Raw genomic sequence first — 144,179 nt, 5'->3', positions numbered from 1 at the left:
CAATTAGCAGATGCCCCCATCATTGATGATGTTCCTCTAAATTCAGAATTTTCAGATGAATCCATTTTAACAATATCACATGCAAAGCCATGGCAACTGTACTTTGACAGCTCATACACACAGCATGGGGCAGGAGCTGGTATCCTCTTTGTAACTCCTCAAGGGGATTCTATACCAAAATCATACCACTTATCATTTCCTTGCACTAACAATATAGTGGAATATGAGGCATTAACAACTGGATTACGGATTGCAGTTCAGTGGAAGATCCAAGCACTTCGTGTTTTTGGGGATTCTCAACTTGTCATCCGTCAAGCAACTGATGATTACCAAACAAAAGATGAAAAATTAATGCCTTACAAACAAATGGTGGATGATCTGAAACAACACTTCACAAAGATAGATTTTGAGCAGATACCAAGAGAGCAGAACCGCGCCACAGATGCCATGGCTACAATTGCTTCATTGATCGATCTACCTCCAAATGAGACCTGCTATGAATTCTTGGTGGATAACCTTTTGGTTCCTTCATATGAGATCATTCCTACTGAAACGATATGTGTTGTTGGTCCCGAGTCCCAGTTATATGGTTCCATCTTCACATACCTTCGCGATAATATCCTTCCTCCTAATTTATCAAATAACCAACGTCACACTTTCATTCGCCAATCCTCTCGATATGTCATTTTAGCTGATATCCTATACCAGCAAGGTCTAGATGGCACTCTTCTTAGATTTTTAGAAAGCGATGAAGCTCAGATTGTGTTACGTGAAGTGCATGAAGGGATATGTGGTCCACATGCTAGTGGTCCTACCTTGGCCAAGAAACTCATTAGGACTGGATATTACTGGCCCAATATGGAAAAAGACTCATATCAGTTTATCAAGAAATGTAAGCAATGTCAAATTCATGGAGACCTCATACATGCGCCAGCACAAGAACTACAACCACTTGCATCTCCTTGGCCCTTTTGTCAGTGGGGACTCGATCTCATAGGCAAGATTCACCCTCCTTCTTCCAATGGTCATAAATTCATTATCACTGCCACAGAGTATTTCACCAAGTGGATTGAAGCCATGCCTCTCACACAAGTCACTGGAAAACAGATTGCTACATTCATCCTTAACTATATCATTTGTCGATAAGGTATTCCTGTTTCCATTATTACTGATAACGGGCGTCCCTTCAAAAATCAGGATGTTCGTGAACTATGTGACCGTTTCCATATTTCCCATCGTTTCTCCACACCATATTACCCCCAAGGTAATGGCCAAGCTGAGGCGTCTAATAAAACAATCCTTAAAATCCTCAAGAAGACAGTCCACGACGCTGGCCGTAATTGGCATATCCAACTTAATCCTGCACTTTGGGCCTATCGCACAAGTGTTCACACACCTACAAGAGCTACACCTTATTCACTTGTCTACGGCAATGAAGCCATCTTGCCTATTGAGGTCAAGTTACCCTCTTTACGGGTCTCATTGCAAAATATCATCGGTGATGAAGATTATAGGGTCTCTCGCTTACAAGAACTTGAACTATTGGATGAACGGAGACAAACTGCTTTTAATCATCTCAAGGCTTACCAACAACGAATGAGTCACAGCTACAATCACAAGGTCAGGCCTCGCACATTTGAGGTAGGTGATTTGGTCCTCAGAGAAAACCCCAAGAATCAGCAAGACAGAGAGAAAAAGGGCAAGTTCGAACCAAATTGGCTTGGTCCTTACATCATTACAGCAGTATATGGATCCGGGGCATATCAGCTCTCAACTACAGAAGGTGAACCTTTGGAGGATCCTATCAATAGCATGCACCTTCGCAGGTTCTACACATAGCTCTTCGAAATATCCTAATTCAAAAATACAAAAAAAATCAAAAAATTCAAAAATACAAAAAAAAATTATAAAAACAAAAAAAATCATTACTTGGTGAAAACTTGGAAAACAGGCGCCTTGTGACACAAAAAAAAAATCAAAAAATCAAAAAAAGTAAAGAGAAATAATTTCTTCCAATGGTGAAAACCACTTCGATGGCGCCCTGGGCAAGTACCATGGTGAAAACTGGGTCACCAGTGCCATGCGTAGAGACATTGCTCCTCCCTCCTTCAAAATCCACTTTCATCCTTTCACTTTGCACACACTCACAACCTATTCGTTCATAATAAACTTACCCATTCCCATCATGGCTTGTTAGCACAATTTACATTTGCATTATCATATTCATTTGCATTACATACATTCACATTTGCATCATGCATACACATATAAAACATAAAAGAACAAAAAAAAATATTGCATTGCATCATATACATATTTGCATCCATATTATAAGCATCATATAGAAACATACATCACATAGGTACACATGCATATAGCTGCCGTAAAGATGAATCATCTCATATATACATATATATATATATATATATATATATATATATATATATATATATATATAATCATAAGTGTCATGATACAATGATGTCAAAATCATATGGCTACAAAATCACCCGCAGGTGTCTACATCATCATACAAAAAAGGTACAAAACTGATACAAAGGGAGCCCTCTACGGCTATGATGAACTCTCTCCCTCAGAGCCGCCTGGCCTCGGTAGAATCTAAACCCCTGAGGGACCCATCCCAAGATCATCCTGCCTGTCCCCTCTATCTGGTGGTGGTGGAAGGCCCATAACCCCACCACTCGATGCCTGTCTCCTCTAACTCCCTCCCGTAGCTGTCACTATACGCGAAAATCTATGGAAGCTCCTTGCCTGCTGATCTGCTGGTACTACACCATAGTAGAGGTCCCTCCAGTAGGCTATCTCCTCTCCTGCCCGCAAGACATAAGCGTATCCTGCCCCTGCATCCTCAGCTGCCTGTCTCCCTGCCCTCAGTGCTGTCTCAGCCTCTGTATAGCGCTGGATAGCCTGATCCCGCTCCCGCTCAGTATCTCTGAGCCTCGTCCTGAGCCGATCCCTCTCCCTCTCCAGCTCCTGGATCTCATCTGCCTGGCCCTGACAGATCTCCCTCAGATCTAGTAGCTCATCCTCCACTAGGTCAGCCCCCTCTGCCTCTGCCTGTGGCTCTGCCTCTGCGGGTGCCTGCCCCTGTGCCTGTACCTGTACTTGTACTGGTGCCTGTATGGGTACCTATCTCTGTCCCTGCTCCTGTGCCTGTACTGGCACCTATCCTTGTACCTATCCCTGTATATGTACCTGTGTGGGACCCTGTGCTGCTGGCACTTGTAAAGGCTATCCACCGCGACCCCTCACCACCCGAGCCTACCTCTCCTCTCCTTTCTCCCTCCGAGGTGCAACCCGCCTCTCTCCAACTACTCCCCTCCTCCTCTGTCGCCCTCTGCCCCCATCACCTCCACCCTCCTCATCATCTCTTCCCCCATCTCCCTCCAATGCCTCTCCTGGATCTGTCAACCGTGGGAATAAATGCTCTACCCAATAAGTTGTATACTCAGCATCCATGCTGGAATCGTCGACCTCTGGCCACATGTCCCAGGGTAGGGGCACCATCTCTGCTAGCTGTGTGAGTGCCTGATCATACAACAGCAACGGCCCAAACTGTGCCTGATCTCTAACTATGTGGGCATACATGCCTGAGCCCCGGGGCATCCTCTGAATCCGGCCAAACTGCCTACACACCCTGTCTACCACCTGTCTCTCTAACACATAGGGCGTCCACCCAATCAGGTACCTGCTATGAAAGGTGTACGGAAGCTCCACTGCATCATCCTCCCACTCCTCGCAGCCCAGATATGGTCTCCATATAACCACATCGATATCGTCCAATACTCGCTGCCAATGCTCTAACCTGCCAATCTGCGGTTGTGATGTGATCATATCATACAAATGTACAAAGCTGCATCCATGACCTATGCCCCTAAAGTGTATTGGTCAAGTAACCGGCAGATACTCTTAGGCCCATACCTGCAGCAGTGTCACTCCACAGCCCAATCTCACTGATCCATGATAAACAAACTGATGAAGCTCATAATACAAATGGGCCAGCACACACGGTCCCCAGGCGTATCTGGTGTGCTGCGTCACCAGTGTCTCCAGTGCTCCTCCCCAGCCCACAGCCAAACCCCGTGTTGCCCTATCCGGACATAGGAACCCACTGATAGCTCCTCCTATCACTGCCGGCAGCGCTAGTCCTATGGCTATCATGGTGTCCCATGCCACATGTCCTACCCTCATCTCCAGTCTAGGGTCCTGAAACACCCGTCTCAAGGCCTCTCTATCACCGTCTCGATCGTATGGGATCAAATCTCCATCGATCGGTACCCGCAATATCCTGTAGACATCCTCCAGGGTGACTGTCATCTCACCCATCGGCAGATGAAACGTGCACGTCTCAGAGTGCCATCTCTCAGCCAGCGCAGTCAGCAAACCCATGTTCGCCCGAAACTCAGGCACATACAGTACATGTCTCAAACCCATCTCCTCAATGGCAGCTCTATCCTCAAATGACAACTCAGGTCGCAATCTCTGCGTTGATGGGAATCTCTCCCGTGACTCCAGCATAGGCAAATACTCCTGCAGTCAAGCAAATCAATCATGTCAGTCATAGTGGCATTCACTGTTCATCACAGCATGCTATTTTTTATCTAAATGCACATTGCTATCTATCCTAGTGACACTCACTGTTCATCACAAAGTGTTACTTTTATCCTAGTGGTACTCCCTGTTCATCACAAAGTACTACGTGTTTGGCACTCCCTGTTCATCACAAAGTGCTGCTCACATTTGCACTCCCTATTTATCACAAAGTGCTGCTCATACTTTGGGTACTCCCTGTTCATCACAAAGTACTCTATCTTGGTACTCCCTATTCATCACAAAGTGCCTTGATCTATCCTAGTCTTCCCTAGAGGACCTGCTTGAGTGTATCCTCTCAGCAGCTTATCCAATCGACAGCGTATGTTCATCACAGAACTGTCGATTTGACCTAGAAGACAATACTTGCATTTTTTTGACACAAACACGCTTACAGACTGCACAGACGCGCCTGTACAACATAGACGGGCCTGTATGACACAAATGTGCCTATGTTGTACATATACGCACCTAGGTGACACAGATGCCCCTGCATGACACACACACGCCCGCATTTGATGCAGACGCGGTTCCAGACACAGACGCGCCTGGCACCTACACAGGCGCGCCTGGCGGACACAGACGCGCCTAGATGAGTTTTGACATTTTTGAGACCCTATTCTAAGCACATTTATTGCTCTAACTAGCATGCATTAATGACAAAATTAAATGCATCAAAGTACGAGGAGGTTTGGTGGTACTTACCGGCTCTCCTGCCTCTGCTAGCCTCTGAAATCGACGAACGTGGTCGAATCTATGAACGAAAGTCATCGCTGCTGACTGCTACTGCTCTTTTCTCGCTCTGCACTCTGCTCTCGTGGATGTGTGGATGACAATGAGGATGTCTTTTGCCCGTGGTCTATCTTATAGCCTACCCTAGCCCTCGCCCTCGTTTCTCGAGTCAGTCTTCTTTATCCCGTGACTCTATCACTTTATCCGATCAGTCCATTCTATCCCATCTTTCTTATCGAGAGATTGTCTGCGATCTTTTCAGACATTTTCATCCAATCTCTTGAGGGGGCATATCATTCCCATCCTAGGGCAACTCTGTATCAGTTCATCTTATCTTCTTTGAAACAATGCGACAAGCCGCATTGTCTCAAAGAGGGGCAAAATGTAGACACCCAAAATTGTCATGTCTAATTAAATAAATATTTTATTTATTTAATTACCTAAGCCTAATTCTTCTATTAATTAAATAAATCTTTATTTATTTAATTAATTCATTTATCCTCTTCTAGCCTTATTTCTCATTTAAATAAATACATTTATTTATTTAAATTATCCTTTTCCTAAATTAAATAAATATTTTATTTATTTAATTATCTCATTTCTTCTATTAATTAAATAAATCTTTATTTATTTAATTAATTCATTATCCTTTTCCAACTATGACACATGTCATTCATCTCTTAATTCCTACACTACCTACCCCTTTCATTATTTTATTATTTCTTTTACCTACCCTCTAATCATAGCCGACCTCCTTTTTACACCTCTAAATCTTATCCCTCCATTTCATATTGTGTCTTCTATTTAAAGAGATGCTTTGTTCATTATCAGACCCCTAATCATCTTTCATGCAATTGACTACACTATGATCCTACTTGCAACCACATTTCATTCTTTGTTGAGCTCTTGTGCACATAAAATCTGAGAGCAAATATATCAAGCAAGATCAATGGAGATAGGAAGAATGGAGATCAAAACCCTATTGGACATGTGATGGTATAATCTTTGTGATTTCATTTGATTTGCATTGTCTTAGGTAATCTTCATATGTTATGGTGGATCTTTGTTGTTGCTAGGCTAGGGTTTGGTGGTTGAATTCATTTAGCCTTTCAATCTTGTTATTATTGTTATCCATTTTCACCATATACAGAGGCATTTCCACATTCTTAGGAGCAACCGCACGGACAATCTCATTGGATATTGTGCTTGTTACATCACAAGTGGGAAAACTAAACTTGGAGTGGGTTAACAAAGCCAATTGTTGTTGTAAGGATGAAATACTTAGAGCTAGATTATTTATAGTGGCTTCGCTAGATAGATTTGAGTTGGACATATTCGATTTGGATGGGGGAGTAATGTTTTTATAGGTAGATGGAGGTTGAGAATAACGAGGGAGAACATTTTGATATGTTGGTATAGGATATGATTGGAAAAGAAATGGAAGACTTACGGGAGGAGGTATATAAGAGTATGAATTAATAGGATTTCCCCCATGAATAACATGTGTAGGATTAATATTTTTTGTAGACGTGGTCTTGATGTAAGATGTATATGTAGGCACACTAAGAAAGGATGTAGTCATAGGAATGGAATGCTCAACTTGATTAGTAAGATGAGAAACCAAGAGCTTCGAAACAACTTTTGATAGGCATAATATTGGTATCAACAATATGAGAAATGCCACATAACACTTCCACACCTAACTTATCACTTTGAACCATTATATTCAACTCTAACATCAAGGAGATTGCCTCACTATTCGGGTGTTCTTGGCACATCCATTGTTCAAGCTTCCCCAATTGAGCACTAGTAACCCTACTTAGTAATTCATCATCTTCATCATTAGAAGTGTGAGGTGAATGCGTCTGCATGATGTTAGATATGTCATGTGTTGGATTAGAGGAAGTAACAATATTCACATGGAATAGGATATTTAACTCGGGCTCCATATCCTTGGTCTTTAAACTTTGGAAAGTCCTAAGTCTATAACTTCTTCCAATTGGAATATTGGATGTAGGAATAAGGGTAACAAAACTCATGCACAAAGAAGGAAATATTTGAAATCAATTTTCTTTTGATAATGCAAGCTATATGTATGATTAAACAATGCAATGTTTTTGTAAAATAATTAACTAACCAATGAATTAAGAAATTTGAATTATGAATTTGAACGCAAGACGCTTCTAAATATAAAAATGATATGTAATAAAAACTAGATCTAAGCATGTAATTTGAAAATTATGTAACCCATGAATTAATTTTAACACAATATCTAGGTTTTCGTCAATTTAACCTTTAAATTGATGTGATTTAAGTGCAATGAATAAAAGGTAAATTGTTTCAATACCTAAAAATTAAATTTGAACATAAACAATCAGAAATGAGAATAAGCCATGATGGGTTCACCAAAATGTAATGTGTTAAAAATTACGACTTCAACACATTAATTGATAAAGCCACAAATTTTGCTTAGGACCACCTTACATTAAGGGAAGAGAAATGAATTTAATTGATCCAACCCTAAAAGGGATGAATACAAATCAAAGTAATCCTCCTTGTTTGAGTTGAAAACTAAATTTAAATTAGGGTTGAATTTCAATGCTAGATCTAGGACAAATAATGAGAAATTGACATAAAATAACAGTAATAAAATGTTTCAGATATCATGCAAAGCTACAGATCTAGATTTTAGAATGAAAAGTAGATTAGAACCGGTCATAGAAAGTTCGGGCAAAATTATCGACACTGGGGGAGTAGGTCACCCTGGTCCTCTAAATATCAGGGAAGACAAACTTGATGTTTTTTAGATCAAGATGATGCAAAAAGTTCACTATCAAAAGGTCATCAGAAATTCTCAAGACTAAGGGGATACAGTTGTCCTAGTCCTCTGCTTTTCACACCTTCAAAAGCCAAGTCTAATTGTCATTGTCTACTTTGTTGGATTCATCGCTTGTAGCTCTTAAGATAATTCCTTGCACACAAAAAGAACGAAATAGATTTGGTTGATGGGGGTTTGCCTTAGGTCAAACCCTATTTTAGGAATTAACCTTGAAATTCAAATTATTATTGAAGTGGAATTGAATTGAAGTATAATGAATTCCTTTTGAGGGAAGGGCTAGATTTGATCTAAAAATACTTGAACTTGATACCTTGATGAAGTTTTTCTTGAATCCTCATGCAAATGTTTAAGATGTCGTGTTCAATATCTTCATAGAAGGTTGATCATGGATGCTTGAACATGAATGCTTGAGCTTGACTTGACCTTCTCCTTCAATGCTTGATGAATACTTGAATGCTTGCTCATATAGACTTGAATTGATTTTGCTAGAATGCAATTCAAAGCCCAGTTATGATTTCCTAGTTACCAAATGAGGGATGTAGGCTTCCTTTTATGCCTAACCATGCATTAAATGTTTGAATTTTTGGAATAGGTTGACACGGAGCCAAATTTCTCACCCACATCAATTGACCATTATGAGGTTCCATTTTGGGTCCTGATTGAGAGGACTAAGGCACCCAGGATGTTCTGGTCTTGTCAATCAAGACTCAAAATTGGATAGAGGCTAGATCATGAATTGAAAATGCAGATTTCAAGAGGGTATGAGCAACATTAAAGTAGGCATTGAGCATCAGAGGCTAAAATGCCAAGGTGAGTGTTAGGCGAGGACAATATTGTATAGGGATATAATTTATGATGCTACAAGACCCTTGATATATCAATTAGCCTAAGCCAAGGAAAGGAGCTAAGTAGAAGCCATAATGATAAATCAATTAATCAAGCACAAGCAAAACAAGTGTGAGTGGATAGAGATTAAAGAAGTAGAAAATAATGAAAGGACAAACCCTAATCAATGTAAATCGAAAAGAAAAAGTTATTGTGGATCCAAACTCTTATCAAATCTAAAATAAAAGAAGTAAAAAATATTAAATATTAAATCAAAGAATAAAATAGTAAGAAAATCCTACTTGTGTAAGATCTAACAAGTACACCAAATTTAAATGAACTAAATCATTCTTTTCAAATTATCTTGGCTAACTAAATACAAGTAAAATAATAATTAAATCAACATGTAGATAATTGAGTTGAGACAACACTACACAAACATGATTTTTCAAATTGACAAAGAAGGTGCAAATGCCTATCTTTGCTTGTGATGTGGAAATATTATATTGTACATTGATTTTAATGATCCAATCATGTGCTTTACTATCATATCTAAAATTGTAATGGTCTAAAATACTATTACCTAATCTACACTCAATTTTGCTTCAAAAATATAGTTGCAAAATTAATCCCTACACTTGTAACCTTGAATCTATTGATTTGATATTCTAGTATAGCTTTAACTTGTATAGTTTTGATCTATGAAAAAATTCATCTTTATTATCTATAATTACAATTGACAACTTGGTGGTATTTAGAGATACCAGTAAAATATGTTGTTTAAGGATTTTCACCCTCGTTAAACCCACATGATTGACTTAACAATTTCAAGAAGTTTGAAGACAAGTGAAGTAGCCAAGCAAATTCCTATGTTGTCTTGTGTGGTCTTTAATATTGATGCAACCTGCTCAATGTGATAATGATTAATTAAACAAGAGATAATATATGAATGGATTGGATTTTTAAAATAAACTAACAAATTTATCATTTTATACAACATTTTAACACTAAAATTTAAATACTTTATACTCAATTCAACGTGAAACTTTTAATTGAAATCAAATTGACCTGAGCCCATGTTTAAATTTAGTTTTATAAATTTGAGTGTCAAAGCGACACCAAGATTTTCAACACTACGAATTAAAATAGATTTGGTAGCATGTAAATATCTTTTAACAACCTAATTAAATATCACATCCCAAGAACTCTATATATACAAGAAAGTAACAAAAATGTTGTATGAAAAATTTATTAAATTTTCTAATCAATGCATTCAAGTAAATTTTTTTTAAATGGACATCCAAAAATTATTTTAACTTCTTAAGCACACAAATACTCTCCAATCCAAATAATCCAAATAACTTGTTTTCATATGACTCATCATAAAATACTTATTTATATAGCTTCAAATATTAAACACAGTTCCAATATTACTTCCAATAATTACCTTAAAATTATTGGCATTCACACTATAATCCTAACTCTTTATTTTCTTCTTTCATAGTAGAGAGGTTATTTCACATCCTTTATTGGTCTTGCCTCTGTAACTAGAGCTTGCTATATATTATCTACCACTTTAGCACCATCATTACAACTGCCTTTGATTTGTTAAAGCTCATATGATAATATCTTACATGAATTTATCTTACCTCAAAACTATACACTTGTTTACACAGTCTTGGGAACATTTATATTCTTAATTCCTCATTTTTTTATGCCATGCCTATCATGGTCGTGATTTAATTCACTAGGAAAAACATTCATTGAATGCCTTCAAGATATTTTTTAATATTTTAAGGATTCACCTTTTAGGTAAGGAACACTAAGTAAATAGATAAGTAAAGACAGGGAAATATTTATTTTAATATTTATTAAAAACAGGTTGAAATGTTTTAAATGTGTTTTAAATTTTTGGGGGTCTATTTTATTATTGTTTATTTTTTTGTTCTCAGACTTTTGTGGTAGGTTGGATCTTAGATTTGTTATTTTGTTTTTGTAGAGTTGTTTGTTTATAGCCAAACTAATTTGATGTTATTCTCTTTCATTTCTTTCTTCAAGAATTGAGGTCCTTTTTAAAATCTCATTTTTACTTTATATCAAAAATAACATTCTTTCAAAAATTAAAACTAAAACACGTCAATTAAATAAAATATTTTGTCAATAAATAGAATGTCTCTTAAGTAAATAAAAATAATATTCCAAAGAAAAATAAAGTAAACAATATAAATAACATAATTGATTCTTAAAAAATAAAATTTATGTTTATATGGAAACACCATTGAAGAATGTTGGACTCCATGAATCATGCATCTAGGAGTGCTCTTGTGTCTAGCCATGGAGGTTTATGATGCCTTAGTGTTTTTTGCATGACTTTTATGGGGCATCATCCTTTTGATGGGCATTGTCTTTGTTGCGGAGGTTGTGAATTGAAATTGGTTTTTACTATGTGTATGCTCAGATTGTGGTACCTGCAAAAGAGACACAAACAACACAAACACACCAATGGGACATTGCATTAGAGATCAAAATCAACAAAGCATGTTAGTTGATCAAAAACTCTCAAAATCGTCTCATTGTCCTCTATCTCCAAGCATCTTCAAGATTCAAGGTGGCCCTCACTTGGAAGAGCACTTGATCTTTAAGATGACAACCTAAAGAATGAGATTTGAATGATGGACTAAAATCCAAATGGATGCAACTAAGATCCTAGTTGATTAAATGATCAAAACTATTGATATGAAGATGATATGCAAAATGGAGGTGTATTTCCAAATTGAAAGATTAAATGATCTAATTAAGCTTAGATGAAGATGAGAATGCTATGGAAATGATATGCAATTAGGATGGCCTAAATGCTTGAGAGAGGCAAAATGAGAGCTCCTTGATAACCTACAAAAACAACTATAATAAGGATGCATAAAGTGGATATTGGGATCCTTTGATATGATACAAGAGCTCATCTTATAGAGTTGAAGGCTTACGAATGGATGGCCAAGATTGATTACTAATCAAGGGTCAAGATTGAAGGAGGAATGTGGTCCCAAGTTGGAAAGCTTAGCCTTGTGACAAAGGGGAGAGGGTGAGGATCAATGTGTTCCCAAATTTGCAAGCTTAGCCTTGTGACAAGTGTCACAAGGGGGAGAGAGGTGAAAATTCAATGTGGTCCCACATGTGTGGTCCCACCTTGGGAGGAACAAAGGTCCTAGGGGGAAGGGGGTTATGTGCTCACACATGTGTGAGCAACCTTGGAACAAACAAAGTGGATTAATGAGGATAATGAGGAGATTAGATAGGTTCTCGAAGGATATTAGGATGCTAACGAGTAATGTAGGAGAATGCAAGTGTGGGGGATAATAGGTATTTTTAGATAAAATAAAAGGTTTATTTTAGCCAAAAAGATGCAACTTGCATTTGTAGGATTTTGCAAGTTAGGGGTTATGTACAAATAAATATTGATTTATTTAAATGCAAAGGGGATTTTTAATCAAATGTGAATTTAATTAAAAGAGAAGAGGTTATTAATTAAATAAAGAAGATTTATTCAATTAAGTGGCTAAAGGGTACCTAATCAAACCTTAGTTTAATTAGTGGGTTAGATTAGAGAAAGGGAAATTAATCAAATCTGTAATTTGTTTAATAAGCCAATTAGAAGAGTAGGGATATTAATTAAACCTTAATCTAATTAATAAGTGATTAAATGATGATCAAATGAATAAAATTCATTTAATTAGTTATGCCACTTTTAGGTGTCTACATTTTGCCCCTCTTTGAAGTGACGTGTGACCACATGATGATTCAAAGAAAACGCTCGATATGTCACCAAAATTCTCGATATGATGTTGTCGTCAAAATTATCGATATGAAACCTTGGATATGAAAAATTGATTCAATATGAAAAGTCGATACGAGACTGATGTGAAATAGATGTCGATATGCCCCCTCGAGAGATAAATTGAGAAAAATTACGATTTCTCGGGCAGTGTCACGACGTAGACAATTTTCGAATTTTTGGAAGATTTTTATATTTTTTTATTTTTTTATTTTTTTGAATTTTTAAATTTTTTTATTTTTATTTGTCAAGAAATTTTAATAAAACAGATAGTAAAAAATGGTATTAGAACTAATGTGGTGGGCATAGCATGTACATGCCCCACACGTCCACCAAGACAACACAACCACCTGTGTCAACATGGGCTATATAAACCCTCTAGGGCCCATTTCTACCTCATTTGTGCACTTGTCATTTGGAGATTGGATCTTGGAGAGGAGAGAAGAAATAGAGCCCCCCTACCACAAACATCGATTCGAGCGTGTTCGGCGATTTCATCGACCTCCGGAGTACGGCCCACCAGTAAGTTCGATTTTCCAACCTTCCTTGTGAATTTTTTAGCTAGATTTTCCTGCTTTTTAGGCTAGATTTTTCAATTTTTGCATGTATGGTAGGTCTTTTTCCAATTTTTTATTTTTTTATTCGTTTAGCGCATACATCCTGTTTCGAAACACATACGTCGTACGACGTAGCGCATATGATTTTTCGTAGCGCATTCGTTAATTTTCTTAAAGAATTTGTTGTATGCCCTAGTGCATACATGAAATCATACAGTGCATTTGGAGTAGCGCATACATTGACTGTTTTAGCGCATACGTGACAATTTTGAGTTTTTTAAAAATTTTGACATGTGCAAATTTGATTTTTAGGTTTGTTATGATGTTTGGCACCACGTCAATGTATTAGCATGCGTCAGTTTCATCCACTGAGCTGCGTGATGTTGAAAAATCGAGCTAGGGTCGAGATGAGTCATCGTTTGGTATGAGTCTGGTCAATATGAATCAAATTTTGATATAGGTCGCGTTGGTATGAGTTATGATTGTTGATATGGGTCAATTGTCAATATGTTTCAAACTGATTGTTGATATGAGTCATGGTGTCGATATGGGTCCTGATTGTCGATATGAGTCCTAATTTGATATGGGTTCAACTTGTCGTCGATAGGATGCGTGATACGCGTCCTTGATTGACTGATTGTGATATGATACTGAATATTGATATGTTGCTTTATTTCGATATGATTCTCTGATTGGTTTGTTTTTTATATGAAACTTTGATTGCGATATGAGATTTTGATTTCCATATGATTCTCTGATTGATTGATTTTTTATATGAAACTTTGATTGCGATCTGAGACTTTGATTGATTGGTTTTGATATGAAACTTGGATTGCGATATGAGACTTTGATTTCGATGTGATGCTTTGATTGATTGATTTTCAATGTGGAACTTTGATTGCGATATGAGACTTTGATTGATTGATTTTCGATATGAAACATGGATTGCAATATGAGACTTTGATTTTGATATGATGCTTTGATTGATTGATTTTCAATATGAAACTTTGATTAATTGATTTTCGATATGGATTTGTGATCAATTGATTTTCGATATGAAACTTGGATTGCGATATGAGACTTTGATTTCAATATGATGCTTTGATTGATTGATTTTCGATATGAAACTTTGATTAATTGATTTGCTGATTTCAATAGATAGGTTAAGTTGAACCCACCTAGTTGTCAAGAGTGTCTGATTTGGAACTCTTTGTGTGATGTCGTGGTTGTTGTCACTATCATAGGTGCCCCTTTTTATTGATATTTGATGTTTGATTGCTTAGGATAGGTGAAATTGATATGGTGTTTGTGTGTTGATATATGAAGACTTAGGTGTCATACAACTTCAAGAGAGATACCCAAAGACGCTCTCCTTACACAGTCGATTGACAAACGATGATCGAGCAGCTCGAGGCTTGTGGTATGATTCACCTATTGCGCATGCCTTCCTATCGAAAGAACGGAGCACTTTTGATAGCTTTAGCGGAGCAGTGGCACAATGAGCACAACACCTTTCACTTACCGACAGGAGAGATCACTATTACTCTTGAGGATGTCTATCGGATTCTACGGATTTCGATCATAGGCAAGCTGGTCATCTATGATGTAGAGGAAACTAGAGGGATAGATGTGCTTCGAGATATTTTTGGTGATCCTCAGATTGCTGGATATTTAGTGGGTTGGTAGGATATGGTAGATAGATACGCCCCACTTCCATCAGTGCTACCGAGATTAGTTGGTGGTTTCCTCCTTCCTGACAGGAGGTCACATGGATTATCTGTTGGATGGGGTCGTGTGCTATGACGTATGATACAAGAGAGGACCCGCTATGCGTGGGGTATATGTATTCTAGCCCACCTCTATCACGAGCTTCATCAGATAGTATATGACAGGGATCGAGGATCTATTCTGGTCGTTGGGTGTACATTACTGCACATTTGGGCTTGGGAGCATATAGTAATTACGCGTCCCATTGTTCAGAGAGCTCGACCAGTTGGATATCCTAATGTATATATGTATAGATAGGTGGCTTCCCAGCCTATGATAGGGAAGCTAGAGTACTGGAGGTGCAATTTAGATGATATGGATGCAGTGGTGTGGTGCCCATATTTAGATTGCGAGCCTTGACCTGAGGATACGACAGAGGTACCAGTTTTTCTATAGAGTCGATACTTGATTGGGCAGACACCCTATGTTGTGGAGAGATTCCTCTTGTCACGGGTATATCGACGGTTTGGTCGGCCACAACTGATACCACAAGGGAATGCCTTGTATGCCAGAGTGTACAAGGAGAGAGCAGAGTGGGGACCACCCTTGGATTATGCCACTTCTCGTGTAGAGTTCCACGCTCTTCCTTTTGTTGTGTGGAATATGAGGCCTATAGTGATAGATGCAAGCATGCATCGGGATTATGCCCTTTATTTTGCTAGCCATCTGTTTCCATGATTGACAGGCCTAGGAGAGTCGATACCACCACTAGAGGTAGATGATGATGATGATGATGATGATGATGATGATGATGATGATGATGATGATGATGATGGTGGTGGTGGTGGTGGTGGTGGTGGTGGTGGTGGTGGTGGTGACGACGAAGGGTGACGAGGAGGCCGGTGAGGCCGAGGTGTGGAGAGGGGGATGAGGGGTCAGGGAGGAGATCATGGAGTGGGATGAGGCCGAGGATAATTGGGCCAAGGTAGGGATGTTGGTGGGGATTCTAGTGGAGAGAGGAGAGGAGGTGGAGTAGGTCCTAGTGGGGTGAGGCGTAGAGGTGGTGGATGGAGACAAATGTTAGGTTGGGAGATCCTTTGTAGGCAGAGGATATAGCAGTCATGGGAGGTGGAGGATAGGATGATAGCTCTGATGAGGAGACAAAGTCAGAGGATCTAGGTGGTGAGAGGGTTGGATTGGGTGGCATGGGATTTGATGATGAGGAGGAAGAGGATGTGCAGCCCTTGGTACGCCAGAGGAGATTGGACATGCCCTCGCCAACCACAAGACAGACGAGTATACCATAGATCCTGGCATTATAGGTTTCTCAGGAATCACAGCTCAGACATGTTACTATCACAGTGCCATCACACCAACAGCAGGCCTAGACAGTGACATTATAGTCCTTAGTACAGAGACTTTAGACGTAGTTATCACAGGCACATGGACAGATTACATAGTTGCAGGAACAGATAGCACAGTTAACTATAGAGAGGGATATAGAGATAGAGTTGCGAGGCCGCGAAGAGGAGGCATTGAGTTCATTACAATAGGCCATCAATCAGGGTGTGATAGAAGACACTATCAAAGGTCTTATTGAGCAGACTGCAGGGACAAGTATTACAAGACTTTGTATTTGCAAGTTGTGTCACCAGATCGTCGTGCTCCTAGCTATGCTACCATCTCTCAGCACAGGGGTTCGTAGAGACGAGGAGTCAGTGAGGGCGTGATGGGTCCTAGGAGAGATTCTCATAGTGGCGAGGCAGGTGCAGGTGGCTCCGAGGCTAGACCGACAAATTCAGGAGGCAGCCACTCTTAGTCTCCTATGTGATGATGATGTACCCTTTTGTTGTTATACACAGATCATTATACCTTTGATGATTCACTCGAGATGGATATTGTTGTATTTTTATTGATCTCTTTGATATGATACATAATGATTCACTGATAGATGTTGATGTTGCTTGATTCATGAACTCTGTTATTGATATGATATCCAAGGACTTTGGACTTCTATTGTGTCACTGATGATTTGTTCTTACTTATATCTATGAGTTTCTTTTGGATTAGCATGGGTCACACATGTGCAGGATGATATGTTATTAGATATGTGTCTACATGTTTATGGATGCCTTTATGTGCTATATGATATGCATAATTGTTGTTGTGATGATGTAGATAATTGCCTACGTGATGTGTGTGATAATGTGATGTGAAATGATAATGATATGATTTATATGCTAATGATCGTGTTTTGTAGGTGATATGCTTGAGATGGTTTTGATAATCATGCCTAACTATATGTTGTGTAGGTGATATGTGATGAATGCATGTCTTTCATTGTAATGCATGTATGCACATGGATGCAAATATTTTTAACATGTTTTGTACTTTTTGTATGCTTTTGATGAGTTCATTTATCATGCAAAATGTTTGTTTGAAATAATATGGAAATGTTCATGTATATAAATGCACTTTTATATGAGATGATAATGATAATGCATCTAACATAATTTTATTTGGATAGGATATGATGTGATGCGAAATGATTATGATACGAGACTATATGAGATGTTTCTTGAAAATGAGATGGAGATGTAAAGATAATGATATGAGATGTGAAAATGCAACTAATGCACTCTTGTAAAATGATATGAAAATGATAATGTGAGTAAATGTGATGGAAAAAATGATATGAAATGATAATGGTAGTGTAACTAAATCATGATATGATAATGACATCTAATGCAATGGTAACATGATGTGATAATGCACCTAATGCATATTAACATGATAATGATAAATGATAATGCAATCTAAATGCAGATTAAAATGATAATGATAATGATAATGATAATGCAATCTAAATGCAGATTAACATGATAATGATAATGATAATGCAATCTAAATGTAGATTAACATGATAATGAGAATGATAATGCAATGTAAATGCAGATTAACATGATAATGATAATGTAGCTAATGTAAAGCTTAACATGATATGATAATGCAACTAATGCAAAGCTTAATATGCATTCTCGTTCTCAATGTTGCCATCTGTTTTGATCAAATTGTCAGTGCTTCCCTATTTTTTCATCATCGAGCCTTAATTTGTTGAAAGTTGATACAAGTGTCATGGTATAATTGAAACATAACGACCTGAGTATAACTTACATGGATTTTGATATTACAAGACGACACAAGTGTCGAGGTATAATTGAACCAAGACGACCTGAGTGTTGCTTGCGTAAAACAGACAAGAGTTAACTTTAGTCCTATACAAATCCTAAATGTCCTCAGTGATAGGCCACCAGATCACATCACATAACAAATTTGCATAGTAGGAGGCTTCACTCCCAAATAGTAGACAAAGAAAACATCACATTTCTTCCTTGCTTCTCTAGTCTTTAAGACATCCTTGAGTCGCTCATGAGATATGATAAACAACCATAAGTAAGCATGCATGTTCTCATAAATGTATTCTTGTCAAGTAAAACATCTTGCAAATAGATTTTTTGTTCAATGGGAATCAGTTCAAGCCCTTAATGTGTAGCCTCTTTGCATTGTTGTTGTCATTGTGGGTCATTCTGATCCTTGTTGTTTTGCTACATGTTTGGTCTAATGTCTAAAATCCTCAAGGAAAAATGCCCCCAGCGAGGTCAGGATTTTGCCCCTTGTTGTCAATACTACTTCGATATGGATATGTACACTGATCACCAAGCCATGGCGGGATATGAGTCAGATAACTGATTCAGATAATCAAGGACAATGACTACGCTAAGTATGTCCGGGATAATGTTGTATGCGTAAGTGTTCTGTGATGGCTATTGGTTTAGATTAGATGGAGCCAAAGATGTGATATGAGTACCGATAGATAGAGGAGTTGCTCTATCACAAATGGCGCCTATTGCCAGGTTTTCACCACTTGTTTTTATTGCACTTTTTTATTTTTATTTCATTTTTTTGTATTTTCCTCGATTTTTTTTTTTTTTTTGTGTCACAGGGCACTTGTTTGCCAAGTTTTCACCCTAGTGATGATTTTTTGATACTTTTTTTTTTTTGCTTTTTTACTTGATCCATGCATTGGACGACTCAAGTGTAGAATTTTTTCAGATGGATGATGTTGGTTGGCTCGTCAAGCAGGTCCCCTTCAAAATTTGATAACTAATATGCTCCTGATTTGTAAGTTGATATGATGACAAACGGTCCCAACCAGTTGGGTTCAAATTTCCCTTTCTTTTCTCGATCTTGGTTATTCTGGGGGTTTTCCTTTAGTACCAGATTACCAATTTTGAAGACCCTTGGGATGACCTTGTGATTGTAGCTTCTGCACATTCTTTGTTGATATGCCCTTAGATGATCAAAGGCACGTTGTTGACATTCATCTAGCAGCTCTAGCTCTTGCAGCCTGTTGACTTGATATTCCTCATCTAGAATGAGGCCTTTTAATGATACCCGGAGTGATGTAATCTCCACCTCAATAGGTAGCATATCTTTTGATCCATACACCAATGAGTATGGTGTAGCTCTTGTAGGTGTGTGGATACTCGTTCTATAGGCCCAAAGTGCAGGATTAAGTTGGACATGCCAGTCTTTACCAACATCATTCACTGTCTTTTTGAGGATTTTCAAGATCATCTTGTTTGAGGCCTCTGCTTGGTCAGTCCCTTGCGGATAATAAGGTGTCGAAATCACAAAGCTCTTGGACATCTTGATATTTTTAAAGGTCTTCCATTATCTTTGATAATGGAACTAGGGATGTCATACCGATAGATGAGATAATTTAGAATGAAGGAAGCTATATGTTTGTCGGTCACTGTAGTCAATGGAACTGCCTCAATCCACTTGGTGAAGAACTCGGTGGCCGTGATGATGAATTTGTGTCCATTTGATGAAGAAGGATGAATCTTTCCCACTAGGTCGAGTCCCCATTGATAGAAAGACCAGGATGTAGTGAATGGTTGCAATTCTTGCGCTGGTGCATGTATGAGGTTACCATGATTTTGACACTTTGGGCATTTCTGAGAAAACTGATAGGAATCTTTTTCCATTGTCGGCCAATAATATCCCATCCTTAGTAGTTTCTTGGCAAGAGTAGGACCACTTGGATGTGTACCACAAATACCTTCATGAAGCTTTTGTAAGGCAGAGTCATATTCGTTACGATCGAGGCATCAAAGAAGAGTACCATCAAGACCTCGACGATAAAGAGTATCAGCATTTAAGGTATAGTGGGTTGCTTCTCAGATAAAGCTTTATTTTTTGTTACGAGATAGTTCTGGTGGGAGGGTATTGTCTTTCAAGTAGGCATAATTCTTCCCGTATAGGGGGGAATCAGAACCGCCTAAGGCACAGATGAATTGGGATTCTGAATTGTCATTGGCCAAGGAAAACAATTGCTCCACCAAGAATTCATAGTGATTCTATTTATCTGGAATTTGTAGAAGCGAGGCGATGGTGGCCATTGCATCAACAACTCTGTTGTTTAGGCTTGGAATCTTCTCAAATGTGATGTGTACAAAGTATTTCTTAAAATCATCCACCATGCATTTGTACGGGATCAACTTATCATCTTTCATCTGATAGTTATCATTGATCTGATTGATAACTAATTGAGAGTCCCCATAGACTTTCAATTCTGTGATTTTCCATCCCACGACTACTTTGATACCTGTCACTAGAGCTTCATACTTGACGATATTATTGGTGCATGGGAACATCAATCTGCAAGATCTCATAATTGTGTGTCCTTCTGGAGTGACGAACAAGATGTCAACACTTAATCCATGTTGTGTATATGATCCATCAAAGTATAGGGTCCATTGCTTTGGTGTAATAGTGAGCACATCTGTATCTGGGATTTCCACCTGTAGTGGGTGTTTGTTTGGTAGAGGTGCTTCTGCTAGTTGATATGTTATTGCTTGACCTTTGATAGCCCTCTGTTCTATGTACTAAATGTCAAACTCGCTTAGGATCATGACCCATTTTGATAACCTCCCTGTGAGAGCGGCTTTGTTGAGTAAGTATTTTAGTGAGTTGATCTTTGCTACTAGCTTGATAGTATGAGCTAACATATAGTATCGCAACTTTTGGGAAGCGAACACTACAGCTAAGCAATCCTTTTCGATGAAAGTGTGACGAAGGTCGTAGCCATTCAGTGTCCGACTAATGTAATAGATGGCTATTTCCTTTCCTGTTGAGTCTTCCTATGCTAGTAATGCCCCCAGTGACACTTATGTTGCTGATATGTAGAGAATGAGTGGCTTACCCACTATTGGTGGCACCAAAATAGGCGGATTCATGAGATATTACTTCAGCTAATGGAATGATTCTACACACTTGTCCTCCCATCTGAAAGGTACATTTTTATGAAGTAGATGGTTGAATGGGAGACATTTGTCTGCTAGTTGAGCAATGAATCGTCTGATAGATTGTAGCCTACCTTGAAGAGATCGCAGTTGACTAATGTTCTTTAAGAGGGCATTTTCATGATAGACTGAACCTTTGCAGGATCCACCTTGATGCCTTTTTTTGATACAATGTAGCCCAAGAGTTTTCTAGATGTGACTCCGAAAACACACTTTTTAGGGTTCAATCTAACATTGAATTGCTCTAATCTCTGAAAGATTTTATCAATAATGTCTAGGTGTTCTGCTCTTGTGAATGATTCGGCTAGCAAGTCATCTACATAATCCTCCATAAAATTATGCATCAAGTCATGGACGATTGTTGTCATTTCTCTTTGATAAGTTGCACTCGCATTTTTAAAACCAAAAGGCATGACATTCCAACAGCATGTACCCCATGGACATGTGAATGTCATTTTATCCTGATCCTCTGGAGCTATCTTTATTTAGTTGTAGCCTGAAAAATTGTCCATGAGTGATAGCATCATGTGCCTTGTCATGAGATCCACAATTGTATCGATGCTTGGTAGAGGGAAATCATCTTTCAAACATGCCTTGTTGAGGTCTCTGAAGTCTCTACAAATCCTGATGCTTTTATCTGGTTTAGATACCGGCACAATGTTAGAGATCCATTTGACATAGTCTATAGGTCGGATGAAACCGACATCTAGTAACTTCTTCAACTCTGCTTTGACCAATATGGTGATATGTGGGTTCATCTTTCTCAATTTCTATTTGACAAGTGATGCATGATGAGATCTGGATCTACACCTGGCATATCTGCATACGACCAAGCAAAGTTGATTTTCTTCTCCTTGAAGAATTTGACAAAGTCAAGTTTTTCTTTTTTTGTTAGTTATTCCGCCAAATGTATGGTTCTTGATGTTGCTTCAGTGTCGATATTTATTGATTGAGTTGGCTCAATCAAGATTGGTGATCTCTCCTAGTAATGTTCAGGAAGAGTGTCAAGTCTCTCATCTTCAAGTGCCTCAAAGAGGTTTTCACCATTAGATACGCCCTTTGTTTTTAATTTTTTGTGATTTAATACTACCATTAGATGATTTTCACCATCAGATCGATTTTTTATTTTGTTAATTTTGTGACTAAGAGACTTGGCACTCTCCTGATTGCCGATATCATTATAGGGTTCGCTAGTGGGGCATGTTTCAGGGTTGACTGAGAAAGGTATTGAACAATGGCCTCATTGTTTTGGAATATTGGTATATCATTGTGCTTAGGTTCTTCCCAATCTATAAGGTCAGGATATATGAGAGGTAGGGAGTCATTTGGTGGATCAAGGTCTACTGTTGTAAGAGTCATGATATAGATATTATCATAGTTGTCTGTAGCATGGGTGAGGTCTATAACAGTCTCAAGGTTTTTGATGGTACTCTCATTGGTATTGCCTCTTTCGTATTGAATCTGTTTGTTCTCACTAGCCTCATAGATATGTTGTGATCCAAATTCAAATGATCTAGATTTGAGCCTTGTCCCTCATAAGGAATGGGTGTGTATGCATGGATTGTATCCACTCCAATATCCTTAGTGACATCAGAGCAAGTGTCTCACTCATACTCATTGGAGTCTGTTTCAAAATCTATCTTAACCCACTGAATTTGACAGGGATGTTGTATGGCGAGAAAAGATCATTGGTAATCGATACAAGTTTTGTAGCTTGTTCTGATTCAAGTTTGGTGTTTTCTTGTACTCTTTGGATTTGCTCATACACATTTTCCCTTCTTTGAGTAGTGATCTCCTCATGTTGTGGCTCGAATTCGGTTTGATCAGGTGCTTGTACATGATGTACTTGTTTATAAGAGGCCTCCTCTCTTTGGATAGTGATCTCTTCTTGTCGCCTCTCATTTTCTTCATACTCTTGTTTTGTTCTTGTCTTTTCAGCTACTTGGTGTAGCACCTCTTTCCATGAGTCTTCGTTATGTGTTACTTTTTCTCTCCATCAAGGTTTTTGATGGTGATCTCTCTTTTGCACAAGTTGAATATGCTAACCATACCCAAGTCCTAATTTGTCTTTTTCAAGTTGTGAATGAGGTTGTATGGGTTCTATGATTCCCTCTTGATGCTTTCCAATAGGGCCTTTTACTTTGTATCCCATTCGTTGCATGATTTTGAACCCATTTCCATATTGTTCTATGGGAACGACCACTTCTAGGGCAATGACTCTTATTTCTTCCTCATCCTTGTATAGCCAGTTGAGAATATCCTTGTCGTCTGATTCTTCTGCAAGTGTGCCAATTTGGATAAATTTGCCATCAAACTTCTTGATGGGTTGTGCTACTTGGTGTCTTGATGTGGAAGGTTGTCCGTGAAATTTTGGCGAAGTTGGCAATTTTGATAGACATAGGGGTTCAAAAGAGTACTCCCCCATGCCTTGGTCCTTTATCTTCATCTTCTTCTCAAAGTCTATGGACAACAACTTGAGTTTTTCTTGATTGTTGCATGATGAGGAATCTTGGGCTTTCCTGTTGTGTGGTACAAGAACATTTTGAGTTTCCCCCATATCATTGCAGTACTGAAAGGGGTCAGTGTCTGTTGATATCGAAATCTCTTGTCTGTTGTAGGGGAACTTGAGACATTGATGGTACGTGGAGGGTACTACTTGTGTTTCATGGATCCAAGGACGACCCAAGAGTATGTTATATGTCAAGTCTATGTCTAAGACTTGGCACATTGTGTCTTTTTGCACAGGTCCTACCTGAATGGGTAGTATCATTGTTCCTTTAGATGACCTTTCTTCATCATCATAAGATTTGATAGTGATCTTCTTTTTAGGATCAATAGCTTGCTCGGAGAAGCCCAATGCACAGATAAGATTTAAGGTACATATATTGAGACCAGCTCCTCCATCTATTACCACTCTTTTTACCTGATGTTTGAAGACTAGGACTTCGATATGGAGTGGGGTGTTATGCGGATGACTCAAGGAGACATCATCGTGTTCTGAAAAAGATATGTTATGAGGCATCCTCATATGTGCCACCATGGCTTGGAACAAATTGATATCTAGATTGTTCGGAACTGTTGTTTCTACAAGAGCTTTCTCCAAGATATCCTTATGCTTTCGTGAAAGTTTGAGCAATTCTAGTATTGATATCTGAGCAGGTGTCCTTTGCAGTTGTTCGACCAAGTTATATTGAATCTTAGGGAGGGTTGTTACTTTAGACATACTCTCCTTCAACACATATTTTCGGGCCCTTGTTGCCACATTTACCGGCACATGTTCTTGTTTATCTTTGATCTTTATGACATTTACTTGATTGTCACATGTCGATATGTGATTTATGACGTTTTTCGTATATGTGATTGATGCGGGCTCCTTTGTTGTTGTTTGATGTTGATGCTCCTCCCTTGTCGTAATTAGGAAGATGATTTTTGAAAGCCTCATGATCACCATTAGTTTTATGACCATCGACTATTATGTCTCCTCTATCCAGCATATCTTGAACTAGGATTTTCAACCTCATGCAATCATTTGTTCTATGCCCCTTGTTTCGATGATAATCACAATAGTGTGAGTCATTCCACCATGGTGGTTTGACTTGGGGTTCAAATTTGCTTATGACTAGAAATGTGATGATCTTGTTTGCCAATAGTTCTCAAAATGCAGATTCCAGGGTTTGTCCCAATGGTGTATAAGTTCTTCAATATGGGGGATGTGGAGTGTTAGTGTTTCCCCCTTGATTATTGTTGTTCCCCTGATTGTTGTTGTTGTTCCCTCGGTAGTTGTTGTTTCCTTGGTTATTGTTGGTGTTCCCTTAGTTTGTATTACGTTGATAATTGTTAGTGCCTTGATTGACACTTCTTTGATTATTGTTGGCTAATGTGTTACCTGATAAAGTCAGCACTGATTGTTTAGACTTTACATTGTTGGCATCAACTACACCATCATTAACAACGTTTTTGTTTCTAGTCCAAAACTTGGACTTGTCAGAGTAGTTGTTGTTATATTGATTGCTATAGGTGTGGTTGTTGTTTGAACTAACACCTTCCTTAGAGAGTTTTAAGGTCACCTTTTTGATTGACCCTTCCTCTACCTGGATACCATTCTCTATCAATTTGGCAAAAGTAGGTAGACATTGTAGTTTGAGTTGATAACTCATTTCATCATTTAAATTGTCTATGAAGATTTCTATGTTTTCTTTTTCAGGTACATCGTGTGTGTACCTTGAGACCATGTGCCTCCATCATTTTAAGAACACCATGAATGTTTCATTGTTCTTTTTCTTTGTATTGCATACATCAAGCATGGTGACCTCATGTTGGATATTATAGGAGTATTGTGTAATGAATTTATTCACCAACTCATCAAATGATATGATGGGATGTGTCAGTTTTGACAACCACTCCATTGTTTCCCCAACACCCCCCCCCCAAAAAAAAAAAACTTCTTGGTAATAGCCTCATCATGTATGTATCGTTATGGGAAAACTCCAAGCTCATAATGCAGAATTCCCTGACATGATCACGGGGATCATTCTTACCATTGTATTTGTCATACTCTGGTATATCTAAATTTGGTGGGAAAGGTATCATGTTTAGCATCCTATCAAAAGGATAAGGACAAACGTCCTCCAAGGAGTATCTTATCGTGGACCCTTGTTGCATGTCCTGAATTTGTCGTTGAAGTGCTTGGAGTTGTGTAATATTAGCTAGGGGAACATTGTCTTTGTTGGATCTTTGAGGAGGGACATCCCCTTGTTCACTAATGTCATCATGATCATAGGTATTGTCTTGGTTGCGGACGTTGTCTTGAGTGTTGTCTCCTCTTAAGTGTTCTTTATTTTGAGTGTTGAATGTGTAGGCCCTTGGCCTTGTTCTTGAATTTTACATGTCAAAATCCTCATGCATCCTGACTCCTTTGCTATTTAGCATGAGGAGGTACTTTTGTTTATCGGAATCTATTAGCCTTTCCATGAGTTTTTGGAAAGCAACGCTTTGTTGGCATTGTTGGACGAGTTCCTCGATGATCTCCTCTTCCTCCATATTTTTGTATTCGTCAAAAGGGTTGGATTCCCTACAACTCATGCTAGATTTTGGTTGTGGATCCAATTCTTTTCCTTCTCAAAATCGAGTGCCAACGGGCATCAATATATTTCTATAATACTGAATCCTCTTCTTCTAATGGAGCTCTTGGTGGGGTTGGTGGCTCAGGCCGAGCCTTGTTGTAAGTGATGCAAATTCTTGGAAAGAATACGGGATTGATCTTTCCCCCTTTGTTAAGGCGTTGATTGAATGCTTCTTTCTGAGTGTAAGCCCTACTTCTCAAAGGTTCTTTGTCAAACTCCTTAGTTTTTTTCTTGGAGATACAATCGCATATGGCGCAAGAAAACACGATGTGATGCAAAGAGTTGACTGTTGATGTAGAGAAACTTTCTCCTCTTGATAAGTGCCCTAGGACTGGGTTGTCTCTTTTTCAACTTAGTCTTTTGACGAAGACTTCTTCTCAAAATATGGGGAGTGGTCATACAAATGATCAAAGAGTGTCGATGTTGATGGTTGATATGGATACTTCGTTTTCAATACTCAAGCTTACTAAGTCTAATAGAGGGTTGTTCGATAGGCCCCTATGACAAAGTGCATCAAATGATATGGATAAAGTCTCCCGATATGGAAACTTGATTTGACTAACTTGAATACCTAGCTAGGTATTGTTTTTGAGATAGCTGGATGATAAAATCTTGATCCCTTGGTTTGATACTCCTCTAAATTGGTTGGATGAAAATCTTGCCTAAAGATAGTTGAAATGTTGATAACCACCTCCAAAGGTACTTAGTTGGATTTGAAAATTTCTCTCACCTATGACCTATCCTTGTTTGAACTTAATTTTTGAGTTTGATTTTTGGATATTTTTGCAAGATATTTTAGCATTTATGACAAGAATACATGGCCATCCTAATGCTAAACATTGAGTGTATGTTCTTTTGAGGATGTACTCAAATATTTGATGTTTTCACTGGTTTGGATATAAATCAGACACACCAAGTAGACTTTGTATTCAAGGGTCATTGACAATATCATATCCCACACTCGATACTCTTTCAACTCAAACAACCGTGTCACCCCCTAAAGGGCACCCATTTTTTTGCATTTGTCGATAAATTAACCCAAAGAGGATTGCTCCTCAGTTGAGTAGTCATCTTGGGAGATGTATGGTGAGTAATCTTGGGGGCAGATTCTTCCCCACTCTTGCACTATGATATTGCCAATGTATGGCAACTGACTTGGCTCAAAGTTTCTACTTCTATGGTTTGTAATAAGGATTTCGTTTGGTACGAAAAATGATTAAACTCAATTAAGAGACTTCTCGACCTTTAGAACAAAGGTTTTTCGCATCACAAGGACACTAGGGGAAGGTTATCAAATGCACACTGCCATTGGAGGGATTTTCATCAGCCTCCACATTTGATTATAGTGGGTCGGTAAACTTGGCGATAAAGTTGTTGCCCACTTGGGTTGTACTCCTCAAGGATTCAGGAAGGCAGGCCCTCTAAATGTTGTAAATGCTTGAAATTAAATAAAGCATGAAAAAGAATGGGTTTGGCTTTTTGGTCACCGAATTAAGGGGAGAGCATATACCTACCACTCAAGACAAAGCATACAATGTTCTTTTTACCCTTTCAAAGCAATTTTTATCTAAGTCCTAATTGGAGATGTTGCTCCAATCAAATATGGTGTTCTTTTTAATCCCACAGAGAAATTGTTTTTTAACTACGAAAGTGAAATCCTAGTCAACAAAATGAAAAAACGTTGCTATAAAATAAATTGAGGTGTTTTTGCTCCTAACTTGCAAGTGAAATGAAGGTTTTGATTTTGTGGTTCTTTTTAACCTTTACAAATGATGTTCTTTTTAAGCCCAAAAACAAGTTTGATTTGTTTTAAAAACACCAAAACCAAATGTCAAATTCTTTTTACCCAAAAGGAAATTGTGAGTTCTTTTTATCCAACTTTGAAAAAGCTAGAAAAGAAAAAAAACAAAAAAATTCTATTTTTAAATTCCTCCAACCTGCAAGAAATTGTTAGAACCTACAACAAACGAGTTAGTGAAAATGTTATTTACTAGGTGGGCTAGACAAGCCTATTTTTCCAAGTGAATTACATTTTTTCCTGCCTCTGTGACAAATGCACTACGTCGTATAGCGAACATGCTAAAACGTAATGTAAATGTGCTAATATATATATGTGTGTGTGTGTGTAATGTGTCAATGCGCTACTTTGACAGAGACCTAAAAACTAACAAATAGACAAACGTACTAAAACAAAAGGTGTATGCACTAGTTCCTAGTACAAACATGCTAAAAGAATAGACAAACGCGCTAGAATAGTGGATAGACGCGCTAGAACAAACAACAAACGCGCTATAGCGTACAACGTATGCGCTAAAAGAATCTTCAAACTTTTCTTGTCTGGACCTGTGCAAAAGCATTAAAATTTTGATAATATCAAGGGTCTAGCCCCATGGTGGGTGCCAAAAATATATGCTCAAATTGTGGTACCTGCAAAAGAGACACAAAAACACCAATGGGACATTGCATTAGAGATCAAAATCAACAAAGCATGTTAGTTGATCAAAAACTCTCAAATTCGTCTCATTGTCCTCTAGCTCCAAGGATCTTCAAGATTCAAGGTGGCCCCCACTTGGAAAAGCACTTCATCTTTAAGATGACAACCTAAAGAACGAGATTTGAATGATGAAATAGAATCCAAATGATGCAACTAAGATATTAGATGATCAAAACTATTGATATGAAGATGATATGCAAAATGGAGGTGTATTTCCAAATTGAAAGATTAAATGATCTAATTAAGCTAAGATGAAGATGAGAATGCTATGGAAATTATATGCAATTAAGCTAAATGGTTAATCTAACACATGATATAATCTAAACATGATGCAATTAGGATGGCCTAAATGCTTGAGAGAGGCACAGTGAGAGCTCCTTGATAACCCACAAAAACAACTATAATATGGATGCATAAAGTGGATATAGGGATCCTTTGATATGAGACAAGAGCTCATCTTATAGAGTTGAAGGGTTAGGAATGGATGGCCAAGATTTATTACTAATCAAGGGTCGAGATTGAAGGAGGAATGTGGTCCCAAGCTGGAAAGCTTAGCCTTGTGACAAATGTCACAAAGGGGAGAGGGTGAGGATCAATGTGGTCCCAGATTTGCAAGCTTAGCCTTGTGACAAGTGTCACAAGGGGGAGAGGCGTGAAAATTCAATGTGCTCCCACATGTGTGGTCCCACCTTGGGAGGAACAAAGGTCCTAGGGGGAAGGGGGGTATGTGCTCACACATGTGTGAGCAACCTTGGAAGAAACAAAGTGGATTAATTAGGATAATGACGAGATTAGATAGGTTCTAGAAGGATATTAGGATGCTAATGAGAGATGTAGGAGAATGCAAGTTGGGGGGATAATAGGTATTTTTAGATAAGATAAAAGTTTTATTTCAGCCAAAAAGATGCAACTTGCATTTGTAAGATTTTGCAAGTGGGGGGGTTATTTACAAATAAATATTGATTTATTTAGATGCAAAGAGGATTTTTAATCAAATATGAATTTAATTAAAAGAGAAAAGGCAATTAATTAAATAAATAAGATTTATTCAATTAAGTGGCTAAAGGGTACCTAATCAAACCTTAGTTTAATTAGTGGGTTAGATTAGAAAAAATGGGAATTAATCAAATCTGTAATGTGATTAATAAGTCAATTAGAAGAATAGGGATATTAATTAAACCTTAGTCTAATTAATAGGCGATTAAATGAATAAAAATCATTTAATTAGTTGTGCTAGTTTTAGGTGTCTACACTATGTTCTTTCCCTACTATGTGTGGTTATTAAGTATTGCTTCCTAGGATTTGTGACATCCATAGATGCCACTAGTGGGGACCTAAAGGTCCCCTTTCTTTTCTTTTGAAGAAGTTGTTCAAGCTTCAAAGCCCACAATCTCTAATCATGCATATGTCATCATTTTTTCACATAGGTCACAATAATTCAAATCAAACCAAATGAATGAAAAATATCCTCAATCTAATTATTTGTTTCAAAGAGTGAAGATTGGCTTATTCCATTCATTAATCTAGTTTTAATTGCAAACAGTGTGTTATAGGTATCTTTAAGCATGAATTAATTAGTAAACCTATGGATATCGAAGTCTCTTTGTCCTTCCTAAACAACTAGGCCCATTGTACTTCGCAACAAGCATGAAATATGGAGGTTCTTTTGGTTGCAAATGGTTACTTTATGGTTTTCTTCAAAATGGTAGGTCAAATCATGGTCTTTGAAGGTGGTCCCTATATTTTCTATCATGTGGGATTTGATCTTGTGAAAGAACTCCCTTTCCTATTCTAATCTAGATATAGTTTTTAAAATTATCCATGAAATTCTCAAAGATCAAATATATTTCAATCTACATTTGACTACTTCAGCTCAATATTCCTCTATCTTTGGCATGCCCGTGGATGAGCCCTAAGAAATCCTCCCCTCCCTCCCCCCACCTCTCCTATAACTAAGAATTTGGAAGATAATACTTTGTGGACAATTGTACAAAGGTGGAAGAAAGATCTTCCCAAATCTCTCTCTCAATCTCATACTAGAGTGAAGGGTTTGAGATCGAATACGGTTGGGTCTGGCATTTTCTAGGCTAGATTTCTAGGTACTTTATTTATTGATTTTTGGTTGTAGTTGTGGTGGTTTGTGCTTGGAGACTGGGTTGCAATTATGTCATACTCCCATTTGGGAGGTTGTATTTTTTATGCCTGCAAGTATGCCTCATGATATAGTAAGTACCTCATCTTCCCACATTATCTAATAAAAAACATGCAATGCATCCAAAAAATAGACTATGAAGCTCTTCCTTTCAACCTTAAGTTTTTCATGTGTATAGGTATCTACAATGAGTTACAACCCCTTAATTTTTCCTCTCAAAAATATCTGATAAAAGGTAAAATTTTTGCTCATGTAAAAGGACTAGATCTAAATGGTTTTATTTTATTGAATACCCATAATTGAGGAAAGGTTTTGAATCACCTAAGAGGGAATGCTACAAGAGTAAAGGCCAATAATAATTTTGGGGTTCTAGATTTTTGTAGAAACCAAATCCTATCATGTTAGAGTACCTCCAACAATCCAAGGAATTGACTTGAGTGATCACATGTTATCTCTTTCCACATGATGGAAATTAATGATAATTCTATTTTGCAAGGATCCTTGAATAAAAGTATCATTGCCTTTTCTAACAATTTCGAGGAATACTTTGTGATCCATGACATTAAGAAAAAGGAAACACATATGATTGTTACATCTCTTTTGACCATAGTTGATCATCTCAAGGACACTTCTAGTTTTCGTTTTCTAGAAGGACCTTTGGCCCATGGCTCAACAAAATATTCCAAGAAGACAGTATTCTCACATTAGGATTTTAGCAAAATATTCTCAAAAATTTCCTCAGATTAAATATTCTCAAGTGGGAAGAAAGAAAGATTAACAAAAGGTCAAGATGATTGGGGAATTGTGTATGGAATCAAGTGTCATTCCCACAATTGAAGAACTCTTTTATAATTCCAACAAATGATTCTTTGATTTGAGTTTCTGGATTTGACTATGTATATCATTTTACTCATCAACGTTTCAAATCATACACAGTCAAATCCAAGAACTGAAATCATATTATCATGGACTATGGAAACCTAATGGCTACAAATGATTGTCATCTCATGGAATGCAATGGATCTAGATATCTCTCTTTCAAAAGTTGTCCAAGATCTCATTTATGAGAATAATCCAACATTATATTTATTCAAGTAATAAAACTCTCTATAGAATATATGACAACCCTATCTTCTAAACCTTGGAAATGTTGTCAATGCCAATGTGTAGGAGGAGCCCAATGATCCATTAGGGGATTTCCTTTCTTATGGGACCATGTTAGCTTATTCCGTTCCTTTGGCTTGCAAGAAGACACTCTATTTCGTTGCTTTATTTTGAATCTTGTAGAACCATCCTCTTAACCAATGTCTATGCACCTACAAATATTCAAGGTAATATTCTCCTTTAGTCACATATGAGATTTTTTTATTCTCCTTTGATCATGTTTGGAGATTTCAGTGTGATTTTTGACCTAAGTTAGGTGATTTTTATTGATTAAGTACTTCATCTTTTTTACACGTGAGAATTTGTCTTTTCACAACTTTTTTATGTTAAACCTAGAATTGGGCTCTTTAATTGGAATAATAGAAGATGTGGGCATGATTCTACATTAGCGCATCTTGTCAAATTCATGATTTCTAAATTTTGGATTTGTTATTATTTAGTGACCTTTTTAGATATTCTTCATTGGAAAGGCTCAGATCATTGGCCTATTGAGCTCTCTTCCTCCCTTTTCCTTCCTTTTCTCCCATGTAAAAAACAAACCCTTCAAGTTCCCAATGATACAACTCTCAAAGATTAGACAATTTATGAATACATTGTGGCTTGGTCATTGGAAGGGAAACCTTCTTTTGATATGGATATGTATTCATTCAATTAAGAAATGGAATAAATTTTGTTTTGCTAACAATTTTAAGAAAAAATAAATAAGTGCAAGAAGAGTTGGATAGCATTACCTTGCAAATTAAGGACGATAGTATGACTAGGGACTACCTTTAAGCATTCCTCCCTCCCTATCAGTTCAATGAATTTATTTTACAAGAGATCTTATCGAAAGAGAAATTGAAGATTTATCAATCGTAGAAGGGGGTAGGAATACTCATTTTTTCATAACTCTGACAAAGACCAAAAAAATGGGAACTTCCTTTCTTCTCTCTTCTTTCCATTATATGTGTGGAAGCAAACCAACACTTCCTTCCCTCTTCAATGAGAGTGACTCTTCAACTACGAAAGAAAAGTAGGGTATTTTAGTGTACTCCCCTTCCCTTGTCTCCACAAAGATGAAAAAATGCTTGTAAGATACATGTTTCTCTTCATGAACTTGAACATGTGGTGTTTCACATGAAGAAAGGGAAAACTCCTAGCCTAGATGGCTTTGCCATCAAATATTTTCAGTACTTTTGAGATATTTTGTAGGTTGATCTATTAGAGGTTGTTTTGGAATCTCATACTAATAAAAGGATGTTTAAAGATCTCAATGCTACCTTCATACATGTGGTGTTTCACATGAAGAAAGGGAAAACTCCTAGCCTAGATGGCTTTGCCATCAAAGTTTTTCAAGATTGTTGAGATATTTTGTAAGTTGATCTATTAGAGGTTGTTTTGGAACCTCATACTAATAAAAGGATGTTTAAAGATCTCAATGCTACCTTCATGGACTTGATTCCTAAAAGGGAGGGTGCCAACTCTTTTGATCATTTATTCCCTATTGTTTTCTACAACATCATTATAAGATTATTTCTAGGCTCATTGTTAATTGCCTAAATAGGTTATGGATTCCTTACTTCTTCTAAGCAAGATGGGTTTGTGAAAGGGTGTCAAATATTGAATAGTATCATTATAGCCATTTAGGCTATCCACTCTATGTCCAATTCCAAGGAAGAGGTTATATTTATGAAGCTAGATATGTCTAAGGCTTATGATAGGGTCATATGGTCATTCCTCCATAATATTCTTACGGTCTTTGGTTTTTTTCATGAGTGGATGGATTAGATGATGAGTAGTTTGGGTTCTACCTCCTCTATCCTGACTAATTGTATTCCTCTTCCCCATTTCTTTGCTTCTAGAGAGCTCCAACAGGGCAATTCCATGTCTCCTTACCTCTTCATCCTTATGGCTAAAGTTCTTGATAGACATATAGAAACTAAAAAGTATTGAGTACATCCATCGTTGGTCTATTGCTCATGGTCAAAATTCTCAAATCGATCTTCAGTCTATTGAAGACATGGCTTTGATAGGCCATGCAAAGATTTAAAAAGAGATTAATTTTAGGAAATCTCTAGACACCTAACAACTAACATAATGAGGATCTTCAAAATCCCTATACATGATACAATCTATTTTTGTATCTCGATCATGTCAACCTTTAAATAATAATTATGACCTCACAGATCCTAAAGGGATTTATTCTATGAATCTTAGTTACAAATCCATTATCAAGTATAATGGCAAAAACTATGATTTTTCTTGGTGGAACAAAATCTAGAATAAGCTTTTTTGGCCCAAGTTTTACTTCATCTAACTTCTCAATCAAAATAAATGTTTCACCTAGGATAACATTAAAAAGAGAAGCTTTCAAGGCCCCTCAAAATTCTTTCAATGTGGTTATGTGGAAGAATCAATTACTCGCCTATTTTTTGAATGGCCCTTTGCCTTAGGCATTTGGGAACAATGGTGGCGTTTTTGGAACCATCATATCATTCATGCCACCTCACTACTAGAGTTTTGGGCAAGCATTGATTGACCTCCTTCTATAACTATCTCCCTCGATGTTGCTTGGTATATTGGCCCTATCTTCATCCTTTAGCAGGTATAGCTAGAACAAATTTGTTAAATTTTCTAGGGTCTCTAGAATTCACTCTCATATTTGACAGAAAGTTTTCAACTCTACGAAAGAGAGTATATTTGTTAAGTTTCCGATGGATGAGGACCTTTTTCCACCTAAACAAGGGCCTCAAACTTTAATCTATTATTGCCCCCCCTTGGTGTTCTCAACCTCCCCCTAAAGCATTTAGCAAGGTAAGCATATGTGATAAATGGTTCCCTCCACTCTAATATTTTTCCAAAATAAATATTGATGGTTACTCCTATTGTAACTCATTTCACTGGGATTAGAAAAATTAGTTGTGTTGAAGATGGGTCAATATTCTTTTTTTAATATTGTTGGGGTTCAACATTAATAATCAAATGGAAGGTTACACTATCCTTTTAGCTCTTGAAAAATCTTGTGACTTAGGTTGGAATATACTTATCAATGAAATGAATCTCCTCATCATAGTTTCTCTCTAGAATGAAGAGAGGACTCGGGTGTTAGAATTTTTGTTGAGCAGATCCTTTATCTCACTCATTAGTGTGAAACTTTATTGTGTGCCAAGTGGACTATTGAGGAATATCAAATGTGGAATGTTTTAGAGTGGGGGTGTATGTCCACTAAAAAAGTCTCTCAACTTCTCCATCTTGTCCATAATGATGAATCCAAATAATTACTTGAGTATTTTGTTAGTCTCTTTGTTTTCTTCAACTTCTTGCATTGGGATACATATGTTTTTCTCTTTCTACATTTTAAGATAGATGTATTTAATATATCTATGCTGGTCTGTAATCATTTATATTTATTGACAAGATTATCTAATAGAATTATCTTCTTCGGCCCAAGCTTATGATTGCTACGCCACTCAAAAGTACAACAAACCAAACCACATGCACCACTACACCATCTACCACAAAAAAGTGGATCCAGTATGATATCCTTGAGAACAATCCCATAGTGATGGTATCAAACTTAGGGGCTTAGTTGAAGGGAGAAATGTGGGTTTTCCAAGGGAATGGCTATATGAGGACTTTGGTGCATCCCATACCACATCAAAGGTCCATCCTCAATCCCAAAATGGTCATTTAGACTAAAAAAGATTTTTACAAGTGGTAAACCTTCCTAGATTGATCTATTCCAACTACAATCACCCCTAGGGCAACAACAAGTTTGTCCATCCAAGAAGAGTAATACTAAACATATATTGCCACATAGCTTTGGGGATATTTTCGACTAACCCCTTCACAATATGGATGGGACTTGGCATTAGTCACCTCTATGCTATAAGTGACAATTTGTAACCCTCTTAATATAAAGATCGACTCTAATTTATTGTTATCTACACAATATAGTTAAAAAGAAAAGCTTCTCCCAGGTGGTGGCACAGGTTGCTCAGGTCGATGGTATTGCGCCTCTGATTGCTGCCTCCGTTTCTGGTGTTGCCTTGCCTCAGGAATGTGTGGATGCTTGCGGTGGCATCCCAATTGATCGTTTGAAAAATGTTGGATCTTCTTCTTCGATGGATGACCCTCCCGCATCCCAAATTGCTATTGGATCTTCTGTTGTCCTTGCCTCTCTGGATGTTGGCTCTGTTCCTCCTGATGATGGGAGGTCCTCTATTCTGGACCCATCCTCTTGGCAAAAGGCTGTTGCTAGGGTTGAGGAGGGATGGACTACTGTTAAAAGTAAACAATCTAAATTGTCCCAGTCCTGGATTACTATTAAAAGTAAACAATCTAAATTGTCCCAGTCCTCTTTTGATATGACCCTTCGATCCCACAAGGGTAGGACAAATTCTTGATCCTTCCTGGCTGGGTTAAGGCTGTTGGTTTTTTGCAACCTGTTGGTTTTTGGTGGGGGTATTGTTGTTCCCATTCTTTTGATTGGTTGTGCCGAGTCTCTTTTGTGTTCTGTTTCTTTGAATGGACTTTCAAGTTTATCTTTCGGTTTGGGTTGCAGGTCCTTCTAAAACCTGTCTTGTATAGGGTTTCTGGTCCCTTAAAAACTTGTTTGTCCTTAATCAAAAACAACCAACTCAACCACTCTAGTATCACATCTAGGATAGCCCTTGGCACTCTTTCACTCCCATGATATAGATTAATGTTGACTAACACATAAGAATATGATAGTAGCTCTAAGCATTAACCATTGTCATCAGCCACTCCAAAGACTCTTGATGGACCGGATAATTATGAAAAGTACTAATGTGAGTACTTCGAGTTATTTTAATAATGAGAAAATCACTCATTATAACATCAATGCCATAAACTCTCACGCTTTCTGGGTAATTGTTATAGCTTCGAAAAGCTCTCAGTTTAATCAGCTCTGTAAGTTTCAAAATTTGGCCGTGAGTAGCAACAACATGGGCGGAAATAGGAGGCGATATGAACCAAGTAGTTGTAAAGAATGGAAACAGAAGGAAGAGGTTTGGGGTATTCTGTAGCAAGGGGGTCTCTCAAACTTCATGGAGAGACTCCAAGATCGAGATGGTATGGTAACCAATCTTTTTTGCAAGAACTGGAAGAAGGGCATGTTAAAAATGGGCGATCAAATGGTTGAAATCGACTAAGATTTAATAGCCCAAGCTACAGGCCTCACCAAGGAAGGTTGCAACTTCTACAGAAATAGGAAGGTCAGTAGGGAAGCTATTGAAAGGTACTCGATAACTGAGAAAGAGAAAAAACGACTGGTAAAGTTGAGCAAAACCTACTACCCACCTAGGGCTTTTGCCAAACCCTGGCGGGAGATTATTTTTGTTTAATTGTGATATATCACTCTAGATGGCAGGTTTACGAAAGTTTATGGGTATCACTTTGTTCTGTTAAATCACTTTAGGCACAATGATAAGGTTAATTTCCCTTATTTCCTGCTTTGTTCGATGAATGCATCCCTTAAGGCTTACAAAGAAAATCCTCTGGGTGATACTGCTATGCACCAAGGTCTAATGGTCCTAATTTATGACCATTTAAAGGCCACTCAAATTGCTCGTATGCGGCCCCCTATGGATTCTGAGGAAGAGATGTTTGATTCTGCCTTTTCTAAGGAGGAGGAATCCGATAGTGACTCTTCATCTGATACAGAGGACAGTTTTGATGACTCGGAGTATGAAAGTGGGAAGAAGAGGAAATACAGAAAAACAAAACCCTCTTCATCCAAGGGCAAAAAGCCTCAAAGGAAACCCCTGATTAGCATCTCTTTGGAAGGGGAGGATTCAGATGATTCTGAGAAGGAGAGCCCTAAAGGGCTGCTGAAGAAGAAAACAAAAATCCATACCCAGACCCGAAAAAAGCACAAGAAAAAAGAGGAGACTGGCAAGGAATCGGAAGCTAACAAGAAAGCAAGGACCCTGGAAGCTGAGCACAGTCTGGAAAAGGAGACTATGGAAGAGACTCTCAAGGTTGCCGACACAATTTCCGCCCTCCACATCCCCAAAGAAGAACAGGTTACTCCTGGAAAAGTTGCTCCCTCACCTAGCCCTCCTCCCGAGGGTTTGCATGGTTTCATGGAAACTATGGAGTGGCTCATTAATGGTTACAAGAAAGTTGTGGATGAATACAAGAAGCTCTGTAACAGAGTCTTGATTCTAGAAACCATTAATATTGGGGAGGGAAATACTATGGCTGACTATATTGAGGACTTGAAAAACACCATTGCCAAAGCTAAAGACATCAGAGATGCTTTCAACCCTAGGTTTGAGAAGATTGAAAAGGAGATGCTGGACAGAAAAAGCCTTGCGGACACAAGCGAAAAAACCCTCTCGGACACTGTCACCAAAGTTGATAAAATTGAGGAGTGCCTGAAGAACATCGCTAAACAAAGCCTAAGTATTTTGAAGATCTCGGCCAACAACACCCACACCCTCATCAGCAAGATGGATAACGAAAAGGAAATCCAAGACTTAGAATTGGAAGCTGAAGGAACAGGGGAAGCTCAAGGTCCTAGAACCTGCACCAGAGGCAAGAGGAAGGAAAAGAAACCGAACAAGGATCTAGAAGACCTGAAAGCTGTCGGGGCCACCTATGACGAGCTGGTTACAAAGGCGGAGGATCTGCTAAAGAAAATCGTTGTGTAGCGCATTCCTTGTTTCTTTTCTATTTTTTTGTTAAGTTGTTCTTTCTGTTCGCTAGTCTTTTGGCCAGTCTTTTTGTCTGCGGACTCTTTTGTTATGTTCTTCTCAGTGCTTTTTCTCTACCTATGATGTAAAGGTTTCGGGTCCTCAAAACCTGTTTTTTTAATTAATCAGAACCATTGTCATCGGCCCAATGATAGAATGCTAACTACATTGGTATCCTCGAGGTTCAAATTTAAATTTGTTTGCAACCTAGAATTTATTGGAATTCTAGCCACAATTGACATAGCATGCAAGGCATTCTAAGGTGAAGGATGAGTTAATTATGTTGCTAGAGATAAGAGTTTCAATGAGCCATCAAATACTTGAAAAAAATTAGGAAATGACTCACCCTTATAAAGTTTAGGTTGACCTCGTCATTCACCACAATTTATTCATTACATTCATACACCTAATTAGTAAGGGGGTGAAGAGAGTAACATTATCCAAGAATAGGGATTTAATACCCTCACCACATGCAAAAGAATATAAGTAGGCTCGTACGAAGTAAGTCCTAACCAATTGAAAAAATATTGGTTAAATGTAACTCCAACATGTTGTATTATACCAACCACCCTACAATATCTCATTTTTATAATATTTAAGTTGTGGATTATATTTCTAGATTTTGACCTTTCTCTTAAGTTTAATAGTTCATGCAACATAGGAAAAGATAAGGTAACACCATCCATACTCACTTGATAAAGACAACTGAATTTTTGGCAAGACTTATTTCCTCAAACCTTAGAACAAGAGCAGTTTCAAGGGTCCTTAGCTAACCTCCTATTTGCATGAGTTTCATATCAAAATAGGGTTTAATTCCTCTATGTGGTTTGTCTTTGTTTGGCACAAATGTTTTTTTATCATTTTATGTGTCATCTATCAAAGGGCTAATACCATAATATTGCTAGTTTGTTTGTTCAAACTTAAACTATCAAGGATACATGGTCATCTAAAAACTAAGGATACCTAGTTGATCATCAGTGTTGGTTGTAATTAGGGTTGGCGGATTCCAATTGCCTTGGGCAACATTGGTATCCGCCCCCTTAATATAGAGCTAGACCTATTACCTCACGGCACTAAGGATTGCACGCCACACTCAAACTAAACTCGCCTCCTTGATAGGGCCGACCCTATCAAAGTAAATTAAAAGGGAAATCAATAAGTAATATGGATTAAAATATAAAGGAGGCCGACATGTTTGGGAAACATATGTCTCCTATAAATGCAACATTTTCCTCTCATTAGCACAATCAAGTTCTTCAAGTTGATGAAATAATCTTCGGTGAAAAGCGAATCTCATACTTATGCATTTAGCAATATCAAATCTTCTATTTGGTGGCAGCGAACTTCATAAGGATTGCAGTAGATCCCAAACAGCAAACAGCGAACCTCATATGTTGTAGCAAATCCAAAATAGGAGAGTGCGAACTTGACAGTAGATCCCAAACAGCGAACAGCGAACCTCATATGTAGCAGCAGATCCAAAATAGGAGAGTGCGAACTTGATCAATTGGCAGCAAACTTCAAATTGAGGGCGGCGAACTCCTTTAGAGACTGCAGATCATCATCAAAATATCGAAGACTCCATTAAAGGATTGTGATCAGATAAGGAGAACTGTAAACTAACTATTCCTTCCTCATAGTGGTTGCAACTCCAGATAAGTGTGTAGTGCTCAATTGAATTCTAAATCATAAATCAGATCTGAGGATCCTTTGGCTGGGGTTTTCCTCCTAGGAGGTTTTCCCAGGGTAACTGTGCATAGTCTTTAGCATTTCATTTCCTTCATTATGCTTAAAGTCTGGAAAACTATAAATTAATTAACCTAATTCTAATTTTTTGAGTTTTATTCAATCTGAAAGTACTAAAAATAACATGGTATCAGAGCCAATTGGTTAGATCAATCTTCAGATTTAAAATTCAATACACTTTCATTTTCAGATTGATGTAGCTTTTGCAAATCAGGTCAATGGGGCTGAAAGTTGAAGATAGGCTTGATGGGAATCTAAATTTTACTACATGGAAAGTTCGAATCAAGTTAGCTCTTGAGGAAGAAGATCTCCTCCAATTCATAGAAGTGAAAGAGCTAATTGAACCTTCGGATGCAGCTGAGTTGAAACAATTAAAAAAGGATGCTATCAAGGCCAGGAAGATTCTCATTGATTCAGTCAAAGACCACCTCGTCACCTCTATTGCCTCATTCACCACTGCGAGGGAAATGTTCAGCCATCTACAAGGTACATATGAAGTTAATAATCTTAGTAGGGCAATTACGTTAAGACAACAACTACTCAATATAAAAATGGCTAAAGAAGATTCTATTATTTCCTACTTCATGAAAATTTTAGAACTAAATAATCAACTAGGTTTAATTGGCCATAACATGGAAGACAAAGATCTCATCATGATTTCCCTTAATGGTCTACCTCACTCATGGGAGTCATTTATCCAAACCATAAGTGGTCGGTCAGAGTTACCATCAGTTGATCGCCTTAAGAATGATTGCATCCAAGAAGAGTCTCCCCTTATCGCAACGAGTCAATCCAAGAGCCCCCATGTAGATGACCATCACATGCTTGCAGCTCAATGCAAGAAAAGGGGAAATTTGAAGCAACCCTATCCTAAAAGAAATAGGGAATCCAGATCTTTTTCCCAACACCCTTGGAAGAAACCAAGAGATACTTCGCGTGTGCGATGCTTTAGATATGACAAATTTGGTCACTATGCTAAGGAATGTCATTTTAACCCTAACCAAAGTGAAGCAAACCTAAATGAAGTCTTAGAACAAAATGATGACTTCTCATTTATCTCCGCTCTATCTAGCAGTGTTCCCTCAGATAGCAATACATGGTTGATTGACAGTGGTGCCTCCAGACACATCACAGGTTGCTATGATCATCTTTCAGGCCTAGTAGAAAAAGATTCCAACCTTCACGTGGTAATTGGTGATGACGCTCGTTATTCAGTAAGAGGTTCTGGCTCTACTTCTCTAAAATTAGATTCTGGTATTTCCTTACATCTCAGTGATATATTGTTTGTTCCTGGAATTAAAAGAAACCTAATTTCCATTTCTGCTCTAGAAGATAAAGGTTATCAAATTGCATTTTCTGAAGGAAAAGTCTTTGCTTGGCCTAAGAAAGATAGTTTTAAATCTACTCATATAATTGGACATAGATATGATAGTCTTTACAAGCTCTCCACTAACCCTATTCAAGCCCTCATTAATGAGGCTCCGGAATCCTGTGAGTTATGGCATAGAAGACTTGGTCATCTACATTATCAAGCCCTTACATCTCTTGAAAGGTTAGTTAAAGGTATGCCTAAACTCAGTCAAATTCATGATAACTCTTGTAAAGGTTGTGCTGTTGGTAAAAATGTTAAAAGTCCATTTCACAAAAGTGAAAATAGAGCTAAAGACAAACTAGAACTTGTTCACTCTGATTTATGTGGTCCTATGTCTATAGCATCTCTTAGTGAATTCCTTTATTATGTAATCTTCATAGATGATTTCTCTAGGAAAACTTGGATCTACTTCTTGAAATCTAAAGAATCTGATGAAGTCTTAAGTAAATTTAAGGAGTTTAAAGCATTAACTGAAAATTTCTCTGGTAAAAGAATCAAATGTTTAAGATCTGACAATGGAGGTGAATACACCTCCGATAGCTTTCATGATTTTTGTGTTGAGTCAGGAATTAAGAGGGAGTTTTGTGTTCCATACAATCCTCAACAAAATGGTGTTGCTAAAAGAAAGAATAGGACCATTGTGGAGGCTGCAAAGGCTATGATCCATGATCAGGACTTGCAAACCTTCTTATGGGCTGAGGCTTCTAGAACAGCAGTATACATCCAGAACAGATGTCCTCACTGTGCTCTAAAGAACATGACCCCGGAAGAAGCCTTCACAGGATCCAAACCAGACATTAGCCACCTCAGAATCTTTGGAAGTCTCGTCTATGTTCATGTGCCCAAGGAAAAACGATCAAAGTTGGAACCCTCCGGAAAGAAAGGCATGCTAGTCGGATACAGTGAATCCTCCAAGGCATTCTGGATTTACATCCCAGGTCAAAGGTACGTTGAGGTAAGTAGGGATGTTAAATTTGAAGAAGACGTTGCTTTTAAGAAATCGAAAGGTTCTTGTGTTATTGATGAATCTAATGATAATCAAAATATAGACGTTGATACTAACCTTGAGATTTAGAGGGAGCAAGTTGAACCTCCACCTCAAGATGATCATGATGATCCTCCAGAACCCATGAATCCCACTGATATTCCTAGTGACATTGTTGTTACCAAAAAGAGGCCACTCTGGGTAACAAACACCATTCAAGAAGCTGAGAGATTTGTTGCTCCAAGTGGCACCTTCCGTGAAACTAAGAGACCTCAGGTATTTTCCAACTACGTTTCTTTAATGTGTAATCTCATTGAAACTGAACCTTGCAATGTTGAAGAAGCCTTAAATCATCATGCCTGGAAGCTTGCTATGGATGAAGAATATCAGTCAATCATCAAGAATCATGTGTGGGACCTTGTGCCCAAACCCAAAGGTAAATCTGTTGTTTCATCTAAATGGTTATTTAAAATTAAACATAATGCTAATGGTAGTATTGAAAAATATAAGGCTAGATTTGTAGCGCGTGGCTTTTCCCAAAAGGAAGGCATAGACTATGAAGAAACTTTTTCTCCTATTGCTAGATATACTTCCATTAGAACAATAATTGCTATTGCTGCCTCTAAGGGTTGGAAACTACATCAGATGGATGTTAAGACTGCTTTTCTCAATGGTGTCATTGAGGAAGAAGTCTATATTGAGCAACCTGAGGGATATGAGATTCAGGATAGATTAACCCATGTGTGCAGGTTAAAGAAAGCTCTGTATGGTCTTAAACAAGCTCCTCGTGCTTGGTATGAAAGAATTGATAAATATTTGCTAAGTCTAGGTTTTTGTAAAAATGATGTTGACCCTAATATTTACTTTAAAGTAGCCAATGATGAAATGCTAATTCTAGTTCTTTATGTGGATGACTTATTTCTTACTGGTAAAGATGAACTTATTATTAGATGCAAGAAAGAACTAGCTTCAGAATTTGAAATGAAAGATTTGGGTCTAATGCATTATTTCCTAGGTCTAGAAGTATGGCAAAGATCTAACGAAATCTTTCTAAGTCAAGGAAAGTATACTATTGACATTTTGAAAAGATTTAGAATGATGGATTGTAAACCAATGTCTACTCCTATGGAATCTAACTTAAAGAAGTTAAGTGTTTCTGCAGCTAACTCTGAATTTGCAGATCCATCCGAGTACCGACAGTTGATTGGATCATTGATGTATCTAGTTAACACTAGACCAGACATATGTTTTGTTGTAAATGCTCTCAACCAGTTCATGAGCTTGCCCAAGCATGTTCACCTTGTTGCAGCCAAGCATATCCTAAGATACTTGCAGGGCACAGTTGGTTTTGGGCTGAAGTATCCACTTAACACTCCAATAACCTTGGAAGGTTATTCTGATGCAGACTGGGCTGGAAGCATCAAAGACAGGAAAAGCACCTCTGGTATTTGTTTTAGCTTGGGTTTTGCAGTGATCTCTTGGGCTTGCAGAAAACAATCCTCAGTGGCATTGAGTACTGCTGAAGCTAAGTATATTGCAGCAAGTGTTGCATCCAGAGAAGCAGTGTGGCTTCGTAAGCTTCTTGCTGGGCTGTTTGGTCAGCCATGGGATCCTACAGTTATTCACTGTGATAATCAGAGTTGTATTAAAATATCTATCAATCCAGTGTTTCATGACAGGTCAAAACATGTGGAAACTCATTATCATTTTATTCGGGACATGGTGCAAAGAGGTGCTATTCAGCTGAAGTATGTCAGCACTGATGAGCAGGTTGTAGATATCCTCACCAAGCCTCTATCCAAAGTGAAGTTTGTGTACTTTAGGGATAGGCTTGGTATTGTGGAAAATGAAACTCCAATTGAGAGGGAGTCTCAATTTTAGTGATACTTTGTATTGTATAAAACCACCCTCTACGAGCAATGTAAGGTGGTATTGTAAAACTTCTCAATGAGAGGTATAATTCTTAACCATCCTCTACGGGCAATGTAAGATGGTATTGTAAATGTTAACCACCCTCTGTGGGCAATGTAAGGTGGTATTGTAAAAGTATAATTCTTAACCATCCTCTGCGGGCAATGTAAGATGGTATTGTTAACCACCCTCTGCGGGAAATGTAAGGTGGTATTGTAAACTTCTCAGAGAGAAGTGTAATTGTTAAACCATCCTTTGCGGGCAATGTAAGATGGTATTGTAACCTTTTGACCATCCTTTGCGGGCAATGTAAGATGGTAGTAAAGGATCCTCTCCACCCTCTGTGAGCAATACAAGGTGGATCTAGTCTATGCTTGTGTGCAAGCTGGAAGATTATGATTAAGATTCTATTCCCTAATTAAGAGGGAGTGTTGGTTGTAATTAGGGCTGGCGGATTCCAATTGCCTTGGGCAACATTGGAATCCGCCCCCTTAATATAGAGCTAGACCTATTACATCATGGCACTAAGGATTGCACGCCACACTCAAACTAAACTCGCCTCCTTGATAGGGCCGACCCTATCAAAGTAAATTAAAGGGGAAATCAATAAGTAATATGGATTAAAATATAAAGGAGGCCGACATGTTTGGGAAACATATGTCTCCTATAAATGCAACATTTTCCTCTCATTAGCACAATCAAGTTCTTCAAGTTGATGAAATAATCTTCGGTGAAAAGTGAATCTCATACTTATGCATTTAGCAATATCAAATCTTCTATTTGGTGACAGCGAACTTCATAAGGATTGCAGTAGATCCCAAACAGCAAACAGCGAGCCTCATATGTTGTAGCAAATCCAAAATAGGAGAGTGCGAACTTGACAGTAGATCCCAAACAGCGAACAGTGAACCTCATATGTAGCAGCAGATCCAAAATAGGAGAGTGCGAACTTGATCAATTGGCAGCAAACTTCAAATTGAGGGTAGCGAACTCCTTTAGAGACTGCGGATCATCATCAAAATATCGAAGACTCCATTAAAGTATTGTGATCAGATAAGGAGAACTGTAAACTAACTATTCCTTCCTCATAGTGGTTGCAACTCCAGATAAGTGTGTAATGCTCAATTGAATTCTAAATCATAAATCAGATCTGAGGATCCTTTGGCTAGGGTTTTCCTCCTAGGAGGTTTTCCCAAGGTAACTGTGCATTGTCTTTAGCATTTCATTTCCTTCATTATGCTTAAAGTCTAGAAAACTATAAATTAATTAACCTAATTCTAATTTTCCGAGTTTTATTCAATCTGAAAGTACTAAAAATAACAATCAGATTAGTAGAACTTAGCTGCTATTAGAATGTCTCTAATCAAATTATGTGAGATTTTCCTCAAGTTATAATAATCCTACCATCAAAGTTAGATAGTGACAAAATTAGCAAGTCTCTTACATCTAATTAAATATATCACTAGTTTTTGCAAGAGTTATGATCTCTCCTACCTAGAAATTTAAAGAACGTCCTATGGTATTTGTTTCATACTATCTACGTGGGGAAATAAGGGCAAGTATATCCAAAAACTTTAAACAAATGACCTTAACACTCTTTTTTGGGGGCATTTACATTCTCATTTCTAATCACAATATGATAGGGATGTTTTATCACTTACTACTTTTCATCAACTTTCAAGTTTGTTATAAGAGTCTTATCACTTTGAAAGGTAAATGGATGAGGAATGAAGACTCCCTACTAGTTTCTTTGGTTTCATGATTATCTTTTACAAACCAATGAGATTAGTAATACAATGTGTAACAATGGCAATAGATAAATATTGTGAACTTGTATGGGAGTTATTTACATAATACCACTCTAGTTACTTGATCTCTCATCAATTTCCACACTAGAGTGAATAATAGTAGTTTTAAAGCCAAGATTGAGTGTATCTTCCTTTGTCATCTCTTATTCAAGCTCATTAACAAGTGTCTACAGTAATAAGCACAGTGAGTGAGTATTATTGCTACACAAGCATATCTTGAACAAGGACAAATTTAACCTAAACAATCATTGCAAATGCAGAAAATATGTTGTTGGTTGAACTAGAATCCTTTATTTTGCATCTTTTTTGTTCTCTATTTATTTTTTTGTCAAAAAGCACAAATTTAGTGAGGTTGTGGAGGTTTGGAGATTTCCCTGACACCAATTTCTTTCACAACCTCTAGATTTTTTATAAATGGGGGATCACCATACCTTTTAATGGCATGGATGCCCCCTATTGCATACCCATGGTGTGCCCATTTAACTCAAATTAATGGCACCCTCATGCTTGCAAGATCATTCATTGATGGAAATGCCACAACCTTAGTAAAGTTTTAATTTTTCGTTTCTATCTTCTTCTTTTTTCTATTTTTTTTAATTATTTTCTCTATTTTTCTTTTAGTTTATTTTTTAGATTATTTTTAAATATTGATGTTTAGGAGTATGTAAAAGTTTCAACAATCTCCTCATTGCAAACATAATTTTAATACCCCACAACTTAATAGTCGATTAAGATGGTGTCCATTTCCAAAATATACTTATAAACACTCAATCAACAGAGTTGGAGAATTCCTCTCCTTGGGGATGTGGTTCTTATGGTTGGGGATAGGTCATGGACTCAATCGTTGGATTATGAGGGGGGGGCCTTTCGTTGTCGTAGACGCTTCTCAAGTGATCACTTAGCTATGGATTTTTCTCTCTCGCGTCGTTAAGGTACTACCACTTGGTAGAAAGATGCGAATGTTGATCATTTGACTGTTGATGCTTCCAATTTTGATGACTCTTCACATGTTGATAATGACTCCTCACAAGATGAGGTTGTGCCTCATACTACTATTATGGCCTTTGTTGCCCCCTCAATCCTACTCCTCCTAATGTGGCATCCTCTAGCCCTGAAGCTTTTACTCTTGTTGCTCATGTTCTGCAGCAACAGTTTGCTCCTGTTCTACGACAACAATCTCCTCCAGGTGTTGACAGACACTCTAAGGGGATTTCCCCACTTGATCCCACTTGTAATGATGTTCCTAAGAGTAGTATTGTCTGGATTGTTGTTTGTCATAGGCAAAAAGGTAATTCTCCACAAACCCTCCCCGCCCTCCCCCCTCTCCCCACCTAGTCGATTTGTGGGTGATTCTTCCCACTCTTGAATTGGAGATCCTAGCTTTCTTTGGTGTGTTGTTAATGATCTGTTTGATCTTTTTTTGTTAACAATGGTTTTCTGACGTACTATTAATGGTCTGTTTGACCTGAGTTTGTAAATGGTTAGCATCCCTGATTTGCTATCTTTCTTTTATGTTGCCTACATGTTTTTTGTATATAGGGTCAGCACCCTTGTTTTGTTGCTTTTAATATCAAAAACAAAGTTAGAGAATTCATTGGTCTGCTATTGTTAACTCTTAAAGAACATTGATAAGGGATGTGAGCGATTGACTCAACCATCATTCTAGAACCAAGTGACCAGCTAAGGGTCAAGGACGCAACTAGCATTCAATGGGGAAATTCATAGTTGAGTAATCAATCTAGGGTGATTCAGTCTCCTAGTTACAAAGACAAGGTTAAAAGGCTTAAGGACTATTCTCAAATATATGTTGCTAGGTTTCCTTTTGTGCACCCTTGCACTTGCAAAACCACTCTAATTTATCATGTATAGGTCAACACAAGATTATTCGTACCCGATTAGTCCTAAAATATAACATGTGTAGATACAACCATGTTGTAAATTAAAACTAATTCATAACTTTTAATTACTCAACAATTGTAGCAATTGATGATTAAAGGTATTAAGTCTAGAGCCTTAATCATTAGGTCCATAAAAAAATTTAAAAATATCAAACATGATTAAAATTTCAACGTTAGAGCTTGTCTTAGTCCTAATTACATCAAGACATTGGACAGTTAACACTAAAAGAAAGCATACAGTTCGCAGGGATGTGACACTTTTGGCCTACACTCTCTACCCCTCTGCAACTCCATTGGCATAGCACTATCACTAGAATTGCCCTTTATTTATTAAACCTCATGATATATTTGACATGGATTTTCCTCTCTCTTACCTATACCTATAACACTTCATCCTAACAAGTTTTATTCTCTTTATTCTTTAGCTATTATATAATTTTCAAAAAATAGAAAAAGTTTTTGGTGAGCCAAAAAGTCACCACTTCATGGTGACCTATGTCCTCACAAGTTCAAATGGTAGTCCAATGGGGGCTCTTATTACAAAACTGAAATATTTGTTTGATTTTTTTATTTTATTACCACCATTTGTTGATATCATAACCTCTATCTAAAACTGTCACAAAGATGACCTAAAATGTTCTCTAGATAAATTTAGCAGCATCATTTCAAAGGATTTGATTCAGGCACGTTAAAAGGGAGTGTAACAAAGCGGCAGATTTCATAGCTAATTTGTATGGAGAACCATTATAAGTTTACATTAGAATAGATGATTTCCCCCAGGCAATAGCATGATCAACTCAAAAATATTTTTCTTTATCTAGGGGATTGGAAAAATCCTAGGGGATCAATTTGACTTATTAAAAGCTTATTAGTTTGATGTTGATTATCATTCGGACTATAATCCTGGTTCCTTAATTTCTTCTTTCATAGTCGAGGTTACTTCCTATCTTGATCTTCCCTCTATACCTATAGCCTGCTCTCTGCTATCTACTTTATAACTCCATTGACTATAAAAGACCCTTTCCTTTCCTTTTTTGACATAGCAATATCATTATAAGTACAACTGCCAAATATCTGTTAAAGCTCATATGACAGCATTTGACATGAATTTTCTCTCCTCAGACCTCTACCTGTAACACTTCACCTCTGACAACATTTATTTTCTTAATTCGTTATATCTTTCTTGCCATGCATATCATCATCTAATAATTTTGGGAAAATGCAAGCATTGAATTCCCATCTCAAACCATAGGAGCAGTATATTCCAATCCATTTTTGAATAATTTGGCAGGTAACCAGGCTCAGAGCAATGGCTAGCATGATATAATTAGTGAGGCAATTTCAGTATGGCTATTATTAATTATATATTGATACCAAATGGCATAATGGATGAATGATGACAGCTGCCTAGAGGTCATACTATGCCCACCTAAAAAAATCCAATACTACATGCCATTTCTCCAAAGAGCAGGAATTCTTTTGACTTATTGACAGAAATTTCAATAGAGTTAAATTAAGCTGAAAAGAAATCTCTCCCAAATGATGTATTAAGGCGGAGGGGATTTTTGGTATATCCATTTCAGATTATCTGAAATTTTATATCCCTGACATACAACATCCATACGAGACTTAAACTAAGCTTGATTCTCTTTCTGAAAACACAAATCCAGTTAGAGTCAATCAGCTTGAAAATTAATCGATCATGTTTGATCTGTGTAATTTAAATCAAATCAAATATTTAATGCGAGTCATTGCAGATGCAGCTCAAGAAATGTGGTATCACTGAGGAGGATGACCAAGTTGCCATTGCATTGTTATCTAGATTTCAATGTACCTGATATATTTTCATTTAAAGATTATTTAGTGCTAGTGAAGCTTTACAAGCACCATTTCAAATGTCTGTCTTAGATGAATTTTAGGAGAAATTAGCTTCCGAGTAATTGTTGCATATTACACAAGCTCTTATCCTCTTCAAGAAGGAGTGCTTGTTTGGTGTAACACAATAAGAGTCCCTCAAAGTTTCCAAAAAAGTAACCTCCACCAACAGCAAATGGTATGCTCAAATGTCCTGAGGCAACATGTTCTCCTCCTACTCTACCAGTGTCTCTAAGTACAAACAATGCCTCATAACTGCATGTCAAGGTGTTGCATGGGAATAAACCTGCTTCTTAACTAAAATAACATGAGTGTATGTCGATATACACATACAAAGTCCATCTTCATACCTAATCAAAAGCTGTGATAAACATTTCTATGTGAAGCCACCTAAGAACTCGTGATATTGTTGTTCAAAATACTGTGTATAAAAGAAACCGATATTAGTTCCCCTTGTATACACATTGGCTTACTGCACTGCCATTTTCATATAAACAGCTTCAGATCAGAAAAACAAATACCTGGATAAGTTTTGATATCTGCACATCCTGTAGATGTTTATGCAGAGTGATATGTTGTGCAACATTCCATGAAAAGAGCAAAAGCAACAGCTTGATGGAACTATTATGGCCCAATGCTACTTTAAAATTACACTTGCGTAGTTGCATCCAGAACTGAAGATTCAACAATCTTGATTTAGTATAAAATAGATATTCCCCAATAGAAAAATTTCTCGGACTTTATTAAGTTATAGGGTACAACTTTTATCAGAAGGAGCCAGATTATATTACATACAGGTGATAGAACTATCAACGCCACATCAAAGACTTCCCACAAAGTAGGAAATGGTTATAATAAGTTAGACCCATAAGTGAACAGTCTTTGTACTTGAATGCTTGTGTAGAAACTAATATTCCCCTTTTACCTTTGGGCGGGTTTTGGATATGCAATTTGTATAGAAACAGATTTTTATAAAAGATTTCAAATCAGCCCTAACAAAACCTACTTAATCATCCCAAGGAAGTTTTTCAGAATAAATAGTTCTGCCACAATAATCAAATAAGCCACCCAACTCTGGGCAACCATTAGGATATGGAATTGATCGGTGAAAAGGATCACGACCTAGTCGTTTCATACGTAAAGATCCGGAACATCCATATGGATCTTTCTGAAATTGCTCTCTTACCAACGCCTCACCCTTCGATGCTGCAACTGCAGATGATGGTGATGCAGGAGTTCCAACATAGAAAAATCTAAAAGAAGGAAATCTTAGTGCCGACCGATGAAGGTATGCAAAACGCTTCTGCTTGAAATCATAACTCACAACCTGAATAAACATGATATCAGAACTCTCTAGGAAATATAAAAAATTAAAAAAACTTAAGTTAATCTTCAATGAATAACATAAAATATTGTTGATATTTGAAACAACATGGTTTGAATATAAAGAAGACCATTTCAATATTTTGACTAAACTAAATAATAACCTCTGCTTTTAAAATTTCATTTAATTTGAGGCTTTCCTATTGCTAGACAGTGAAATATGAATAGGTCTAGAAATGTTGATGGCGTCTCAGAAAAATATACATCAGTTGATAATCAGAAGAAACCATACATCTAAATGTAAGAGGATTTGACAGCGCATATGCATATTTATGCCCATGCACCATCCCTACATAACAGGACAGACAGAAATATGATTCTGCATAGTTTTCTTCTATTGCTTGATTTTAAACATGTAAAGCCAATAATGTAAGACCTCTGACAAAAGAATCTTTCACATATCAATTTGAAATAATTACGTAAGCATTGGAAGCTTATGAGGGACATCTGAGAATTGTATCCCAGATACAGGAAAGGTTAAGCCTGCCGGTGTTCTCTGATTTAATTTCTAGGTTTCTCTTGTACATGTTGCATGCTAACTGTTTCTTAAATGTACATTTTGGCAAATCTTTATCCTTCTTAAGTTGAGGAGCTTTCTTTGACATCCATATTTTTGGTTCTCATAAATTATGTAAGCCACCAAAACATCCTGAAACGCAGGGCCTGTGTTTCAAATTTTGTGGTCATTTTCATAACAAACAGGTATAAGCTAATTGAAGCTTCATAAAAAAATGTTTGGGCCAAATGAAGTTTTTAAGGTCAATAATTACAATTTCCAACCCTCGAGCACTCCAAATGATCCAATCCATGAAGAGATATCAGCATGATTCACATATTTTCATTCAATTTGCTTCTTTTAAGTATTCACTCTCATAGAAACAATAGCCATGAAAAAATGTGTTCCTGCGGAGACTAAGAACTGAACTCACCGTTATATTGTGAGGATACACTCCTGTAAGTTCCCGAAAACGACAAATACTAAATAAAAGATTCTCAAAACTGTCTCGAGCATGCTCCTCTGTCAGAGATCTGTGTCTAACAGTCATCTGTTTTCCTACAAAAATTAGAAAACGTGTAAGTTCATTGAAAATGCATTAGAGAAAAGGAATAAGAGACAAATAAAGAATCAGAAGGAATTGGAAAACTTTGAATTGTGCACACATATTGAAATAGTGATGAAAAAAACCAGCTATTACACTGCTTAACACTTCTAATTATTTAGGCAACCAAAATAAAAATTAAAAACCCAAACGATGTGATGGTGTGAGATATATTAAAAAAATATTTGGGAAATGCCAAAATGTTCAAACTAAAAACAAATTCAGAATAGAAAATGATGATTATGTTCAATTTAGACAATACCAGTTTATTCACAAGTATGTTCACTTGCTCTGCTTCTCTAGATGCATGGTCAAAAGGTGGGACAACTTGAAACCTCCTTCATGCCACCCATTTACAGACCAGGAAATTGTGCCTGCAGAATAATCCTGGATTGAGTATGCATTGTTTCTTAATTACCGTGCAGATACATGATTAAGGATTTTAAACAAAAGCTTATGTTTTCTGTGCACTGGACTTGTTTCTTTCATATAATTAAAAAGGTACTGCAATGCCCCTCAGTTTGCAGATCTTGCCTTAGCTGTAAAGAGCGCTCTCGGTTAGATAATATCGGGTTATTATTGAGTGCATTCACTTTCTCTAGTTCTCTAGATACTTGATAAAAACGCAAGATCACTCATAACTTCCTTAACCCCATGCACAGACCAAGATTTTGTGTAGTAATCTTGGATGGAGTATACATTGTGATTCAATTGTCCATGCATATCGAGAAGGATTCTCAACACAATTAGAAATTTTCTATGCACTGGACTTGTTTATTTCATAAAATTGCAGAGCCATTGCAGTGCCCATGAATTTGCAGATATCGCTCTAGCTATAGCTTATACTAAGTGCAAAGCCATGGTTTCATTACTTGTTTCATGCCAACATTTTAGGTTGTTTATAGTTATACTAGCCTCAAATCAGATGTTCTCTCCATTCATCTCCTTAGCATTCCATTGATTAACAAAATCTGCCATCTCAGAATTATCCTCATCTCAATTAACAACAAGAACCCCTTCTATTACTAAAGATATAAATCTCAAAAATCGCCTACCATTCAATGACTACATGCAATGATTTTGTCTATCAAAAAACACCTACTACTCAATGACAACATGCAGTACATTAATCTAACACCAGAATAGTTTTCTAAACAGCACCATTAGAACAGCATGAATTTCATCTACATCCTGTGTCCAGCCTTTTGGTCACACATGGAATGATCAATCCCTATCTCCATGTTATCCACCGATAAATTTGGATGCACCACCAATTGTAAGCTGTGCTCTGCAGCTTGATAGTTAGTCTTCCCAATTTACCTTCTGCAATTCAAACTTCAGAGCTACATGTTATTGGACACAAACAGTGCATCTAAGGTTTTGTCAACAGTTTTTCATATTTAAGATTCCACAACTTAAAATAAGTATGTCACATAACAGAACTCAATGGAAAGAATTATTTCCACAACAAGTTTCTGGAACTTTAACGAAACTCAACCACCTAGGACTGTGGTTGATTATGACAATAGGAGACTTAATATGATACATCAAATGGATGCCCAAAACACTAAAAAGAACTGCCCCCGTCCCTCCACTAATAAATTTCAAATTTGTGATCTAATATGGGAAAAAGCAATGTTTTAAACATCAAAAGGAAATAAAACCCTCGTCTGGGCCCACTAATAAATTTGCAATCTAATATTGAGAAAAGCAATGTTTTAAACATCAAAGCAAATAAAACCAGGGTACGGCAATCATTAAATTCCTTTACATCATCATCTCCTCATACTATGCATCAAATTGATGCCGAAAACAGCAAAAAGAACAGCCCCTGTCCCTAGTCTGGGACCACTAACAAATTTGGGATATAATAATGGGAAAAGCAATGCTTTAAACATCAAAAAGAAATTGCACCAAAGCATGGCAATCATAAATCTCTTCTTTCTTTCTTTTTCTATTATCCATCTATTTGTTTTGTTGTCTCTCTATCTATTTGTACATCCATCCATCTGTTCATTCCTCTCTCTCTCTCTCTCTCTCTCTCTCTCTCTCTCTCTCTATATATATATATATATATATCGTCATAAATCTCCTCTTTCTTTGTTTGTCTATTATCCGTCTACTTGTCTGGTTGTCCCTCTATATATATATGTGTGTGTGTGTGTACATGTCTGTCCGTCCATTCATCCATTTGTCCATCTGGCTAGTTGTCTCTCTATCTATCTATATGTTTATCTGACTGTCCATTTATCAGGCTCTATCTATCTATCTCCATATCTATATATCTGTCTATCTATCTACCTACCTACTTAGCTACCTGTCTGTCTATCTATCTATAGATATATAACACATTTTTCCAACAAATATATATGTTTGTGATGGTGAAATTTGCATACCCATGCCATTCACCATTTAGTTTTGTGGCCATTTGAGTGAATGTCTTGATATATGAACATATCAACAAATGGCACAATCTTGTGCAAAGTTGAGCTAACTCCCCTGCCTTTACCTAACCCTATACACTCACATCCCACACATTTAGCCCCCACGTTATCCTATCATACCCGTAGCATGATACATTCACCTAAGCCTTGCATTTATCACATTTATCTATACAACTACCCCAATATAGTCATCATCCACCCACATTTGGCTGTTTGCCCACCTAGGGTCATTTATGCATTGTTGGATCAATCCCACAATCATGGACCTGATTTTCTACCTTCTCATAATTCTAATTCTAGAACACATTTTTTGAAATTTTGATGCTATGTGCTAGTATTTAAAGGCATTCATCAGCATTCATTTATCATCAAAAAATACACACTTCCTCACTTAACCTAGAGCATCAAGGCATCAATCTAACCTAGAGCATCAAGTCATCAATCAACAGAAAAACCTGATGCATCATTATAGGAGCCTTGTTTGTTGTCTTCAGTTTTGTGCCTGTGTTTTTCCATGGGTTGACCTAGGATAACATGTTTCCTTGCAATGCAATGGCAATCCCTTAAAGATGTTTCTAAATACGGCCTGTCTCAGCTATTAAAAAGAGCAGACTAGACACAAATCAATTAGATGAGCAGCAAAGTAAAGGTGTGCACTGAGCAAGGTCAAATCTCGTGAATATAGAGGACAAAGTTGCGGTCACAAACCCAACCCAAACCAATAGACTCAACCTCAAGAAGTAGGAACAAATAATGAAGCAAAAGTCAGGCCTTTGTCCTTGGCTTGCAAATATGTAACTTGTATGGTGTCAAAAGTGTAGAGATTGAAGGCAATTCTATGGTGTTCATTAATGCCATAAGATAGCAGAAATTGACTAACTGGAAAATTAACAACATCCGTCATAGAAAATGGCCTTTATTGGACTCTTTGGACAACTTCACTATCACACATATATAGAGAAATAAATGTGGAAGCCAATATCTCCTACATCTTCACATCCTCAACCCATGTTTCCAGACCTACTCATTCACCTCCACCTAGGGCAAAGGGCTCAGGAGAAGACAACTTAGCTATTGATACAGATTCAGAGTGTATCATCACAAGGTTGACTCTTGGGAACCCCTTATATCTAAAGCTAGATTTATGACTTTGAGTCCAATTCCCAACCTTGATTTGAATCATGACCATTTGGAGCCCGACGATATACTTTTCTGTGGCTTTTAAACAAATAATCCTCCCCACTTTCTTTAGACTTGGATGTAATGATGTTTGGGACCACTCTATATCTCACATCCCTCTAGTGAATACCTAGAATAATCTTACATGCAAACTAGGCTTTCAATTGACAAAGGACATGCAGAGCCTCAATTAAAAGGAAACTTGCAATTGTGATCAACAAGTAAAAATTATTTGCAGGTATGTTGGGGTTGAAATTTTCCAGATTTACATGTGTTGTTTATTTAGGTGTTACCCCTAGCTATCCTCGCTCTACAACGAAATTAGATACATGTGTTAGATTGTTGAGAAGGCAAAGGCCATTGGCCTTCATTGAGAGCATTACAGAGCTGTGATTAAAGCATGAATTCAAAATGAGGTCTGGTATGCTGTTGTTTTCTGCTCAATGGGTCCTCGGACAAATTCATAGTCTCTGTCTATCATTAGAGTTAACAAAGATATTGCTTCCATATTTGTGGCTGTCCTTGATTTGGGTGAGGAAAAAGAGTTATCCACAAGTTGGTGACAAATTTGGTGAAGAAGCATCTGCTTGATGGATCGGAGAAAGTTCTTCAGGCTGCTGTACTTTGTTCTGGGATACCTCCAATTGTAGAAAATTTGATTATTTGTAATGGCACTGTGTCTAGCACATGGAGACCCATCATACTCATGGCTTTTCCACAAAATGAAGGGCATAGAAGGAAGATGTCAAGGGGTGCTGAGTCCCTGAATTAGGCTTTTTGGGATAGTGCAAACTAATGGTATCGCATGGCTAAACTCTTTGGTAACTGGCAGCTCCGGTGATAATGAAGATTAGTAACTATTTTTGGCTATCTTTCTGCTAGTTGTCGTTAATGTATTATAGAAATTGGACATTTTATATTGCTAAGGCCTTATAGGTAGGAGGAAAGTTGTTCTCTATTATCAATATTTATGGGTATTTTCAATTTTGAATCTGTCAACCCTCAGCATATGGCAATCTTGTAACTTCTGGTGTCCCCCTGTGGACCTTAAACTATTTATTTTCTTATTTTATGCTTAAAAGAATGGGTGTGAACCCCATGATTTCAATTCACCAAGCATACATGCATATTTATTATTGTGTTATTGAATATTTAAATTATAATTTCACATAAGATATCAACATGCTTATTACTGCTCTGCAAACTGGCAAAGAATACTCTGCAAACTAGCAAAGAATACAGGCATGATTAATATAAAAATATATATATCCACTGCCCCAGGCGAGTCTGATGAACAGCAGCCACTAGAGCAGACGAGTAGAATGAAGTTAATAATTAGAGACATAAGATTTCCACAGTCAGTAATTAGTCCATCTGATTTCTGGATTCAACTGCGTAAGATTTGTTTATTGCATCAATGTTTTGGATTGCACTCCATGATCCATCATCAAGATAAAGAGCTGGAGGAGAAAAATGGTTGATTGCAGACCAAGAGAAGTTAAAAAGAGAGTGAGAGGGGGACTTTCAGATGGCAAGATCCCATGGGACCGGCATTTTTGTGTGAGTTGTCTGTGCATTGTTTTCTTTTCATAACACATACTATTGGCATAACAAACACTACAAAAAAAGCTCAATAAACTCCATACTTGATTCAATGGTGGTCTGTAAGCTGTGCCTACCTCTGGTGAGATGCAAAAAATGGTTATGTATCTTTACATCTATATGTGCATTTATAGTTAAAGCAAAAATTATCAAAACTCAAAATGGAATGTTGCTGGATCGAACGCTAGCTTTAAAGAATAAAGAAAACATCAAAAAAAATTTATTTACTATTTTGAATTGTCTTTCTATACATGGGTTCTTCACACTTATATACAGCTGTAGAATGCCTCTCAGCAAAAGTAACAAAATATTGAACTTGTAAAATTTAAATATTAATAAACATAATAAATTAGATTAAAAATGAAATTAGTAATACATAATATTAAGTTAAAGGTCCATCAAGATATAGTCTACTGGTAAAGGCATGCTTCTGAGGACTCCCCATTAATGGGGCACAATGTTAATACAACTATTAAACATGGCACACTAAAATGTTTAAATGCCCATCCTTACACAAGTGTAACATCCAAGTTAGGGCTCAATGTTAATTACCCTTGCAAAAATACTAGTCATTAAATTTATTAATAACAACAAATAAATTAATAATAAATAATAAATGTGTAAGATATAAAAATTAATAATGAATAATATTAACTCTCGTTAATGGGATTGAGAAAGTTAATCCACAGAAGGATGTGTGAAATGAGGTAAAATGGGTACCTCCAGAGGAAGGATGGGTGAAAGTGAATTTTGATGGGGCTTCACGAGGGAACCCAGGGCCATCGGGGGTAGGGTGTGCGGTTAGAGATTGGGAGGGGAGCTTGATTGGATTTCAATCAAAAAAACTGTTGGATGGAACCAACAATAAAGCAGAGATTCAGATGGCATGGCTCACCTTGAGAGCAAGGAGAAGACTTGGTTTAAAAGAATATACTTAGACAGTGGCTCTCAAATAATTTTGGACACCATTCAACAGAGAAGAACCCCTAATTGGAAATGAAATAAATATTTAGAGCCAATATGGTAGTTGTTGGATGAATGTGAAGATTTTTTAATATCCCATATTTATCAGAAAGGCAATTCTATGGCGGACCAATTGGCAAGTTGGGCGGTTGATAGGTTGGAGGAGGATGGTGGAATGATTTTGCAGGACGTATGGCACAAGTTCATGTGAAGGACAGACATAGGGATGGCAAATGGAGTTAATTGCCAATAATGCTGCAAAAAGACGACTGTATTGAAAGGACAAGAGACAATTATGATAGGGCAATTAACACTTCAATTATGATTTCTCCTTTATACTTTATTGGTGAAAGGGTCACCACCTTTCATAGGAATTGAGTCGCCACTCTCCATTGCTGCCTTTTGAGAATAATAAATTATTTTCCAAAAGGATCTCCCTTGAATGTCTTCCTCAAATGAAACCTCCTCCCCTTTTATATCTTCCAATGTGAGGGAGAGTTAAACCTATTCATTATGTCTGCCCTCTGCAAGGGTCACAACCTTTCACAATTACCACCCTTTGAACGAGTACAACCCTTCATAATTTCTACCCTTTGAAAGAATCACAACCTTTCACAATTAACCACCCTTTAAAGAGTACAACTCTTCATCATTTCTGCCCTTTGAATCAGTCACAACCCTTCACAATTACCACCCTTCGAAAGAGTTACAACCCTTCATCATTTCTGCCCTTTGAAAGAGTCACTTCCTTATTTTCTTCCCATTCCTTTCTTCTTCCATTAATCTTCCTTGATTCTGATGCTCCTTCCTTTCTCTGTCATGCCCCTAAATCAAAGAGCTACCCCTATTAATAGGAAATAAAGCAATAACAACGTATAGGGCCGATGGGGATAAATGTTCAAAAATTACTGAGTAGCAAATTCTCAAATCAGGCCGACTAGGTTGAAAATAAAATATTTATATGGTGGCAATCACAAGAGAGGCTGACTCCAATAAGGATAATAGGACATATTACAAAGCAGTGCTACCTTTGGAGATGGGATCAAAACAAATCTATATTCCACAAAGTTTTGGGGACAGGGACAGCAAGACGTGTTTTCGGTACAGGGGTACTTTTGGGCCATTTTCGAGGGGATGGCAGGGGACGGCTATTAAAAAATAGGGAGATTTTTAAAAATATAGAGAATTTCAAATATGCGTATCATAACAATGATTGGGTAAAAACTATTATTCTAGTAGCAAGAATTAAGCATCATTCTTATTCTCTTCTGGAAAAAATACTTTACCTGCTGAATTGTCTCATGCAGTATAAGCTTATAAGCTATATGCATTGATTCCTTGAATTATCTTTCACAAAGTATACTCTTAAAAATGACAATAAACTGAGTGAGTTCATTCATGTAATAGATTGTCCCTAAAATTTGAAGTGTTGCATCATGCATGAAACGTTACAATTTCTTTTGTAAAATAAATACCGGCCACTTTCCAAAACCAGTGGAAACAAGGTCAACGCAATGCTTTAGGAGCCATGCATGAATAAAAATGATAAAATGGTGGATATCCAAACTACATGGTTGTCCAATGAAGGTGTGCTGACTGGTTTGTCAAGGTTGTATGAGTGTTCCAGAGAAGTGGTCCCATGCATTTCTTGAGTTACTGCTCTTCCACAGAATAAAATAGCAAGTTTATACAAAAAAAATCAGTTTTGGCTTAGCATTTTTTTTTTCAAATCTTCCAGTCCCACTTCCTCTGCATCTACTTGAAGTCTGCAACCAAAACATTTGCTCCAGTTTTTCTACTCAACGTGCTATTTCTACTTGTAACTCAACTAGACAGTTTTTATGGACTGCCAGAAGAGTAAAAATTGGGGCAGTATGCCCAGAAATGTCCCCTCATTGCTCAGGAAACGTCCACTATTTCTAAAACAGGTAGGAAACGTTGAAAAAACGTCCCCGTACCATCCCTAGTATGGGCAGGGAGGTACCAAGGTCAGGAACACATCCCCATGGAACATAGAAACAAATAAATAATTATTATATTAATGCTGGCCGACCTAATCAAAGGGATGTGACCGTTGGATAAAGAGGCATTTTGAGGGATATATAAACAAGTCTTTTGGTGGACATTAAAACAACAATTCATAGAATATCATTCTTATTTAGAGTAGATATAAAGGAGAGTAGATCGATCAAGCAGCAGCACCTATTAGAGCATATTGACCCCCCCACCATATATATAAGCAATCAGATCAGTAAATCATTGTTTATTGCAGGCTGTAGCATTATTGTTCAATTGGGGTATGCATAAATACGTATGTTATGTATGTTTGATATATATGGGCTATAATGTGTAATAATGTATTTGATGAATAATCTTTAATAAATTGATATAGGCAATTATTTGGAATGACTAGATTTCCAATGTCTGCCAATTTGCTGCAACCAACCATGAGGTTAGGAAAGGATACAAGGAGGGAGAAACTGCTATGAGGTCCTGTTCCAAGCATGCCACCTCATGGTGGTGATGGACAGTCCCATGAGGCCAAGGGGGTGCAAGGAGTGCCCCGCTCTTGGGCTTAGAAGGGAAGGACGCTCTGGACACCCTATTGCAACTTCCACCAACCTCAACAATGGTTGATTATTGGAATGGATTCAAAGGGATCTCAATCATAGACGGTGAAGAAAGTGGCATGAGTAGGAGAGCAGATACAAGTGTCCTCACTAGGTACACCACCTCATGAAGGATGGATGGCGGAAGGCCACAAGGCCAAGAGGGATGGTATATCCACTCTGGGGCCTCGAGCAAAGAGTCGCTCTGGGCACCCTATCGTGTTCCCTTATCCGAGCCGTTATGGTTGAACCTAAATAAATTATAGATATTACATGATTAATATTGGAATTGTTTGTCCTTATGCCAAAAGCTCGAACTATCAATGCTCGATACAAACACCAAATTTAACCCGATCCATGGGACGTGTTTAAACCATGTCACGAGTCCCCAAGGAGGTGCTGAACACCAAGTCAACAATCTCCCCCTTAGCACTGATTGAGCCTTCAACACCCACTAAAGGGAGATTCAAACCCGTGACCCAAGGCTCTAATACCAATTGTTGGAGTCGTTTGCGGTTATGCCAAAAGCTCGAACTATCAACACCCAATACAAAACACCAGATTTACCCCGATCCATGGGAGGCAGTTTAGCCATGTCACGAGTCCCCATGGAGGTGTTGACCACCAAGTCAACAATTAAGATATATGTTCTCTAACCCTAGTTGTAATAATTGATATTATGTATTGTATTTTTCAATGAATGCCTAACATGATTGCAGAATTTCAACTAGGATCTATCTTGTTCAACAATTTAAATTGATAAATGATATCTCTAATCCCATTTCCTTCCTTGTGCTTGGAATTGTGATTTTGAGGAAAAAACTTGGGCATTTACAAAAGGGGGCATTACAAGTGTCAAGTAGTATCAGAGCATCGTTCCTTCTAGCCTGAGGGACAAACAATAGTCAATGCAACTTAGTCAAAGGGCTTTAAGGGCTCTAGAAAGGGAAAGAAGAAAATTCCAAACCACGACAACACTAGGGGGGGGCAAATGGAACATGAATTGAGGGATTTTATAAAGAAAAATGAACAAACAACTAAAAAACTTCTTCAAACCCTACAAAATATAAACATCTCCATGAATACTTTTAGACCTAACCAAAGAAATGAGAGAGATGTCACTCCTAGCCAATCTGAAAGTGACAATAGAACTACATTAAGATCAATCCGAGAAACAACTCGGCCTCCCTTCTTAACGAGGGAAAGGCCATCAAGGGAAGATGAGGAGATAAACACACCCAAATCCTAATTTGAATGAACTGGCTGAAGCATATGCAAGGCTTGACCCAAAAGTCAAGAGGAGAATCCCCTTCATGATATATTATAAGGCTGTAAAAAAGGATATTCATAGAAGGGGGAAGAATCAAACTAATCAAGATTTACAACACAAAGTAGGAAAATTGACCATCCCTATCTTTGATGGTTCAGGAAAAATCACGGCCCATGCATGGATCCAAAAACTAGAGACCTACTTAACTCTTAGCCCCATGTTAGAGGAAGATGTCATTACATTTGCCATATTCATCTAGAAGGGGTCCCTCATGATAGGCGGCACCATGGCTTAATCACCCAAGACCACCGAAGCATAAAGACCTATGATACCTTCAAGAAAAAACTCATTGAGGGATTTGACCAAAAGCATCCCCAAAGATACTTTAAAGAGTTATCAAGAATAAGGCAATAAGGAACCCTTGAAGATTATGTGACAAAGTTCCAAAGACTAGCAATCAAGGTACACGTAATATCCAAGGAAAGACTCGCCTACCTATTTCTAGAGGGATTGTTGGATACCACCTGTGGCCTAGTAAGTGCCTTGAACCCCACCATACTCCAAGAAGCAATCCTAATAGCTACTTGGCTTGATACCGCCCAAACAAAGGAAAAGGATCACTCTGGAAAGGAGACATCAAAGCATAAGCATTTCTATGGAAAGGATGGACCTGAAAGAATATTTCTTTCTCAAAGCACTCAACGAGAACTTCAAAAGAAAATCTATGCTTCGATTGCAAAGGGTGATGGAAATGTGAACATGTTTGCAAAAAAGAACACCATGAGAAGAAGTTGTGCTTCAAGTGCAAAGATCAGTTGAAGCTTGGGTATATTTGCAACCGAAGGAAGCTTAAATGAAAGAACTAGTGTTACAAATGCGAAGAAAATTGGGAGCCAGGACACATATGTGGAAAGAAAAGCCAAACGCATAATATGGAGGCAATACCTGATGAAGAAGCAAAAGGATATCCGAGCAAGAAAACAAAGCATGATGAGGGAGACCGTAAGAGCATCCAATCAAAAGATGAAGGGGCAATGAACAAGTGGAAATTTGAGGAGGAACATATCTAGTAGTTACAATGCCCTTACATCCTCAAGGTCTAGAAACAGATTTTTCCAACCAATCTTCACAATGAAAATTGTAATATGTCAGCTTGAAAACCCTTCATAGAACATTATTTAGATGTATGCCACGCTTCTAATCCTCATCTTAACATATGGCAAGTTCTTGTGTTAACACAAATAAGTATCCAATATACGTTGGGTCAATCCAAATTAATCCTTTACATTTTCAAGTGATGGGGAAAGAAAGATGAGAGAAAACTTCTCTCATAATTTCAACACCTTGGTTGAGTTGTTCAAATTAGCAACTTATGATAATCAGAGTAGCGCAGCAAAAGGCGGATTATGAACGGGACTCTATGATCATGCCACTATTGCTTGAGGACAAGCAATTTTGGAAAGGGTGGACAGTCATGGCCCTAAACTAGATCGCTACCCCTATTAATAGCAAACTAAGGCAATAACAACATAGAAGGCCGACTAAGATAAATGTTCAATAATTACTGAGTAGCAAATTCTCAAATAGAGCTGACTAGGTTAAAAATTAAATGTTTACATGGTGGCAATTACAAGAGAGGCTGACTCCAATAGGGATAGGACATATTACAAACCAGCACTCCCTTTTGAGATGGGATCAAAACAAATAAACAATTATTATATTAATGCTGGCTGACCTAACCAAAGGGAGGTGACCGTTGGATAAAGAGGCATGTTGAGGGATATATAAACAAGTCTTTTGGTGGACATTAGAACAACAATTCATGGAATATCATTCCTATTTAGAGCCGATATAAAGGAGAGTAGATTGATCAAGCAGCAGCACCTATAAGAGCAGATCGACCTCTAGCATATATATAAGCAATCAGATCAGTAAATCATTGTTTATTACAGGTTGTAGCATTACTGTTCAATTGTGGTATACATAAATATGTGTGTTATATGTATGTTTGATATATATGTGTAATAATGTATTTGATGAATAATCTTTAATAAATTGATATAGGCAATTATGTGGAATGACTAGCCAATCTGTCTGTCATTTTGCTGCAACCAACCATGAGGTTAGGAAAGGAGTACAAAGAGGGAGAAACTGTTATGAGGTCCTCTTCTAAGCATGCCACCTCATGGTGGTGACGGATAGTCCCATGAGACCAAGGGGGTGCAAGGAGTGCCCAGCCCTTGGGCTTAGAAGGGAAGGATGCTCTAGACACCTTATTGTGACTTCCACACCAACTTCAACAATAGTTGATTATAGGAATGGATTCAAAGGGATCGCGATCATAGATGGTGAATAAGGTGGCACAAGTAAGGAGAGTAGATACAAGTGTCCTCACTAGGTACACCACCTCATAAAGGATGGATGGCAGAAGTCCACATGAGGCCAACAAGGATGGTATATCTGCTCTTGGGCCTAGGGTAGAGAGTCACTTCAGACACCCTATCATGGGTCGTTAAGGTTGAACCTAAATAATAAATAATAGATATTAGGTGATTAAGATATATGTTCTCTAACCCTAGTAGTAATAATTGATATTATGTATTGTATTTTTCAATGAATGCCTAACATGATTGCAGAATTTCAACCAGGACCTATCTTGTTCAACAATTTAAATTGATAAAAGATATCTCTAATCCTATTTCCTTCCTTGCTTTGCTTGGAATTGTGATTTGAGGGCAAAAACTAGAGCATTTACAAAAGGGGACATTACATTCTTCCTTCTTCCATATCCCCTTTCAAATGAACTATTCTTCCTTTTATATCTCATGTTTGAGAGAATCACAACTCTTCATTTCATGCCTTATGACCCTTCATTAAACTTAATTAATTTTTTATTATATTATATTATATTATTATTTTTTCAATTTTCATTTTATTATTAAATCCTATTTCAAAAATGGGACATTACAAAATTGTTTTAAGTGTCACTTGTGGCAAGATAGAAGATTTGCTGGATGGTAGGGTTTTTTCAAAAAAATCGTTTTCAATGTCACTATATAACACTACTGTATGCTAAGTCACCAGGTTAGAATTCGAATTCGAAGTTCGACAGCTTTGAAATTCGAATGAAGTTCAATGAGGAAAAAATTCGAAATGTATAAAATTCGAATTAAATTCACTATATGTAATTTTTTAAAATTTTTAATAGATATATGTAATATATCTATAAAATTGCCTAAATAGTTTAACATTGATAAATAGACTTGAAATCATTACAAAAAGATGACACATTTATAAAATATAAACCATAGGAAACATATGCTTTCACGATTGCAAAGATGTTCTTTTGTCAAAAAGGCACAATAACAATCAAAGACTTCAGAACTTTAAAATAACTCTAAGTCATCAAGAGCACTTGGCTAGGATGCCAAATCATCATTATCTGTATCACTACTCAGTTCATCATCTGCAAAGTCAGGCTCATCTGCATCTAGCATTGTGTTGTGATGTATTCACACATCGCCCCATTGCAAATGGTGACCCCTACATTTTTTTGTTTTCTAGGTTTTTAGGGTTTGTCTGTTAGCCTTTGCATTTTGAGTGTCACCAGGGGGATCACTAGGATGGCAGGCTCTGCTTGAGCCAAGGTGAGTCAGTGGATGCTCCGAGTTAGGGTCATCTTTGAAAGTCTTCCTTAGGACAAAGTTTGCTCTTGTTGCTAATTGTGTCTTGTTTGAGTTTCAGGAGGTCAATGAAGCTTGGTGAGCGAATATCATCTTTGAAGGTCTGAGTTAGGTCAAATTGGTGAGTGATGAAGTCTGGAATGTCATCCTGATCTTCAAATGTCCTGAAATTTGGCTGTCTGGAATGTCATCCTGATCCTGAAATTTGACTAAGTCTGGAAAATTGAAGAATCCTCCAAAAACTAGATTTTGCATTATAACTCCTGGAGGTCCAAAACCACTCTCAAATATCCTGACAGTATATATGGAATATAACTTAAAGTATAAGAAATTCTTATACTTAAATGTTATATTCCATACATGAATCTTGACGGAGAGACCAAAATGTCAAATTTCGCTCCTGACCCTTCCAAAGGGTCCAAAGCGAATTTCAATTTCGCTCCTAACCCTTCCAAAGGGTCCAGAGCAAAATTCTTCATAAGACATTCTACTTTGACCCAAACTTAGAACTAACTCATTCCCAGGCATTATTGAGGGCAAAACACTTGTTTGGATGAAGAAATGTGAGAAATGAAGTCAAGATTTGAGCCTAAATGTGAATTTCGCTCTTGACCCTTCCAAAGGGTCCAGAGCAAAATTCTCCCTAGACACTATTTTCTCCCTTGTTTGGGCTAACATCCTTGTTCCTTGGACATGTTGGAGGGTAAATTGGTCATGTTCTTGCCTAAGGAAGTGATTGAAAGTATTGAAAAGTGAGGGTTTTGTCCAAGAATGGAAATTTCGCTCCTGACCCTTCCAAAGGGTCCAGAGCGAAATTCCCCATAAACCTCATTTTCTTCCTTGTTTAGACCAACATTCTAGTTCCTTGGACATATTTGGAAGTGGATTAACATGTCTTTGCCTTTTGAAGTGATGGGATGTAAAAATGTTAAGGATTTTGTCCTAAAACTAGAATTTCGCTCCTGACCCTTCCAAAGGGTCCAGAGCGAAATTCTTGGAAACTCATATTTTCTTCTTGGAGATGGTCAAATTCTTGAGTTTTGTGGCATGGTTGGAAAGACTTTGATGTGTTCTTGCCTTTGAAAATTGGGTTGAGGCGACGGAGTAGTCAGAATCCACCCAAAGTAGGAATTTCGCTCCTGACCCTTCCAAAGGGTCTAGAGCGAAAATCCTTATAACTCTCATTTGCTTCCTTGTTTTGGCTAGGCGTTGGAGTCCAAGGCATGTTGGAGGGTAGATTGGTATGTTCTTGCCTTGGGAGGTAGTTGGAGGCATTGAAAGATGAAGATTTTGCCTCGAACAAAAATTTCGCTCCTGACCCTTCCAAAGGGTCCAGAGCGAAATTCTTGATAAACCTCTTTTACTTCCATGTTTAGGTCCCAAACCTTGTTCCTTGGGCGAAGAGTGGTGTATTTTTACCTTGCAAAGAAGATTGGAGTTGAAAAGATGAGGAATCAAGCCTAGAGTTGAAATTTCGCTCCTGACCCTTCCAAACGGTCCAAAGCGAAATTTCACAAAACCACTCTTTTCTCTCAATTTTGTGCCAAGTCAAGTGTGGACTAAGATGAATTAGGATTGGAGATGTCTTTGAGCATGGCTTTAAGTTGCTAGTGATCACCAAATGTGAAGGAATTAAGCAAAAACAAGGATTTCGCTCCTGACCCTTCCAAAGGGTCCACAGCGAAAATCCTAAAACCTATTCTATCCTCCAAAATTTGTGTCAAGTCAAGCCTAGGCCAAGGTGAGAGAAGTTGGAGATGCCCCTAGGATTGTCCTGGAATGGGTTTTGGCCATCAAAGATGAAGATTCTAAGCTTGGACAAGGAAATCGCTCCTGACCCTTCCAGAGGGTCCAGGGCAAAATCCCTTATAGGTCCTGTCCTTGGCCAGGGTCCAGGGCGAAATTTTATGGGGCCTGTCCCTGGGAAGGATTTCAAGAGAACTTCATTTTGATAACTCTTATTGATGATTTAAGGTAGGAAATGCTATGTTAGAATGAATTCATTATGTGACCTTAATCACCTTTTGGTTGGTTTTGCAGATGGAAGAAGACCAGGTCAGGGCAAGGACGACCTCTTCCAGTCCATCATCATCAAGGACATTCCGCATGCAAAAGGGAGGACTCAAGGCGCTTTGAAGCGTTGGAAGACTAGGGGTGCTCAAGGAGTTCAAGTTAGCCTCAAGACCTCATTCTACCACAAGATGACAAACAAAGGCTTTGCCAGCACTTCCAGGCGGAGGTGTGCTACCGGAGAAGAAAGACTTGACAATAAGGAAGCCTGGTCAAACAAAGGAAGTACATCATTCATTGTGTCAAAAGACTGAAGAGGATCAACCAAGTCACAAGCATTAGACAAGGTGGCATCCCAATCATCATTCTTCCGGTCGGATTGGTCCACCTCAGCAGGACCAGATTCAATGTATCTAATCTATCGAAGGCGGCACAAACTTCGATTTACCTACCCATGCTTCCTATTGGTCCTCACTCTTGGAATGTAATTTTCTCATTGGCTAGAGGAAGTTTGTTGTAACAAACCCTAATTAGGGTTTCTATCTTGTAATCCTAGTCATTGATTCTAAGACAACCAGAGTCGTCTATTTGTAAAGGGTTCTCTATATAAAGCCCTGGTTCCTCATTTGTAAAGGTTAATAGTGGGTTAGTAGCTAATAGCTAGCTAATAGTTAGTAGTCAGAGAGTAGGAAATAGTTAGAGTAGAGTAGAAAGAGAAGGCAAAGATTGTTGCCAAGATATTGTTGCAAAAGACTTGTAAACTTCATTGAAGAAATGGTGAATTCTATGGGTCGATTCTATAATTTGCATGGTCTTTATACTTCTCAAATTTAATTTCATGTTATTAGATGAATGGAAGAAATTTGTATGATTGATGGTGAAATTTGTATATCCATACTACTAGCAGTTTGTTGATTGCAACTTGCCTTGTGTAGTCAACTGGAATCATTCAGCTTAAGCTTAACTTCAATTATCGCTTCTTCATTGATATACATCAACCTGACGATGTCCATGCTTGTAGCGGTGATCTAAACATCATAAAGCTTTACTCAGAAGATCGCACTAATCTTGTGGAGATGATCCTAGGATGTCAAAGCAAGACTTAGTTAGAATTTCATCAAAGGTCATTCATTGCTCTTACATTCTTAGCGTTAGAAATAGATCCCGTTACAACCCTTATCCTTTTTTCCTTTTTTTTCAAAATCAAGGCCCGGTGAAATTCCACGTTCCAATGATATCCAAAGCAAATCAGACATTCGGGTCATCGAATGTAAGTCCCCTTGTGATTCCAGCAAAATCACATCGTACCACAAAGAGCTTATCCACACTTAGAGAACCTACATATCAGAACCTTGGAGTTACTTCGACTGATCCTTCGGCAAGATCTTCAGCAGTCAGGAAACTTTGTTCAAAAGAGGATAAGGTACCTTTAGGTATTTTATTCTGTGTTTGGTCGTGTACAAAAGACACATCAACACATTGTTATGCCTTCAAGAGTTTGTTCTAAGGAAGTGGTCTTTGCTGATTTGTTCATCAGCAATTTCAAATTGCTGCGAACATAGACAAGATCTCCCAACTTTCTAGTCAACAATTTGTTCCTCTTTTTGGAATGGATGTGGTCAAAGCAACTCCAGTTCCTCTCACAAGTTGATGAACTTGCTCCTTGACTCAAAATTCGAATAGCAAACTCTTGCAGTTCAGGCGCTGATGATCCATAAGCGATCCACCATCTATATCCAGGCATACGTGGCGAGTCATATTTGGCTTCTGCCCCTCCAAACATCCCTTCTCCTCTCTTGCATTGCCAACTTTGATCTCTGATTAGTGCTGCAATTTCTGGATCTGGTGCATACCTACTAATGGCTTGGTAAAGCCCTGCCATAATTTCATTATCACCCCTTCTATCAATAGAAAACAACTTAGGCTCCAAAAAGCAAGCTGCCGCATGTAAAGGTGTGTGCATCATTTTCCATCTGCAATCAATTGTCTCCCATATCTGCATATATTCTGCTTCTTCATTATTTAGTGCTTTTTTAATAGATTCCTTACACCGGTCCATGCTTTCATAAAGCATGCCAAGGCAAGGAGTGTCACCATCAACCATACGAAGCACATCAACAATTGGTTCACATACAAGCAAAACTTTTGCTGCACTTTCCCAGAAATTGCTGTTTAGGATGATTTGCAATATATAATAAAAATATATAATAATAATATATAATATTAAACAATATATAATATTAATATTAAACAATATAATAAAAAACTATTAATATAAAATTATAAATTATATAATAATAATATTAAACAACATTATAAAACATAAACATTATAAATAAATATTATAAATAAACAAATGTGTATTATGTGTATTTTGTAATATTATATTGTATAATATAATAATAATATTAATATATTATTAAACCTAAAAAACTTTTAAAAATATTAAAAATATATATAAAAATATATAATATAAAATTAAAAACTATTAATATAAAATTATAAATTATATAATAATAATATTCAACAACATTATAAACATTATAAATAAATAAATGTGTATTATGTGTATTTTGTAATTTTATATAATATAATAATAATAAACCTAAAATAATTTAATTATAACGTTGTTTAATATTATTTAATTATTAAACCTAAAAAAAAAATTTAAAAATAACAAGAGAAGCCGAAGCCTACCTGTGCAGGTCGGTACTCGGGAGAGGCTATGCAGGTCGAGACTCGAGAGAGGCAAGCGACGTCCGTCTACAATGGTGGCGATCTGGTGGGCGACGTCGGGTAGCAACAACCAAGCTTTGGCAATCGGCAACGTCGGTCTGCAGTCAAAGGGGTGACTAGAACTAGTGCGTGACGCGTCCGTGATTGCAACTCAACATAAACTTTGCTTGTTTGCCGCTGTCCGTGGCCCATATTTATTAACAAAACTCGATGAAACCCTAAAATGCACAAGGGAAAAAACACTTTCGGCAAATACGTCGTCCCTAATTTTTATTCAAATTTAATCGAATTTTTTAGGGTTTTTATAAAATGTTTTAAGTTCAATGAATTTCGAACTTCAAGGTTGAAATTCGGCCGAACTTGGTGACTTAGACTGTATATAATCTAGTGAAGAATGCTTGGGGGATAAATTTACTTGGATAAATTTATGAATGTTGGGAGGGTTTCTTGGTATATGCAACAGTGGAGGAATGAAACAAAAAAATGTAATATCTTTTGGCATATTAATATAAAGGGTACAAACCCCTAGTCTATTATTCACTTATCAAAAAATAATAATGAATATATTAAAAAATAAAAATACTTATCATAAATATAATTAAAATAAATAATAGTCATTTAATAGATAATAAGTATTATATAATATATACCTAATAAATAATCTTAATAAATAAATTGCACTCAATATCAAATAAGAATCATAAAATTAATAATAAAAGATTCTAAACTCAATAATAAATTAAAAATTAAAAGTAAAAAATAATAAATAAATAAAATTTTATAAAATCAAAAAAGTCGAAACATTAAAAAGACGAAAAAAATAACATATTAAAAATTTAAAACCAAAAGTTACACAATGGTTCGCAGTGGTTGCCAGTTTGACCCGTAGCTGGATGCATTCGCAAAGATGAGCAGATATGCATACAGTATGGTTAGATGAATACAAAAGCACAAATGAGGATGGGGACATCTATGGCATAGTCAAAAGTATAAGATCCATAATGTCTATAGACTATGGTAATGCATCCGTCATTGGATTTGGACAAGAAGAGAGATTATTTGATATTTCTTTAGGGGTTTTACCAATCGGATAGTTTTGTGCATCCTATATATTAAATGTGCCCCAAGCCAACCACAAATCACACAACATGTCCCTTCTCTATGTAGACAACCATTAAGGATCATATACAATGAAGAAAACCAAGATAGGAAATAAGGATAGGTACTAACATGGAATAAAATCTCACCATGGAAATATTTAGGCCTCAAGATTAAAAATTAGAATGAAGGTTAATGCCAATCAAGCATAATCTAGGGGCAAAACTATGGTAAGAATAAAGTGAGTAATTTTCATCTTCTTACAAGACTGGACGACTCTTGACATTAGCCATAAGGTATAGCAAATTCCCAAGTGATATGTTCATGTAATATACAAGCAAGAGAAACAAGCTTACAGTCACCTTAACTAGGCCTCAAACATGTAAGTGGAAGCCATGGCAAACCATAATAGATTGTCTTAGTTGCCTCCTAGGTGTTTACATACAGAGATAACATGGAACAAAACCCCACCATGGGAATATTTAGGCCTCAAACTTAACATTGAAATGAAGGCTAATACCAATCAAGCATAACGTAAGGGCAAAAAATTGATGTCCAAGTGATATAGAATTCACACCATAAACTGTGGTGAGAATGAAGTGAATAATTTTCATCTAATTAGAGGATTGGGCAACTCTAGACATCAGCCATAAGGAATAGTAAATTCGCAAGTGATATATTACTATAACATACAAGCAAGACAAATGGACTTTAAAAACCCTAACCAGGCCTCAAACACATAAGTGGAAATCATGGCAAACCTTGATAAATCTTCTCAATTGTCACCTAAGTGTTTACATTCAGAGATACAATGAACTTAATGCCCTCACCAAATCAGGACTTAAATTACATTTTCTTCTTAGATTAGACTAATGGAAGCAAGGTTAAACAACTACAATATTAACTTATACAAAGTGATGCAGACTTGGAATTCTGCTTATCAAAAATTACCCACTTAGATGATTATGTGATCAACGCATTCACAATAATAGAATGAAAACTGCAATACCACAAGTGACAACAGATGTACGTGGAAAAAGCCTTGCAAGAAAAAACTCCACACTCAAAGAGATCCAATGCTTGTGTTAATCATTCAAACAAGAGTATACATCAACACAACATCACTCTCTCTAACAATATTATTCCAGCAACACTTCGCTACTTCATCAACCTACAAAACAACTTATGAAACTACTAACACAAGAGCCCAATTTATAGAAGAGCTAGGATGAGAAAACCACTGTGATATCTCAAAACAATGGCCAAATCCCCTTGCAAAAACCATATGCCCCACCTCTTGGGAATCTTGTAAACATAGTAAAAATTATTAAATGATCACATGGCTCTTACATGGTTGTCTAACCCATAGCCAATCAAATTTGGTCAATCCTAAGTGCTCCATTACTACCCAATGGCTTTAACAACTAACATGCACAACATGCAAACCTAAGCTTCCAGCTCTAAAAGAAATGCAAATGGCATATGTCAACATGCATAGACATGCAAATCTAACTGTACCCCACTCAAAAAATGTATGACCAAATGGAATATTCTAGCAATATGCTTTGTAACCGCCACGGATGAATGGATCCATCTATATAAATTCAATTACAATTTGTCATAGGTAAAATAAATATTAGGCATTTTTGTCACACATGACCCTAGGCATTGAACTTTGAAGTATCCATTCCGTTAGAGACACATGAAAATGACTTAGGATTGCAAGGTTAATGTCACCTATCCTAACATAGACCAAAATTACAAAAGAACTATCATTTAAGTGTGCAATATTGTTGAAGATTCTTCACTTCCACAATCTTTTCAAAATTAAAGTTGAATTTAATAAAGAGTTAGCATGTAGAGTTTAGCCAACTTGTGGTTCTGACAAATTATCCATCTTGTATGTTTTTCTAGTTTACATCACCAAAACAAGCTATTTAACCATTAGGTTTCAACAATGGATAACAGTTCGCCTTCCCGCCAATGTGATGATTCATATCCCAAAAAGATGTGTGGAAAAGGTTGCTGACATAGAGCAAACCATGAAAGTAAGTCAGACTTATGCAACATGGCGCAAAAGTCCAGCATGGGGTGCAAGTTACACGGAAGTTGTTGATGTCATGTGCCAACTCTAGATGATCCAAAATGTATAATGCAGAGCATACAGATCTGTGCTAGATGTCATCGATCTGTTGAGAAGGTAATGTTTAGGATAGGCACCAATGAGGATGGTGCCACACCTGTTGGTGCTGCCATAGTGCAACATGCTTGGCAATACCAAGGTGAGAGTGCAAACTGCAAACTAGCACAACTTGGCATGGGTCATTCACCCTTTCATCAGAACCAATGGTCCCCATCGTGTCTTCAGTCAACAGTAGAAACTGAGCATTGAATTGTTTTGTGCCATTTATCCTGGTCAGCATACTCAGTTGCCTTGACCACTCAAAACAACTAATGTGAGCTACAGTGTGTGCATGGTGTGGTAGTTCATGATACTTTGGTCCTTTGGCACTAGATGTAGATGTTCAAGATCCAACTTTGAAGGATGTTGAGTGACTATTTGCTAAAGGAAAGGTGAAAATAGGGCTTAAGGAGTTCCATATTGAATATTGTAGGTAGACCCAAGTATGGTGCCAAGTCAAGAACAAAAGCTTTTTCTCCAACTATGTGTGATATGTTGTAAAGACCATAATCTTCAAGTGTGGATACTTGAAGCACTCTTTTTGAAATTGTGATCAAATTTTCTCAACAGTTTTGAACTCATAAGTTGTGTGGTCAGCATCATGGCACTCTTTATAGTTTTGTTGTTGGCTCAAGAGCATCTACTGAACCTGCTTTTGAACATGTTCAATGTATTGTAGACATCATGCCACTTGCGTGTGATAGATGTCTATGGGTGTGATTGAATAGAATGCAAGCCATGTTTAGAAGTTACTTGGTCCCATACAATAGCGTAAAACTCTATTTTATGCATGCTGCATGACAGAAGATTGGCACATGTTGTGACCTTTTCACACATCGCCCCATTGCTAACGGGGACCCCCCTCTTTGTCGGCTTTCTGTGTTGTTAGGTTAGGGTTTTGGCTGCTTAGTGGGCAATTTTGCGTTTCCCGTGCCCAAGTCTCGAAGTTTTGATCATGCCTAGTACCGTCTAGGGTTTTTGAAGTTATAGGATCAAGTTGCTAACGTTGATATTTTAATGATCCTAAGTTTTGTCTAAGTGTTTGACCATTTGAGCGTTAACGTGTTTTTAAACACGCGCATCAGTGATTTTAAAGTGTCAAGGTATTGCCAAACCTTTTGGAGTTGTTTTCTCACTCCAAAGGTATTATTCAAGTTGGTTTTGCACTTTATTCCAATATTTTCCTAGCGTTTTGCTCATATTTTTGAAAAATTTGCCTAAGTCTAGTCTAAATTTAATGTTTCTAAGTGATTTTGAGTGGTTAAAATGATAAAATCCTAAGGGGAATCCATATTCCAAGGGTTGAAGGGTCAAATTCCATGCTAGAGGTGTTTTTCCCCTCACATTCTAGACTACCCAACCCATTCCCCCCTGAAATCCATACTGGCTACTATTTTCCCCCACTGTTTATCCATACCCAAATCGATTTTCCCCTGGGAGTGCTAAAATTTGGCTAAGTGTCAGGATTTATCCAGACTGCCATCGATTTTCCACCAGGAGTGCGGACTAAAGTGCAGACAACGTTGAGGATGATTCCATGCCTGGGTCGATTTTCCACCAGGATATTTGTGACAAGTGACTGCGGATTTTTGTCTGGATTTTCATCCAAACAGAGGTCGATTTTCCCCTAAGAGCATTTTGTAAGGATTTTTGTCCGGATTTTCATCTAGACTGAAATCCACACTACACATGGGTTTCCCCTGAAATCCATACTGGCTACTATTTTCCCCCACTGTTTATCCATACCCAAATCGATTTTCCCCTGGGAGTGCTAAAATTTGGCTATGTGTCAGGATTTATCCAGACTGCCATCGATTTTCCACTAGGAGTGCGAACTAAAATGCAGACAACGTTGAGAATGATTCCATGCCTGGGTCGATTTTCCACCAGGATATTTGTGACAAGTGACTGCAGATTTTTGTCCGAATTTTTATCCAGACAGAGGTCGATTTTCCCCTGAGAGCATTTTGTAAGGATTTTTGTCCGGATTTTCATCCAGACAGAGATCGATTTTCCACTGGGAGTATTTTGAAGAGTTTTGAGTCCGGATTTTCATCCAGACTAAAGTCGAAATTCCACCAGGGAGTATTTTTCCAAGTTAAGTGAGTTTGGAGTGTGGATTTTTCAATCCAAACTACCATCAATTTTCCCCTGGGGAGTTTTGTGTGCATTTTTTATGAAGTTATGCATGGATTTTTATCCAAGCTAGGGTCGATTTTCCCTTATGGGGCAAATTTTGACATTTTGATGATTTTTGAAGGGATTTTTCAATCCCAACCCAAGTCGATTTTCCCCTGGAGGCTTAATTTTGATTTAAATTGCAATATTTTAATAAATAAGCCCCATTTTAATTGCTTTTAAATAATAATTAACAATTATTTAAAATTTTAAAAGCAAAATTTAATAACTTGCAATAATCATTTAATATTTGAACTTCTAGAAGCAAGTTAGGTTTTCACCAAGCAAGTATATATACAAGTGTTTTATCCCACATTGCTTGTGTGGTGAAAGTGAGAGGTGAAAGCAAGTATAAAAGACGAGCCTTAGCATTATTTTATTATTATTTGTGCCAGGTGTCTCCATGAAAGGCAATTTTTTCTCCAAGTTGGGTGAATTTTAGCAAGTGATTGAAATGAAGTGTTGGGTTGAGGATTTCTTCCTCCTCTATTTTTTCCAGCTTGCTGATCTATTCCCCTTTGCTGCCATTAAAGACCAGTTCCAAAATTTTGATTTTTCCAAGTATGGCGATTTTTCCAAATTTGGCATTTTTTGGTGAAAGTTGGCGATTTTATGTTTGGAGACTTGGGCAATATTTTCCTCCATTTTTTGCTTGTTGTTTCAGACCTCCATTGTTGCAGATCAAGGCTGCCATTGATGACATTTTCAGAATCTAACTTTGGCGCCATAGTTGGGAAAATTTTGATTTTGCTTGGAGAGTGGTTTGGTGCCACATTTTGGTGATTTTTATTCATGCTTGGTGGCTGCCATCATCTCCAGCCTGCTGATTCACTTCAGATCTGAGGTTTGCTTCAGATTTTAACCTCCATTAATGGCTACCATTAATTTTCAGACTTAAGTTTTTATTGCCCAGCGAATTCCAACTTAGGCGATTTGCATTTGGAGGTATTTTGTGGAGTTTTCTGTGCATTTTCAGAACCATCTTATCGCTGTTGCAGGTCTGAAAACTCCATTGTTAGGCGGTTGTCTTCAAAAATATTCATTTCCAGCCACCTAACCATTTTGGCAATTTTGCTTGGAGCTGATTCCTTAGCCATTTTTCATCATTTTTAGGGATTTTTCATCATTTTCAAGGATTTTTAACTACTTTGCAAGGTGCTGGTAAGTCTGAAGTAATCAATTTTCAGACTTGTCCTCAGAAATTAAATTTTTACCAGCCACACTTACATTCTTGAATAAAATTATTTTTATCATTAGAACTGATTTTTATCGAGTTGTAACGTCGTAAATTGTACGCAGTTGCTAGGGTGGTACAATTTCACACCTAGTTTAGCACCCGCCTTGGCGCATTTTGCATTTTGCATTGCATTTCCCCTTTAGCACTTAATTAATTAAATTAATTAGGTCTAAGGTTCTATTTCATCATCTTCCACATCATAAAGTTGGGCCCTTTCATTAAAGTGTGCCCTTTTCACTTTATTCCTCCAATACATCATTTAATCAAAAACCCTAATTAGGTCCTATTTTGAACTTGGGGGCTTGATTTCAGGGGCCAAAACATCTCGAAATCACCTGTAACTTCGGGATTCTCTCTAAAATCATCATATCCAACGGCCCTGAAAATTTGGTGAAAAGTTGTCGGGACCATGGCGCCCGGAGAGGACCATGGCGCCCGGAGTGCACATGGTCCCGGACATTTTTCCCAAAATTTTAGGAGCGCGATCCAATCATAAAAAAAAGCTTAACCCCAAGAAATTGACGGGAGATTCAATCTCTAGGTCGGCCAAAAGTTGAAATTAAGACCTAGGGTTTCATATATAAGAGCTCTCTTTCTTCATTTGAAAGGATCCGAATTTTTAGTTTCAGGGACCTTCTATGCAGCGAAAGAGCAGATCTTTGAAGACTTCAATAACATTCAACATCCATCCATCAAGCATTCATCAATTTCATTCATCCATTTAGGGCTTTGAAGGCATGGAAAAGCAATAAGGGATCACCAACTGAAGATTGGCTTGTACCCCTCCCTTGGGGTTGGGTATGATTTCATGTTATTTTCGTGTCTTTGCATAAGCCTCATTATATCATTTGTATTCATGCTTTAGATCACTTTGCATCTTGATTTGGAGCATTTACATTATCATTTACCAGCAATTAGGGTTTACTTTCTAGGTTGCTCTAGTTTGCTTACTTGCATTTTAGGATCTTGCACACACACAAGGTCTGCACACACACTACTTTTACAATACAACTTGGCTATTCGTGGAGGTGGAAATCACCAAAGCAGGGGTTTGACTAAGGCAAAACCCTATATAGCCGCCCACCATACCTTTTCAGATATAAGTGCAGATTTCTGAATTCGAAGGACGCCGCAAGTTGCAGATCCGACGGAAGCGGACCGAGACAAAACTTCACACCAAATTCCAACCCAGAAAGCTAGGACAGCGGCGTGGGGCGCCTTGGTCCTGCCAGGACAGGGGCGTTGGGCGCCCTGGTCCCTGGGACAGGGGCGCTGGGCGCCATGGTCCTTGTCCATTTCAGTGAATTTTGGCAGTTTCAGAGGTAGCAGCTTCAATATTTCAGGCTTCTGGCTTCAGCAGCAGATCTTGCAGAATCAAATCCATTCAAGGTACACATTTACATTTCTCCTCTTATCCTTACAATTGTTCATCATTAAATCTCAATTCTAAAATCTTGTGCTCAAAGTTACTAGTTCATACTTACACTTTAGGGTTAATAGTTGAACTTGCATCATTCTATCTATCATTTGCAACAAAGGAATAGAAATCCTAATAGGTAGCCCGTGGCTCTCTCTTCCATAAAAAGGAGTAGCCAATTGTGTGATACCTCTAGGCTCTTTCGTATTCCACAAGTGTGTGATTGAAAGTGAAATTAGGGCATGTTTGCTTAGTGTCACTTTTTCCCCCACGCACGAGTTTATGCACATTTTTTAAGATTACATGATGTTTTAAAAGCCTGATTTTCAGGTTGTCTTCAAAATTGTTGACCTCCATTGTTGATTGCGGAAGGTGTCTTCAGACATACATCGTGTGAAAACACAATCTTTCACACATTTCCTTAGTCATCATTAATCTGGTATACTCCTTTGCATTTTAGCTTGCATATTTTCTAAACATAAGGAGGTATCAATGAATTTTATGGAAGGCTTCCATGTCTTATTGTTGTCACACTTTGAACTTAATTGTTAAAATTTACCAAGTGTATGAATTATTTTCCTGACTCCATGCTCTAAATTAGCTAAAATCTTTAGAAAGTCAGGAATTTTATTAAAAAGAACATTATTTATTTTCCTAAGTCTAACTTCGAGCTTCGTACAGGTGCGATGTCAAAGTCTGGATATAAGGAAAGGAAAGAATTATTGAAGATGCTGGAGACTGGATTCTATCCAGAGCTCAGAATTTCATCCAGATGGAAGGAGATCACTAATACAAACATGCATTTCCTAGACTTCGACCAGATGTAGCGTCGGATGTTCGAAGTCGGAGATCAGGTTCCTTCCCCAGCATATGCGAACATTATGAAGAGTGGCATTTTCCATGCCGCTGGATTTCTACAGTCCATACAGTGCAGTGAGCTTATCCTGGAGTGTGCACGATGTTACGATCCACTCATAAGAATGATTAATACTCCTAAAGGCGTTGTCATCGCCTACCTTGCTGAGGATGCTATTGCAGAGGTGTTCAGAATTCCACACGGAACAGACATGAAAGATGTGATCAAGGAGGATTATGCAGAAAGATACACGAAGAAGATGGGTGTATGAAAGAATTTGATTAACAAAGAGTGGATGATTGAGCCTAGGTCTCATCATTCCAAGGCTCCCAAGACACTCATGTGCATAGATTTTAAGGAGGAATATAGTGATTTGATATCCCTACTCAACAGAGTGATGGGGATGCCGCAGGGAGCAATATTTGATGGATGGATGTTCTACTTCATCCAGGATTGTCTTAGAGGAACACTAATAAATTGGTCCAAGATTATGAGTGACAACCTGGATTTTCAGCTGAGGAATGTAGAGCGGTCCAAGTCATTCGCCATGACTTCCTACCTGGTATACTTGCATGGTTTGTTTCATACAGAGGATTAATATGCAAAGGTGAAGTCGGGAATGGGCAAGAATAGTTCAAAAGTCATGAGTGCTACCCCCAGCTAAGCATATATAGAATTGAAGACTATATGAGAGTAAATGATGCATTCACTATGTACATCGCACAGATGCTACAAGGCAAAATCCACAGAAGATTGTCCAAGGAGGCAACAGAGTTAATAGAAAAATATGGATCATGGTATATACAGTTTCCCACTTTCACATACCTGAGGATTCATGGGTTTCAATCTAAACCCTACAAACTTCCTAGGTATCCAACCGACAGAATGATATTGTTGGAAGTGGTAAGATAGCTTCTAGAGTTTGATGTTATTCAGAGAGAGAAGCACAAGACAGGCATGACATTCCCTATTTCAGTTGGGAAGACGTCAGAGGTTTGCCAGTCAGCCATAGCCGCCAGCACTGCGAGTGAGGAGCTTGCATTCTATCAATTTGCTACGTACAAGAAAAGAGAAAGATTTGATCCAGACAAGAAGGTCGGAAGGATCAGGGGAGAGAAGTTCACTCATAAAATTGACATAGAAGATTATTGGGCTAACCTGATGGACGAGCAAGCAGTGAAGAGAAGAATGTGGGCCAGAATGTCAGTGGATTTCGTGAGGAAGTGTGGACTTTTCCTCATTCTTGATCAAGTATTAGATGATAGAGATCATACACATCCACAGTATGAGAGTGAAATGAAGAAGGCAATCTTATTGCCTAATTGGTCAGAGTCAGAAGAGATTGACCTGAATATATTGATGAGAGAGGTCTTGAATTTCTCCCGCCTATGGGTGGACATACAGATGAATAAGTTAGTTGACATGGTTGTTCCCTTCACTTATGAAAGGGTGAAGCCGGAAGAGTCTACTTCCGAGGATGATCAAAGGACTGTCAGTGATGTCAGGATTCATGCAGACGAAGAGAGTCAAGCTCCCAAGAGAAGGAAGAACACACCAGGAGAAGTCAAGGCCAGAGGGAAGAAGATTCGGGAAGTGAAGAAGAAAGAGAAGACTGTCATTCCTCCACTTATCATTCCTTCACCCCCTCCCAGTGTCTCATCAATTGAAGTGACTGAAGTAACAGAATAGAACAAGGAGACTCAGCAGTGTTCCAATACAGTGATACTACCAAAGAATATTCAGAAGTTCCATGCCACAACGACATCTGCACCTCCGAATGATAATAATGATCCGTCGGAATCCCCTACTGTCCTTTTGGAAGTTAGTTTGGGAAATGAGGTATATGATTGGACCAAGAATAATCCTGATGATGATGATGATGTTATCTCGGCGTTGAAAGAGCTTGATCAAGAAATATGTCTCGATGATGGTATGGAGATGGCCGCTATTCCTGAATGGCTGATGAGAAGTATGGAGAAAAGTAAACAAATGATAGAGGTACAGCCTATTGATGATATTGATGACTACCTAGCTAGGAGTGCTAAGGAGAAGGATCCCAAGAGAGCGGAGATTTTGTCGCACATAGCTAGAGATGAGACAGGAATGCGGATGGCGCAGATTGCTGTTCCTATTGTAGGCGTGGCAGCGGACATTGCTACTCCTATGGATTTCCAGATCACTTCAGTTGCCCATGGTCGTAAATCCAGAAAGCAGGAATTCCAAGAGATTGGTGAAAACCTCCAGGCAATCGATGCGAGGTTAGGCAAAGAGGTTGCGGAGAAAGAAAGATACAGAGAAGAAAATGTTAGACTTAGAGAGTATATTGCAGGGACAAGGCATGGAAGTCCCACCCTTATTTCCCCTATTGCAGTTGACCATGGAATACATTCACACTATGAGGTAGCGAGAGGTACACACTCGGAGGTGGAAAAGTGGATTGAGAGCACAAGAAAGCAGGCAAATGATTTCCTCACTTAGTTTGTCAATGCATATGATAGGACAATATGGCTCGTATTTAGAATCCAGTATTTGGAGGGAGTTGGGAAGAATTCCGGCATATCCAAGACAAGACTATTCCACGCCTCCAAGCTTTGAAGAAGATTCCTAATTCCACCTTGGTCAACGAGAACATTGTGCACAGTGGAGACAAATATGATTTCCATGGCTGGTATTGTTCACTAGCCGTGAAGAAATCAACTTATGAGAACGCCCAGTCGAGTTGTATGGAGATGGAAGGATTAATTCAGGACATTCAGATGAAGATCCTTGCCTCGATTGAGGAATTATTGGGTGTTGATGTTAGTGATGCTAGTGGTTTACACTTAGCCGAATTAAGAGACAAGATGAAATTTATGTATTTTTGCTAGTTGGACTCTTTGAAGAAGAGTCAGATAGATGACTTGGTCTCTTTGTTGATTCATGTTCATAGTTCGCAGAAGCTCATGCCAGAATGGGAGAATGCTTTGAATGCTTGCTCAGATTCCTTGGACATGATTGATTTACAGCAGGATACCTTGCCTAGCATTTCCATGGAGGAGCTAGATTCAGTATTGGCTAGATTCTTGGAGTATGCTAGGAGAGAGAGAGAGATGCAGGGAGGAATCTTCTACAAGATTCCCTATTTGATGACTAAGTATCTTTTCATTGGGCCATATGTTGGTGGCACCATTTTTTATGTAACCCTAATTAGGGCAATTCTAGGGTTTTGTTGGCATGATCTTGGTCGTTGATCTTAGATCAATCTTGGCCATCCATTTTGTAAGAGACTCTATATATGCCTCCTTGTCTCTCATTTGTAAGGGAGAGTTTTTGTAGAATTGTTGGTATATGCTACAACTATTTGAATCCTAATAATTGTTCAATTGTTGGTGATTTTGCTCTTCAAGTGTTGTATTTGCATTCATGGTTCTCAATTCCTCCAAGTTAGATTAGAATCTATTTTCATGTATGTTAGATTGAGTGAAAGATTTGTTGAATTTATTTGTGTGGAATCCTTAGTCCATACCACTAGCCTCTTGCCACTGGTAAGTGCGCCTTGTGTGGTCAACTGGAATTTAAGTAAGCATAACTTCAGCTATTACGCGTCCTTTGACAAACATCAACTTGGATGGTGTCAACGTTTGATGGTGGTAGCTTGAAAAAATTTTAAGTATACCTTAGATGATTGCACTAAGCTTGTGTCAATACCTGATTGTGAGACCTTGCCTGGTTTGATTCCATTAAATCCATTCATCATTTCCTACATTCTTAGGTTTAGAATAGATTTCCTAAACCCTATTCCTTTTCCCCCTTTTTTTAGTAAGAAGTAAATCCAAAGTCATATTGATAAATCCTAAGTTGTCAGCATACCTATTCCGCATCATTCATGATGATCCAAACATTTGCGTAAGCTCCCAAGTGAACACAGCAATTCACATCGACCATTGAGTTACCCACTCGTCAAGACATGACATGTAGAAACCTTGGAATCATTTTAGTTGATCTCATTCTTAGCATCTGAGGTGATTTTGTTCAAGAGAGGGTAAATTACCTTGGTACTTTATTCTGAAATGTTTTGTGCATAAAAAACACATCAACAACACCCTAGGGGTACAGATGTGCACTATTGCATTTGCATAACAAATGGACAAGGGTAATGATGACCAAAGTTGGAAAACTCGGACTCACCGTGGACTCGGCAGCCCCAAAATTGGACTTGGACTCAGACTCAGCAAAAACTCAGGAAATGACTTGGCAAAAAAAAACCGTAGTTTTACCAAAAAAAAAAAAAAAAGAAATTAATGCATTTAGAGAACATAAGAGCCATAATTGAAACATTACACATGTCATATGATCTCCAAACACAATATTTGAAATTTCATCATTCATACTCATAGTTTCAAACTTTAAAATGTATAATAGCAACATAAGTTTATAAATGTTTACAAAATTACTTATAATGACATGTCCAAATGTGCAAAACAAAAACTAAAGAGAAGACTACATCTTCCTCTTTCCTCTCCTAGCATAACTCAATTTTTCAGGCCTTGAGCTAGTAGTACTAGGTGCTGAGGTATCTAAACGATGAGATGATTCTTCTTCAACATCAAAGTCATCATCTTCGTCCTCCTCCATTTCATCCAAAACTGCTGCTTCTGCTTCTTGTGCTGCTCCTCTCTCTAATTCTACAAGATCTTCTTCGGTAAGGAGGACATCATCACCATCATTTTGTTCATTGATGATCCAATCACCATCATTTTGTTCATCCAAGTCAATAGCCCCATGTGAAACACCCTCCACTTCTAGTGTGAAGGCAAAGGTTGTATCGAACAAAGACAAGATCATTGAGGCACTTCTAGGTCAACCTATTTCTCTTCTTCGTGTGAATGCTTTCAAATAAAGTCCAATTACGTTCAAACCCAATAGGGACGGGACAAAACACAGATGGCTATCTTTTGAAAATTAGGCGTGCCAGCACCATAATTTACAAAAAATCATTTAGAAATATTAGAATTGAGTGAAAAATGTAACAATCAAGTTTCTAGTTTTTCTCTTGTAGTATTGAACTAAACTTTTTATCAAGTTGTTGTTTTGCTCTCCTATCAATTGCTTGTTGTGAAGAAAGAGTCTCCCCTTTGCACCCTTGTAGATTTTGAGCAATGAACATTTCCAAATTCATAAATAAGATAGTCAAACTCAACAATGAACATTTCCAAATTCATAAATAAATTATAAGATATAGCAAATGTCAAATCTCACCTCCAACTCATCAAGAACCTTGTCTCTCAACTCAGGATCAGGTGCCATCCTATCAATGCATGCAACAACACCTGCCATGACCTTCTCATCAGCCCTAAATGAATCAGAGAAGTACAATTTTGGGTTCAAGAAGTAGACGAAGGCATGTATTAATTGGTGAAGTTGGTTTCTCCACCTACGAACAATGATGCACCAAAGGATTTCACATTTTCTTGTATTTCCGCCCTAGTAATGTGAAATGGCCTCTTTGGCCGTATCCATGGCCTCATAAATGAAACCCATTGGCATGTCCTCTCCATCCACCATAACAAGAACCCTTACTAAAGGTTCTGCCACCTAAAAAAATGAAAACAAATTTTAAATTAGTACAAAAATTAACCCCTCAAAAAAAAACAGCAAATAGATTACCTTGTATAAAGTTTACGTTTGAGTTTGTTGCTTACCCCAATCAACTCCTCTCCACTTTTGGTGAACCCTTCATCAAAAACAATATTTGAAATCTTCTCCGCCTCAGCTCTTTTGGAGAATGTAGACTCCAACCAAGCATCAAACACAAACATTTGCTTAAGATGAGGAATCGCACCAAGAATGCTCTGAAAAGTGACGAAGTGGCTAGAAAATCATGTCACTCCTAGTAGCACAAGGTCCTTGCCATTTGTGTGTTTTCTCACCGAACAAAGGACCCAAGTATGGTTGTAGATGAATTTGGTGACATTTTTTGCATCTTCAATCACCCTTTTCACCCATCCAATCTTCCCAATGTCCTCTAACAACAAGTCCAAGCAATGTGCAGCAATTGCAGGATGCCTCTCCATAAGCATTCTACCTACAGCTACATATGTAGCTACATTATCCGTGATAATTTGGACAGCATTCTCAACTCCAACTTCCTGGATCACCCCATCTACTAGATTACACAAAGTTTTTGTGCTTTTTATTTCATCTGAGGCATCAATAGACTTAAGGAATACCATTGCACCATTAGAAGCCACCAAGAAGTTGAGAGTCATATTCCGTCCATCTGTCCGTCCATCTAATAAAATGTTGCATCCTTTTTTCTTCCAAAATCTTTTTTGATCATCAACCACAACTTGTGTATTTTTTATGGCTTGCTCTAGCAATAGCCCACTGAATTCTCTAGCTGTTGGCGCCTTAAACCCCTTGCTTACAACTGTAAATGCATTAACCAAACCTTCCCAATACGCATTGTTTGCCGCATTGAAAGGTAAATTATTGTAATACCAAAAGTTTGTTGCTGCTATCCTTGCCTGCTCATGTTTCTCTCTATTCCATCACATACCTTCAAGTGAAGGTTGTGCTCCTGGAACATTGCATGGAACAAAGTAATCAGGGTCTAATCTAAGAGAAGTCTCACTAGCTTCACCCTCATTGTCACCAAAAGATGAATGTGGTTGTCGGAAACTTGGACTTCCATGACCAAGGGGACCCGAACTGGATAGTGTTGGATTCATTGTAACTGCTATGGCTTCTTTTGTTTTTTGTCTTTCTTCTTTTTGCATATCATACTCAGCAAGAAGGGCCTTCATCTCTCTAATAATCTTCGGAGATGTTCTGAGGCATACCTCCACATTTTATCCAAGTATTTTTGCAAGGTGGTATTTTAATCTATTGATTCCACCTATCCTCCATTTACCACATTTGGTAAAAGTGACCTCTCCCTTTTTGTTTCCCAATATCCCATACTTCCATGCTTTGTCTTTTTGTCTTCTTGGTTGGGTTGCCCTTGGAGTTGAACTTGCCATTACTGTTTTAACATGAAAAAATTAAAAAAACAGCAGGGTTTTGTGGAAAATCAACAAAAAAAATGATAATGAATCATTTGAAAAAAATAGTATTTGAAAACAAGGAAAAAATACAAGGAAATAAGTTAGGAAGGGAAATGGAAATTTTTTTGCCAACATATCCCCTTGTTTTTCAAGATTTTTTTATTTTCAAAATATGGAAATGAAAAAAAAAAAGAGAAAAAAAATGATAAAATCCTTACCTAGATCTCTTTTGTTGTTTTAATCTTGTTTCCTCTCCTTCTTCAAACCCTACAAAACTGTTATCAGCAACAACAAATGTCAAATGAGTGAAAAAAGTTTTTAAAAAATCTATTTTTACGCTTGCCTAGGCGTTCAAGACTGGCGTTGAGAGTCCTTCCTCGGGATTCGCGAGTCCTGACGTCAGACTCACCCGAGTCCTTGTCACAAACTCGAGAGTCTGCATCCAGGACTCTCCCCGACTCGGCTTGCGAGTTCATGGCGAGTCAACTTGGCCCACCAATGGAATCACAAGTCTCGGTAAGTTCAAGGCGAGTCCAGCGAGTCTACAATCTTTGTTGTTGACCACTTCTATCTGCTAATCTATCTAAGATGGAGTGTTGGTAACTCTGTTGTAGCCATGCTGCATGAAGGAAGATTCTCATCCTAGGGATACAGATGTGCACTATTGCATATGCATAACAAATGGACAAGGGTTTTGTTGACCACTTCTATCTACCCACCTGTCTAAGAAGGAATGTTGACAACCAATCAAATTCTATATCCAACATCCCACAACGCCTTCCCAAAAAAACTCAGAGACCTTAGGTTATGGTTAAATATGATGGACACAAGAAACCCAAAGTGCATCCACAAATGATGGGACAAGAAGCACGTCGAATCTGGCATGTTGATGCTTTTCTTACACACAACCATGATGGCCATCTTTCAAAAATCTATACGCAATGTCAATCTAGTACATTGGTCTCAATAAACCAAATGGAAATCCATACTAATAGACTCTCCTGGTCTAGATGGAACTAGAAATGGTGTATACAACCCAGGCTTCTTGTTGGGTGCCTTGGTGATGCAACATGGGATGCATGACTTGATATGGTGCTCTTGATCATTGTACATATGAGACCAAAAGAAATGGTGTTGGAATGAAGATAGATCTAAACACTTGAATTTTCTGTTTTTTGGAAAAACCCCCTCCCTTCACAATGGCACACACCAATATGAAGGTGTGCATTTTTTAACTTTGGAAAAAAAAAATTAATTAATAATGGTGTGTGCCTTTCAACAATATTGCATAATTTATACAAAAATAAACCCCACTATCTCTATAAGGAGCATGCACCCCTGTTCACAACTACAATTTTGACTTCCTGGAAACTTATGCTATTACTCTGTTGGGTGAAAATTTTGTAAACTATAAGGTTTACAAAATAATAGTTTCAACCACAATACGTGAGATTAAATTTCTCCTCATAGAGGGGAGGCTGCCTTCTTATTGCTTGTTACCAATTAACGCTTGACCAGGAACTAAAACTAAACTAATTATTTGGGTGTTACATTCACCAATTCCTCTTATTTCAAGATCGATGTTCCTCTGATTCTCTTGTTTCAGAATAGGTTCTTTTCTCAAGACTTAGAAATAAGATGTAATGTCCCCATTTTAGAAGACATGGATTTTGGATGATTAGTCTATCATTCTGACCCTCGTAGGCTAATAATTGTGGATAGAGGATCTTTTGAGGCAGAGGCTTGGTTAATGGAGGTTGTTGTCTTCCCCGAAATTCCGTATGTTCCAGTTTGGTCTTCGTTTGGCTCAGATTGGATTTCATTTGCCTCAGATTGGACTTTGTTTGGGCTCAGTTTCATATACTTACTATTTATAGTAAGTCAAGAGACAATCAAGAGGGACCCTTTCTATTTTTGGTAAGTCAGTGGGTTGGACAGAGGATAAAATGGTCAACTCCCTGGTGCGGACAGAATGAAGAAATATTGATTAATCATGGAGTTATGCTTATTTGATTATTGGTAAAATGATAACTTTATTAATAAATTTTATTATGAGGCCATTTAATGTTATGTTATAAGTTATTATTATTTCATAAAGAAAGGGTCATTTTCATCATTAAAGAGGGGGCCAAATTATTAATTAAATATCCGACACATAACCCAAAATTTATTCATTTATGAGCAAATGAAATAATATTTCATTTAAATGATTAAAAGTGCCTTTTTGGGAGAGGTTCAAACTTCTTACGGAGAATATATAAGCATGAAAAAAGAGAAGTTAGATTATTATGTTATGCATCTATTTTCTTTGAACTTGGTTTGGGAGAAGAGACCGAGGGTTTCATGCTTTTAACAGCCATTGGAGAAAGGAAAATCTTCAATGTTGCAGCCATTTGAGTTGGTGAAATATCCAGTGAATTTGGCATTCAGGAGAGCTTCATTCAAGAGTTCTAATTGGGCTAAATTGGTGAAGTTTCGTGGACATTCAGAGCAGATCCAAAGGGGTTTTCAACTGGCAGATCGAGATTATTGTGTTGGTGATTTTCTTTAGTCATTAGCTTGCTTCTTAAGCTATATAGTTGCTGCAAAAAGCTTGTCGTATACCCTTATTGCTGGGCACACCTGCATGGTGCGATTTTTATTTAGAAGACACAATAAAATCAAAGGAAATCATCTTTGGCAGCACTGATATAAGAGAAGGATAAACGCACCATTTGGAAAGCCAAGATAAAGTCTATCAAAAAGAAACAACAAAGTTTATCGTTGCTGCTGTAGTTAACAGGTTCCATACTTGTTATTACCATTGTTGTTTGCTACATTTCAATAAAGACTTCCCAAATTATTGTTTATTGCATTGCCATGTATCTTGAGTTGCATTACAAATTAAGCTTTATGGTTATTTGTATTTGGTTTATTATCAGCATATGGCTTGTATGCCAACTGTTTGCTTAAATGCCTAGTGGCTGTAGGTGTACATTGGGATTCATGCCAAGTGTTTGTCTCTATGTCAACTAGCTGTACTAGTTAATTTCAGTCATTACATGTGTGTGTAAAGGTCTGAAACAGCTAGTATATCATTTCTATAACAACCTTGCATTGTTAGAAGCCTTCAATAACTTCATTTGCAGCCTATGAACTCAAAGAAGACAATCAGAAAATTCATAACAGCGGTTTCATACATTGTATGCTAAGTGTTTGATAATATTTCTTGAGCTTATAATCGACATTTTGAGGATAGATTTGCCAAGGGATTCTACAGTGGTATCAGAGCGGTTTTCTGCCATCCTGCTGGAGTTGGAAATCATTGAGCTCCCACAGTTGATATTAGAGTAACCAGCACTCTTGTTTTGTTTCAGTCATGGGAAAGTCGAAGTCCATTGAGGAAATCATAGTAGAATTCATGCAGTCCTTTCAAGACTATGATAGGAATCTAACAAGGTTTTTACAACATCCGGAAATTTTGGATCCCTTGTTTACAAACAAAAAGAAAGCAAGTACTAATGCAAATAATCCTATCAGTGCAGAGAAAAAGGATAAGAAGGTGAAACTTGGGGAGAAAGTGGACATTTTTAGCGCTCAAGAAGTTGTTATCAGTTATGATAACAAGTCTGATTTTGATGACAGCAGTTGTCCACTTGAGCATGAAGATGAGTTGAAAGTCGTGGCAAGTCCAAAAGATGTTATGGCAGTGACATTGGGTGTTGGCACTCATGATACTAGTGCCAAGAATGAAGATTGCATGCAAAGGTTGACCCATAACAGTTCGGATCTACATGCCAGCAGTGATGAAATTTTGCATCAGTATGAGACAACAGTGACTACACATGTGCAAGATGCTTCTATAAGTTGTCACATGAAGGTACTCGAGATTTGGGTACTAATGGTGTAATGTGTGATGTGGATTCATGTCATTGTGAGTCTGATCAGACCTTAGAAAACAAGTTTGAATATTCAAGTGTTGGCATAGAATCTCAGAATCGTGAGTTGGATGGTCATGCAAGTTATATTGGAAGTGGAAGTGTGCGAAGATAATGTTATATCAGCAACTTCTTCCTTACCAGTTGAGCCACCCATTGAGGGTCACAGAAGCAGTACCTTAGATGTTGAGGTGTGCATGGATGATAGCACACATGATGTTGTTCATCATGAGGAGAGTGATGTTGATTCAGCCTCATACCATAATGCATATTTGGGTGGAAAGAATGAGTCACAGGGGTATCATCATTTGGCTGGGCAGTTGACGGTTAGTAATGATATGATTGCTACAGCTTTGGAGCATTTTGATGTCGCCCGATAGATGTTGGCGACCTTTGGTTGGAGTACTCCTGAGACATATGAGCAAAGTGATAGTAGCCTTTCCCTAGCAGAGTTCCATGCACTCCGAGAAGCTATTGGGATAATGAAACAGAATTACTTGCAATTACTAGCTGATAGGGATTATCTTCTCGAGTGGGATTGCACTTGCTACGATGCATTGAAGGGAAAGGAGGAGGTTGATGAGCTCACCCATGAGCTTGAGGTGACTATAGACTCGTTGGAGAGCGCTCAGTCAGCCCTTTGTGAGTCACAGTCACAGGTTGAGGAGCTTACCGTGGCGTTGAGTTTAGCACAATCTTCACCATCTGTGGATACAATTGAGTTTCCTATAGCAGCACTTGGTGATGAGTTTACACCCACAGGTTGTAGTGATGGATGTATTGAGGATGTGGCTACATCCGTCACCGATGTAGGTACAGGTGACTTAGCTGGGATGAGTACTTCTATTGAGAGCAGCAAAGAGCCACTTGTTGCATCAGGATCTCCCGAGGTTAGTACTATGACCGATAATGCAGGTCAGATTGTTGATAGCTCTTGTGTGGCAGTGGTGAACTCTCCAGAGAGTTGTGTTAGTACATGACGTTACTCCATCCACTTCACATGGGACTCATAGAGTGTCGTTGGGTTGGGAGTATGGCTCTCATGTAGATTTGTTTCCCTCTCCTGGAATCAAATCTGTTACTTCATCCCATGCAACTGATTTTGGACGCCAGCTTGTTGTGTCTCAGAGTCAGAGTGATCAACTACAGGTCTCAGAGGATAAGGTTGACTCAGCCTTATATTGTTTTTACTGCACAGATTCATTTATTGAGTAGCTTCTTAAGAGTCCTGAGGTTCGGGAGGGTCTGTTTGGAGCCACCAAGGATACTATCATCCAAGGTTCTCTCGCCATTAGGCGTGGTGTGGGAGTAATTGTAGATACTCTGACTACAATGCTTCCTAATAGAGATTTTGTGATTGGGTTTGTAGAGAGGGTTTCCAGAGCCCCTGCCCAATTAGTTGTTCAAGGTCAGAGATTGGAGCCATCTAATGATTCCAGTATTGATAGAGATGAGCCCTTGACCGAGGTTGGAGCATTTTATCGCAACTACACAGTGAGAAGTGCTCATCACTTTTCTTTTGATCCACACGTAGAGGACTTGATGATACATCGGTGTGGATTGGCTTCGGGATTATACCATCCATTGTGGGATGGAGAGGTACCATCTTCAGTAGATGGAACTAGCAATTGCAAGTACCCGACTCAGTTGATTATTGGTGGCTATTTGCTGGAGCAGTGTTCGGTTTCCCATCATGCTGATGTGTATCCCGTGGAGATTGTTACTCCTATGACACAAAGGCTATCTTTGGATACATGACTTCAGAGAGATTATGGTGACAATGGGTATGATGGTTTAGTTGGATATCACATCCATGAGGGTTTAGCAGAGGTTGTGGAGAGATGTTGCGTAGCAGATGTTTCCAGGTACTCCTATCTTCACAGTACAGATGGATGTGTGTATAGATTGCACTGATATCCAAGTGGCGACAAAGTTAGTGTTGCAACTTGAAATGGTCCCATGGGTTGGCTTCACCACATCTGGCATGGTGAAGTGGGGATCAATGTTGAGCGGCGGAAGTCTGAGGGAGGTTTACATGGCAGACTTCTTTCCTGGATTTGGGATCTTGGTATATTATGTCGAACACTCGCCAGTATGTTGAGGGATCCTTTGTGTGCATCAGGGTTCTAGTTTGCGTTCACTAAGGAGTATTACTGCATGTACATGGTGTGGATCGTTGGTAGTCTCATTTCAGGTTCTCATGTACATGATTTGTTTCAGATGCATAGTTTAGTTGCGCATGTGTTAGATGATATGTATGGCAGCTTATCTTGCGCAGTTTTGGGAAGCAAACATTGTCAATTTGCAGAGTTGCTTCCACTTGATGTTCATGTTCTTGTGACACCTGCTATTGAGTTTGATTTAGTTTGGCAGGTCCTGTCAATTGTGTTGTTGATGGTGTTGCAAGAATTGGATAGTGATAATAGGGACATTACACAGGTCTTCACTTGGGATCCAAGTGGGGGAGCTTACTTTCAGACGAGATTGCTTGGGGACAAGCAGTTTCAAAATGAGCGGACTGTAAGGTCCCCATTTTAGCAAACATGGATTTTGGATGATTAGTCTATCATTCTGACCCTCATAGGCTAATAATTGTGGATAGAGGGTCTTTTGAGTCAGAGGCTTGGTTAATGGAGATTCTTGTCTTCCCCGGAATTCAATATGTTCCAGTTTGGTCTTTGTTTGGCTCAGATTGGACTTTGTTTGGCTCAAGATTGGACTTTGTTTGGGCTCAATTTCATGTACTTACTATTTATAGTAAGTCAAGAGACAATTGAGAGCGACCCTTTCTATTTTTGGTAAATCAGTAGGTTGGACAGAGGATAAAATGGTCAACTGCCCGGTGCAGATTAAATGAAAAAATATTGATTAATCATGGAATTATGCTTATTTGATTATTAATAAAGTGATAGCTTTATTAATAAATTTTATTATGAGGCCATTTAATGTTATGTTATAAGTTATTACTATTTCATAAAGAAAGGGTCATTTTCATCATTAAAGAGGGGACCAAATTATTAATTAAATATCCGACACATAACCCAAAATTTATTCATTTATGAGCAAATAAAATAATATTTCATTTAAATGATTAAAAGTGCCTTTTTGGGAGAGGTTCGAACTTCTTATGGAGAATATATAAGCATGAAAAAAGAGAAGTTTGATTATTATGTTATGCATCTATTTTCTTTGAACTTGGTTTGGGAGAAGAGACCAAGGGTTTCATGCTTTCAACAGCCATTGGAGAACGGAAAATCTTCAGTGTTGTAGCCATTTGAGTTGGTGAAACATCCAGTGAATTTGGCATTCAGGAGAGCTTCATTCAAGAGTTCTAATTGGGCTAAATTGGTGAAGTTTCGTGGACATTCAGAGCAGATCCAAAGGGGTTTTCAACTGGCAGATCGAGGTTATTGTGTTGGTGATTTTCTTTAGTCATTAGCTTGCTTCTTAAGCTATACAGTTGTTGCAAAAAGCCTGCCGTATACCCTCATTGCTGGGTGCACCTGTATGGTGCGATTTTTATTTAGAAGACACAATAAAATCAAAGGAAATCATCTTTGGCAGCGCTGGTATAAGAGAAGGATAAACGCACCATTTGGAAGGTCAAGATAAAAGTCTATCAAAAAGAAACAATAAAGTTTATGGTTGCTGCTGTATTTAACAGGTTCCATACTTGTTATTACCATTGTTGTTTGCTACATTCCAATAAAGACTTCCCAGATTATTGTTTATTGCATTGCCATGTATCTTGAGTTGCATTACAAATTAAGCTTTATGGTTATTTGTATTTGGTTTATTATCAGCATATGGCTTGTATGCCAACTGTTTGCTTAAATGCCTAGTGGCTGTAGGTGTACATTGGGATGCATGGCAAGTGTTTGTCTTTATGTCAACTAGCTGTACTAGTTAATTTCAGTAATTACATGGGTGTGTAAAGGTCTGAAACAGCTAGTATATCATTTCTATAACAACTTTGCATTGTTAGAAGCCTTCAATAACTTCATTTGCAGCCTATGAACTCAAAGAAGACAATCAGAAAATTCATAACAGCGGTTTCATACATTGTATGCTAAGTGTTTGATAATATTTCTTGAGCCTATGATCAACATTTTGAGGACAGATTTGGCATGGGATACTACATAAGAACAGTAATAAACAATAATAACTGATACCACAAGATTAAACGAAAGAAGAACCCCACGTGCACCAATGTAATATATGATTTCACGAGCTAACACAAGCTCAAAGACTTCTGCAACCCTTTTTACAAATTAAATAACAAAGATAAAATATATAGCAGCACAAAGACTTTCAAGTATATTGTAGCTCCAAATTTATAAAGAAAAGAAAATTTGTAGCTCGAAGACTTCAAACCTTCTCTAATTAAGATGTTGATTACTATCTCTAAATCTAGTATTACAGCTCAACGACTGTAAAATTAGATTTAAAACCACTTTAAACTTAATAGTCACAACACAATACCTCAAGCAAATTTCAAGGTTATGGAATCCCAATGACAAAAGAACACTGTAATCTCATAAGAAAATGTTCCAACACAAAGAGTGAATGCACAATTGCTCCTTTCTATTTACTTGAAATTGATTTGCAAAATAAAATCGAAGTCTTAACTTGCTACACAAACTGGCAGAATTTTGTTGCTATGCCTAAGATGATTATTTACAAATGAGCACCCTCAAATATATAGGGGAGGGCTTGTGAGCAAAAAGAGGGAAAATTGCAACTAACTTTGACTTATTCAACAGAGTCCTATTTGACTTTGGACTTGTGTTGTTGTTACATAAAATTACAATTTTACAATTTACATGTAAAATGTCATAAACAAATTACATAATGCATAACTGACAATATGAAAATAAACTAATTGTCCAGAGACACGTCTTCATTATCATCACCCTTCTTTAGAAACTCTTCATATCATTGCAAGGTAGCCTATGCTTCAAAGTCATATGGTCCCAATGTGTGGAATCTAACACATGGAATGGAGTTGTAGTGCTAAACTGAAGAATCTCCAGAGCTAGAAAAATTCTAACATAGTAGATCAAAAATTGCAAATTGGGGTTTAAAACCCGATTTGCAACAAGAATGGGTCAAAACATGCAAATCAATTTTTAAAACCCGATTTGCACAAAAGGTTGGCAATACATGCAAATCGGGTTTCAAAACCTAATCTACACTTAGGTTGGACAAATGTGCATTTCAGGTTTTAAAACCCGAAATGCAAGTGACAATGCATAAACATGTCATTCGGGTTTTGAAACCCGTTTGACATGTAAGTTGTAGTGAAGGTTGCACGTCAGGTTTTAAAACCTGATGTGCATGTGATGCAAAAGGTGCACGTCGGGTTTTAAAACCCGATGTGCAAACGACAACGGTGGTGCAGGATGTAAATCGAGGTTTAAAACCCAATTTGCATGTGATAATGCATAAGATGTATTTCAGATTTTAAAACCCAATATACATGAAATCAAAAAAACTACCTTGCCAATTTTTCAAGAGGCAAATTAAGGGACCCAAATGAGACAATTTCCCGAGGAACCTAACTACACACAAGAGGGTTTGACAAGTGCCTCGACATGTGTGCTTAGAAGGTGTGGGCTACAAAATGGACAAATTTCGTAAGGGTTATCCCACAATTTGAGTGAGCTAAAATCAAGGATAACATGCTCACAGAGGTGCTTGCCATTCAATAGGACATTCAATTTTTTATTTTTGAAATACTTTATTTCACCCCCTTGGTGCAGGGACTATTGTATAGGCAACCATTTTTTATGTCATGAAATTAAAGTAACCCTTCAAATAGGTGCATGCCTTATGAGTCATAACAGAGAAACACTTTATGCATTTTGAAAACTTGCAAGTCTTCATATGGGCATTTTGCTCATATAGCGAGCAACTTTATTTCATTAAATGTTTTCTTGAACCTCTTTGATCATGCAAATGCCTCTCTACACTAGGAAACATTTTCCAAATTTTGACTTTATGTTCCTCTTTAGAAAGGCACGCTCTTTTACATTAACACGCATCTTTTTTATTAGCCTAAAGCTTGCACTCCTCCATTGAGGCATGCATTATTCCATTGGCTGACATTTTATCTTTTGGAACATACTATTTGCACTCCAATACACAAGCATAGGCTTTTACACTGGTGTGCAACTTTTCAAATTTGAATTTCACACACCTCTTTGGAGTGGCGCATGCCTCTACATTGGGCTGTAATTTTTCATGCCTTCAAAACTTTTTGGCCTTTTTTCTTCCCTCGTCTGAGCTTGGATCTTTGCTTCGTCAAATGTGCTGGAATGCTTATTTTGTTGGTATTGCTAAGATAGAGACTAGAGATGATAAAGATGACACTGATGATCATAACAAGGGATTAAGTATAGCTTACAAGCCACAAACAAAAAGTTTTGTACTTAGAATTTGACTCAGTACAAAAATTTGCATACAGATTCAACAATTCCATTGTTGTGTGAATTTGCTGAGTGTTATCATTGCTGCATGGATAGATAGTCTTCCATTAGAACTCCATTAACAGCTGCTTCAAATATTCCACTACCTGATTCATTAACATGAATACGCTTCTTCTTTAGTGTAACTTGATTCCATAAGTTATTGTTCCTAATGCATAAAGAGGGGAAGACAGTCACTACTCCTGAATCTTAGAGTAATGCAAATAATATATAGAAATATAAGCAAAGAGCATGATGAGTATAAGAAACCAGCAATTTAACCAAGAGATACAAAAATTGGAAAAAAACACCAAGACAGTGAAATGTTGTTCCTTCTCAAGCAACCATCTCATGGACAGCTACAACGGTTTCTTGCCCAAATCAAGGCTTACAAGGACTTTCTCTTGCCCGCAACAGCAATTCCTATACCACATAATTCTCTAGTGCTCTCACACACTCCCTAAACCTCTGCTACGCTGTCTTATACGATATTAGGATTGTGAATATGAATTTTAGTGTAAATAGATCATTTGAACGGATTGTTTCAAATGGCCTATTTTTACGTCCTGACGTAAGGCAGTTTCTTCCTGATACATCATATCCTAAATAATCTAAACCCGTTTAGATTTTCACATTTAAATTTTCTCAATCAGAATTGAGTTTCTGAAAATCAAGAATTAATATAAAACGGCATATTTTGCATGCATAAGTATCAGTACACATTTTTACATAACCCCCTCCATCCTTACTCCCTCTCCCTCTAATCATGTTTTTTGTTCATGTTCCTCGTTCTCCAATCCTCCTCCCTTCCCTTTGCTTCTTTAAGATTATGTCTGCAAACTATTCGTTTATTATCCTCTTCTTGATAATGTATCACTGAGTGTGATCTACAACGTCTAAGAGATTCAGAAGCATTCTTAATATTATACTATATGAACTGTGAAATACTGAGTGTGGTCTACAACATCTGCCCAGTGAATCCAATTGTATTCTTAACATTATACTACATGAACTGTGAAAAACTCATGCCAACTAGAAACAAACAATTTAAGAGAATTTTAGAAGACGAACCCCGAAAGGCAGGTAGGTGATAGGATGGGAGATTGTAAGTTTGAGTCCATGTCAATTAGAAACAAACAAGTTAGAATTTTGGAAGACGGACTGGGAGATCCTAAGTTTGAGCCCTAGAAAACAAGAGTTTAGAACATACCAAACCATTGGTGGCTGTCTGCAACATTCCAGTAACTCTGTGCCTCGCTGCGAGGACCAGCGTCCTTCCTGGTCTCGCCTCCACTGAACAAAAGCAATGCGGCCTCATCCATGGCTGCCATGTTAATTCCTTCCCTGATGTGATCCACAAACGTAGCAGCCTGACCCGGATGCCTCTGATATGACTCCAAGTACCACGCCGCCTCCTCCTCCTCTGTCCCCTTCTCGCACTTGCTCCCCCCTTTATACACAGAATGTCCAGCCACCATCACCAAATTCTTGAGGTCTTTAAATGGGTACACCGCCCCCTGCTCCCGCCGATTAATCGAAGAAGCTCCCCATCGCACATTGCTGTTGTAAAAAGAAACGAGGAGGAGAATGAATGTGCCCAAACAGATTACGAAGCTTAGAAAAAGAAGTGGGTTGGGTTTAAAGAGGCCTGACATTTTAGAGGCCCCGCGCCTGCTGATGATACTGCTGCTTCTCCTTCTTTTGACTCCGCTTTCTAGATCCAGGAATTCTCCATTTAGGATACCCAGTTTCTTCATTAGATCCGATGCTGCTCTCATTTCATCATGATGTGCCACTGCAATTCTCTTCTCCCATCAGCAGGAGGATGCATCTGCTGAATCTCCGAGGCCCACCTCGCTCTTCTGAACCAAATTTCAGCGAGGACTTCAGCCAAAGTCAGTATTTGTCGTATTTCCTGATATTAACGTTGGATCTTAAAAACATTTTCTAACTTGAAAGACTAATCCAATATGCATACACATTAGCACAGTTAAGCTAATGAATAATAGTTATGGGTTAATGTTAGTTGAATATGGCAATAATTAAATGTGGAAAATAATAGAAAATGAAATTGTGATTGAATAGTGAAAAAATTAACGTAGCAAAATCTAATATGTTTCGAGATTTGAAATGAAATGTTTACATCTATGTAATTTATAACTTCACTTTCTATTTCACTTCCTCCATCTTTATTTTTTCTATTTTTCTTAATCTTTGAGACTAGTAGTATCTAGGAATACCTTTGGATGATTGTATTTAGCTTTGTAATGGGTGAAATTCTCCTAGGTCAACCTACAAAAATTTGGACAATAACTAAAGATAATTCTTTTCAAAATTGAATATCCTTCTAGAATGGTTTTGTAGATCTAGAATACTAGTAGGATACTAATTGATGTGTTGTAATGTGAATCAACTTAGAGAATGAGGAATTGTGAATGAAAGTAATGAAATGCCTTTAAATACTGTTAAAATCTAAGAAAACAAATTTAAACTAGAATCGAATTGAAAGAGTTAGAAAAAAATACTGGAAATAAAATGGACAGAATAACAATACTAGAGAAACTTGATGTGAATGCTCAACGATAGAATAGCATCAAGAGAAATCTCCCAATATCCAATATAAAATACAAGCAAGGTAGCATGTTTATATAAACTCAAGTGAGAGGTGGAGGTGGAAATATCGGCCAATGAGGAGAAACCACCATGATGGTCTAAACACAGTAAATACACCTCCTCATAGCATGCCAACACCTTAATACCCACTTGTCTTAAGTAAACATGCTTTATAAAATTAAGCAAGCTAAATTAAAGTGTAGGAAAAATCTAGGAAAAATGAAAAATAATAAACCCAACTAGGAAATTAAAAACCTACACTAACAACCCCCCCACTTAAGCATAGCTTAGGTAGGTGAAAATATGGGTCCTGGCAAATGAAGTCTGATGAGGTACCCATGTACATAGTCTTCCCCCTCAACAAAGAGAGTACTCCACCCCCCCCCCCCCCCCCAAATAGAGAGAGAGAGAGAGAGAGAGAGAGAGAGAGAGAAGGAACTAAGAAGCCCCCCCAACAAAACAAAACACCTGTCGCACCCCAAGCAAAGCTCTCAAATGAATGAACTTGCTCTCATTGAAGAGGTTGGTGAAAATGTGTGCAGTCTGATCTGATGTCTAACAGTACTAAAGATCAAGAACCTGCTCATGAATCAACTCCCAAATGTAGTGCATGTGAATCTCAATGTGCTTGGTCCGCTGATGATGGACCGGATTGCGAGAAATCTGAATAGCACTCTGGTTATCATAAAAGATGATTGTAGGCTTTCGAAAGGAAATGTCAAACTCAATGACAATATTTTGAAGCCAAATGGCCTTAGTAGCAGCATTAACTGCTCCTTGATACTCAACCTCGGTAGATGAAAGAGCAATAGCAAATTGTTTCTTGCTGGACCAAGAAACTGGACCAGAACCAAGAGAGAAGCAATACCTTGAAGTGGACTTGCGATCCTAAGCACCACCTACCCAATCTGAATCTGTGTATCCCACCAAGTCAATATCCACACCCATTGTTGTAACGTCATAAAATTGTGACCTACACCTTTTGATCGCATTTGGGTCTTCACATTGGCAAAACGAATCCTAACCTTGATTGGAGACCCGAGATATGCTCGCATCACCTAAAACATGCATTTCCTTGCATCCTGCACTTTCCTCATGTACTTCTTGTCCTATATTAAGGCAGGACAGGGGTGTGGCACCCATGTTCTTGCCCTATTTTGGGCCCCCTCCACTTAGGTCCTGCATTGGGCTTGTCAATGAGAAGCGAGAAAAAGGTTTTCTATGACGGCCTGAGACGGAAAACCAGTGATAAACCCTAATTGGCAAGTACATAACGAGAGTTTTCCCCTCTCATTTACATAAGTACAATATAAGTTCAATAAGCGAAAGTAAGGAGAACAAGCATTATCGTCATTCAAGCATTCCTTTCAAGCATTGAGCATCTCAAGTCTCCTTTCAAGGCTAGGTGTTGCGTTCAAGTCAAGGATTCAACCATTGAAGAGGAGATCCCTATCAACAATCAAAGCATTCAATTCTACATATCCTTTCAAACAACTCTATCAACATTTCAATTGCATCCTCTCTTGAGGTTAATTCTATTTCAGACATTTACTTGCAAGTACTTTTCATCATTTGGTTGATTCCAAAACTGGGGTTTGACCCGAAGGCAAACCCCCAATCCCAACAACATTTCCTCTCTTTTCTGTGTGTAGGTTGTAAGTGCGCAGCTGTATTTGCAGATTTAGGCTTCATTCTCAAAGACAAAAAAACCCTTTTTAGCGCATGGATTTTTTGGAGGACCGAGTACACTTTCAACACAGTCCTGACAACTTTCGCTCAAATTTACAAGGGGGCTTCGTCTCGACATTTCACTGCTAATTCCAGGTGCACAACTTCATCCTGCATTATTGTCTCAAGTTATAATCATTTCTTTGTTGTCTTTACACTTAGTCTCAATTTGCTTAATTCATTCTATCCATTATAAAAGAGGGGTTACTTTTACTTTCCAAATTCATTGTCAATTCACTTAGCATTCAATCTCTTTCCATTGATATTGGATCTAGTGAATTCAATCCCCCTCTTTTAAATATAATGCATGAAAGAGGTTGAAGAGGATCCTTTGTGAAACTTGCACTCCATTCTTAAGGAGGGTAAAGCTTTCCACATGATCCCCTCCTCCCTTTTTCACCATTACATTTTGGTGAACATGACACCTTACATGCTTGACATTTCACATTATTGCATATTTTTCATTTACAAGTTTAATTTTCTTGCAAAACTTAGTGGTTAATTCATTCAAAACCCTAGTTGTTAAAATTGGAATTGAACTTGTGTTTTGCAAAAATTGCTATCTATTGTTTTAGGTTTGAAGATTGCATTAAATTCAATTTCTTATTTGTCTTGTTGAATATGCAAATCAATTTTACAAAATTAAGTGGTTAATGGTCAAAACCCTAATTTTCAAAAATAAACTTGAACTTGTGCAAACATTAGATTTACATTTAATTTTTAGATTTAGAACTATTTTCAGTTCTGTCTTCTTGCCTAAAATTCAAATTTTCAATTTCCGTCCCTTTTTCAAAATTCAAAATTTAAAAATTTAGTGGTTAGGTCCTAAAACCCTAATTTTCAAATTCACTTGCATTTGTGTAAAATTCAATCAATTTCAACCCATTTAAGTTTTCAAAACATTATCCAAGGTGGCCTTATCCATTAGGTTTGACCTTTTTCAAATTTGCAATTCAATTTCTTATCTTTTTCAAAACCCTAATAGGGTCCTATTTTCACATCCAAACCTTCATTTCGCATATCTAAACTTCGTAAAATCTGTTGGCATTTCACATAATTGATGCAGATGAGGTCATCTAGTTGAAGATGGATGACTGCACCGATAAAGGATAGAAGTCTATTTGTGATGAAGAGATTGAGATTCTATGAATAGATGACATGATCAGTTATTTGTGTTGTCATTGATGGCAACCGATGTCAAATGATGTTCCTAATGTTTTGTTTGGTCATCTTAGTGATTTGGTTTACTGGAAGATAGAGTTTACCGAAAGAGAACTAAAGTATGTGAAATAGGACTTTAATCGGTAAAGCAAAGATGTTTTGATTGAATCAGTCGACCGGCGATGTTTGGTGATTTGCGGTTTGTATAGTGAACTTGTATCATGGAAAGGTGTATGTGATCAGAACTGGAACTTATGAAGATTATCGGAAGGCGTGTTTCAAATTTATGATGAAGTTTTGCTAAGGTTTTAGTAGGGTTTAAGACCGGTGAAGAAATCATCAAATCGGTAATGATTTTTGTTATGATGATGATCGATGGCGAGTCTACATGAAACTGGTAACACGACACAACCCACGTGAAAATATTTAATTGTTGTTTTGGTGTGATTCAAGGAAGAATTTCTTGGGAATCAACTAAATGCTTAGTAGAGTATTTTGAGGGTTTGACTTTGGTACAGATCGGATTTTTGTGATGGGTTATGATCAACCAATGGTTGATGTTGCATTGTAATTTGTTGTAATGATCTGTATATCGATCTATGATGATCTCTTATGATTTGTATTGCAAAGTAATGATGTAATTAGGGTTTAGTGCCCCACCTAGTTGAGATGGCTATTTTGGATGACACAGTTGATGTTTATTGTGTCGGTGATCTTAGAGAATGTGTTAAGCTATCCAAGTGAAGTGTGAAATCTACCTGAGAGTTGCAGAGTGTTGTGTATAACTGGATCTGATCAAGCAAGCAGAGAAGTGCAAATAACAGATCATTCTTTCATTGCTATTCCCTAACAGTTGCAGTAGGTTAAATCCCTTAACCGGGTAGGTCCTAATAGGCCTTAAACATTTAAGTCCCCTAACAGGGAAGCTCTCAAAAGAGTGTTAAATCCTCTCACGAGGTTGATCCTAACAGATCATCAAGATCCTAACCAGGCTGCTAGACAAATCCCTTAACCAGGTGACTCCCAACAGGGTCTGATCCTAACCGGGCGTATTGTAAGCTCCTAACAGGGTGCACTTCAAAACAATACAAATATTTGTGGGTGCCAACTCCCATCGTGGTTTTTCCATATTTAGGTTTCCACGTCAAAAAAATTATGGTGTTCATGTGTGAAATGTTTTTCATGTGATGTTCTTGTTTATGTTTCATTTCATGCATTATCTCTGAGACATTGGTTATGATGTTTTATCAGAAGTTTATTAGAGGTTATCGATACTGATAAGGAGTTGTTTTGAAATTATTTGATCTAATTGATAAGGTTAATGAGTTGGTAAATGATCAAGTTTATATGATTACTTTGGTGGTGAAAGTATTGATTGATGTGGTAAATGATTTGATTAATGTGTTAAGCAAATCTGATAGAGAGGTTGTTAGATCTCATTAAAGAAGTTGATATATTTGTTAAATGGTTTCAGATCTGATATAAGTTTGATTCTAGGTTTAAAGTTTCAATTGGTCTTAATACTGATTCACCCCCCCTCTCAATATTAATTGGATCCTCATAGGATTAACAATTGGTATCATAGCATTGGTCCTCTATGTGCAGAAAGCCTAACCGCTCGAGGAAAAAATTATGAGGAAGTCAAGATGATGAAGAAAGAGGGTCTCAAGTTCAACAAGGATAACTACAAGATCTGGAAAGACAAAATGAAGATCTACATAAAAGTTCTTGGTGCACAATATTGGAAGCAAGTTGAAACAACATATGTTGCTCCTACTACTACTCCCTTAACACTGGATGAAATCAAATTGCAGCAAGATAACATGCAAGCCCTAGAAGTTATTGTAAGTAATTTATCTGATCCAGAATATATTGATGTTCAAGGATTGGAAACTACAGGTGAGGTTTGGGAAAAGTTAGGGACAATCTATGGAGGAGATGAGCATGTTCAAAGAGCCAAAGAGGAAATCTTGAGAGGAAAGTTCAATAACATGAGAATGCTTGAAGGAGAGAATATTGCACAGTATGGTCAGAGAATCAAAGAAGTTGTTGGTGGTATAAAGAGTGAAGGAGGTAAAATAGAAGATGATGCAATAGTGAGTAAAATGCTCAGAACTCTTCAATCAGTATGCTATAAGAGTATCGGCAATCCAAGAACTTAGATCTATTTCAAATGATAAGGTAACTGTTGATTCATTGATTGGTAAGCTTACAACTTTTGATTTAAATAGTTTTGACAATAGTGTGACAAAATCTACTGAATCTGCCTTTAAAGCTTCTATTACCAGTTCATCTGCTAGAAAAGGAAAAGATATATGTCAAAATCATGAGTGCAAGACAAGTCATGGAAGTAATCGGGGAAATGAAGACAATGAAGATCAAGTGATGGAACTTGAGGCACTATTAGCAAAGAGATTTCCAAGAGGCATTGGTAAGTATAAAGGAAATCTACCTTTGAAGTGTTTCTCTTGTAGTAAAACTGGTTATATTGCTGCGAAATTCCCTAACACCGATACCGGTAAGAAAGAGAAATTTAGAAGATTCAAAGGAAAGGGCAAGGAACATTGTTATGTTGCAGTAGATGAAGGCGTGACCGATGAGGACTCGGAAGAAGAAGATGACAATGAAGAAATTGTGTTTGTAGTCGTGAAGGAGGAACTGTCAGATGAAAAGGCACTAATATCTCATATGGAGAATAGTGATGAATGGATTATAGATAGTGGCTGCTCACACCACATGACCAGAGATAAAAGTAAGTTCATAACCCTTAATGAATTTGATGGAGGTGTTGTTAGATTTGGAAATAACTCTCCTTGCATGGTGAAAGGTAAAGGTTCAATCTCTCGAAATGGGAAGAGTAATGTTGATGATGGGTTTTGGGTTGATGGTCTTAAGCATAATCTTTTAAGTGTTGGTAAGATCAATGATAAAGGTTATTTGCTTGAGTTTAAAAGTGGAGTCTGCATAATTCTTAGAGGTAATGGTGAATTGATTGCTATCGGGAAGCAAACTAGAGGGAACTTATTCCATTTGAATAGTAATATTAATAATTGTATGGTTGCAAGAATGGAAGACAGTTGGTTGTGGCATAAAAGATGTTGTCATGTTAATTTTGATCATTTGGTTAAGATAAGCAAGTCAAGTGTTGTAAGAGGATTACCCCAACTTGTCAAACCAGATAGTGTGATATGCAAAGATTGTCAAATCAATAAGATGACCTCTATTTCTTTCAAGAGAAAGAATTGTATTTCTGGGTGTGTATGGTGAAAATGGATTACAAATAACAACAATATTGCAAGGCTAAAATGAATCCAACCACTAAACCCTAGCCTAACAATGAACAAAGATCCACCATAACATATGAAGATTACCTAAGACAATGCAAAAATAATTCAAAATCACAAAGATTATACCATCACATGTCCAATAGGGTTTTGATCTCCATTCTTCCTATCTCCATTGATCTTGCTTGATATATTTGCTCTCAGATTTTTATATGCACAAGAGCTCAACAAAGAATGGAATGTGGTTGCAAGTAGGATCTTAGTGTAGCCAAGTTGCATGAAAGATCATTAGCATGTGTCATTAGGGTTTGACAATGAAGAAAGCATCTCCTTAAATAGAAGACACAATATGAAATGGAGGGTTAAGATTGAGAGGTGTAAAAAGAGAGGTCGGCTAGGATTAGAGGGTAGGTAAAAGAAATACCAAAATAATGAAAGAGGTAGGTAGTGTATGAATTAAGAGATGAATGACATGTGTCATGTGTAGAAAAAGATAATGAATTAATTAAATAAATAAAGATTTATTTAATTAATAGAAGAAGTAGGACAATTAAATAAATAAAATATTTATTTAATTTAGGAAAGGGATAATTTAAATAAATAAATGTATTTATTTAAATGAGAAATAATGCTAGAAGAGGATAAATGAATTAATTAAATAAATAAAGAATTATTTAATTAATAGAAGAATTAGGCTTAGATAATTAAATAAATAAAATATTTATTTAATTAGACATGACAATTTTGAGTGTCTACATTTTGCCCCTCTTTGAGACAATGCGGCTTGTCGCGTTGTTTCAAAGAAGATAAGATGAACTGATACAGAGTTGCCCCAGGATGGGAATGATATGCCCCCTTGAGAGATTGGATGAAAATGTCTGAAAAGATTGCAGACAATCTCTCGATAAGAAAAACGGGATAGAATGGACTGACCGAAGAAAGTGACAAAGTCACAAGAAGAAGAATACTGACTCAGGAAATGAGGGCGAGGGCTAGGGTAGGCTATAAGATAGACCACGGGCAAAAGACATCCTCATTGTCATCCACACCCTTACAAGGTCATAGTGCAGAGCGAGAAAAGAGCAGCAGCAGTTAGCAGCGATGGCTTTCATTCATAGATTTGACCGCATTCGCCGATTCCAGCGACCAGCAGATGCAGGAGAGCCGGTAAGTACCCGAAAACCTCCTCGTACTTTCATGCATTTCAAGTTGTGTCATTAATGCATGTTAGGTAGCAATAAATGCGCTAGGAATAGGGTAGTTAAAATATGCAAAAACGCACAACCGCGTCTGTGTTAGTGCCAGGCGCGTCTGTGTCCAACAGGCGCGTCTGTGTCGGTTCCAGGCGCGTCTGTGCCTGGGACCGCGTTTGTGCTGAATACGGACGCGTTTGTGAAATGTAAGGGCGTTTATGTCATGTAGGGACGTCTGTGTTCCCTGGCCGCGTTTGTGCATGATATAGGCACGTATGTATTCAGGAAGCGCGTCTGTGTTGCAGAAGCGCGTTTGTGTGTCAAAATGCATAAGTTGAGTCTTTATAGGTCAAATCGGCAGTTCTGTGATGAACATACGCTGTCGATTGGATAAGCTGCTGAGAGGATACACTCAAACAGGTCCTCTAGGATGACTAGGATAGATCAAGGCACTTTGTGATGAACAGGGAGCACCAAGATAGGAAGCACTTTGTGATGAATAGGGAGTGCGAATGTGAGTAACATTTTGTGATGAACAGGGAATGTCACACATGTAGTACTTTGTGATGAACAGGGAGCACTACTAGGATATATAGCAACACTTTGTGATGATCAGTGAGTGTCACTAGGATAGATAGCCATATGCATTTAGATAGCAAGTAGCATTTTGTGATAAACAGTGAATGCCACGATAACTGACATGATTGATTGGTTGACTGCAGGAGTATCTGCCTATGCTGGAGTCACGGGAGAGATTCCCATCGACTCAGAGGTTGCGACCAGAGTTGTCGATCCAGGACAGGATTTCTATTGAGGAGATGGGTCTCACACATGTGCTATATGTGCCCGCGTTTCGGGCAAACATGGGTTTGCTGACTGCACTGGCGGAGAGATGGCACTCCGAGACTTGCACGTTCCATTTGCCTATGGGGGAGATGACAGTGACGCTGGAGGATGTGTACAGGATACTGCATATACCGATCGATGGAGAGTTGATTCCATATGATCGAGATGGTGACAGGGAGGCACTAAGACGGGTATTCCAGGATCCCGGTTTGGAGATGAGAGCAGGTCACGTGGCATGGGATACCATGACCGCTACAGGTTTAGCTTTGCCAGCTGTTATTGGAGGAGCCATCAGTGGTTTCTTATGTCCAGACAAGGCTACACGGGGATTGGCAGTTGGCTGGGGAGGAGCATTGGAGACACTGATGACAGAGCACACCAGATATGCATGGGGGCCATGTGTCATAGCACATTTGTACTATGAGCTGCATCAGTTTGTTTACCACGGATCGATGGGCTTGGGCTGCGGAGTGACTCTCCTACAGGTGTGGGCATATGAGCACCTTCCTATCACATGGCCTATCCACTTCAGAGGCAGAGGGCATGGACGGAGCTTCGTGCATTTATATGATATGATTACATCACAGCCGCGGATTGGTCGACTGGAGCATTGGAGACGCGTCATAGATGACATTGATATGGTTATCTGGAGGCCGTACTTGGGGTGCGAGGAGTGGGATGACGACGCATTGGAGCTACCTTATACATTCAGGAGCAGGTATCTAATTGGGCGGACGCCCTATATTCTGGAGAGGCAGCTGGTAGACAGGGTTTGCAGATAGTTTGGCCGGATTCAACGGATGCCACGAGGCTCGGGCATGTATGCCCGTACAGTCAGAGATCAGGTACAGTTCGGGCCGCTGTTATCATATGATCAGGTCGTGACACAACTGGCAAAGATGATGCCATTACCATGGGACATGTGGCCAGAGGTAGAGGATGCAGGGATGGACGCAGAGTACTCTGCATATTGGGCAGAGCATCCATTTCCGAGGTTGACAGATCCGGGAGAGCTGCTGGAGGGAGAGGTGGGAGGGGATGATGATGATGGTGGTGGAGGAGATGGAGGCAGGGGCCGACGGAGGCGGAGGGGAGTGGTGGGAGAGAGGCGGGTAGCACCTCGGAGGGAGGGAGGACAGGAGAGAGCAGCTCAGGTGGTGAGGGGTCGAGGTGGATTGCCCCTACAGGTACCAGCAGCACAGGGTCCTAAAGCACAGGGACCTAGACAGGTGCAGGGACAAGGACAGGGACAGGTACCTATTCAGGTACCTAGACAGGTACAGGGAGAGGCATAGGTACAGGCACCTGCAGAGGAGGAGCCACAGGCAGAGGCTGAGGGTGGAGATCCTGAGGAGGATGAGCTATTAGAGCTGAGAGAGATCTGCTAGGGCCAGGCAGACGAGATTGCTGATTTGGTTCGGGAGAGAGATCGCCTCAGGATCAGGCTCAGGGACACAGAGCGGGAGAGAGACCAGGCCATCCAGAGATATACTGAGGCCGAGACAGCTCTGAGGGCAAGGAGGCGGGTAGCAGAGGATGCAGGGGCAGGCTACGCATATGTGCTGCGAGCCGGAGAGGAGATCGCCTACTGGAGGGATCTGTACTATGGTGTCGTGCCAGCGGATCAGCGGGCGAGGAGCTTCCATAGATCGTCGCGCACAGCGACGGCTACGGGAGGGAGTCGTAGGAGGCAGGCATCCAGCGGTGGGGTCATGGGTCCTCCACCACCACCAGACAGGCAGGGAGATCCTGGAGCGGGACCATCTAGAGCTCAGACTCCGTCGAGGCCGGGCGGCTCCGAGAGAGGGAGTTCATCATAGCCATAGTGGGCTCCCCTTTGTATCAGTATATGTACCATTTTTGTATTGTAGACACCCGCGGGTGATTTTGTAGCCATATGATTTTTGACATCATTGTATCATGACACATTTTGATTATATATGAGAGATGATCCATTTTTGCGGCAGCTATATGCATGTGTACTTTATGTGATGAAATGTTCTTATGTGATACATGTTTTATGATATGGATGCTTATATGATGCAATGCAATATATTTTTGTTCTTTTATGTTGTATATGTGATACATGATGCAAATGTGAATGTATGTAATGCAAATGAATATGATAATGCAAATGATTATTTACATGATGAAAATGTATGATGTGCTAACATGTGTTGTATGCAGGATGTGATGCAATTGTGATATCTATATGTATATATGAAATGCTTATATGTGGTGATGTAGGTGTAACTATATGAAATGCAAATGTTTTTGGTGTGTCATTATACTCAGTCATGTGATAGCGGGCTACGCAGACTCGAGAAGGACAATGGAAGTCGATCAAGAAAGGGGGATGGAAGACAGAAGATATGAACGTGAAAGAGCTTCTTGTGCGTTATCATCATTGAGCTTTATTATGGCAGAATAGGTTATGACAATCGAGGCATATGTTTGGCCCAGAAAGTCATTGTACCTGTTTGCATGGAGATAAGACAGTCACAAACAAGGAATGCCCCAGTTCATACTAGAATCACAGTGTCCTCATATCCTTGGACAAGTCATAGCATTACTAAAAGACAATCCACAGACAGCAAATGCAAATAGGTGACGATACCCCATCCTTGCCTTTCTAGTCAAAGACATCCTGGAGATAGAATCTCTAGTCAAAGACATCCTGGAAAAGCTAAAAGACATGTCACCAAAAAGATAAAATCAAAAGAAAACCAAGACTCGACAGCAACATCCACTGTAGTCCTCAAGTTTAATGTCTCTTGTCACTTGTTTAAGTCTTATTCGATTGTGGTCACAATGTTCACTTTCACAAAAATGATAGATAGCACTGAACCATATGTTGTCTGAGTCTGTTGAAAGATTTGATTTTGTTGAAGCTCATTGTTGCTGCTGTGTCTCATTTGAAACTGACTGAATCCATGAAACTGATACTTTATTGTGGAGAAGATGGAACTTTATTGTGGACTGGCGATGCAGATGTTGCTTTATTGCGGATTGTGTGTGGATAGACTTGAAGGAAGCTGGAAGAAACTATACTCCTCGAAACATGTGATGTTCTCAGTTCCACACCCATTACTAGACGTAGGATTTGCCTTAGCCACAGATAAGATCTGATTTATTATGGATGGAAAGGGAGTGAAAAGGGAGGGGTTATGGATGGCTAACCAATTTTAGGCAGATCAATAACTAGCCATGATGGGAATAGGTAAGTTTATTGTGAGTGAATAGGTTGTGAGTGTGTGCAAAGTGAAAGATGAAAGAGAATCCTGAAGGAGAGAGGAGCAAAGTCTCTACGCATGGCGCTGGTGACCCAGTTTTCACCATGGTACTTGCCCAGGGCGCCACCGAAGTGGTTTTCACCGTTGGACGAAATTATTTCTCTTTACTTTTTTGGATTTTTCAATTTTTTTGTTATCACAAGGCGCCTGTTTGCCAGGTTTTCACCAAGTAACGATTTTTTTGTTTTATAATTTTTTTTGTATTTTTGAAATTTTTTTGATTTGTTTTGTATTTTTGAATTAGGATGTTCCGAAGAGCTTATGTGTAGAACCTGCGAAGGTGCATGTTGTTGATAAGATCCTCCAAGGGTTCACCTTCTGTAGTTGAGAGCTGATATGCCCCAGATCCATATACTGCTGTGATGATGTAAGGACCAAGCCAGTTGGGTTCAAATTTGCCCTTCTTATCTCTATCTTGTTGATTCTTGGGGTTCTCTCTGAGGACTAAGTCACCTACCTCAAATGTGCGAGGCTTGACCTTGTGATTGTAACTGCGACTCATTCGTTGTTGGTAAGCCTTGAGATGATTAAAAGCAGTGTGCCTTCGTTCCTCCAGCAGTTCTAGTTCTTGTAAGCGAGAGACCCTGTAGTCTTCATCGTTGATTATGTTTCTCAAAGAGACCCGTAAAGAAGGTAACTCGACCTCAATAGGCAAGATGGCTTCAAAGCCGTAGACAAGTGAGTAAGGTGTAGCTCCTGTAGGTGTGCGGACACTGGTACGATAGGCCCAAAGTGCGGGATTGAGTTGGATGTGCCAGTTACGGCCAGCGTCATCGACTGTCTTTTTAAGGATTTTGAGAATTGTTTTATTAGACGCCTCAGCTTGGCCATTACCTTAGGGGTAATATGGTGTGGAGAAACGATGGGAGATATGGAAGCGCTCACAGAGTTCACGAACATCCTGATTTTTGAAAGGACGCCCGTTATCCGTAATAATGGAAGTAGGAATCCCGTATCGGCAAATGATGTAGTTCAGGATGAAAGTAGCGATTTGTTTCCCAGTAACTTATGTGAGAGGCACGGCTTTAATCCACTTTGTGAAATACTCTGTGGCTGTGATAATGAATTTATGACCATTGGAAGAAGGAGGATGAATCTTGCCTATGAGATTGAGTCCCCACTGACAAAAGGGCCAAGGAGATGCAAGTGGTTGTAGTTCCTGTGCTGGTGCATGTATGAGGTCTCCATGAATTTGACACTGCTTACACTTCTTGACAAACTGATATGAGTCTTTTTCCATAGTAGGCCAGTAGTATCCAGTCCTGATAAGTTTCTTGGCCAAGGTAGGACCACTAGTATGCGGACCACATATCCCTTCGTGCACTTCTCGTAACGCAATCTGAGCTTTGTCACTCTCTAAACATCTAAGAAGGGTGCCATCTAGACCTCGTCGGTACAGGATATCAGCTAAAATGACGTATCGAGAGGATTGGCGAATGAAAGTGCGGCGTTGATTGTTCGATAGATCGGGAGGTAAGATATTGTCGCGAAGGTATGTGAATATGGGACCATATAACTGGGATTCAGGACCAACAACACATATCATTTCCGTAGGAGTGATCTCATATGAAGGAATCAACAGGTTGTCTACCAGGAACTCATAGCAGGTCTCATTTCGCGGTAGATCAATGAGCGAAGCAATTGTAGCCATGGCATCCGCAGCACGATTCTGTTCTCTTGGTATCTGCTCAAACTCTATCTTTGCAAAGTGCTGTTTCGGATCATCTACCAGTTGTTTGTAAGGCATTAGCTTTTCATCTTTTGTCTGATAATCATCAGTTGCTTGACGGATGACAAGTTGCGAATCCCCAAAAACACGAAGTTCTTGGATCTTCCACTGAACTGCAATTCTTAACCCAGTTGTTAATGCCTCGTATTCCGCTATATTGTTAGTGCAAGGAAATGATAAGCGGTATGACTTTGGTATAGAATTGCCTTGAGGAGTTATAAAGAGTATACCCGCTCCTGCCCCATGCTGTGTGTATGAGCCGTCAAAGTATAGTTGTCATGGCTTTGCAGGTGATATTGTTAGAATGGACTCATCTGGAAATTCTGACTGTAGAGGAACATCATCTATCATGGGAGCATCTGCTAGTTGATCTGCAATGGCTTGTCCTTTTATAGCTTTTCTGTCCACGTATTCAATGTCGAATTCACTCAAAATCATTACCCACTTGGCCAGCCGCCCAGTAAGTGTAGCTTTGTTGAGAAGATATTTTAGTGGATCAATTCGAGCAATCAACTTAGTCTTGTGAGTGAGCATATAATGTCGCAACTTCTGTGAAGCAAAGACCACAGCGAGACATGCACGCTCGATTGGTGTGTAGTTTAGCTCATATCCCACCAATGTACGACTGATATAGTAGACTGTTTTTTCCTTGCCGTCAGGTATTTGTTGTGCTAGGAGTGCCCCCAGTGCTGTCGGAGTAGCTGATATGTAAAGTAGCAATGGTTGATCGGGAATTGGTGGCATCAAAACTGGCGGGTTCAAAAGATAGTCTTTGAGGGCCTGAAAAGCCTATTGACAGTTCTCGTCCCATTTGAACTTGATGTTTTTGTGTAGCAGGTGCTGGAAAGGGTTACACTTATTTGCAAGTTGTGCTATGAATCTTCGTATGGACTGGAGTCTCCCTTGTAAAGATCGAAGTTGACTGATGTTCTTGGGTGGCGGCATGTCCAAGATAGCCTTGACTTTCGCTGGATTGGCTTCTATTCCTCTTTTAGACACAATGAATCCTAGGAGCTTCCCGGAGGTTACTCCAAAGACACATTTCTTTGGATTTAGTCTTACCTTGTATTTTTCTAGCCGATCAAAGACAACTAAAAGTATGTCCAAGTGTGTGTCTCTGTCTATTGATTTTCCCAAAAGATCGTCAACATAATCTTCCACGGTTATGTGCATGAGATCATGAAAGATAGTAGTCATCGCTCGTTGATACGTGGCACCTGCATTTTTCAGCCCAAAGGGCATGACATTCCAACAAAAGGTTCCCCATGGACAAGTGAATGATGTTTTATGTTGATCTTCAGGTGCAATCCTGATTTGATTATATCCAGAGAATCCGTCCATTAAGGATAACATCTCATGGCTTGCTGTGAGGTCAACAATCAAGTCAATGTTTGGTAATGGGAAATCGTCCTTTGGACAAGCCTTGTTGATATCTCTGAAGTCTGTACATATTCGGATGCTGCGATCCGGTTTGCTGACAGGTACTAAGTTGGAAATCCATTCGGGATAATCAATTGGGCGTATGAATCCGACATCCAGCAATTTCTCCAGCTCTGCCTTGACTAGCAATGCCACTTGTGGATGCATTTTCCTCAATTTCTGTTTTACTGGCTTTGCCCCCGGCTTGACTGTTAAATGATGCATTACTAAATCCGGGTCTAGCCCAAGCATATCAGCGTAAGACCATGTGAAGTTGATTTGTCGTTCCTTAAAGAAGCTTATGAATCTTGCTCTCTCGGCCTCTGTCAATGATTGAGCCAAAAATATGTTGTGTGGAACCTCTGTTGTACCAATGTTTGTCTTTATAGTCTCCTCTACCAACATGGATGATTTTTCCTCGTATGATGCTGGGAGAATGTCGAGCCTTCCATCTTCGGGCGCCTCCGAGAGGTTTTCACCCTCAGATACGTCCTTTCTTTTTACTTTTTTAGAGTCAGATAGCGCCACAGTGTGGTTTTCGCCATAAGACCCCTGTTTTGTTTTTATTTTCACATTTTTGCGACTAGAAGGCTCGACATCCTCACCAAAGTATGCCATGTTATTAAGCTCTATGGCGTATCCTGCTTTATGGTCTCCAGGGGGAAGATCATCTCGAATGCCAAGATAGTCGACAATAGCTTCGTCATTTTGAAATGTATCAAACTGTGCTGGTCCCTCATGATCCCAGTCAATGAGTTGGGGGTGGACAAGGGGAAGGTCTTTAGTGTTTTCAGAGTTCGCAAGGCTAATAGTGAAGATGTGGTTATATTCAGGTATGTCAAGATAGTCGTCAAGGTCATCAATGGCACTCTCCTCATCAGTTTCGATTGCGAACGAATCCAAATTGTCATCACTAGTAGCACCCTCAGGGACAGGTGTCCTCATCCTATGTGATTTTGACCTAGGACCTTGAAACGAAGCTTGTGCGGGATCCTTATGGGTTGGTTCTTGACCAACTCTGAACTTTTTGTAAAATTCCTCCTCCTCTGTAGGTTCATCTGGTTCTCTGAATGTCTCGTTGAGCTCATAGTCACTGGAAGATTTGTCTGAACCCCATTCCCATTCGTTGGAGTCTGTGGAATAGTAATCCTCTTGTTGAACTTCGGCAACTTTAATTCGCCATGTCTCTTTTGTTCTTTTATTGTGTAGTCTGGGATTCAGAAAACCAAGCCCCTTGGAGCATTCCCTTCTTGTAGTTAGCTCAGGTTGTAAGGGCTCCATGACACCTTCTCTGCGTAGTTCGAGAGGGCTTTTTCCATCATACCCGAATCTTTGCAGAATTTTGAAACCTTTGCCATAGCTTTCACAGGGTATAATAATCTGATCATGTGTTTCCTCTTCAACGTCCTTATAGAGCATTTTATATAAATTTTCTTCTTCTAGTTCACCCCATTTTTGAAAGATGGTAGGATCCCATTTGAGTATCATGATGGAGATTTGCTTGTTAGGATGTGGCCTCCCATATTCCTTGGGAGAGGTCATGACTTGTCGTAAAAACATTGTTTGATTCAAAGTGTATTCTCCCATGCCTTTGTCTTGAAACTTGGCTCTAAGTTCACCTTGTTTGGATGTCGAGGGCTTTAGTGACTCAGGATCAATATATGCTGAAGAAGGAGTAGCCTCACGATTGCTGGGAATGATAGTCTCAGTATGTGATCTCAAGTTATTGCAATATATGAATGGATTTGGATCGCCATTGACCGTTACCTCGACTCCATTATGAGGAAACTTAATGCATTGATGGTATGTTGATGGGACTGCCCTCATTTCATGAATCCATGGGCGTCCTAGCAATATGTTATACGTGAGATCTAGATCCAGGACTTGACAAACCACATCCTTTGTGACTCGCCCTATTCTTAGTGGTAAGATGACCGTGCCCTTGGACGAACGCTCTTCATCATCATAAGCCTTAATGGTGATTTGGTTTGTAGAATTCACAGCCTTGTCAGAATATCCCAATTGTCTGATGGTGCTCAATGTACAAATATTAAGACCTGCTCCTCCATCTATCAGGACTCGTTTTATTCGGTGTTTATGTATGAAGGCTTCAACGTGTAGAGGTGCATTATGGGGCTGACTTATGGAGGTGTCATCGGCTTCTATGAATGTGAGGGAGTGTGGAACGGATAGGTATCCCACCATGGCTTGAAACTGGTCCACGTTCAGATCAGTAGGGACAGCAGTGTCTCTCAAGATTTTGTCAAGGATGGCTTTATGTGCAGGGGATATACGCAAGAGCTCAAGAATAGAGATGAGTGCGGGTGTTTTCCCTAATTGTTCTACAAGGTCGTACTCAGGCTTGGTTGATGAAAGATTGGTATTCTTAGTGGAGGCACCTGGCAATGTGATCTTACCTCGACGGGTTGTAACATGACATTCAGAGGTAGATTCGAACGAAGATCCCACACCTTTTAGGACGATCTTGGGTCTCTGAGAAGGATTCTCAGGATTTTTGTTTTTGATAGTAATGGTAGAAATATGATTGTCCATTGAGATGTGATTGATAGTAGAATCATAATTGTAAGGTGCTCTAGTGTAATTGGCTTGATCATCTGTGACTTTGCCTTTTCCTTTGTCATGTTTTGGGAATGGTTCCTTAAACACCTCATGCTCTTGGTTAGATGAATGTCCCTCAATCTCTATATCTCCTCTGTCAATGAGATCTTGTACAATGTTTTTCAATCGATGGCAATTACCTGTCTTGTGACCCTTGCTCTTATGAAACTCACAAAACTCATCATCATTCCACCAATTTGGTTTTACCTTTGGTTCATATGGAGGAAAATCTGGGACCGTGATCACTTTGTTTGCTACAAGCTTTTTGAATACTGATTCAAGTGGTTCTCCCAATGGAGTGTACTTCCTTCGTGGTTTAGAAGTTGTTTGATTGTTCACTTGATTGTTGGTAGAATTTGATCCAGAAAAGACGAACTTTGGTCTCACTGTATTGGCATCAACAACACCATCATTAACTGTGTTCTTGTTCTTGTTCCAAAATTTTGGTTTGTCCTTTCCTTTGAAGTCCTCTTTGTTTTCTTTGAATAGTTTGATAACTCCTTGTTCAATTAAGACCTTTTCTGTTGCTAGGCCCTTTTCAATAACATCCTTGAATGTAGACAAACAAGCTTTTCTGAGATCATAGCCAATAGCTTTATTAACGTTTTGTGTGAACATCTCCACCATTTGTTTTTGCGGGATTTCACAAGAGCATCTGCTAGCTAGGTTTCTCCATCTTTGTAAAAATGTTGCCAAAGATTCTCCTTCCTTTTGTTTCGTATTGCACAAGGTAGTAACTGAGACATCTGTTTCTATATTGTAAGAGAAATGCTGAATGAATGCCTCTGCTAAGTCGCCCCATGACTTAATACCAGGAGGTAATTGAGAAAACCATTCCATAGCCTGATCTCTTAAGCTCTGTGGGAACAACCTCATTAAGTATGTTTCTTCTGCCGCTACCTCAATGCAGGCTGTGAAGAATTTTCTTATGTGTGCCTTGGGGTCTCCTCTCCCTCTATATTTGTCAAATTTTGGTGTCACAAAGTGTGGAGGAAATGGAGGCATTTGAATGCTCTTATCGAAGGGATAAGGGCATATATCTCTCATAGTGTATGTAGGTTTTGATGTGCTCATGTCCTCCACTTTCTTTTGTAGATCTCTAATTTGTTGCTCCAAATTATTCTTGGGAGGAGATTGATTTCTTGTAGCATACCCCATGTTTGAAACACCCATTTGAGGAGGAACTTGTTGCATGTATGGATGATACTGATCGTAGACATGTCCATATGGAGGTCTATATTGTTGCGACATATATGGAGCACTTGGCATAACTTCTTGTTGGGGAACCCCATATCTATTTTGTGTGTATAAACCATATTCAATAGGCCTTTCATTTTCCATTGTGTTGCCCCCAATTTTGACATGAGGTCTCCTTGTGTCAAAATTTTGAGGATGTCCTTGAGTATCTACTTGTTTTGATTGATCCATACCTTAAGCATGCGTTTGAGCATAAGGCCTCCATAATGGTCTTTGAGCGTAAGTATCATATATTTGAGCTTGTGTATGTGGGATTGCTGGTTTTTGAAGCAAAGCTGATGGTGACTCCGGCATCATATTATTTGGTCCTCTATTTCCTCCACTATTTGGTCTCCTTTGATCCATGTTAGGTTGAGTTTGTTGTGAGGGTCGACTTTCCATAAGTTGAGATAAGTCAAAATCATGCGGTATTTTAGCTCCACTTTGTGCCATCATGTTTAAAAAGTATTGACGATCTCTCCTCATTATCTCTTCAACCAATCTATTGAATTGAGGATCCATTATGGATTCTTGTATGTCTGCTGATAGTATTGAAGAGTTGTCCACGGTATCATTGTGTGTAGCATTGTTGTTTATAGTGTTTGCGCTCTCCACATTTGGATTGTGTCTATAAACATTCATGTCTGGTAATGTAGTGTGCTCAGGATTGTAGAATAGATCATTGTCATACTCATAAGAACTCATGTTTACGGATTCTTGAGCTTCTTTAGCTATTCTCCTACATTTTTGAAGGCGGGTTTCAACCATGAACTAGGTGTTTAACCAAGGTGTGAGAGACTAGATGAAAAGTGAAAAGGTATGGAAGACCAAGAGTTGTATGGAGTGTAAATGAATCTTGGGGTGTACTTGCAATGTCCAAAGTGTAAGACCAAGTATGTAAGTAGTAGAGTAGGTGTGACTTCCAAAGAGAGGATAGTTTCTCTTGATGAGGTAAGCTGACCTTGACTCTAAGTAAGACCAAATGAGACCCAAAGGTAAGAAACCTTGATGAGGGACCACTTAGCAAAGTGTAGTTGTATGTAGTGTATTGAAAGAGTATAGTGAGGACAAGCAAGTGACCTTTTTGACTCAAGTTTAGACAAGTATGAATGTAAAATGAGGTATGAAGCAATGATGGACTATGTGAGACCTTAGAACAGGCTGAATGCTAGATGAAACCTGAAGAGACAACCTAAGAAGCTCAAGTATGCCGAAACTGATTTTCTTAGTTCGCTTGACTGTTAAAGTTTTCAAATCCTGACACAGACGCCTCTGTATACTTCACAAACGCGTTTTCCAGACACAGATGCCTCTCTGTTTGACGCAGACGCTGACAAAAACACAGACGCTATTCTGTACTTCACAGACGCGCTTATTTGACGCAGACGCGGTTTGAACAGACACAGACGCGTTTCTGTAACCTTAGTGCAATTTTTCCTATCTGTGAAGTTGTTTTGTTGTGACCAAATCTGATTGTTCGACTGTTTTTCGTGACAAGAGGACACAATATTGATGACTCAATGTTTGCAAACTGTTTAGACTCCAAAAGTGTGTTGTTTGATGTAAAGTTGTTTTGCATACACTTGAAGACACAAAAGACACAATGTTTTTGCTGTTTTGTCTTGAATGTTTGAGTGTTTAGCATAAGACAAGCACAAATCTTAGGGCTGGCCAAGACAATAGTTGTTGATCCCACATAGGGTTTTACCCCCGAGGCTACGCTATTCAGAGCGGATACTTAGATGCTTGACCTCACTGGCTCCACCCTCGGCACTCACTTCTCGGGTCAGCCAAGCATCAATCCCCATGAAAACTCCCCATGGCGAACTTTGTATCTCTACTAAGAACCGTATGTGTGTGGGCCGCTACCAGAGGTCCGACCTCCTGCCTCAACAACTAGAAGGATTTGGGCTTCTAAAACAAAAAGGTGCTAGTAAGGGCATCCGCTCGTGTGGCCATACATGCGGCACTTTCAGCTCTGTAAATACAGAAGGCTCCCGGCCGGCAGGGGTTACGCCCTACAAATGATCAAATAAATTTGATCAAACGGGTTTATGGGGAGACATAGTGTCGGTATGAACTAATCAGCACACGTTATTCATAGTTTTCACCATAAATACATTTGATTATAGTGGTTTGGATGAGGTGGGTTTTCCTCGCTACCACTTGGGTCGTTCTCTTCTCACTAGTAGTCCTAATGACCACACGGGAAGACAGGCCCTCTAAAGATTAAACAAAAAGAGCCTATTGCTCAAGACACAAAAGACAATGATTCAATTTTAGTGCACCAATTGAAGTGTTTGCTAAGCTATGAAAACAAGGCACACAACAAAATTACAAAACCCTAGCTAAGGCCCTGCAACAAAATTGTTAGTAGTTTGGGTTGTTTCAAATGATAACCCCTTCCTGCAAGCGCACAAGTTAGGTAAATTTTTAGAAAACCCAAAAAGACTTTGTGAAAAGGGGCCTTCAACAAAACGTATTTGCCTCCAAAGCAAGCTGCACAAACCAGGTTAGCTAGATCTGCAAGGGTTAGCCGAAAATAAACCAGATCTGAAACCCTAAGTATAAAAATCCGAAAATCCGAATCAAAGAAAATTGAAAAATTTACAAAACAGAATGCACAGACGCCTCTATACCAGACACAGACGCGTCTGTACGACACAGACGCGATCAGAGGTCACAGACGCCTCTCCCGAACGCAGACGCGATAATATAAAGCACATACGCGGTTCTGAATCACAGACGCACCTTTCGGGAACCTGCAAAATAAAAATTGACAGAAACACAGACGCGATTCCGGATATCTCAGACGTTTCTGAAACACAAAAACGCGATCCGAACACTCGCAGACGCGGAAAACCTAAAATGTCGTCAAAAACTTGTCCGATCTGCAACTTCAAAAATGCCAAATCTGCAACAAAAATGTTAAATGCAAAGGGACAAGAGTCCCACCAGGCGTGCCAAAAAATGTGTATGGTGAAAATGGATTACAAATAACAACAATATTGCAAGGCTAAAATGAATCCAACCACTAAACCCTAGCCTAACAATGAACAAAGATCCACCATAACATATGAAGATTACCTAAGACAATGCAAAAATAACTCAAAATCACAAAGATTATACCATCACATGTCCAATAGGGTTTTGATCTCCATTCTTCCTATCTCCATTGATCTTGCTTGATATATTTGCTCTCAGATTTTTATATGCACAAGAGCTCAACAAAGAATGGAATGTGGTTGCAAGTAGGATCTTAGTGTAGCCAAGTTGCATGAAAGATCATTAGCATGTGTCATTAGGGTTTGACAATGAAGAAAGCATCTCCTTAAATAGAAGACACAATATGAAATGGAGGGTTAAGATTGAGAGGTGTAAAAAGAGAGGTCGGCTAGGATTAGAGGGTAGGTAAAAGAAATACCAAAATAATGAAAGAGGTAGGTAGTGTATGAATTAAGAGATGAATGACATGTGTCATGTGTAGAAAAAGATAATGAATTAATTAAATAAATAAAGATTTATTTAATTAATAGAAGAAGTAGGACAATTAAATAAATAAAATATTTATTTAATTTAGGAAAGGGATAATTTAAATAAATAAATGTATTTATTTAAATGAGAAATAATGCTAGAAGAGGATAAATGAATTAATTAAATAAATAAAGATTTATTTAATTAATAGAAGAATTAGGCTTAGATAATTAAATAAATAAAATATTTATTTAATTAGACATGACAATTTTGAGTGTCTACAAGTGTAAATTGTCGACTAAGATTAAATGGTAGGTAAATAAAATAATAAAATATTAGATATTTATTTAATCGAGAATTTTTTTTAACATAACATACTTGAAAAATAATTTAATTTAATATCTACCAAAATCTTCAAAAATTTAATTTAATGTTGTTTTTATTTGCAAGAACAATTGATTTAATTAAAAAATCAATCATTTTATTTTGCACTCCTTTATTTTTCATATTTTAAAACAAAAAAATCATTATTTATCTAGGGTTGAAGGGGTGTGGTCGCTCAAATGACCGGTCGCATCGGCCTTAAGGGTTCCAGTCGGAACCCTTTCAACCGGAACATCCTAAGTGGCAACTACATCACCAAATTTGTCACATTTCTGAAACCTCTGACTTCTGCAACAATTTTCTACAAGCAAACTCAATTTATTAAAAAAATAAAAAATACCCCTTTGGAGAGATCGAAGTCAAGAATCTACTCATTTATTATTTATGATGTTTTGATTAGATTTAATATACATTATTTCAAAAATACTACAAGTAGATATTCTAATGTTTGGTAAGAGGCTGGTTTGAAAAACTAAAGAAAAAATTGAATCACCTTAATTTTTTGTTTAAATATGGTTCACTAGAGGAGAGAGTCTTCTCTAAAAGGGTTTTTTTTATTAACATAAAATTAATAGACAAAATTTGGCAAGGGAAAAAAACTGTCAAATTCAGTTATATTCAACTTTAAAATGTTATAACAAAAAAAAATACATCGAAAACTTTTTTTTTGTTTTTTGATGCAGTGTATATGTATGTCATCTATTAAGTTGATCAAAATTAGAAAAAAAAAAAGTTGATTTATATTTTATTTTTTGGTGGGAACTAAACCCCCTGATTTCAGTATTTTTCAGCAATAAAAAAAATGATTTTAAAGTAAAAATATATATATCAATCCTTATCAAAAAAAATTTAAAAATAATATACTTAAACTTCATCAAATTTTACACATTTCATCAATTTACATCATCTTCAAATTCAAAATACAAATGTCATTTTTATGGCGTCGAAATTGAATAGTTATTGTTGTGTTAACCTTTTCCTTTATAAAAGTGTGACATAGGTTTGTACTTTTACCCTAGGGTCCGGTTATATGCTTGATTGATTCACAACCAAATTTTGTGGTTAACATACATGTTTGAGGCTTACTTGTACTCTGAGATCCACGTTATATTTGACAAGTCCTATTTGAGCTTACCTAAGTGATTTTTTGGAGAGTGTGGAGGATATATAAGGAATAACAATTCATTTGTGGTGTGTGTGATTTGATGGAAAGGATTGTGATGAGCAAAAAAAATAGTAATATATCGTAGATGATTATGAAGTGTGTTGAATTGGTATGACATAACAGTTTGGGCTACAAAGAGGATTGCACTATATCGAATTTGAAAAATCTATATGAAATAAACTAATATTCAATTAAAATGATTTGGAATAATTTAAAATTAACTTAAAACCAAAGAAAAAGAGGACAATGATATACAAATTCTGATTAGCTTATTTCTTTTATTAAATATTTTTCTATATTATTTAATTATTTCCTTGAAATATGTGTGGTTGACAATCCAAAATTTTAAGATTCCTAATGAATGCTACTGTCAATCTCTCAATCATATAGACGCATCTATTCTGGGTCCATAACGACAGTACTGATTGACTAACACGCGTGTTAGTCACGCGTTTTACACCGTCGATTTTGCAATTAACAGTTGTGATTGACTAACCTGTCGCTAACACGCTGTATGAAAGGTCTGTTTTGGAGCTAGAATAGCTTCAGCCCAATCATATGACTTTCACAACTCATTTACTTTAATCCAAGCTTCTAAACTATTTGTCTTATCATTCCTTATTTTTCGAAATTAAATTATGTGAAATAAATAAAATTTATTTGAAAATCCAAACGTGTTGAAATTCAATAACTGAGATCTATGTTTTCGCATATAATTTATTTCTTTTGAAGTTGCAGTCCGAAACTATCATTTCTTAGTAATTTCCTTTACCATGTGAAAGAGATAAACGTGTTTTGACAATTCAATTTTTTAGTGGTGAGCACTAAACTTAGACTGTCAATGTTCTTCTACATAAGTCATTCAAATTTAATATCTGACAACGCTCTTTTCTTGTACAGTATAGAAAAATCAGACTGTTAATGTTCCTCAATTCACTTTTCTTCTACGGTGTAGAAAAATAAGTGGTAGGTGCATCTTGAGTGCAGAGAAAAACAACAGTACAAGACAAATTAAAGCCATCTGTTTTGTTTCCTGCAGGCTCCCCCAAATTCTCATTAATTTCCTATATCATGTGAATAAGGTAAGCGTGTTTGACAGTCCAAATTTTTTGTGGTGTGCATTAAATTCAGACAGTCAATATTCTTGACTAAGTACGCTATTCAAATATATGGCAACACTCTTTTCTTCCTTCTACTGTGATCAATGGCAAGCCAAAGTGAAATGGTCAGAATTCTATGCTGGCAATTCCATACAAAATATTTTTATTATTATTATTTATTATTTTATGTTCTAATGGAATGAAAGACTCCACAACCTCCCTTTTGTCCCCTATTTTCATACACTTGCACACTATTAAATATTTATAGCAAAATCTCTATTATTTTAATCTATTATTCAAATAATTTCAGTACAAACCATATAGATAGTTCAAAATTATGCTCTTTATCAAGTATTTTGCAAAGTGACATGAAACAATTCTTCAATATTGCTATAGAAGGTTCAAAGATGTCGTGTAAGTTCATAATAGCTATAACGCTTTATCACAAATGATATAATATAAGACATATTTTGTTAGATTTCAAATACTCAATTAAAAAAAATATACAATTATATTATATTTAATTGTATCTTAATTTTGAATAAATTCTACAAATAACTCCATGATCCTATCATTTATTTAACCATTCTAAATTGTTCAAACAACTCAAAAATGGTGGATTCTTAAATTCTTATTCATGCTTTCTTCTTTCTGCCATGTATATCATCCTTTGCATGACATACAAATTGGTCTCATGTTTTTGAGCTTGGAGACTATTTGCGATCGAGAGGAAAACCATCTTAAACTTTTGCATATTATGAGAGGAATGGCTATTGTAAATAGTACAATATGGTACGAATTTTGCATTGTTTTTATATGTACTGACAAATTCATACTTCTAAAAACAGGTACAATGCATAGTAGCATACACATGAATTTAAACAGCTTACAAGCTCAAATAGCTAGTATTTAAGCTGGATTTGACATGAAATAAGACTAGCTTGTGTTGGAAGACAAACAAACTTGAAACCAGCAAACATAAAGGAACACAAGACAAACTTGAAACTAGCAAACATAAAGGACTAAAACTTCTTAATGGAAGTTATAAGAATCTAAAATGTATAACTTTGACTATTAGATGCCAATGTTTCTGTGGGATTGGCATTGTGTAAGAGCTCTGATATGGTAGATGTCAAATTGGAAGTAGCTGCACCTCCCATGAAAGTTGCCTTGAGGCTCTCCAAAGCATTGGCTACATCTCTTATGGAAGGTCGCCTTCCTGGTGATTCACTAGTGTAAAGCAAACCAATATGAATAAAAGAAAGAAGACAGCTATTGTCTTCCATATTTTCATTCACATCTTTCAACAGCTCACTATCAACAATATCTACCAATCTGTCTGGAAAAGCTAACCTCACCCACTTTTGCAAGTTCATGTCTCCCACAAACATGTCATCACTTGGCCTCTTCCTTGTAACCATCTCTAATATCAGAATTCCATAACTATAAACATCTCCCTTTGTAGAAACACTCCCACCCAATCCATACTCTGCAAGCAATTTTATTCATGAAATTCTTAAAAAGTCAATGAAGGAAATGATAATGCCAGTATAAAGATAAACAAAGAAATCTTACCTGGAGCAATATAGCCAATGGATCCTTTGAGTGTAAATGTTGTTGTACTCAGTGAATCTGAGTTTGTAACAGTAATTAAACGGGCTATACCAAAATCAGTCACAAGGGCTGTCATGTTGGCATCTAGGAGCACATTGCTAGGTTTTAAATCACAGTGCGCAATTTGTAGAGGACAATCATGATGTAAATATTCCATGCCATGGGCTACATCTATAGCAATGCTCAAACACTCTCTCAATCCCAATTTACAAAAGTCCTCATCATCTCTGTCAGGGTGCAAATGTTTTTCCAAGCTCCCATTAGTTGCAAATTGAAGAACTAAACCTTTGAGACCAGGGTAGGAAAATGCACTTATGACTTTAATGAGATTACGGTGCCGAATCCTCCCTAACAATTTGCACTCTCTGTTAAAACTCTTATTAGCTTCTTCAGTTTGCAAATTAAGAGCTTTGATGGCAACTACCTTACCATCCCTCAAAACACCTTTGTAGACTGATCCAAAGTTACCCAGTCCAAGCAAGTTTGACTCATCAAATCCTGATGTTGCAGTGACAAGATCTTGATAAGAAAATTTTGGATAGTCGAGCCTTCGAAAAGTAAAGGTCGAGGGAAGGACTAGTTGCCTTGAAAGTTTATGCCTCAGTAGCATTCCTAGAATGAAACAGCATACTACAAATGCAATGGTTCCAACAACTGATAAGATTATTTTTTTGACTAGGGAATGATTTTCCTGGGTCAAATTTGGGCAAGGAGGCAATGAATAATTTTTTGGGCCACATAGGCCAGGGTTCCCCATAAACAATGTTACAACAGTTCTATTAGGAAACAACCCTACTTCTGGAATCTGCCCTGACAAATTATTGAAAGAAAGATCCATCTCTTGGAGATTTCGTAATTTGGAAAGTGACTCTGGTATTGGACCTACAAAGGCGTTGTGGGACAGATTTAGATGTTCTAATGCTGTGCAGTCTCCTACAGATTTTGGAATGACCCCAGTCAGTCGATTTCCAGATATATCTATGGCTTGAGCCATTACAATTTTACTAATCTCCTGTGGCAAGGATCCTTGCAGAGAGTTCCATGAGAGATTGAGGTAGAATTGCAGATTTTTAAGGCTGGCAATGACTTCACGAGGTATTCTTCCCCCTAGTTTATTGTAAGATAAGTCAAGGAGCTCCAACTTCTGACATCCCTCCAAACTAACAGGGATCGCCCCTGATAACTTGTTGTGCTGAAGGAAACGATATCTTAACTGCTGGCAGCTACAAAGAGAATCTGGTATTTTTCCAGATAACTGGTTGCGACTAAGGTTTAAGAGTCCGAGATGCTGCATTTGACCTATCTCACTTGGAATGCTTCCTTCTAATTTGTTCCCATACAAATACAATCTTTCCAACTCACGAAATCTTCCAATTCCAGATGGAATATTGCCGCTGATAAAATTATTGCCTAAATCTAAGTAAGTTAAGTTTGTCAGATTGAATATCTGTTTTGGTATGCTTCCCCTTATCATGTTGGCTGATAAAGCCAAGTAATTGAGATTGGAAGACAGTTGGCCTATGGATGGGGACAATATACCAGTAAAATGATTCATTTTCACATCAAGTTCTTGCAAGTGGGAGCAATTTGTGAGAGCAGTGAGAAAGGCCAATGTGCCACTGCTGTCGCTAACAAGTTGGTTGGTGTGGAGGTAAAGCTGGGTGAGAAGATTCAACTTACCCAGCTCCACTGGAACATTTCCACCCAGTTGGTTATCATTTAAAATAAGTAATTCCATACTGGAACAATTTCCAAGCGAGTTCGGTATGTTTCCACTAAGCTGATTTCCCCATAAACCAAGTTTTACCAAATTAGAGAGCTTGGTACCAAGTTCCCATGGAATATGCCCATTTAGCTGGTTGCCAGATAAAGTTAATGCATTCAATTTAGAAAGATTTGTTAAAAAGCTGGGAATGCTGCCTGATAAGTTATTTATCTCAAGGTAAAGCTCCTTTATGTCACTGAGCATGCCCAACTCGGGAGGAATGGGGCCGTGGAGATGGTTATATTCCAAATGGAGAAAAATCAGGGCAGACAGATTTCCTAAAGAATTTGGAATGGTCTCTGATAAGTTATTTGTACGAAAATTAATATAACGTAGGTGAGTGAGCATGCCCAATTCAAGAGGAATGGGGCCGTAGAGACTGTTAATGCCCAAATCCAATTCATTTAAGGCGGACATATTTTTGAAAGAGGGAGGAATGGTACCTGTAAGACTGTTTGAGGCCAAGATGAGGAACTTCAAACTTGTGAGAAGACTCAGCTCAGGCGGAATGCTACCATGCAATTGGTTAAAGGAGAGTACCAGAAGATACAAACTGCGGCAAGCAGCGAGAGCAGACGGAATGGTTCCGTGTAATTGATTGACAGAGAGATCTAGGTATCGAAGATGTGGGAGTTGGCCGAATTCAGGTGGAATGGTACCAGTGAGGTTATTGAAGGAGAGATCTAGGGATCGAAGAGAGGAGAGATTCCCCAGCACAGGAGAAATGGTGCCATCTAAGCTCATATAGGATAAATTGATGACACGGACAGAGTGCGAAGAAGAATCACAGGTAATTGCAGGCCAGTTGCAGAAGTGGTAAAGGGGACTCCAGTCAGTCAGAGAAGTGCCGTTCTTTGAAACGGCAGCTTTGAATCGCAACAGCAATTCTTCTTGTTGTTGATGACGGTGAGAGAGACTACTGAGAGAATGAGGAAGAGCAGAGATTAAAAATATGGAAAGCATTAACAGCAAAAGAGCAGCCATTGTGAAACAAACTAGGGCAGGGAAACACACAAAGCATTTGAATTGAATAGAATGGAATGGAGAGGAATAAATAGACAAGATTAGAAAATCAGTCATTGTGTTATACTATTAATATAAATATAAAGTTAAGATATTTTGTTTAAAAATAAGCTGCAAAGGTAAATATTTATGGGTAGTAGTTTCACAAATAATTTCTAAAATATTGAGCAGGGGTTGTTAGTCAAAATAAACTAAGTAGCTGTATGGGAAGATGCCCTAATCTTGAGAAAAAAAAAGGGCTAGAATAAGCAATTGTTGCTTATTGAAAAAAATGCCATGTGGCTTCACCATCTTTCTTCCCTCTCCTCTTTATTTGCCTACAATTTTGCCTACAAATTTTATTTGCAAGAAATATTACAAATAATTTTATTTACAAAATGATTTAAGAGGATTGCATAAAAGTAAGCACTGATTTTACTACTCCACAAATTGCTCCTCAAAAAGTTGAGGATCTGCTCCTAGCTAAAATAAGCTAAGCAAGTGCATGGGGACCTACCCTTATATCATACAATTATTAACAATATCTATAAGCTCTTAAGTCGCATACAAAGAAAACAAAATAAATAATTTCAAGAGAAAACATTTTCCACAAAGATATATAATTTGTTTACTTTGCCCTTCATTTTTGAGGTGTGATGTTACACTAAATACATAAATGTGTTGAGTTTTAATTTTTCTATTTTTCTCAAAAAAAATAAAAAAAATAAAATTAATAAGTATTCCTTCTATATTATCTTATACTTTAAATGTATAAGTTTTCTTTATCATAAGGAGAAATGATTGATCTCCTGATTAGACTATCTACATATTGAAATGTTAAGAGGCGGTTATTATCTATACACAATATTTTGCAATTTCATACAAAATGTATTTTATTTATATATTTTTTTAATCATCAAAGTTTCAACTAACTAAAACAAGTAGGAAACATGTGAGCACTTATCATTGTAGTCAGTCTTATTAGTATTAGTCCACATGAACAATAAATAAGTGAACATCTTATTGAAGCATTTAGTGTAAAGTTCTTTCTTTTCCTAAGACATTAACATGTAACAACCATCTATAAATATATTTTCCTATGCATTGTATGATTTACATGTCCAATGTGTTATGATAGATCACAACATGCAAGACACCACTACCAATACATCATGTAAAGTGACACAAGTAGAAGACTTCAACATTGAGGGACAAGTCAAATCATGATAGCTTCACAAGAGGACACAACATCTTCTCCAATGAAGATTGAACACTAGTCCACAATCTCATTCTCTCACAAACACAAGGATAATATGCGACTGAAACTTGCTACACAACACATTCTAATATGACACAAATTGATATCCAAACACTTACAAATTCTTATAAAGGAGGTAGGTCCATTGGGAGATACAAGACCTCAAGTAATCTAATTGCCAAATAGTCAATTTCATAATTAAGATGCACATCCTAACACAAACGAGACTATACATTGTAAAACACAACATTTTTTACCAAAGTGAGACAATAAGAATATTAAGTAAATAAAGGGAAATGACTTCCATTTAGAAAATTTGCTCAATTTTTTTGGGAAGTTCCTACTATTTGAAGTGATCTTGACAATAATGTGGATAAGGACAACAACATATAGTCTAGACTCTAGTGCAACAAGTGGATGTCAATGCTCCTAGCTGACACTAGCATGCAAGAATAGTAGCCATGTACATTTTAGTAATGAAAAATTATTTTTTAATAATTGACTTATCAAATAAAAAATAAAAAATGTAAAGGTTTTCCAATATTTCTCTCAATCCTCTGATAGAGTCTGAATACAAAATAATCCAACTCACCAAAGGCAAGTCATCCTAATACTAGGCATGAATCACAACATAGAAAAGTAGTAACATTCACAAGAATCAAAAGGAAAGAATAAGTGTTCTCGTTCTAACATAATTATAGTAATATTCATCTTGATATCATAAGCTTGTACACATGATGGCATGGTAGAACCAATGGATTGTCATCTCAAGCACCCTAGGAGTAGGAAAAAATCTCCATTGAAAGATATGGGAGATGGAGGAAAATGTGTAAAGGGCCAATCCTTGATAGCCAGAACAAAATATCACGAGGGAAAAAAATAGAAGTAGAAGGAATGTGCCACTTTAGGGCTTGCATGGGAGGGGACTTGAGAGAATCTAGATAATGGCCTTATAGCCATTGAGAGGGTAATAATCAAGAACATATAGAAAATTATAAGGGGGAAATTGAAGGTGGAACGATCCAATCAAAATGTCAATTAGGTGGAAATGGGATGTCATGACATCAAGGCGCCAACTAACCATGAACATAAATCATCACATTCTTATCCTTCAAACTAGCTAAGTGCAGCTACGATGTAGAATCCCCTATCCTTCAAATAAATGGAATAGATGATTAAATCATTCCTAACCCAACATTTTAAAATTTCATGTTGGGGAGGAAATTTGAGGAGAGGCCAAACTGTAAGGATTGAAGACTATCGAGAAGAAAAAAAACTATTTTATATTGTAAGTGACCAATGATTGAGTACATTATAACCTCATAGATTATCAAATTCAACTTGTGAATCATAAATTCCCATGCTTTAGATTCCATCCTAAATATTTTAAAATTTTATTCTCTCCATGTATATGCCAAATTAGAAGAGAGGAGGAGACCTTCCACAAGCTTCCAAAGGTTGATTTTTTCTCAAGAATCAACTATGTCATAAAGAATTGACATAAAATACTTAGGAGAGAATGCTTCTAATTCAAGTAGTCCAACATAAACAACTAATGCAAGAGCATCTTGGTGTGTAGGGGCAAATCTTGCATCACCCAAATAATATTTTTGATGTTTTTGCTAGTTTTGTTTAATTTATATGTTTATAGATTTGGTGAATAAATTTAATAGTTAATGAGGAACCAAGAGTTAATGTTATAGTTAGCAATTGGATAATTAATTTAATTTTACTCATTTTATTTTCCCACTTAGGTGGGGGTGTTGAAATCAGTTGATCATCTGTAAATTAATTGGAGGAAACTTGATTGACATATTCTCATGGAGGTCATGACAAGAAAATAATGTGCATGTGCCTTGCAAGTTAATTTACATGTAATGACAGATGGAGGATTACAAATTCCACTCATGAATGGATGTATAAGGTCATATTAAATAATATTTAATTTGTATTTTAACCTTGGGGACCACTTAGGCACCAACACATGAGTTACAAGGTTGTAAGTGCAAATTAGTATTTTATTATTTTTAAAGTAAGATGTGATATATTGATAAAATACTCTAGATGCATCAAATTCAATATCCAAAATGAGATTTTCACCCTTTTGGATTGTTGGAATCATATTTAAGATGAAAATGTGGGAAAAAACAGTTGATCGGGGACAAGTTTGGAAATTTGCAAGCATGATGTGGTGAATTTATAGAACAACTCAAGTGAGAAGCAATTGAATGGAGGTGTTGGAACAGTAATATTTTCATATTTATATTGTGTTTTTAGGTCCATGAAGGTTCATGGTGAAGGAAATTAGAATCTACATGCAGAAGATTTCCAAAATTTAAGAATTATGTCTCTAAAATGCAGTGTTACGACATTTTTAAGTGAATATTGTCCCAAACTAGATTTATGGGATCGTAAGAGTAATGTATGAAATTTAATGCTACTATAGATGAGGTCTTGATACCCATGTTTGACTGCACTTTTACTTTTAAATTTGTTTGGTTAATAAATTTGAAACAATGTTGGTTCATTTATTTTTTGTAGTTGCTAAGAATACAATTATTGAGTGAGTAAACTTTTGAGAGGAGTTGAGTATTGTTGTTTTTTAATATAATGATGTTTTGTATCCCTTTCTTCTGTAGTAGAAGTTGTTATCATATTTTAAAAATTCAATGTCAGTTGCTTTCATTTCATGTTTATTTAAAAATTGTAATTATTAGGCATAAGTGCTTTGTGAGGCGGAGTACACTTCATAGGAGAGTTAATTTGCTATTTTGAGAGAGAGAGAGAGTGAAGATAGTAGCCTTGCATCACTAAATCTAGTATTTTGAGGTGAATTTTAGTGAAGGAAGAGGTGATTCACATATTCACTTTTTTCATAGATAAAGAGATTTTAAATCCACAATAGTACCAAACTTCTAAAGCCTATCCCCCAAGATAATTCTATTAGTAACTGCAAGCTAGGAGAAGGAACCAACCTTGAGTAAAAAAGATTTGTTTTAGTAGAGTATCATAAAATTGTTTTGTGAGGGAGTATGTTTTATTTTGAGCCACTAAGACAACTTGATCTCATAAAGTAGGAACCTAAAACTAATCTCATCCATCATAATTCATCTTCATATTCAACAAAGAAAACCTTCCATTTTAAAGAATGTTCTTCAAAATGGACTTTTAAGGTTTTGGGAAAGGGAAAGTAGAGAAGTATTTCCACTTCATATTTAGAAGATTGTTGGATAAAGAGATCTTAAAAAATATTGTCCACTTTACTATCAAATTATGATATTTTAATATGTATTAAGATAATATATTTTTAATTTTACTAGTCTATTAGTAGGCTCTAGTTTTAACTAATTAATGTTGAACTTGTACATGTGTATTAATTTGAAATATTTCTACTTTTCCTTTAATTGGTTTATTTCTAATTTTATGGATATTGATCATATGATGTAACAAACTTGTTGTTTTGTCAATTTGTGATTGTGAGTTACATCATCCTTGATTAGGGGTAGAACATCATGAGAGAGCATCGTATCGAGATTTTGTAGTGCCATGTACCAAAAATGGTAAAGTATGTCGGGAAAAGTGTGTTGTATACCTTAGATAATTCTTATAAATTTAAAATTTATTTATGGTGTAACTAGGGAATCTAGGGGTGCATGCACCACATGGGCCAGACATCATGGGGCCACTTTGTATGTTGTATATAACATTCATAAGTATTTAATGTGGGTTTCACATTAGAAAAATATTCAATACTGAGAAATCTTAGTACAAAAAGGGAAATATTTTTGCTAAAAAAGTAGATGAAGCCCTACATAGTTTTGTAAGCTCATGGCTTAGAGACATGCAATTTATATAATACCATTTGATGGTGTTGGAGTAACCACAATCACATGCAAGATCAATTCCACAAATAAGAATTGTAAGTTAGACAAATATTATCATACAAATAACATGAAAAGGGTATGAAAGAGACTTAAATATTAGTAGATGAAATGTAATTGTAATCTAAAGAATCATAAAGTATGTAAAACCTATATAATGATAAAGGATGACAATCATGTGGGCATGAGATGAATCTCAAGGTAGATGTTTTTCCTTACCATTGATAAATGTAAATGGTGAAATCATTCTAAATGGACAAATAGATATTTTTCCTTACCATTGATAAATGTAAATGGTGAAATGATTCTCAATGGACAAAAACATCTATTTAGGTACATAAGGTACTTGAAATGAAATGTGTTCTCAATGTAATGTATAAGAACATGAGTACACAATGGTAAAGGTGAGGAAATAGGTCCCTAGTTATAATGTAGGTCTAGGAATATAACTTAAAGGTAGTTGTGAGGTAGGAAGGTGTGATACTTCTTAGTGTAAATGATAAGCAATGGTAAGATAGGAAAAGATTGTAGAGGCAAGTTACCCCACTCAAAAGAGGCATCTCTAGAACAAAGTATAACTATGTACATAGAAATTATATGGGGAAGACATTATAGCCTTGATGTAATGATCTAGCAATGAGATCTCAAAATGGGGATGATATGATTCCCTCAATATGAGGATATGTAAATGAAAGTTCAAGTGGCATGGGGGAAGGAATAATACTCTTGATGTAAATATATGATACGGAAGTCTCAAATGTTATTGTGGGAGGCATGATGATCTTGATGTAAGGATATGGAAATTGGAGTTCAATATGCAAAAGATATGATATGTATATAAGAATGCAATAAACCCTTAAAATAAAAACAATTCAAATAATCTACTCTCTATGAACTTAATACTATATAAGATTTAAAAACATATATTTGAAATAAACTAGGGGAAGCGTAATGGTAGTTGATATAACTAACTTTGTGCACCCATAGATTCTAAACACTACACCAGATTTTGACAATTTTTTTTGTTGTTGTCTGAGCCGCATGCAACTTAATTGCTTATAGCTATTGTTTTGGATTTTTGGTAGTAACGATGCATGTTGTGGGATCCATTATGGATGCAAGGGTTAAAAATTACACTTTTCAAAAACCGGGGAGGCTAAGCCTCAACCAGACCAGACGGTTACAACATGATTAGAGTATAAGAGAGGGGCAGAAGAAGTTCACAGAGCATATACAAAAAGATGACAAAAGACAAGCACAAAACTATTGCAGCACATAATCTTGATTTTCGATCCAGGTGGTCCATCCATTAGAGCCCTCCATCCAGACAATATTTTTCCTATCCTGAAGCTGGACTAACATATCAACAAGAGCAAAGGAGGGTTCTCTTTTGTCTTGGATGTCTTTGAGCAGCTTCTTGAGAGCTTTGTTAAAGGCAGCGAGATCATCCACACATCTCATCCATTCATAGCCATCTCTCATCTCGTAAACAAAGAATCTAGGCAGTTTGTTCATTTCAATGTCCAGGATGATAGAGATCTGCATAGCAACATTGTAAAAGGTAAGTCTTCAGAAAGACTCAGTAAGGGTCCTTGCCTGATCTTGGAACCGATCCTCATTCCTAATTTTCCATATGTACCAAAGCACATTAGTAGAGAGAATAGACCAAAAGAAGTTAGCATCTTTATTAAGACCTTTAATAGAACCAGTAATAACTTCCATAATGTTAACATATTGAGGAATCCAAAAACCAAACAGAAACCATATCTCTTTAGCTATAACACAATCAAAGAAAATATGTCTGCAAGTCTCAAGCACCCTACAAACAGAGCAGAGATCAGAAGAAGAGGGATCCTTTCTCAGGGGGAGTCTATCAAGAAGAAGCAACCAGTTAAAGCATTTTATTTTAGGAGCTATGTATCTTTTCTAGAATCTGTCAAGAATATTCTGCCATTGGGAGACACTATAATTGGCGTACCATAAGTTGTTAAGGTGTTGAATGATGGAGTCATCATGCATGAGAACAAAATAGATATTGTGGGCTTTAATTTTATGTAGGAGAGTACCATCAGGCCACTTGAAAGAGAGGAAGCTATGGGAGTCCACGTTGCAGTAGTTAGGGAGACCAAGACTAGAGCAGGCAGATTGGATGAGCTTATAGGTTCTCTTATGGGAAGGAGGGAGATCAAATTTAACTCTAAGATCCTCCCAAGGATGAGGAAACCATCTTCCAGAATATCAACAAGGTAGGTGACACCTTTGAGGGCCCAAGTTTTGGCAGAGCACCCCCGAGTGAGAGCTAATGGTTTGGAGGCGTGGGTGAGATTGCACCATATGGATCTTTCCCCATGCACAAGATTGTTGTTGAAGAATTCAGTATCAATTAAGAATTTCCTAACACAATCCTAGGCTTTCCATAGAGACTTTAAAACACTAGAGCCATATACGGCAACAGGGAAACTACCAGCAATAATGTCACTAAGGGGGAGACCTTTCCAGGACTTGGCAAACTTAGGCATCGCCTTCCCAATATTGTTCCTAATAAGGATTTTCCAAGGCTCTTGACCATTGAGAGAGTGAAAGATCCATTTGGCAGCGAGGGAGATACCCTGAGTTCTAAGGTCTTCAAGTCCCAGCCCCCCAAGCTTCTTCTCAACATAGCACCATTTCCATCTAACAACATGTTTTTTCCTGCCACCCTTCCCATCAGACCAGAGGAAGCGTCTAATGGTCTTTTGAATCTCAAAAATTTGGTAATTGCTAAACATCCAAGCCGAGGAATAGTAGATGTTATAAGAAGAAAGAATTTTTTGACAAACTTGGATCCTGCCAACAAGGGAGAGGTATTTATTGTTCCATTTACACAGCTTTTTGTCAATCCTCTCCCTCACCCAGGACCACATGTCCTTAAGAGAGGGAGAGATAGAAAAGGGAATACCAAGGTAGCACACAATCTTATTAGGACCCCCTCACTGGAAGCCAGTATCTTGGATCCAAGAAGGGGAATTTTCACTCCAGCCAAGAAGGATGGATTTAGACTGGGATATTTTGGCACCAGAGATATCACCAAAGAGCTTAATTTTATGATTAAGGGCCTCAAAATTCTCTCTGGAAAGCTCAAGAAAAAGGGTAGTATCATTAGCAAATTGAATGTTCAAGAGGTGAGAATCATCAGGGAGCATAACACCTTTAACACTGGGGACAGAGAGTTATCCCTAAGCAAATAAAAAAGAGCATTAGAAGCGATAACGAAGAGGGCAGGGGCCAGGGGGAATCCTTGCCTGATAGAGCATGACAGCTGAATAGGGGAGGAGAGCGAGCCATTGACTTCAACAAGGGAAGAGGCATCCTTAAAAAGGGTTTTAGTCATGTCGCAAAATTCTTTAGGGAAGCCAAAGGCTTCAAGCATGGTGAAAACAAAATCCCATTCAACCCTATCATAAGCCTTCTCAAAGTCCAGGAGAAGCATGGCAGAGTTTTGCCCGGAGTTTTTAGACCTTTCAATAGTCTCCCAGCTAGTTATAAGATTCTCACGGATGTACATGCCCTTGATAAAGCCAGTTTGGGTGGATATGAATTTGGGGAGGATAGTTTCAAGTCTGATAGCAAGGATTTTAGCAAGAATTTTGTAGGATACATTAAGTAAAGTGATAGGTCTCCAATTTTTAATAAGGGCTTTGTCACCACTTTTAGGAACAAGTTTGATGATACCTTGATTGATGTTCCCACCAAGGGTGCCACACTCAAAAGCTTTCGCGTAGATTTCAAGGAGATCATTACTAATCCAGTCAATGTTGGCTCTATAAAACTCAGCAGGGAGCCCATCAGGCCCAGGCGCTTTGTCATTCTTGAGAGAGATTATAGCTCTTTCAACCTCTCCAACAGAAATCTTATGCTTAAGGAGGAAAGAGTCTTCGGCAGACAATCGAGGGGGAATGATGGCTTTACACCTGATCCTCATGGCTTTGGCATGTTCAGAATCTTCAGAGGTGAAAAGTTTCTAGTAGAACATGGCAAAGGCCTTTGTGATATTGTTAAGGTCGACAATCTCTTCATCATCGACCAAGAGCCTATCAATACTTTCTCTAATGTTCTTTTTCTTAAGTAGATTAAAGAAATACTTAGAACCTTTGTCCCCAAATTGAAGCCTTTGCTGGCGGCCACAGATCATAGCCCCTCTGATCTTCACCTGTTGGTGGTTTCTAAGAGCATCCCAGGCTTTAGATAAGTTGGAGGGTAGGCAACTGTTGCAAGGAGAGCATTGAATCTCATCCTCCAACAGGTGTAGTCGACTAGTAAGAGACTTTTCAATAAATCTATGGTCCTTGGCTTTTTGTTGGTTGATGGTTTGAAGAAGCTTTTGCCAAGCAGCAAGATTATAATTCCACCTAGAGATATGGGAAGGGAGATTATGATTATGCATATTGAGGAACCTGATCATCTTGATAGCAGCAAGGGAAATGGGGTCCTTGAGCAAACTAGAGTTAAGGATGAACTTCTTATAATTGCTAGTGACATGAGTCAGGGAGCTAGAGAGCTTAATCTGGGAGATAATAGGGTGATGGTCAGAGAGAGTGGCAGGCCAGAAGCTAACAAGGTTTCCAGAGGCATCAGGGACAAAGGAAAAACAATCTTTATTGACATAAAAACGGTCCAGTCTAGAGTAAATCCGGTTGGCAGCTTTCTGGTAATTACACCATGTATACCGGAAGTTATTGTTGTCATTTTTGTTATCAGCAAGCGAATCAAATAGGTTTTTAAGAAGCTTGATTATATCCCAATGAGGCTTTTCATCGCCTTTCCAGCAAACAGGGTAGCCGCCAACCTTATCAACTTGGAATTCAATCATATTAAAATCTCCTCCAATGATCTAGGGGATATCACAGAGGGAAGACAGAAAATCCCATAGGCCAATTCTATCCTTGTAGTCATTGGGGGCATATATAGAGCAAATACCAAAGCAAGTATTATCAATATTAAAGATAGCCCAAACAGCTCTATTGCAGGGGGAAAGGCCTTTCTGTATGAGGTGCTTTTCCCATTTAGGATTGAGGAGAAGCGCCACACCACCTCTTCCCCTAGGATGATTAGAGAAGATCTTAATAGATTCTTTCCAGATAAAGTCAAGGTTATAGTCAAGGGTAAAACCAGTAGCCTTAAGTTCTTGCAGCATGAGGAAGTCAATATTGTTGGCATTATGTGAACCGGCATGAGCATTATGTGAACTGGCATGAGCCTTATGTAAATTGGCATGAAGACATAATGATATTGTATGTTGTCATTGATGTCAATATGAGACATAGTGTGAACCGGCACATGAGATAAGTGAAGAAAGAGGTATCGACATATGTGTGAACTAGTATATGCCAAAGTGAAGCGGCACATTTGTTCAAAGTGAACTGGCATGCAGTTATGGGAACCGGCACATGGAAGCACCGTATGACTACCGGTTGGTATGGCAGCTTCCACTTCGGGGTTTCCGGTTGGAGTATCTCAAGTCTGTGTGACTCAATCGGTGATCTTTGTGTGATGAGTTAGCAGTATGATGGAGGACAGATCGTGTCGCCACGTAAGCTCTGTGCACGTGAAGGATCTTGCATGAAGAAGACTATTCCCATCGACCTCGGGAATGTGCGAAGTCTGTCAAATGGTGATAACGCGTGATGGGTTATCAGCCGCCATGAAAACGGTGGATAATGGACGATGGAGAATGTCTTGAGATCGACTCAAGACTAATGCATTTAATGTAGTATGTTTTAACGATCAAGATTGAACCATTTGAATTGCTCAACCTAATAGGTTTAGGGTTTAAGGTTTTTGCTACCGACCTGTATGTTCCCTATAAGGTCGATGTTAGGTTTCTGTTTAAAGTTGCTGGCAAAAGTTGTGAGTGTGTATCCAACGAAAGTGATACAAGATTCTTGCTAGACCATAGGAGAGAAGAGATAGCTGCAAAGTGTATGTGCAGAAGGAAAAGAGGAGCCTAAACGGATCTGTATTAGTATTAAGTGATGTTAACAGATCATTGTAATACCTGTTGATCTCTAACCACTTCAACAGTTGTAAAATCCCCTAACAAGGTAGCCTTAACTGGCTTGATTCAAAATCCCTTAAATCGGGTGTCTTAACCGGCTTGCTGTAAATCCCTTAACCGGGTAACTCGAAGCTAATGAGTTCTGAGAAGCTAGAAAAGCTTAGGAGATCCTTTCAGCTATTGAGTTCTTAAAATCCTCTAACAAGGTGACCCTACCGGGTTTTAACCCTTAACCGGGTGATCCCTAACAGGATCGGTTCCTACCAGAACCTATTGTAGTGTTCTTAACCGAACAAGGCTCCTAACAGAGCGGACTTCTAAAGAGTTCAAAAAGCAGCTTGTGGGTATTCATCCCCACTGTGGTTTTTCCTAGTTGGGTTTCCACGTGAAAAATATGTGTGTCATGTGAAATGCTTTTGTCTTGTGATGCTTTGTTTTATCTATTATGCACATGAAGGTTCTATGTTTTGTGCCTGTCTATAAAACATATTGAACTCCCTGTTGTGAAAATTTGATAGTTAAAGTCTACTAGTTCATGCATGTGAATATTATGATAATGTAGTATTGAGCTAAGAGAAAAGCTTAGTGAATGACCGGTTCATGACTGATTGAGCTATACTGGATACTACTGGTTGCACTCTGTTTTACCGGTATCTCTGTTTATCAGCCATTGTGAGTGTTTGTTATCAAACCAGTTTTGGACTGTACTTGTGTTTGTATTGATTCACCCCCCCTCTCAGTACCGGTTTGGTACTAGTGGTTCATCATTGAGTTATCAAATATTTTTAAGTGAATCCAAAAACATTTTAACAACATGTTTTTTGTCTGGGGCTTCCAGACCACGCACATTCCAAGAGGCACACTTCATGATGAACCAGGGATTTGGGAATTCTCAGCCCCCATGGGGCTGTAAGAGCAACCAGAGGGGGTAGATTGATTCCCCATTTTCTTTTTTTGCGCGGAGCCCTTGTTCTTGGAACCCACAGAACGCCCTTTTTGTTTCGGGATGGTTGTCTCCTCGAGGGGGCCATTCCTCACCCTTAGAGACATAGTCCATAAAGAACTCATCATGCTGAAAATTGAAATCATGCCCTGAAGAGGCAGTAAATTCCTCATTTGTAGTGCAAGGCTTTTGAGAATAGGGCTCGTTAGAATCAGATTTAGCAGGGATGACCTCAATAGTGTGGTCGTCACCTAATTCATTAAACTTCTTAAACCCAGAATTCCAGGTCGAGCTAATGATAGCACCCATACTAGAGGAAGGACCCGTAAGATAGCCAATCACTTTGCCATCGACAATAGGGATGTCAGAAATGATTAATGGCCTGGTGGGGCCTCCTCCAGCATGAGTGGCATCGTCAACTCGAGCATTGCCTTCAAAGGTTTTGATGATGGACTTAACCACAGAGCTGTGATTGTTCTTACTAGCCGAGGCCCGAGTAACCATAGCATGATCGATGGGATCCTAGTTCTTGTTCTTACTCTGTTCAAGGGTTTTAGTCAGGGTGGTGGGTTTATTTTTCTCCACTGCAAGATGTTGGGAATTTTTCCTTCTACATTTTTTCGACTTGTCAGTGACAAGTTGGAAATCATCACCATGCCCTCCCACGAGTTGAGACAGAACCTGTTCAATGGGAGAGTGAGGTAAGGGGGTATCTGTACATTACCCCGACTTAGGGCAGCTCAGCACCATTAACTTTAGGGTTAACAATCCTATCCTGACTATCTGAGGCATTAATGGAGCCACTAGGGGTGGATTGAGCAGGAGGGGTAGGTCCAGAGGTCTTCAAGGGAACGGAGTCATTCGAGTTGGTCGCCCTAGCATCAAGGGCATCCTTTTTACATTTGATAATAGGGTAGTCTTTGCGCAGATGCCCCTCTCTTTTACAGATAAAGCGAGCGTTAAGGCCTCCTAAGACTTCAATAGGGAAGGAATAGAATTCCCCTTCTATGCAGAGGTTGAGGGTTTTTGGGATGTCAACACCTAGTTTAAGGGAGATAAGAATCCTAGCGTCCAAATTTGGGACAAGTCTGGACGATTCATCCATCCAAATTACCTTACCTAGAGGTTCAAGCATTCGAGGGATAAAGCGCCATAAAAAGGGAGGGATATTTTTAACCAAAGCCCACCTAGGGCAAGAGAGAGCCAAAACTTCATCTATGATAGCCTTAGGAGTCCAGCCAAGGGCTCGAAAAGAGGTCCTACCAACAGCCCAATACTATTTTTTTAAAGCTTCAATCTGCATTTCATGGGTATCAAAGAAGATAACAAATAAACCTTTCTGGATTTGTCGACAGAAGGAAATTCAGAGCCCTAACTTAAGATTCTAGTAATTGTGAAACCAATCATCCATGAACTTCCTTGGAGGACATTTATCAACATCAACGGAAGCAAAAAAGATAGCAGTGTCCTTTAATCTATTCTTTTCTAAGGTAATTTCATGCAACATAGAGTCATTAGGCAAGATGAGGATGGATTCGAAGTCAAAGGAAGGATCCTTACCCGCTGGAAGCCCTTCTCCATCTCCTTGGGATGCCACGAACTTCGGTTGTTCAGGAATCGCCTGAGCAGCATTGGAAACAGTGTCTCTGTATAATGCTCGCAGCGGGGAATTGCTAAGGTTAACCAAATTAGGGTTGGGTTGGGACGGTGCAATGAATGCACCGTACGATTCAAGCTCCAAAATGAAAGATCGCACAAATATTCAGAGGAATAAAGTCGATACAGACATCAAAAACAATAAAAAAGAGCTTAGCGAAGGATAGAGCAAACCACGTGGAGGAGGGAGACCTCCTCCACCAAGACCACTTGGTGCCCCATCACCGCATCGGACGTCGAATGGAGCAGGAGATCGCACACAGAATCACTTTCTACTATCTTCGCCAAGACCAAATTTCTTACTTACAAATAAATGATAAATTTATTAATTATATTAAAGGCTTGTTTGTATCTGTTATATCCATTTTAGAAGACTTTTCTTAAATCATAAACAATCCAATGGATAAAAAAAAAATTTACGAATGAAAATAAGATAATCATAAACAATTTTTAAATACAAAATAATCATTAACTATTTAACTATGAAAATAATATTTTAATAAAAAATATATTAAATTAATAAATATAAAAAAATTAACCACAACCAACACCCAAATTACATACAAAAACTTATTATATAATAATAACAACAACGACAATAACAATAATAATATGATTGAGCCATTGAAAATCACAGACAATGGTCTCAAGTTTGTGCTCCAATATAAATGGATCACCTGAAATAAGAAGATTTTGAGACACAGCCACACAGTTATAATTCCAGCTCGCCCA

The 144,179-nt window shown here is 37.9% G+C and overlaps 3 protein-coding genes across 5 annotated transcripts in view; all 3 read right to left on the bottom strand.

The window, feature by feature from the left end:
* Positions 1 to 51,375: 51,375 nt before the first annotated feature.
* Positions 51,376 to 100,012, bottom strand: LOC131055478 (uncharacterized protein C57A10.07). 2 transcript variants are annotated; one of them, XM_057989963.2, is made up of 4 exons: positions 99,704 to 100,012; positions 99,261 to 99,610; positions 53,007 to 53,131; positions 51,376 to 52,021 (listed from the first exon to the last, which is right to left on the bottom strand). In XM_057989963.2, the coding sequence occupies exons 1-4, from the start codon at positions 99,826 to 99,828 to the stop codon at positions 51,701 to 51,703; spliced, it is 921 nt and encodes a 306-aa protein (XP_057845946.1). In that variant the 5' UTR covers positions 99,829 to 100,012; the 3' UTR covers positions 51,376 to 51,700. The 2 variants fall into 2 exon arrangements, with proteins under 2 accessions (XP_057845946.1, XP_057845945.1); XM_057989962.2 differs by having other exon boundaries at positions 99,261 to 100,010.
* A 26,294-nt stretch (positions 100,013 to 126,306) lies between these two features.
* LOC131055469 (probable LRR receptor-like serine/threonine-protein kinase At3g47570) lies at positions 126,307 to 129,677 on the bottom strand. The gene is made up of 2 exons (XM_059221351.1): positions 126,870 to 129,677; positions 126,307 to 126,783 (listed from the first exon to the last, which is right to left on the bottom strand). Exons 1-2 carry the CDS (start codon positions 129,655 to 129,657, stop codon positions 126,347 to 126,349), a joined length of 3,225 nt encoding a protein of 1,074 aa, XP_059077334.1. The 5' UTR covers positions 129,658 to 129,677; the 3' UTR covers positions 126,307 to 126,346.
* A 14,366-nt stretch (positions 129,678 to 144,043) lies between these two features.
* LOC131055468 (uncharacterized) overlaps positions 144,044 to 144,179 on the bottom strand; it is a 2,266-nt gene continuing 2,130 nt past the window's right edge. For both annotated transcript variants that reach the window (XM_057989950.2, XM_057989951.2), the window contains exon 2: positions 144,044 to 144,179. This exon is cut by the window's right edge. The gene's annotated coding sequence lies outside the window, so the exon portion shown is untranslated.

This window comes from Cryptomeria japonica, chromosome 5, assembly GCF_030272615.1.
Source record: "Cryptomeria japonica chromosome 5, Sugi_1.0, whole genome shotgun sequence".
Taxonomy (NCBI): domain Eukaryota; kingdom Viridiplantae; phylum Streptophyta; class Pinopsida; order Cupressales; family Cupressaceae; genus Cryptomeria; species Cryptomeria japonica.
The sequence above is the reverse complement of the archived record's forward strand: the minus strand, read 5'-3'. Positions and strand labels throughout refer to the sequence as shown.

Bases quoted from the DNA above. Each gene is read 5' to 3' on its own strand.
- LOC131055469 (XM_059221351.1), bottom strand. From the start codon at position 129,657: ATGGCTGCTCTTTTGCTGTTAATGCTTTCCATATTTTTAATCTCTGCT. The intron at 126,784-126,869 runs GTAAGATTTCTT...AATTGCTTGCAG, and splicing joins CATTGGCTATATTGCTCCAG to AGTATGGATTGGGTGGGAGT.
- LOC131055478 (XM_057989962.2), bottom strand. From the start codon at position 99,828: ATGAGAGCAGCATCGGATCTAATGAAGAAACTGGGTATCCTAAATGGA. The intron at 53,132-99,260 runs GTATGTTCTAAA...TAATTTTTGTAG, and splicing joins AGACAGCCACCAATGGTTTG to GAAAACAGATGACTGTTAGA. The intron at 52,022-53,006 runs GTGAGTTCAGTT...ATGTTTATTCAG, and splicing joins TGTATCCTCACAATATAACG to GTTGTGAGTTATGATTTCAA.